At 51.1% G+C, this 144,179-nt stretch overlaps 1 protein-coding gene across 1 annotated transcript; it reads left to right on the top strand.

Annotated features, from left to right (window-relative positions):
- The first annotated feature begins 37,443 nt into the window (after positions 1-37,443).
- Positions 37,444-139,788, top strand: LOC149517989 (uncharacterized). Its single transcript, XM_089764323.1, has 6 exons — positions 37,444-37,506; positions 37,621-37,684; positions 38,583-38,661; positions 57,482-57,619; positions 137,245-137,321; positions 138,430-139,788. Exons 1-6 carry the CDS (start codon positions 37,444-37,446, stop codon positions 139,425-139,427), a joined length of 1,419 nt encoding a protein of 472 aa, XP_089620449.1. The 3' UTR covers positions 139,428-139,788.
- The last annotated feature ends 4,391 nt before the right edge of the window (positions 139,789-144,179 follow it).

Here is a 144,179-nt window from a genome sequence, read left to right as displayed (position 1 = left end):
CTCTCTGCGTGCTGCTGATCTCGCTGTCGGTCCTACTGCCACAACCTTCGATCCAGTTGGGGCTTAGACATGGAATGAACTTTGTATGCCTAAGCCAACCCACAAAACGAGCGTGCGGGCACTGAGTAGGCCGAAGAGGCATACGGAAGCTGGGGATCGGCCTGGCCCCCCTCTGCGTGCTTCCAGTCCCTCTGCCACAACCCTCGGTTTGGCTGGGGCTTAGACATGGAATGAACTCCCTATGCCTAAGCCAACCAACGAAATGGGCCTACGGGCGCTCAGCCGACTGGAGAGGCAGAATGTGCAAGTCGGGGATCGACCCGGTCCCCCTTACGTGCTATCGATCCTACTGCCGTAAGCCTCAGTCCGGTCTGATCTTAGACTGGGAATGAACTCCTTATGCTTAGACTGGGGATGAACTCCGTATGCCTAAGTCAACCCATGAAACGAGCGTACGAGCGCTCAGCCGACCAGAGAGGTAGGATGCGCAAGCCAAGGATCGAATGGGTGGTAGGTGGGTTCAAGCTATCATCATATTTCTACCATGCCAATGCCATTTTTATGGCTTGTAAATTCATACAATGGTCCCTTAAGCCTTCATGTGAAGTTTCGTGGCAAGACGTCCCGTTTTCTATTTTTCATGATTTTTGGAACTTTTTGCGATTCGAGATTTTTTAAAATTTTTTTAGAAAGTGTTTTGTCCCCAAATTTTGTAGAGGTGATCATTGTATTTTTTTTGGCATGCACAAAAAAATTCAGCTAAAAACTTGAAGTGGAGAAGATTTTGTGATCGTTTGAAAAAAATGTCCCCAATTCAGACACTTTAATGGCTACTGGCAGCAAACCTATAAAATCTCAAATACTCTTTAAAGGGGTGTGAGTTCTCAAGGTTTGATGAGGGATAGGGGGCCAATATAAGGGCCAATTGCCAGCACCTATCACACATCATGTGTGCACACCCCCCGACCCCCCAACCGCCGGAAACCCCAATGCTGCCGGTTAGGCTCTCCAACGATGCTCCAGATCTCGGATCTAGGCAAGGGGACATAAGGGAGTATGTCCAGAAATTCTTTGAACTGATGCTACAGATCTCGGATCTAGGCAAGAAGGATGCCTTATTTGCTTTCATGGATGGGCTGAAGCCATAGGTGAAGCATGAGCTACAAAGGAGAGGAGTTCATGACTTGGCTAAAGCCATGACTACTACCGAGGCCTTGTAGAGTTCAAGCCTCTGAACAAGTTCGAGTCTACCAAGTCCAAGGGTAAGGACAGGGATGATAGGGACCGAAAAAAGCAATCCAAGGGGAAGGACCATGATCGGGAGTCCAAGGATGGAGACCGAGACCGTTCAACCAAAGATGGCGAGAGGAAGCCACCAATACGCAAGTGGAAAGCAAAGGGGGACTGAGAGCCACTAGCATGCTACCTATGTGGAGGGAGCCACATAACGTGCAATTGCCCACAGAAGGGCAAGCTGGCTGCTATAGACAAGGAGTTTGATGAGGAGCCAGAGTCAAAGGCAGCAAAGCTTGGGTCATTGGTGCTCAATACTGTCCAGAGTAAGGGGAGTCACAAGCCAAAGGGCTTGATGTTTGCAGATCTGATGGTTACGAGTCAGAAGGTGAGTGCACTGGTGGACACAGGTGCCTCACATGTTTTTATTTCAGGTGATGGAGCTCGAAAGCTCAGACTAAAGGTGTAGAAAGAGACTAGTACCATCAAAACGGTGAACTCCAAGGAAGTTCCAGCCATTGGAGTAGCGCGGGGAGTGGAGTTACAGCTTGGAGACTGGAAAGGTAAGGAGACCATTGAGGTAATACCCCTTGATGACTATGAGTTTGTGATTGGGTTAGATTTCTTTGTTTGGATTAACGCCCTCCTTGTGCCTTTTGCCGATTATGTTTGCATCTTGGATGCACGGTGCCAATGCCTAGTGCCATTGAGGAGAGGGTCTGGAGTTGGGTCGCGGGTGGTGTCAACCATCCAATTTGCCAAGGTGGTAAGCAGACAAGAAGACACCTTCTTGGTAGCCTTGAAATATGATGAGCCAAGGGAGAAGGAGATCGAGTCACCCTTGGAGGTGCTAAAGGTGCTGAAGACCTTTAGTGATGTGATGCCCACAAAGCTACCTAGCAAGCTACCACCTAAGAGGGAGGTGGACCACAAGATCGAGCTGGTGTCTAAGGCCAAGCCACCAGCTAGAGCCCCTTACCGAATGTCTCCACAAGAGTTGGAAGAGTTGAGGAAGCAACTCAAAGAGTTAGTTGATGCTGGCTTCATCAGGCCATCGAAGGTACCCAATGGTGCACAGGTTCTATTTCAATGCAAGCATGATGGGTCATTGCGGTTGTGCATAGACTACCGGGCTTTGAACAAGCTGACCATCAAGAACAAGTACCCCATCCCACTCATTATGGACTTGTTCGATCAACTTGGGAGTGCAAGGTGGTTCACCAAGCTGGATTTGAGGTCAGGCTACTATCAAGTCAGGATCACGGAGGGAGATGAGCCGAAGATAGCATGTGTCACTCGGTATAGTTCGTATGAGTTCTTGGTGATGCCTTTCGGACTCACGAATGCCCCAGGAACATTCTGCACCCTTATGAACAAGGTACTTTAGTCATTCCTTGATCGGTTTTTTATGGTTTATTTGGATGACATTGTGATCTACAACCAGACTTTGGGAGAGCATGTAGACCACTTGCGATAGGTGTTCGAGGTGTTGCGGGTGCACAAGCTGTTTGTGAAGAGGGAGAAGTGCTTATTCGCCCAGCAGGAGATCCCATTCCTTGGCCACATAGTGGGAGGTGGCAGGATACGCATGGATGAAGGCAAGATACATGCCATCCTAAAGTGGCAACCACCAGCCAAGGTCATTGAGTTGAGATCATTCCTTGGGCTGGTCAACTACTACAAGTGCTTCATCAAGGGTCACTCAGCAATAGCCATGCCATTAACTGACTTGCTCAAGAAAGGGAAAGCATGGGAGTGGAGCGCAGGGTGCCAGGAAGCCTTTGATAGGTTGAAGCAGGCTGTGACTGAGAAGCCAGTCTTGGCCTTGCCAGACCATGCCAAGCCGTATGAGGTGCATACGGATGCATCAGACTTTGCCATAGGGGGCGTGTTGATGCAGGAGGGACGTCCAGTCGCGTTTAAGAGCAGGAAGCTGAATGAGACTGAGTGCAAGTACATAGTCCAAGAGAAAGAGATAACTGTAGTGGTGCACTACTTGCGCACTTGGCTCCATTACTTGTTGGGGTCGAGGTTCATTGTTAAGACGGACAATGTGGCGACCAGCTACTTCCAAACGCAGAAGAAGCTATTCCCTAAGCAAGCGAGATGGCAAGATTTTCTTACGAAATTTGATTTCCAAATGGAGTACAAGCAGGGGTGGGCGAACCTAGTGGCAGACGCCCTTAGCAGGAAGGCTAACCTTGCTGCCATTAGCCAACCAGAGGGGTCACCGGTGTCGTTCATCAAGGAGGGACTTATGCATGATCCTACAGCCAAGGCTTTGATGGAGTACACCCAGCAAGGTAAGACTAGGTGGTTTTGGTTGCAGGATGGCTTGCTGTACACCAGGGGCAGTAGACTATTTGTGCCACAGCACGAAAAGCTCCACAAGGAAGTTTTGCAAGAATGCCATGATTCAAGGTGGGCTGGACACCCCGAAGTGAGCCGTACCTTGGCGCTGATCGAGGACTGGTACTACTGGCCATACATGAGGGATGATGTGGAGGCCTATGTGAAGACTTATCTTGTGTGCCAATAGGACAAGGTGGAGCTCAAGAAACCAAGCGGTCTCTTGGAGCCATTGCCAGTGCCAGAGCGACCATGGGAGAGTGTTTCTCTGGACTTTATAGTCAGTCTACCCAAAGTATAAGGGTTTGGAAGCATCATGGTAGTGGTGGACAGGTTTTCCAAGTATGAAATCTTCATTCTAGCAACCAAGGAGTGCCTAGTCGAGGAGGCAGCTTGATTGTTCCTGAAGAACATTATTAAGTACTGGGGAGTGCCGAGGACCATTGTTAGTGATCAGGACGGGCGTTTCACAGGCAGGTTCTGGACTGAGTTATTCAAGCTGTTGGGGTCAGACTTAAACTTTTCCACCAGCATGCATCCGCAGATCAATGGGCAGACAGAATGAGTGAATGGACTATTGGAGGTCTACCTCAGGCACTATGTGAGTGCCACACAAAGGGACTGGCCAAAGCTACTAGATATTGCACAATTTTCCTACAACTTGCAAAGGAGCGAGGCAACGAACTAGAGCCCATTTGAGGTTGTGACAGGGCAACAACCACTAACACCTGGTTCGATTGCTACAGGTTATACAGGGTCAAATCCAGCAGCATGCAAGTTTGCTAAGGCATGGCAGGAGCAAACTGACTTGGCCAGAGTTTGTCTACATAAGGCGGCCAAGACGTCGAAGAAGTGGGCAGACCAGAATAGGCGGGACATGCAGTTCCAGCTTAGAGACTTGGTGTTGGTGAAGCTACATCCCATTGTATGCCATAGAGGCTGCACAAAGGCCTAGTCCAGAGGTATGAGGGACCTTTTCGAGTAGTCAAGAGGGTAGGCAAGGTTGCCTACAAGCTGGATATGCCACCCAAGTCGAGGGTACACCCGGTGTTCCATCTGAGCATGCTCAAGCCGTTCCATAAGGATGAGGGAGATCCAGGATGGGCAGAGTCAAAGCATGCACCATTGAGAGCAAGGGCCTCATATGAGAAGGAGGTCTATAGCATCATAGCTGATCGAGAGGTGAGACAGAAGAACTATAAGCCAAGATAAGAGTACTTGGTGCGCTAGAAGGGACTTTCAGACAGTGAGGTGAGCTGGGAACCAACAGATGACTTATGGCAGTTCGGGGACCAGATCAGGCAGTACCATGCAGAAGACGTAAAGAAGGTGTTATGCAATCAGGTGGGGGAGAATGTCATGCCTTAGGCAGGAGCGCCAGGCACATCAGGCGAGCCAGCAAGCGAGCAAGAGGTTGAGGCCCATAGACCAGGCGTGCTGGTGGGTATCTGCACGAAAAGCTTAGCAAACGAGTTCAGAACGCTCGCCCAACTTGCAGGCCAGCCCGTGAGACCAAGACCTGGCATACAAGCTGCTCGTACCACATCCAGAAGGGCCCAAGGTGCTGGACATGTAAGGGAAGCTTCTGGAAGCAGGCAGGATCAGCAACAACATCCTAGCAGATTTGGTTGACCTGAAAATCAGGAGTTAGCATCCTGATTGATTGTAATCTATATAATCCCATGATTTTAGCCTTTATTCTAGGGATATTGCCATTAAGTGTAAGCTGGAGCCTCAACTATAAATAGAGGGCTGCTCCTCCTTCATTTGTACACCATCAAACACTTCTGTTTCAGTGAATACAAGAGCATTTCTAGAATTCTACCTTCTTATCCTATTTCTCTTTAACTTGCGTAATCAGCCCTTCCCATTGTTCTTGTGCTCGTACGCTTATGTTTTAGGCTGACTTAGGCATAAAGGAGGAGATTCCAAGCCTAAGGTTGCACGGTTTCTATGTCTAAGGTCGGAGCCCGTGGCACAAGTACCAGCACCCATCGCACATCATGTGCGCACACCCCCCTGGCCCCTCCAATCGTCGGAACCCCCAATGCCGTCGGTTAGGCTCTCCGACGATGCTCCAGTGATGCTTCGATTATGGTGCCCTGGGCAACAAAAATGCGGCACCAGCACATGCAGGAGCCCAGCATGTGCACCATGGCTCAAAATCTTAGACTGGGAATGAACTCCGTATGCTTAGACATGGAATGAACTCCGTATGCCTAAGCTAACCCATGAAACGAGCGTGCGGGTGCTCAGTCGGTCAGAGAGGTAGAATGTGCAAGTCGGGGATCAGCCCGATCCCTCCTACGTGTTGTCAATCCTGTTGCTGTAACCCTCGGTCCGGTCCGATCTTAGACTGGGAATGAACTCCGTATGCCTAAGTCAACCCACGAAACGAGCGTACAGGTGTTAGGCTAGACGGAGAGGCATAATGCACAAGCAGGGGATCGACCCGATCCCCCTCTGCATGCTGCCAGTCCTGTAGCCACAACCCTCAATCTGGCTGGGGCTTTGACATGCAATGAACTCCCTATGCCTAAGCCAACCGATGAAATAGGCATACGGGCACTCAACCGATTGGAGAGGCAGAATGCGCAAGTCGGAGATCGGCCTGATCCCTTCTGCGTGCTGTCAATCTTGCTGCTGCAACCCTCAGTGTGGTTCGATCTTAGACTGGGAATGAACTCCGTAAGCTTTGAATGGGCATGAACTCCGTATGCCTAAGTCAACCCACGAAACGAGCGTGTGAGCACTCAGTCGGCAAAAGAGGCCAGACAGAGAGGCATAATGCGAAAGCCGGGGATCAGCCTGATCCCTCTTTGCGTGCTGCCGATTCCGCTGTCGGTCCTGCTACCATAACCTTGGGTCTGGCTAGGGCTTAGACATGGAATGAACTTTGTATGCCTAAGCCAACCCACGAAACGAGCGTGCGGGTGCTCAGTTGGCTGGAGAGGCAGAATGTGCAAGCCGCGGATCGGTTTGGTCTCTCCTGCATGCTACCGATCATACTGCTGCAACCCTCGATCCGATCCAATCTTAGACTGGGAATGAACTCCATATGCCTAAGTCAACCCATGAAACGAGTGTGTGGGTGCTGAGGCAGTCGGAGAGGCATAACGCGCAAGCCGAGGATCGACCCGATCCCCCTCTGCGTGCTGTCGGTCTCGCTGCCACAACCCTCGGTCTGGCCAGGGCTTAGACATGGAATGAACTCCCTATGCCTAAGCCAACCCACGAAACGGGCATGAGTGTGTTCGGCCGATCGAAGAGGCAAAATGCGCAAGCTGGGGATCGGCCCGATCCCCCATACATGTTACCGATCCTGCTGCTGCAACCCTCGGTCTGGTCTGATCTTAGACTGAGAATGAACTTCGTATGCTTAGATTGGGGATGAATTCCGTATGCCTAAGTCAACCCACAAAATGAGCGTGCAGGCACTCAGCCGGTCAGAGAGGCAAAATGTGCAAGCCAGGGATCAGCCCAGTCCCCTTCTGCGTGCTACCGATCCTGTTACCGATCCTGCTACCACAACCCTCGGTCTAGCTGGGGCTTAGACATGGAATGAACTTCGTATGCCTAAGCCAACCCACGAAACAAGCGTACGGGCGTTCAGCAGGTCAGAGAGTCAGAATGCCCAAGCTGAGGATCGATCCTGTCCCCCATACATGCTGTCGATCCTGCTACTGGTCCTGCTACCGCAACCCTCGATCTGGTCTGATCTTAGACTGGGAATGAACTCTATACGCTTAGACATGGAATGAACTCTGTATGCCTAAGCCAACCCATGAAACGAGCGTACCGATGCTGAGCCAGCCAGAGAGGCATAATGCATAAGCCGGGGATCAGCCCGATCCCCCTCTGTGTGTTGTCGGTCCCGCTGCCACAACCCTCATCTGGTTGGGGCTTAGACATGGAATGAACACCCTATGCCTAAGCCAACCCGTGAAATGATTATGCGGGCGCTCAACCGGCCGGAGAGGTAGAATGCGTAAGTCGGGGATCGACCCGATCCCCCCTGCGTGCTATCGATCCTGCTGCCGCAACCCTCTGTCTGGTTTGATCTTAGACTGGGAATGAACTCCGTATGCTTAGATTGGGGATGAACTCTGTACGCCTAAGTCAACCCAGGAAACGAACGTGCGGGCACTCAGTCGACCAGATAGGCAGGATACGCAAGCCAGGGATCGAACGGGTGGTAGGTGGGTTCAAGCACATCTTCATTTTTCTGCCATGCCAATGCCATTTTATGGCTTGTAAATTAATACAATGGTCCCCTAAGCCTTCATGCGAAGTTTCGTGGCAAGACGACCCGTTTTCTGTTTTTCATGATTTTTGAAACTTTTTGCGGTTTGAGATTTTTTTAAATTTTTTCAGAAAGAGTTTTGTCCCCAAATTTGGTAGAAGTGATCCTTGTATTTATGTTGGCATGCACAAAAACTTTCAGCTAAAAAATCGAAGTGGAGAAGATTTTGTGACTGTTTCAAAAAAGTGTCCCCATTTCAGACACTTTAATGGCTATTGGCAGCAAACCTATAAAATCTCAAATGCTCTTTAAGGGGGCGTGAGTTCTTTAGGTTTGATGAGGGATAGGGGGCCACTATAAGGGCCAAGTACCAGCACCCATCGCACATCATGTGCACACACCCCACAGCCACCCAATCGTCGAACCCCCAATGCCGCCGATTAGGCTCTCCGGTGATGCTCCGACGATGGTGCCCCAGACCAAAAAAATGTGGCACCAGCACATGCCCGAACCCAGCATGTCCACCAAGGCTCAAAATCTTAGACTGCGAATGAACTCCGTATGCTTAGACATGGAATGAACTCCGTATGCCTAAACCAACCCAATAAACGAGCGTACAGGCGCTCAGCCGACCAGAGAGGCAGAATGCGTAAATCGGGGATCGGCCCGGTCCCCCTTGTGTGCTATCGATCCTGCTACCACAACCCTCAGTCTGGTCTGATCTTAGACTGGGAATGAACTCCGTATGCTTAGACTGGGGATGAACTTCGTATGCCTAAGTCAACCCACAAAATGAGTGTGCGAACGCTCAACCGGTCGGAGAGGCAAAATGCGTAAGCCGGGGATCAGCTTGGTCCCCCTCTATGTGCTGCCAGTCTCACTGCCACAACCCTCGATCTGGTGGAGGATGGAATGAACTCCTTATGCCTAAGCCAACCCATGAAATGGGCGTGCAGGCGCTCAGCCGGTCGGAGAGGCATAATGCGCAAGTTGAGGATCGGCCTGGTCCCCCCTGCGTGCCACCGATCCTACTGTCGCAACCCTCTGTCTAGTCTAATCTTAGACTGAGAATGAACTTCGTATGCTTAGACTGGAGATGAACTCCGTATACCTAAGTCAACCCACGAAACAAGCATGCGGGCGCTCAGCATACCGGAGAGGCAAAATGCACAGGCCGGGGATCGACCTGGTCCCCCTTTGCGTGCTCCGGTCCCGCTGCCACAACCCTCGGTCCGACTGGGGTTCAGACATGGAATGAACTCCCTATGCCTAAGCCAACCCATGAAACAGGCGTACGGGTGCTCAACCGGCCGAAGAGGCAGAATGCGTAAGCTGAGGATCGGCCTGATCCCTCCTGCATGCTACCGATCCTGCTACCGTAACCCTCGGTCCGGTCCAATCTTAAACTGGGAATGAACTTCGTATGCTTAAACATGGAATGAACTCCGTATGCCTAAGCCAACCCACGAAACAAGCATGCGGGTGCTCAGCCGGCCAGAGAGGCAGAATGTGCAAGCCAGGGATCGGCCCGATCCCCCCTGCGTGCTGTCGATCCTGCTACCGCAACCTTCGATCTGGTCTGATCTTAGACTGGGAATGAACTCCGTATGCCTAACTCAACCCATGAAACGAGCGTGTGGGCGCTGAGCCGGTCGGAGAGGCATAATACGTAAGCCGGGGATCGACCCGATCCCCCTCTGCGTGCTGTCGGTCCCGCTGCCACAACCCTCGGTTTGACTGGGGCTTAGACATGGAATGAACTCCGTATGCCTAAGCCAACCCATGAAACAAGCGTGCGGGTGCTCAGCTGGTCGGAGAGGCAGAATGCGCAAGCTGAGGATCGACCCAGTCCCCATCTACGTGTTGTCGGTACCGCTGTCACAACCATCGGTCTGGCTAGGACTTAGACATGGAATGAACTCCCTATGCCTAAGCTAACCCATGAAACAGGCGTGCAGGTGCTCAGCCAGTCGAAGAGGTAGAATACGCAAGCCGGGGATCGACTCGGTCCCCCCTGCGTGCTACCGATCCTGCTGCCCAACTCTCAATGCGGTCTGATCTTACACGGGGAATGAACTCCATATGCTTAGACTGGGGATGAACTCTGTATGCCTAAGTCAACCCATGAAACGAGCGTGCGGATGCTCAGCCCACCAGAGAGGCCGGATCATAAGTCGAGGATCGAACGGGTGGTAGATGGGTTCAAGCACATCTTCATATTTCTGCCATGCCAATGCCATTTTTATGGCTTGTAAATTCATACAATGGTCCCCTAAGCCTTCATGTGGAGTTTCATGGCAAGATTACCCGTTTTCTATTTTTCACGATTTTTAAAACTTTTTATGGTTCGGGACTTTTTAAAATTTTTTTAGAAAGAGTTTTGTCCCCAAATTTGGTAGAGGTGATCCTTGTATTTTTGTTGGTGTGCACAAACAAATTCAGCTAAAAACTAGAAGTGAAAAAGATTTTGTAATCGTTTGAAAAAAAGTGTCCCTATTCCAAACACTTTAATGGCTACTGGCAACAAACCTATAAAATCTCAAATGCTCTTTAAGGGGGTGTGAGTTATTGAGGTTTGATGAGGGATAGGGGGCCAATCTAAGGGCCAAGTACCAACACACATCACAGATCATGTGCGCACACCCCTCGGCCCCCCAATCGTCGAAACCCCTAATGCCGCCAGTTAGGCTCTCCGACGATGCTCTGACGATGCTCTAGCGATGGTGCCCCATGCGAAAAAAATGTGGCACCAGCACATGCCTGAGCCCAGCATGTGCACCGTGGCTCAAACTCTTAGACCAGGAATGAACTCCGTATGCTTAGACATGGAATGAACTTCATATGCCTAAGCCAACCCATGAAACGAGCGTGTGGGCGCTCAACCGGTCGGAGAGGCAGAATGCGCAAGTTGGGGATCGACTTGGTCCCCCTCTGTGTGTTGCCGGTCCTGCTGCCACAACCCTCGATCCGACTAAGGCTTAGACATGGAATGAACTCCCTATGTCTAGGCCAACCCACGAAACAGGCGTGCGGGCTCTCAGCTGACCGAAAAGGCAAAATTTGCAAGTCGGGGATCGACCCAGTCAACCCTGTGTGCTACCGATCCTGCTGCAGCAACCCTCGATCCAATCCGATCTTAGACTGGCAATGAACTCCGTATGCTTAGACTAGGGATGAACTCCATATGCCTAAGTCAACCCACGAAAAGAGCGTGCAGGTGCTCAGTCGGCTGAAGAGGTCAACCGGAGAGACAGAATGCGCAAGTCGGGGGTCAGCCTAGTCCCCCCTACGTGCTGTCGATCCTGCTGCTGGTCCTGCTACCGCAACCCTCAATTCGGTATGATCTTAGATTGGGAATGAACTCCGTATGCTTAGACATGGAATGAACTCTGTATGCCTAAGCCAACCCGTGAAATGAGCGTGCGAGCACTCAACCGATCGGATAGGTAGAATGCACAAGCCGGGGATCAGCCCGATCCCCCCTGCGTGCTGTTGATCCTGCTGTACAACCCTCGGTTCGGTCCAATCTTAGACTGGAATGAACTCCGTATGCCTAAGTCAACCCACGAAAAGAGCGCTCGAGAGCTAAGCCGATCGGAGAGGCATAATGCGCAAGCTGAGGATTGACCCGATCCCCCTCTACGTGCTGTCGGTCCCGCTGCCACAACCCTCAATCCGGTTGGGGCTTAGACATTGAATGAACTCCCTATGCCTAAGCCAACCCACGAAACGGGTGTGCGGGAGCTCAACCGATCAGAGAGGCAGAATGCGCACGTCAGGGATCGACCCGATCCCCCCTGTGTGTTGCCGATCCTGGGCCTAAGTCAACCCACAAAACGAGCGTGCGGGCGCTCAATCGACCAGAGAAGCAAGATGCGTAAGTCGGGGATCGAATGGGTGGTAGATGGGTTCAAGCACATCTTCATATTTCTACCATGCCAATGCCATTTTTATGGCTTGTAAATTCATACAATGGTCCCCTAAGCCTTCATGTGAAATTTCATGGCAAGATGACTTGTTTTCTATTTTTCACGATTTTCAAAACTTTTTCTGGTTCGGGATTTTTTAAAATTTTTTTAGAAAGATTTTTGTCCCCAAATTTGGTAGAGGTGATCCTTGTATTTTTGTTGGCATGCATAAAAAAATTTAGCCAAAAACTCGAAGTGGAGAAGATTTTATGACTGTTTGAAAAAAGTGTCCCCATTTCACACACTTTAATGGCTACTGGCCGCAAACCTATAAAATCTCAAATGCTCTTTAAGGGGGTGTGAGTTCTCGAGGTTTGATAAGGGATAGGGGCCCAATATAAGGGCCAAGTACCAGCACCCATCGCACATCATGTGCGCACACCCCCCGGCCCCCCAATCACCGAAACCCCCAATGCCACCGATTAGGCTCTCCGGCGATGCTCTGGCGATGGTGCCCCAAGTGAAAAAAATGCAACACCAGCACATGTCTGAGCCCAACATGTGCACCGTGGCTCAAAATCTTAGATTGGGAATGAACTCCGAATGCTTAGACATGGAATGAACTCCGTATGCCTAAGCCAAACCACGAAACAATCCTACGGGCGCTCAGTTGACCGGAGAGGTAGAATGCGCAAGTCGGGGATCGGCCCGATCCCCCTTGTGTGCTGCCGATCCTGCTGTCACAACCCTCGATCCGGTTCGATCTTAGATTGGGAATGAACTCTGTTTGCTTAGAATGGGGATGAACTTCGTATGCCTAAGTCAACCCACGAAACGAGCGTGCGGGCGCTCAGTTGGTCGGAAAGGCTGGCCGGAGAGGCATAATTGCAAGCCAGGGATCAGCCCGCTCCCCTCTGCGTGCTGTCGATACCACTGTCGGTCCTGTTGCTACAACCCTCGGTCTGACTGGGGCTTAAACATGGAATGAACTTCGTATGCCTAAGCCAACCCACGAAACGAGCGTGCGGGCACTCAATTGGTCGAAGAGGCAGAATGCACAAGCAGGGGATCGGCCTGGTCCCCCTGCATGCTACCAATCTTGCTACTAGTCTTGCTACTGCAACCTTCAGTCTGGTTTGATCTTAGACTGGGAATGAACTTTGTATGCTTATACATCTAATGAACTCCGTATGCCTAAGCCAACCCACGAAACGAGCGTGCGGGCGCTGAGCCGGTCGGAGAGGCAGAATGCGTAAGCTGGGGATCAACCCGATCTCCCCCTGCGTGCTATCGATCTTGCTGCTACAACCATCGGTCTGGTCTGATCTTAGACTGGGAATGAACTCCGTATGCCTAGTCAACTCACGAAACGAGCGTGCGGGCGCTGAGCCAGTCGAAGAGGCATAATGCACAAGCTAGGGATCGGCCTGGTCCCCCTCTACGTGCTATCGATCCCGTTGCCACAACCCTCGGTTTGGCTACGACTTAGACATGGAATAAACTCCCTATTCCTAAGCTAACCCTCGAAATGAGCGTGCGGGTGCTCAGCCGGCCAGAGAGGCAGAATACACAAGTCGGGGATCGGCCCAGTCCCCCCTGCGTGCTGTCGATCCTACTGCCGCAACCCTCGGTCCGGTTTGATCTTAGACTGGGAATGAACTCCACATGCTTAGACTGGGGATGAACACCATATGCCTAAGTCAACCCACGAAACGAGCGTGCGGGCGCTCAGTCGACCAGTGAGGCAGGATGCGTAAGCCAGGGATCGATTGGGTGGTAGGTGGGTTCAAGCACATCTTCATATTTCTACCATTCCAATGCCATTTTTATTCTCTTGTGAATTCATACAATGGTCCCCTAAGCCTTCATGTGAAGTTTCGTGGCAGGACGACCCGTTTTCTATTTTTCACGATTTTTGAAACTTTTTACGATTTGGGATTTTTTGAAATTTTTTTAGAAACATTTTTGTCCCCAAATTTGGTAGAGATGATCCTTTTTATTTTTGTTGGCATGCAAAAAAAAATTCAGTCAAAAACTCGAAGTAGAGAAGATTTTGTGACCGTTTGAAAAAAGTGTCCCCATTTCAGACACTTTAATGGCTACTGGCAGCAAACCTATAAAATCTCAAATGCTCTTTAAGGGGGTGTGAGTTCTCGAGGTTTGATGAGGGATAGGGGGCCAATATAAGGGCCAAGTACCAGCACCCATCACACATCATGTGCGCACACCCCCCGGCCCCCCCAATTGTCGGAACCCTCAATGCCGTTGGTTAGGCTCTCCGGTGATGCTCCGACAGTGGTGCCCCGGGCAAAAAAAAATGTAGCACCAGCACATGCCTGAGTCCAGCATGTGCACCGTGGCTCAAAATCTTAGACTGGGAATGAACTCCGTATGCTTAGACATGGAATGAACTCCGTATGCCTAAGCCATCCCACGAAATGAGCGTGCGGGCGCTCAGCCGACCGGAGAGGTAGAATGCGCAAGCTGGGGATCGGCTTAGTCCCCCCCTGCGTGCTGTCGATCCTGCTACCGTAACCCTCGATCTGGTCTGATCTTAGACTGGGAATGAACTCAGGATGCATAAGTCAGCCCACGAAACGAGCGTGTGGGCGCTGAGCCGGTCAAAAAGGCATAATGCGCAAGCCAGGGATCGACTTGGTCCCCCTCTGCGTGCTGCCAGTCCCACTGCCACAACCCTTGGTCCGACTGGCGCTTAGACATGGAATGAACTCCCTATGCCTAAGCCAACCCATGAAACGGGGTTGCAGGTGCTCAACTTGCCGAAGAGGTAGAATCCGCAAGCTAGGGATTGACCCGGTCCCCCCGGCGTGTGGCCGATCCTGCTGCTGGTCCTGCTGTCGCAACCCTCGTTCTGGCCCTATCTTAGATTAGGAATGAACTTTGTATGCTTAGACATGGAATGAACTCCGTATGCCTAAGCCAACCCACTAAATGAGCGTTCGGGTGCTCAGCCGGTCGGAGAGGCAAATGCGTAAACTGGGAATGGCTCGGTCCCCCTTACCTATTGTTGTAACCCTCAGTCTGATCTGATCTTAGACTGGGAATGAACTCCGTATGCATAAGTCAACCCACGAAACGAACGTACGGGCACTGAGCTAGCCGAAGAGGCATAATGCATAAGCTGAGGATTAGATCGGTCCCCCTCTGTGTGCAACCGATCCTGCTAGCACAACCCTCGATCCAGCTGGGACTTAGACATGGAATGAACTCTCTATGCCTAAGCCAACCCATGAAATGCGCGTGCAGGCATTGAGCAGGTCGGAGAGGCATAATGCACAAGCCGGGGATAGGCCCGGTCCCCCTCTACCTGCTGTCAGTCTTGCTGCCACAACCCTCAGTCTGACTGGGGCTTAGACATGGAATGAACTCCCTATGCCTAAGCCAACCCACGAAACGGGCTTACGGACGCTCAGTCGGCTAGAGAGGCAGAATGCACAAGCTGGGGATCGGCCTGGTCCCCCTTGTATGTTACCGATCCTGCTACCGCAACCCTCGGTCCGATCCAGTCTTAGACTGGGAATGAACTCTGTAAGTTTAGACTGGGGATGAACTCCGTATGCTTAGACTAGGGATGAACTCCGTATGCCTAAGTCAACCCATAGAACAAGCATACGGGCGCTCAGCCAACCAGAGAGGTAGGATGTGCAAGCCAGGGATCGAACGTGTGGTAGGTGGGTTCAACCACATTTTCATATTTTTTATATGCCAATACCATTTTTATGGCTTGTAAATTCATACAATGGTCCCCTAAGCCTTCATGTGAAGTTTCATTGCAGGACGACCCGTTTTCTTTTTTCATTTTTTTAGAAAGAGTTTTATCCCCAAATTTGGTAGAGGTGATCCTTGTATTTTTTTTGGCATGCACAAAAAAATTCAGCTAAAAACTCGAAGTGGAGAAGATTTTGTGACTGTTTGAAAAAAGTGTCCACATTTCAGACACTTTAATGGTTACTGGCAGCAAACTTATAAAATCTCAAATGCTATTTAAAGGGGTGTGAGTTCTCGAGGTTTGATGAGGGATAGGGGCCCAATGTATGGGCCAAGTACCAGCACCCATCGTACATCATGTGCACACACCCCTCTGGCCCCCCCAATCGCCGGACTCCCCAATGTCGCCAGTTAGGCTCTCCGACGATGCTTCGGCGATGGTGCCCCGGGCAAAAAAATGCGGCACCAGCACATGCCTGAGCGCAGCATGTGCACTGTGGCTCAAAATCTTACACTTTGAATGGACTCCATATGCTTAGACATGGAATGAACTCCGTATGCTTAAGCCAACCCACGAAACGAGCGTGCGGGCACTCAGCCGACCGGAGAGGCAGAATGCGCAAGCCAGGGATCGACTCAGTCCCCGTTTGCATGCTGTCGATCCTGCTGTTGCAACCCTTGATCTGGTCCGATCTTAGATTGGGAATGAACTTCGGATGCATAAGTCAGCCCACGAAATGAGCGTGTGGGTGCTGAGCCGGCCGAAGAGACATAATGCGTAAGCCGGGGATCGGCCCGGTCCCCCTCTACGTGCTGTCGGTCCCACTGCCACAACCTTCGGTCCGGCTAGGGCTTAGACATGGAATGAACTCCCTATGCCTAAGCCAACCCACGAAACAGGCGTGTGGGTGCTCAGTCGGTCGGAGAGGTAGAATGCACAAGCCGGAGATTGGCTCGGTCCCCCCTACATGCTGTCGATCATGCTACTGCAACCCTCGATTCGATCCGATCTTAGACTGGGAGTGAACTCTGTATGCTTAGACTGGGGATGAACTCCGTATGCCTAAGTCAACCCACGAAATGAGCGTGCGGACGCTCAGTCGGCCAGAGAGGCATAATGCGTAAGCCGGGGATCAACCTGGTCCCCCTCTGCGTGCTGCCGCTCCCGTTATCGATCCTGCTGCCACAAACCTCGGCTCGGCTGGCGTGTAGACATGGAATGAACTCTGTATGCCTAAGCCAACCCACGAAATGAGTGTGTGGGCACTCAGCCGACTGGAGAGGCAGAATGCGCAAGCCGTGGATTGACCCGGTCCCACCCTACGTGCTGTCGATCCTACTGTTGGTCCTACTGCCACAACCCTTGGTCCGGTCCGATCTTAGACTGGGAATGAACTCCGTATGCTTAGACATGGAATGAACTCTGTATGCCTAAGCCAACTCACGAAACGAGCGTGCGGGCACTCAGCCGGTCGGAGAGGCAGAATGCGCAAGCCGGGGATCGACTCGGTCCCCCTTGTGTGCTACCAATCCTACTGCTGGTCCTACTACCGTAACCCTCAGTCTGGTTTGATGTTAGACTGGGAATGAACTCCGTATGCCTAAGTCAACCCATGAAACGAACGTGCGGGCGTTCAGCCGATCGGAGAGGCATAATACGCAAGTCGGGGTTCAGCCCGATCCCCCTTTGAGTGCTGCCGATCCCACTGCCTATCCTGCTGCCACAACCCTTTGTCCGGCTGGGGCTTAGACATGGAATGAACTCCGTATGCCTAAGCCAACCCACGAAACGAGTGTGCGGGTGCTCAGCCGGCTAGAGAGGTAGAATGCACAAGCTAGGGATCGACCAGGTCCCCGTTACGTGCTGTCGATCCTACTGCCACAACCCTCGATCTGGTCCGATCTTAGACTAGGAATGAACTCCGTATGCCTAAGTCAACCCACAAAATGAGGATGCGGGCACTGAGCCGGTCAGAGAGGCATAAAGCGCAAGCCGGGGATCAACTCGGTCCCCCTCTTCGTGCTGTCGATCCCATTGCCCCAAATCTCAGTCCATGCATTTCTGTTAAAATGAGCTTCATTTATTTTCGTATTTTTTAAGAATAATACAACATTTTTAATAATAATATTCTCAAAATGGTTAGTTTATTGCAAAGAAGGTGTTCTTTAGAAGATTGGATAGAAAAACTTTTCTCAGATATTAATATTTCCAGAAGTGCCTTTATGACAACATTTTTTTAGTTGAAAGCTATTGTGATTGAGCTAGAAGCTGTTGTGTTTGAATTGAAAGCTATTGTGTTTGAACTAAAAGCTGTTGTGTTTGAATTGGAAAGCTGTTGTGTTTGGACTGGAAGTTATTGTGCAGGCACTCAGTCGATCGGAGAGGCAAAATGCGCAAGCTGGGGATCAGGCCGATCCCCCGTGCGTGCTGTCGATCCTATTGCCACAACCCTCGATCCGGTCTGATCTTAGACTGGGAATGAACTCCATATGCTTAGACTAGGAATGAACTCCCTATGCCTAAGTCAACCCACGAAACAAGCGTGCGGGCGTTCAGTCAACCAGAGAGGCAGGATGCGCAAGCCGGGGATCAAACGGGTGGTAGGTGGGTTCAAGCACATCTTCATATTTCTTCCGTGCCAGTGCCATTTTTATGGCTTGTAAATTCATACAATGGTCCCCTAAGCGTTCATGTGAAGTTTCGTGGCAAGACAACCCGTTGTTCTATTTTTCATGATTTTTGAAATTTTTTGCAGTTTGGGATTTTTTAAAAATTTTTTAGAAAGAGTTTTGTCCCCAAATTTGGTAGAGGTGATCCTTGTATTGCTGTTGGCATCTATAAAACAATTCAGCTAAAAACTCATAGTGGATAAGATTTTGTGATCGTTTGAAAAGAGTGTCCCCATTTCAGACACTATAATGGCTACTGGCAGCAAACCTATAAAATCTCAAATGCTCTTTAAGGAGATGTGAGTTCTTGAGGTTTGATGAGGGATAGGGGGCCAATATAAGGGCCAAGTACCAGCACCCATCCGACATCATGAGCGCACACCCCCTGGCCCCCTAATTATCGGAACCCCCAATGCCACCGGTTAGGCTTTCCGACGATGCTCCGACGATGGTACCCTGGGCGAAAAAAATGCGACACCAGCACATCCCCGAGCCCAGCATGTGCACCGTGGCTCAAAATCTTAGACTGGGAATGAACTCCGTATGCTTAGCCATGGAATGAACTCCGTGTGCCTAACCTAACCCACGAAACGAGCGTACGGGCACTCAACCGACCGGAGAGACAGAAAGCAAGCTGGGGATTGGCCTGATCCCCCCTGCGTGTTGTCAATCCTGCTACCGCAACCCTCGATCTGGTCCGATCTTAGATGGGGAATGAACTCCATATGCATAAGTCAACCCACGAAACGAGCGTACGGGCACTGAGCCGATCGGAGAGGCATAATGCACAAGCTGGGGATTAGCCCGATCCCCCTCTACATGCTGTCGATCCCGCTGCCATAACCCTCGGTCCGACTAGGGCTTAGACATGGAATGAACTCCCTATACCTAAGCTAACCCAGAAAATGGGCGTGCGGGCGCTCAGCTGGCCAGAGAGGCAGAATGCGCAAGCCGGGGATCGGCCCGATCCCCTCTGCGTGCTGCAGATCCTGCTACCGCAACCCTTGCTCCGGTCCGATCTTAGACTGGGAATGAACTCCGTATGCTTAGACTAGGGATGAACTCCGTATGCCTAAGTCAACCCATGAAATGAGCGTACAGGCACTCAGTCGGTCGGAGAGGCCGACCGGATTGGCATAATGCACAAGCTGGGGATCAGCCTGATCCCCCTCTACGTGCTGTCAATCCTGCTGTCTGTCCTCCTGCCACAACCCTCGATCCGGATGGGGCTTAGACATGGAATGAACTCCATATGCCTAAGCCAACCCATGAAACGAGCGTACGGGCGCTCATCCGGCCGGAGAGGCAGAATACGCAACTCGAGGATCGGCTCGATCCCCCCTGCGTGTTGCCAATCCTGCTGCTGGTCCTACTATAGCAACCCTCGGTCCAGTCTGATCTTAGACTGGGAATGAACTCCGTATGCCTAAGTTAACCCACAAAACGAGCATGCGGGCGCTGAGCCGGTTGGAGAGGCATAATGCACAAGTCAGGGATCGACCCAGTCCCCCTTTGTGTGCTGTAGGTCCCGCTACCTCAACCCTCGGTCCGACTGGGGCTTAGACATGGAATGAACTCCCTACGCCTAAGCCAACCCACAAAATGGACATTCAGGTGCTCAACCGACTGGAGAGGTAAAATGCGTAAGCCGAGGATCGGCCCGGTCCCCCCTGTGTGCTACCGATCCTGCTATCGCAACCTTCGGTTCGGTCCGGTCTGATCTTAGACTGGGAATGAACTCCGTATGCTTAGACTAGGGATGAACTCTGTATGCCTAAGTCAACCCACAAAACGAGCGTGCGGGCACTCAACCGGTTGAAGAGGCCGGCCAGAGAGGCATAATGTGTAAGTCGGGGATCAACCCAGTCCCCTTCTACGTGCTACCGATCTTGCTGGGGCTTAGACATGGAATGAACTTCGTATGCCTAAGCCAACCCACTTAACGAGCATGCGGGTGCTCAACCGACCAGAGAGGCAAAATGTGCAAGTCGGGGATTGGCTCGGTCCCCCCTACGTGCTGCCAATCCTATTGCTGGTCCTACTTCCGCAACATTCGATCCAGTCTAGTCCGATCTTAGGCTGGGAATGAACTTTGTATGCCTAAGTACACCCACAAAATGAGTGTACGGGCATCACGCTGATCGGAGAGGCATAATGCACAAGCCGAGGATCGACTCGATCCCTCTCTGCGTGCTGTCGATCCCATTGCCTCAACCCTCAGTCCGACTGGGGCTTAGACATGGAATGAACTCCCTATGCCTAAGCCAACCCACGAAATGGGCGTACGGGCTATAAAATCTCAAATGCTCTTTAAGGGGGTGTGAGTTCTCAAGGTTTGATGAGGGATAGGGGTCCAATATAAGGGCCAAGTACCAGCACCCATCGCACATCATGTGTGCACCCCCCCTGGCCCCCCAATTGTCGGAACCCCCAATGCCACCGGTTAGGCTCTCCGGTGATGCTCCGGTGGTACCCCAGGTGAAAAAAATGCGACACCAGCATATGCCCGAGCCCAGCATGTGTACTATGGCTCAAAATCTTAGACGAGAATGAACTCCGTATGCTTAGACACGGAATGAACTCCGTATGACTAAGCCAACCCACAAAATGAGCATGCAGGTGCTCAGTTGATTGGAGAGGCAAAATACACAAGTCGGGGATCAGCCTGGTCCCCCCTGCGTGCTGTCGATCCTGCTTTTGCAACCCTCGATCTAGCTCGATCTTAGACTAGGAATCAACTCCGTATGCATAAGTCAACCCACGAAATGAGTGTCGGGCGTTGAGCCGACCGAAGAGGCATAATGCACAAGCGGGGGAACGGCCCGGTCCCTCTTTGCGTACTGCTAGTCTCGCTGCCACAACCCTCGGTCCAACCAGGGCTTAGACATGGAATGAACTCCCTATGCCTAAGCCAACCCATGAAATGGGCGTGCGGGCGCTCAGTCGGTCAGAGAGGCAGAATGAACAAGCTAGGGATCGGTCCGGTCCCCCCTACTTGCTGCCGATCTTACTGCCGCAACCCTCGGTCCAGTTCGATCTTAGACTGGGAATGAACTTCGTATGCCTAAGTCAACCCACGAAACGAGCGTACGGGTGCTCAACCTACCGAAGAGGCCAGTTGGAGAGGCATAATGCACAAGCCGATGATCAACCTGATCTGCCTCTGCGTGCTGCCGATCCCATTGCCAGTCCTGCTACCATAATCCTAAGTTCGGCTGCCATAACCCTCGGTTCGGCTACAACAACCCTCGGTTCGACTGGGGCTTAGACACAGAATGAACTCCGTATGCCTAAGCAAACCCACGAAACGAGCGTGCGGGCGCTCAGTCGATCGGAGAGGCAGAATGCGCAAGCCGGGGATCGACCCGATCCCCCCTGCGTGCTGTCGATCCTGCTGCTGGTCCTACTACCACAACCCTCGATCTGGTCCAATCTTAGACTGGGAATGAACTCCGTATGCTTAGACATGGAATGAACTTCGTATGCCTAAGCCAACCCACGAAATGAGTGTGCGGGGGCTCAGTCAGCCTAAAAGGCAGAATGCACAAGCCGCGGATTGGCCCGATCCTCCCCTGCGTGCTATTGATCCTGCTACTGCAACCCTCGGTCTGGTCTGATCTTAGATTGGGAATGATCTCCGTATGCCTAAGTGAACCCACAAAATGAGCGTACGGGCACTGAACCGGTCGGAGAGTCATAATGCGCAAGCTGGAGATCATTTCGGCCCCCCTCTACGTGCTACCGGCTGTGCTACCACAACACTTGGTCCGACTGGGGCTTAGACATGGAATGAACTCCCTATGCCTAAGCTAACCCATGAAACGGGCATGCGGCCGCTCAGCCGATCGGAGAGGCAGAAAGCGTAAGACGGGGATCAGCCCGATCCTCTTTGCGTGCTGCCGATCCTACTACCGCAACCCTCGGTTTGATCCGATCTTAGACTGGGAATGAACTCTGTATGCTTAGACTGGGGATGAACTTCGTATGCCTAAGTCAACCCACGAAATGAGCGTACGGGCGCTCAGTCGACAAGAGAGGCAGGATGCGCAAGCCGAAGATCGAACAGGTGGTAGGTGGGTTCAAGCACATCTTCATATTTTTGCCGTGCCAATGCCATTTTTATGGCTTGTAAATTCATACAATGGTCCCCTAAGCCTTCATGTGAAGTTTCGTGGCAAGACGACCTGTTTTCTATTTTTCATGATTTTTGAAACTTTTTGCAGTTTGAGATTTTTTAAAAATTTTTTAGAAAGAGTTTTGTCCCCAAATTTGGTAGACATGATCCTTTTATTTTTGTTGGCATGCATAAAAACATTCAGCTAAAAACTCAAAGTGGAGAAGATTTTCTGATCATTTTAAAAAAGTGTCCCCATTTTAGACACTTTATTAGCTACTGGCAGCAAACCTATAAAATTTCAAATGCTTTTTAAGGGGGTCTGAGTTCGCAAGATTTGATGAGGGATAGGGGGCCAATACAAGGGCCAAGTACCAGCACCCATCGCACATCATGTGCGCACACCCCTCTGGCACCTCCAATCGTCGGAACCCCTAATGCCGCCGGTTACGCTCTCCGACGATGCTCCGATGATGCTCCGACGATGCTCCGACGATGATTCCCTAGGCGAAAAAAATGTGGCACCAGCACATGCTCAAGCCCAGCATTTGCATCGTGGTTCAAAATCGCAGACTGGGAATGAACTCCGTATGCTTAGACATGGAATGAACTCCGTATGCCTAAGCTAACCCATGAAACGAGCATGCGGGCACTCAGTCTGTCGGAGAGGCAGAATGCGCAAGCCGAGGATCAACCCAGTCCCCTCTTGCGTGCTGTCGATCCTACTACCATAACCCACAGTTCGGTTCGATCTTAGACTGGGAATGAACTCTGTATGCATAAGTCAACCCACGAAACAAGAGTGCAGGCGTTGAACCGGCCAAAGAGGCATTATACGCAAGCCAGGGATTGGCCCAGTCCCCCTCTATGTGCTGCCAGTCCCGCTGCCACAACCCTTGGTCCGACTGGGGCTTAGACATGGAATGAATTCCCTATCCCTAAGCCAACCCATGAAATGGGCGTGCGGGCGCTCAGCCAGTCAGAGAGGCAGAATGCGTAAGCCAGGGATCGGTCCGGTCCCCCCTGCGTGCTGCCGATCCTGCTACTGCAACCCTCAATCTGATCTGATTTTAGACTGGGAATGAACTCTATATGCTTAGACTAGGGATGAACTCTGTATGCTTAAGTCAACCCACGAAATGAGCATGCGGGCACTCAACCGGCCGGAGAGGCATAATGCACAAGCCGGGGATAGGGCTCGATCCCCCTTGCGTGCTTCTGATCCTGCTACCGTAACCCTCGGTCCGATCTGATCTTAGACTGGGAATGAACTTTGTATGCTTAGACTGGGGATGAATGCCGTATGCCTAAGTCAACCCACGAAATGAGTGTGCGAGCGCTCAGTCGGCCGGAGAGGCATAATGCATAAGCCAAGGATAAACCTGATCCTCCTTTACGTGCTGTCCATCCCGCTGTCGGTCCTGCTGCCACAACCTTCGGTCTGACTGGGGCTTAGACATGGAATGAACTCCGTATGCCTAAGCTAACACACGAAACGAGCGTACGGGGGCTCAGTCGACCGAAGAGGCAGAATGTGCAAGATGGGGATCCGCTCGGTCCCCCCTACGTGCTGTCCATCCTGCTGCCGCAACCCTTGATCCAGTTTGATCTTAGACTAGGAATGAACTCTGTATACTAAGACATGGAATGAACTCTGTATGCCTAAGCCAACCCACGAAACGAGCATGCGGGCGCTCAGCAGGTCAGAGAGGCAGAATGTACAAGCTGAGGATCGGCCCGATCCCCCCTGCGTGCTATCGATCCTGCTGCCGCACCCTTGGTCCGATCCGATGAAACAAGCGTGTGAGCGCTAAGCTGGTCGGAGAGGCATAATACGCAAGTCAAGGATCGACTCGGTCCCCCTCTACATGCTGTCGGTCCCGCTACCACAACCTTCAGTTCGGCTGGGGCTTAGACGTGGAATGAACTCCCTATGCCTAAGCCAACTTACAAAACAGGCGTGCGGGTGCTCAACCGGCCGGAGAGGCAGAATGCGCAAGCCAAGGATCGACCCGATCCTCTCTACGTGCTACTGATCTTGCTGTCGCAACCCTCGATCTGATTCAATCTTAGATTGGGAATGAACTCTGTATGCTTACACTGGGGATGAACTTCGTATGCCTAAGTCAACCCATGAAACGAGCGTGCGAGTGCTTAATCGATCGGAGAGGCTGACTAGAGAGGCATAATACGCAAGCCGAGGATAAATTCGATCCCCCTCAGTGTGCTATCGATCTCGCTGTCGGTCCTGCTAACACAGCCCTCGGTTTGGTTGGGGCTTAGACATGGAATGAACTCCGTATGCCTACGCCAACCCATGAAACGAGCGTACAGGCGCTCAGCCAGCTGGAAAGGCAGAATGCACAAGCTGGGGATCAGCCCGATGCCTCCTACGTGCTACCGATCTTGTTACTGGTCCTGCTGTCGCAACCCTCGGTCTGGTCCGATCTTAGACTGGGAATGAATTCCGTATGCATAGACATGGAATGAACTTCGTATGCCTAAGCCAACCCATGAAACGAGCGTGCGGGCACTCAGTCGATCGGAGAGGCAGAATGCATAAGTCGAGGATCGACCTGGTCCCCCCTACGTGCTATCAATCCTGCTGTCGTAACCCTCGATCCGGTCTGATCTTAGACTGGGAATGAACTCCCTATGCCTAAGTCAACCCACGAAACGAGCGTACGGGCACTGAGCCGGCTGGAGAGGCATAATACGCAAGTTAGGGATCGGCTCGATCCTCTCTTGCATGTTGTCGGTCCCGCTACCAGAACCCTCGATCTGGCTGAGGCTTAGACATGGAATGAACTCCCTATGCCTAAGCCAACCCACGAAACGGGCGTACGGGCGCTCAACCGGCCAGAGAGGCAGAATGCGCAAGCTGGGGATCAGCTCGATCCCCCCTGCGTGCTACCTATCCTACAGTCGCAACCCTCCGTTCGGTCTAATCTTAGACTAGGAATGAACTCCGTATGCTTAGACTGGGGATGAACTCCGTATACCTAAGTCAACCCATAAAACAAGCGTGCGGTGCTCAGCCAGCCGGAGAGGTCGGCCAGAGAGGCATAATGCACAAGCCAAGGATCAGCCCCATCCCCCTCTGCGTGCTGTCAATCTTACTTTCGGTCCTGCTACCACAGCCCTTGGCCCGACTGGGGCTTACACATGGAATGAACTCCGTATGCCTAAGCAAACCCATGAAACAAGCGTATGGGTGCCCAGTCGGTCGAGACGTAGAATGCACAAGCCAAGGATTGGCCCGAACCCCCTACGTGCTGTCGATCTTGCTGCTAATCCTGCTGCCACAACCCTTGGTCTGGTTCGATCTTAGACTGGAAATGAACTTCGCATGCTTAGACATGGAATGAACTCCCTATGCCTAAGCCAACCCATGAAACGGGCGTGTGGGTGCTCAGCCGATCGGAGAGGCGAAATGCACAAGTCAGGGACCGGCCTGGTCCTTCCTACGTGCTACCCATCCTGCTATCGTAACCCTCGTTCCGGTCTGATCTTAGGCTGGAAATGAACTCCGTATGCTTAGACTGGGGATGAACTCCGTATGCCTAAGTCAACCCATGAAACGAGCGTGCGGGTGCATAGTCGACCAGAGAGGCAAGATGCGTAAGCCGGGGATTGAACGGGTGGTAGATGGGTTCAAGCACATCTTCATATTTATGCCATGCCAATGCCATTTTTATGGCTTGTAAATTCATACAATGGTTCCCTAAGCCTTCATGTGAAGTTTCGTGGCAAGACGACCCATTTTCTATTTTTCACAATTTTTGAAACTTTTTACGGTTCAGTATTTTTCAAAATTTTTTTAGAAAGATTTTTGTCCCCAAATTTGGTAGAGGTGATTCTTGTATTTTTTTTTGCATGTAAAAAAAAATTCAGCTAAAAACTCGAAGTGGAGAAGATTTTGTGACCGTTTGAAAAATGTGTCCCCATTTTAGACACTTTAATGGCTACTGGCAGCAAACCTATAAAATAAAAAAATGCTCTTTAAGGGGGTGTGAGTTCTTGAGGTTTGATGAGGGATAGGGGGCCAATATAAGGGCCAAGTACCACCACCCATTGCACATCATGTGCGCACACCCCCCGGCCCCCCTAATCGCTGGAACCCCCAATGCCACCGGTTTGGCTCTCCGACGATGCTCCAGCGATGGTGCCCCGAGCAAAAAAAATTTGGCACCAGCACATGCCCGAGCCCAGCATGTGCACTGTGGCTCAAAATCTTAGACTGGGAATGAACTCCGTATGCCTAAGCCAACCTACGAGACGAGCGTGCGGACGCTCAGCTGGCCAGAGAGGTAGAATGCGCAAGCCAGGGATCGATTCGATCCCCCTATGTGTTGTCGATCTTGTTGCCGCAACCCTCAATATTATCCAATCTTAAACTAGGAATGAACTCCGTATGTATAGGTCAACCCACGAAACGAGCGTACGGGCGCTGAATCGGTCGAAGAGGCATAATGTGCAAGTCGAGGATCAGCCCGGTCCCTCTCTGCGTGCTATCGGTCCTGCTGCCACAACCCTCGATCTGACTGGGGCTTAGACGTGGAATGAACTCCCTATGTCGAAGCCAACCTACGAAACGGGGGTGCGGGTGCTCAGCCAACCGGAGAGGTAGAATGCATAAGTCGAGGATCGGCCCAGTCCCCCCTGCATGCTGCCGATCCTGCTACCGCAACCCTCGGTCTGGTCTGATCTTAGACTGGGAATGAACTCCGTATGCTTAGACTGGGGATGAACTCCGTATGCTTAAGTCAACCCACGAAATGAGCGTTCAGGAGCTCAGCCAGTCGGAGAGGCCGACCGGAGAGGCATAATGCGCAAGCCAGGGATTAGCTCGATCCCCCTCTGCGTGCCACCAATCCCACCATCGATCCTGCTGCCACAACCCTCGGTCCGGCTGGGGCTTCGACATGGAATGAACTCCATATGCGTAAGCCAACCCACGAAACGAGCGTGCGGGCGCTCAGCCGGCCGAGAGGCAGAATGCGTAAGCCAGGGATCAAGTCGGTCCCCTCCTACGTGCTGCTGATCCTACTGCTGGTCCTACTGCCGCAACCCTCGGTCTGATCCAATCTTAGACTGGTAATGAACTCCGTTTGCTTAGACTTGGAATGAACTCCGTATACCTAAGCCAACCCATGAAACGAGCGTGCTGGCACTCAATCGACTGGAGAGGTAAAATGAGCAAGCCGGGGATCGACCCGGTCCCCCCTGTGTGCTGTCCATACTGCGACCGCAACCCTCGGTCTGGTCTGGTCTGATCTTAGACTAGATATGAACTCTGTATGCCTAAGTCAACCTATGAAACGAGCGTACGGGTGCTGTGTCAATCGGAAAGGCATAATATACAAGTCAGGGATCAGCCTAGTCACCTTCTGTGTGCTGCAGGTCCCGCTGCCACAACCCTTGATCTGGCTTGGGCTTAGACAAGGAATGAACTCCCTATGCCTAAGCCAACCAACGAAACAGGTGTGCGGGCGCTAATCTGGCAGAAGAGGCCAAGGATCAGCTCGATCCCCCTGCATGCTACCGATCCTGTCGTCACAACCTTCAGTTCGGTCCAATCTTAGACTAGGAATGAACTCCGTATGCATAAGTCGACCCATGAAACAAGAGTGCGAGTGTTGAGCCGACCGAAGAGGCATAATGCGCAAGCCAGGGATCAACCCGATCCCCCTCTGTGTGCTGTCGGTTCTGCTACCACAACCCTCGGTTCGGCTAGGGCTTAGACATGGAATGAACTCCTTATGCCTAAACCAACCCACGAAATGGGCGTGCAGCTGCTCAACCGGTCGGAGAGGCAGAATGAGCAAGCCAGGGAGCGACTCGGTTCCCCCTATGTGCTGTCGATCCTGCTGTCGCAACCCTCTGTCTAATCCGATCTTAGACTGGGAATGAACTCCGTATGCTTAGACTACGGATGAACTCCGTATGCCTAAGTCAACCCATGAAATGAGCATGCGGGCACTCAGCCGACCGGAGAGGTCGGTCAGAGAGGCATAATGCGTAAGCCGAGGATTAACCCAGTCCCCTTCTACGTGCTGTCGATCCCACTACTGGTCTTTCTACCACAACCCTTGGTCCGGTCTGATCTTAGATTTGGAATGAACTCCGTATGCTTAGACATGGAATGAACTCCGTTTGCCTAAGCCAACCTACGAAACGAGCGTGCGGGTGCTCAGTCGATCGGAGAGGCAGAATGCGCAAGTTGAGGACCGACTCGATCCCCCATGCGTGTTGTCGATCCTGCTGCCGCAACCCACGGTCCGGTCTTATCTTAGACTGGGAATGAACTCTGAATGCATAAGTCAACCCATGAAACGAGCGTATGGGCATTGAGCCAGTCAAAGAGGCATAATGTGCAAGCCGGGGATCAACTTGGTCCCCCTCTACATGCTGTCGGTCCCGCTGCCACAGCCCTTGGTGTGACTGGGGCTTAGACATGGAATGAACTCCCTATGCCTAAGCCAACCCACGAAACGGGTATACGGGCGCTCAGCCGACTGGAGAGGCAGAATGCGTAACCTAGGGATCAGCTCGGTCCCCCTTGCGTGCTGTCGATCCTGCTGTCGCAACCCTCGGTCCGGTCCGATCTTAGACTGGGAATGAACTCCATATGCTTAGACTGGGGATGAACTCTGTATGCCTAAGTCAACCCACGAAACGAGCATATGGGCACTCAACCGACCAGAGAGGTAGGATACGCAAGATAGGGATCGAACAGGTGGTAGGTGGGTTCAAGCACATCTTCTTATTTCTGCCATGCCAATGCAATTTTTATGGCTTGTAAATTCATACAATGGTCCCCTAAGCCTTCATGTGAAGTTTCGTGGCAAGATGACCCGTTTTCTATTTTTCATGATTTTTGAAACTTTTTGCAGTTCGAGATTTTTTAAAAATTTTTTAGTGAGAGTTTTGTCCCCAAATTTGGTAGAGGTGATCCTTGTATTTTTGTTGGCATGGACAAAAAAATTTAGCTAAAAACTCAAAGTGGAGAAGATTTTTTTACCGTTTGAAAAAAGTGTCCCCATTTCAGACACTTTAATGGCTACTGGCAGCAAACCTATAAAATCTCAAATGCTTCTTTAAGCGGGTGTGAGTTCTCGAGGTTTGATGAGGGATAGGGGGCCAATATAATGGCCAAGTACCAGCGCCATCGCACATCATGTGCGCACACCCCCGGCCCCTCCAATCGTCGGAACCCCCAATGCCATCGGTTAGGCTATCCGGCGATGCTCCGACGATGGTGCCCCGGGTGAAAAAAAATGCGGCACCGGCACATGCTTGAGCCCAGCATGTGTGTCATGTTTCAAAATCTTAGACTGGGAAAGAACTCCATATGCTTAGACATAGTATGAACTCCGTATGCCTAAGCTAACCCACAAAACGAGCGTGCGGGCGCTCAGTCGGTCGGAGAGGCAGAATGCAAAAGCTGGGGATCGGCCTGGTCCCCCCCTGTGTGCTGTCTATCCTGCTGCCACAACCCTTGGTCTGGTCCAATCTTAGACATAGAATGAACTCCGTATGTATAAGTCAACCCATAAAATGAGCATACGGGCGCTGAGCCGGTCGAAGAGGCATAATGCGCAAGCCGAGGATCGACCTGGTCCCCCTCTGCGTGCTGTCAATCCCACTGCCACAACCCTCAATCCGACTGGGGCTTAGACATGGAATAAAGTCCCTATGCCTAAGCCAACCCACGAAATGGGCATGCGAGCACTCAGCCAGTCGAAGAGGTAGAATGCACAAGCCGGGGATTAGCTCGGTCCCCTAAGCCTTCATGTGAAGTTTCGTGGCAAGATGACTCGTTTTCTATTTTTCACGATTTTTGAAACTTTTTGTGGTTCAAGATTTTTTAAAATTTTTTTGGTAAGAGTTTTGTCCCCAAATTTGGTAGAGGTGATCCTTGTATTTTTGTTGGCATGCACAAAAAATATTCAGCTAAAAACTCAAAGTGGAGAAGATTTTGTGACCGTTTGAAAAATGTGCCCCCATTTTAGACACTTTAATGGCTACTGGCAGCAAACCTATAAAATCTCAAATGCTCTTTAAGGGGGTGTGAGTTCTTGAAGTTTGATGAGGGATAGGAGGTAAAAATAAGGGCCAAGTACCAGCACCCATCGCACATCATGTGCGCACACCCCCCGGCCCCCCCATTCGTCGGAACCCCCAATACCGTCGGTTAGGCTCCCTAACGACGATGCCCCGGGCAAAAAAAATGCGGCACCAGCACATGCCTGAGCCCAGCATGTGCACCGTGGCTCAAAATCTTAGGCTAGGAATGAACTCCGTATGCTTAGACATGGAATGAACTCTGTATGCCTAAGCCAACCCACGAAACAAGCGTGTGGGCGCTTAGCCGATCGGAGAGGCAGAATGCGCAAACCGGGGATCGACTCGATCCCCCTCTGCGTGCTGCCAGTCTCGCTGCCACAACCATCAATCCGGCTAGGGCTTAGACAAGGAATGAACTCCCATGCATAAGCCAACCCACGAAACGAGCGTGCGGGTTGGAGAGGCAGAATGCGTAAGTCGGGGATCGGTCTGGTCCCCCCTATGTGCTGTCGATCCTGCTGCCACAACCCTCAGTCTAGAAAGATTTTTGTCCCCAAATTTGGTAGAGGTGATCCCTGTATTTTTGTTGGCATGTACAAAAAAATTCAGCTAAAAACTCGAAGTGGAGAAGATTTTGTGACTGTTTGAAAAAAGTGTCCCCATTTCAGACACTTTAATGGCTACTGGCAGCAAACTTATAAAATCTCAAATGTTCTTTGAGGGGGTGTGAGTTCTCAAGGTTTGACGAGGGATAGGGGCCCAATATAAGGGCCAAGTACCAGCACCCATTGCACATCATGTGCGCACACCCCCCGGCCCCCTCAATCGCCAGAACCCCCAATGCCGCCGGTTAGGCTCTGCGACGATGCTCCGACGATGGTGCCCCGGGCGAAAAAAATGTGACACCAGCACATGCCCGAGCCCAGCATGTGCACTGTGGCTCAAAATCTTAGACTGGGAATGAACTCCGTATGCTTAGACATGGAATGAACTCCGTATGCCTAAGCCAACCTACCAAACGAGCGTGCGGACGCTCAGCCAGCCGGAGAGGCATAATGCACAAGATAGGGACCGACCCGGTCCCCCTCTGCATGCTGCTAGTCTGGCTGCCACAAGCCTCGGTCTGGCTGGGGCTTAGACATGGAGTGAACTCCCTATGCCTAAGCCAACCCACGAAACAGGCGTGCGGGCGCTCAGCTGGCCAGAGAGGCAGAATGTGCAAGTCGGGGATCGGCCCGATCCCTCCTGTGTGCTGCCGATCCTATTATCGCAACCCTTGGTTTAGTTCGATCTTAGACTGGGAATAAACTCCGTATGCTTAGATTGGGGATGAACTTTATATACCTAAGTCAACCCATGAAATGAGCGTACGGGCGTTCAACCGACCGGAGAGGCCAGCTTGAGAGGCATAATGCGCAAGCCAGGGATCAACCTGATCCCCCTCTGCGTGCTGTCGATCCTGCAGTCGGTCCTACTGTCACAACCCCTAGTTCGGCTGGTGCTTAGACATGGAATGAACTCCGTATGCCTAAGCCAACCCATGAAACAAGCGTGAGGGCGCTCGACCGATCGGAAAGGCAGAATGCGCAAGCCAGGGATCTACCCAGTCCCCTCTACATGCTGCCAATCTGTTGCTGGTCCTGCTGCCGCAACCCTTGGTCCGATCCAAACTTAGATTGGGAATGAACTCCGTATGCTTAGACATGGAATGAACTCCGTATGCCTAAGGCAACGCACGAAACAAGCGTGTGGGTGCTTAACAGGCCGGAGCGGCAAAATGTGCAAGCCAGGATCAGCCTGATCCCCCCTGCGTGCTGTCGATCCTGTTGTCGCAACCCTCAGTCCGGTTCGATATTAGACTGGGAATGAACTCCGTATGCCAAAGTCAACCCACGAAACGAGCATACGGCCACTGAGCCGGTCGGAGAGGCATAATGCGCAAGCCGGGGATCGGCCCGGTCACCCTTTACGTGTTGCCGGTCCCGCTGCCACAAGCCTCAGTCTGGCTGGGGCTTAGACATGGAATGAACTCCCTATGCCTAAGCCAACTCACGAAACGAGCATGCGGGCGCTCAGTCGGCTGGAGAGGTAGAATGTGCAAGCCGGGGATCTGCCCGGTCCCCCCTGCGTGCTGTAGATCCTGCTACTGCAACCCTCGGTCCGATTAGATCTTAGATTGGGAATGAACTCCGTATGCTTATACTGGGAATGAACTCCGTATGCCTAAGTCAACCAATGAAATGAGCGTGCGAGCGCTCAACCGACCAGAGAGGCAGGATGCGCAAGCCGGGGATCGAACGAGTGGTAGGTGGGTTCAAGCACATCTTCATATTTCTACCATGCCAATGCCATTTTTATGGCTTGTAAATTCATACAATGGTCCCCTAAGCCTTCATGTGAAGTTTCGTGGCAAGACGACCCATTTTCTATTTTTCATGATTTTCGAAACATTTTGCGGTTCGAGATTTTTTAAAATTTTTTTAGAAAGATTTTTTTCCCCAAATTTGGTAGAGGTGATCCTTGTATTTTTTTTGGAATGCACAAAAAAATTTAGCTAAGAACTCGAAGTGGAGAAGTTTTGTGACCGTTTGAAAAAAATGTCCCCCATTTCAGACACTTTAATGGCTACTGACAGCAAACCTATAAAATCTCAAATGCTCTTTAAGGGGGTGTGAGTTCTCGAGGTTTGATGAGGGATACGGGGCCAATATAAGGGCCAAGTGTCACACCCTGGGCGGGCATGCCAGGCACATCAGGCGCACCAGCAGGCGAGCCAGAGGTTGAGGCCCGCAGGCTAGGCGTGCTGGCGGGTATCTGCTCGTAAAGCCTAGTAAACAAGTTCAGAACGCCCGCCCAACTGGCAGGCCAGCCCGTGAGACCAAGGCCTGGCATACAAGCTGCCCGCACCACATCCAGAAGGGCCAAAGGTGCTGGACACGCAAGGGAAGCTTCTGAAGGCAGGCAGGATCAGCAGCAGCATCGTGGTAGATTTGGTTGACCCTGAAAATCAGGGTTAGCATCCTGATTGATTGTAATCTGTATAATCCCATGATTTTAGCCTTTATTCTAGGGATATTGCCATTAAGTGTAAGCTAGAGCCTCAACTATAAATAGAGGGCTGCTCCTCCCTCATTTGTACACCATCAAACACTTCTATTTCAGTGAATACAAGGGCATTTCTAGAATTCTGCCTTCTTATCCTGTTTCTCTTTAACTTGCGTAATCAGCCCTTCCTGTTGTTCTAGTGCCCGTACGCTTGTGTTGTAGGCTGACTTAGGCATAAAGGAGGAGTTTCTAGGCCTAAGGCCGCACGATTTTTGAGTCTAAGGTCAGAGCCCGTGACAGTTGGTATCAGGCCAAGTTCGATTCTGCGTGTTTGTGTTGTGCAGGTTAGAGGAGATGACATCCCAAAGTGACGCTGCTAACCAACAACCAGAGGCCCAGGAGCATGGGCGGGGAAGAGGGAGGAAAGCTAGTTCTAGAGATATCTGGTCTACCATGGACGGTAAGCTGGCCAAGGTGGAGGTGACCATAGGCGACATGGGGGAGAAGCTTGAGGGGGTAGAGACTCACATTGCATCGCTAGACTCCATGGGGGAGGAGATCCAAAGTGAGCTCCAAGCTACTCTCAACAAAGGCTTGGAAGTGTTCACCCAAAAGAATCAGACCGTGGAGGCTGAAGTGCTGACCTTGCACGATGGCATGAAGGCCATGCACCAGCGAATGGAGGAGCTTACCAGTGAGCTCGTTGCTTGCAAGACTACCATTGGGAATGGCATGTTTTCTAGAGTGTCCAAGTCCAGATTGGATGTCCCCAAGCCTTAGGAGTTCAAGGGGACTAGGGCGGCCAAGGAAGTAGATAACTACCTTTGGGGTATGGAGCAGTACTTCCACGCCATGGGCATGCAAGATGAGGCGATAAAGGTAAGCACCGCTGCTATGTATCTCACTGATGTAGCCTTATTATGGTAGAGGCGTAGGTGTGATGATGTCAGGCATGGGAGTGCCAAGATTGGAACCTGGGCAGAGTTCCAAAAGGAGTTAAGAGAACAATTTTACCTGGAGTATACCGATGGTAAGGCGCATGCAAAGTTGCACAGGCTAAGCCAACAAGGGGACATAAGGGAGTATGTCCAGAAATTCTCTGAATTGATGCTACATATCTCGGATCTAGGCGAGAAGGATGCCTTATTTGCTTTCATGGATGGGCTGAAGCCATGGGTGAAGCATGAGCTACAAAGGAGAGGAGTTCATGACTTGGCTAAAGCCATGACTACTGTCGAGGCCTTCATTTTCTTCCCACTCTTTGGCAAGATATTGGCCGGCACCACACATGGGTGTTCCCCTAAAACAACAAGCAGCTAGCAACGGGGATAGGGATCACCTGAGCCAACGTCATGAAGTCCAATCTGAGAACGACATCAAAGTCATCCATAAGCGAGACTGTGAAGTCTACCTTTCCTTCTCATGGCCCCAATTTAGTTGTCACACCCTTGGAGCTTCCACTGATCGCAAAGGCTGACGAATTGACCGCCTTCATTCATCCACAGTCTTTGTTAACCTAGAGGCCACACCTTTTCACTTCTTCTGGTGTGATGAAGGTATCGGTTGCACCTGTATCCACCATGGCCTTGGTGGCCTTCTCATTGATCATTAGATTCACATACATCAAGCCCCTACTTTGCTATTTTCTTATAGTGTTCAATTGGGTATGAAGGGCATTGAGGAACCTTATTGAGCCCATCCTGGCTGGTTCATCTTTGATCTCTTCAACGCTCTCTGGCACTTTTGCAGACTCCTGAGATGAGGTCCTTAAAGCGTTAAGGGCTCTTCTATGCGGGCATTTGGCCACCCGATGCGACCCCTTACAAAGAAAGCAAGCTAGCGGTTGCCTAGGCCTGAAAGTCACTGCATTATTTGTTTTGGGCTGGGTGCTATCTCGACCGAAAGACCTCCTATCTGATCCCCCACTGAAGAGATGATCCAATCTGGTCATCTTTCCCCCACTCCCAAGTTAAAGCTACTGCCAGTTGATGAAGGATTTTTCCATTTTAAGGAGCCATCATTATAGTCTTGGAAACATTCAGCTGCAGCCGTGGTCGTAGCCACGTCTTGCACTTTTCGTCTTTGTAGTTCTGCTTTGGCCCATGGCTTGAGGCCCTCAAGAAAATAGAACATCTTGTCCTTCTCGGACATGTCTCGAATATCCAACATCAGGGTAGAGAAGTTCCTCACAAACTCTCGCACTTCCCTATTTGCACCAACTCTCGGAGTCTCCTTCGAGCCATATACTCCACATTCTCAGGGAAAAATTGGTTTTTCAATTCCTGCTTCAGGTCCGTCCAAGTTTTAATCGGGCACTCGTCATTGAAAACCTTGGAACGCCACCAAAGCTTGGCATCCCCTACGAGGTACATCGATGCCATTGTTACCTTGTCTTCCTCTGAATCCGTGTGCACTGCCTGAAAGTACTGCTCCATGTCAAACAAGAAATTTTCAAGTTCCTTGGCATCCCTTGCCCCTCATAACATCGAGGCTCTGGCACCTTAGGCCTTCTCCCCCTATCCATCGAGCTCGAACTCGACCTGGCCATAGCCAGTTGTAAGATGCTCACCTGTTCTTTGAGCTCTTCAAACTCCTTTTGGAGAATATTCAAGGCATCTCTAGCCTCCTCGCTCACATTGTGGAGAGTATCGGATGCTCCCACTGGGTTGTCTCGATCTCCCTCACTCGATCTTTAATCGCCATGTGAGTTTTCATTACGACCATCGCGGCCTCAAGTTCTTCAATTCTCTGTTGATGATCAGGTCCACCACTTGTGGCCATCTCATCCATTTTCTAGCACTTCTCAACTGTGCTCTGATACCACGTGTCACGGACTAAGCTTTTTTTCAACAAGCACTAGCCCGTGCGGCACTTGAATGGACGCTTCCACCCAAGTTAGCCTTCAATAGATCGATATCTGAACAAATAACCATAAACCATGGTTAGTTTCAAGCATTCACAATAAGGCACAATATATCGAGGTCAATCTCAAGCATACACACACAACAAGGCACATTCACATCGGGAAAGAAAGAAACACATCGAGGCAACAATCGGGCATTCAATCGGGGTGAATTTTATTATAAATGGGAATCATACATCGGGACCTCCCACCATCACCAGGGCCAGGGGGCAGCCCTTGGTGGGTGGCCTAAGCTCGCATAGCACCCGGTGAGACAGCCTAACATAACGTTGTCGATTCACCCCCCTAAAGAGCCTTAGAGCTTTTAGAGCTATGCTACCAGTAACCGTTACAATGTTTGAAATGGGGACACTTTTTCTAGCACAAGGGATCTACCCGGCCATGGCCCTATACATGGGTGGCTCATGGTAACCTAAGTCCTAGTCATGGCCCTATACAAGGGTGGCTCATGACACCAGGTGTGCTGGCGGGTATCTGCACGTAAAGCCTAGTAAACGAGTTCAGAATGCCCGCCCATCTTGCAGGCCAACCCGTGAGACCAAGGCCTGGCATACAAGCTGCCCACACCACATCCAGAAGGGCCAAAGGTGCTGGACATGCAAGGGAAGCTTCTGGAAGCAGGCAGGATCAGCAGCAGCATCGTGGCAGATTTGGTTGACCCTAAAAATCAGGAGTTAGCATCCTGATTAATTGTAATCTATATAATCCCATGATTTTAGCCTTTATTCTAAGGATGTTGCCATTAAGTGTAAGGTGGAGCCTCAACTATAAATAGAGGGCTGCTCCTCCCTCATTTGTACACCATCAAACACTTCTATTTCAGTGAATACAAGGGCATTTCTAGAATTCTACCTTCTTATCCTGTTTCCCTTTAACTTGCATAATCAGCCCTTTCTGTTGTTCTAGTGCCTGTACGCTTATGTTTTAGGCTGACTTAGGCATAAAGGAAGAGATTCCAAGCCTAAGGCCAAACGGTTTCTGAGTCTAAGGTCAGAGCCTGTGATAGTTGGTATCAGACCAAGTTTGATTCTGCGTGTTTGTGTTGTGCAGGTTAGAGGAGATGGCATCCCAAAGTGATGCTGCTAACCAACAACCAGAGGCCCAAGAGCATGGGTGTGGAAGAGGGAGGAAAGCCAGTTCTAGAGATATCTGATCTACCATGGATGGTAGGTTGGCCAAGGTGGCGGTGACCATAAGCGACATGAGGGAGAAGCTTGAAGGGGTAGAGACTCACATTGCATCGCTAGACTCCATGGGGGAGGAGATCCAAAGTGAGTTGCAAGCTGCTCTCAACAAAGGCTTGGAGGTGTTCACCCAAAAGAATCATACCTTGGAGGCTAAAGTGCTGACCTTGCCCGATGGGATGGAGGCCATGCAACAGCGGATGGAGGAGCTTACCAGTGAGCTCATTGCTTGCAAGACTGCCATTGGGAATGGCATGTTTGCTGGAGTGTCCAAGTCCAGATTGGATGTCCCTAAGCCTAAGGAGTTCAAGGGGACTAGGGTGACCAAGGAAGTAGATAACTACCTTTGGGGTATGGAGCAGTACTTCCACGCCATGGGCATGCAAGATGAGGCGATAAAGGTAAGCACCGCTGCTTTGTATCTCACTGATGTAGCCTTATTATGGTAGAGGCGCAGGTGTGATGATGTCAGGCATGGGAGTACCAAGATTGGAACCTAGGCAGAGTTCCAAAAGGAGTTAATAGAACAATTGTACTCGGAGTATACCGATGATGAGGTGTAGGCAAAGTTGCACAAGCTGAACCAACAAGGGGACATAAAGGAGTACATCTAGAAATTCTCTGAACTGATGCTACAGATCTCGGATCTAGGTGAGAAGGATGCCTTATTTGCTTTCATGGATGGGCTAAAGTCGTGGGTGAAGCATAAGCTACAAAGGAGAGGAGTTCATGACTTGGCTAAAGCCATGACTACTACCGAAGCCTTGATAGAGTTCAGGCCTCTGAACAAATTTGAGTCTACCAAGCCCAAGGGTAAGGGTAGGGACGATAGGGATCGAAAGAAGCAGTCCAAGGGGAAAGATCATGATCGAGAGTGCAAGGATGGAGATCGAGACTGTTCAACCAAGGATGGCGAGAGGAAGCCACCAGCAGGCAAGTGGAAAGCAAAGAGGGACCGAGAGCCACTAGCATGCTACCTATGTGGAGGGAGCCACATACACGCAATTGCCCGCAAAAGGGCAGGCTGGCTGCTGTAGACAAGGAGTCTGACGAGGAGCCAGAGTCAAAGGCAGCAAAGCTTGGGTCGTTGGTGCTTAATACTGTCCAGAGTAAGGGGAGTCACAAGCCAAAAGGCTCGATGTTTGCGGATCTGATGGTTATGGGTCAGAAGGTAAGCGCACTAATGGACACAGGTGCCTCACATCTTTTTATTTCAGGTGATAGAGCCTGAAAGCTCAGACTAAAGGTGCAAAAAGGGACTCGTACCATCAAAACGGTGAACTCCAGTAAAGTTCCAGCCATTGGAGTAGTGCGAGGAATGGAGTTGCAGCTTGGAGATTGGAAAGGCAAGGAGACCATTGAGGTAATACCCCTTGATGACTATGAGTTTATGATTGGGTTGGATTTCCTTGTTTGGATTAACGCCCTCCTTGTGCCTTTTGCCGATTGTGTTTGCATCTTGGATACACGGTGCCAATGCCTAGTGCCATTGAGGAGAGGGTTTGGAGTTAGGTCACGGGTGGTGTCAGCCATCCAATTTGCCAAGGTGGTAAGCAGACAAGAAGACACCTTCTTGGTAGCCTTGAAATATGATGAGCCAAGAGAAAAGGAGACCGAGTCACCCTTGGAGGTGCTAAAGGTTCTAAAGACCTTTAGTGATGTGATGCCCACAAAGATACCTAGCAAGCTACCACCTAAGAGGGAGGTGGACCATAATATCGAGCTAGTGTCTGAGGCCAAGCCACCGGCTAGAGCCCCTTACCGAATGTCTCTACCAAAGTTGGAGGAGTTGAGGAAGCAACTCAAAGAGTTAGTTGATGTTGGCTTCATCAAGCCATCGATGGCACCTTATAGTGCACTGGTTCTATTTCAGCGCAATCATGATGGGTCGTTACGGCTGTGCATAGACTATCGGGCTTTGAACAAGCTACCCATCAAGAACAAGTACCCCATCCCACTCATTGCGAACTTGTTCGATCAACTTAGGAGTGCAAGGTGGTTCACCAAGTTGGATTTAAGGTCAGGCTACTATCAAGTCAGGATCGCGGAGGGAGATGAGCCAAAAATAGCATGTGTCAGTCGGTATGGTTTGTATGAGTTCTTGGTGATGCCTTTCAAACTCATGAACGCCCCAGCAACATTCTGCACCCTTATGAACAAGGTACTTCAGTCATTCTCTGATCGATTTGTTATGGTTTATTTGGATGACATTGAGATCTACAGCCAGACTTTAGGCAAGCATGTAGACCACTTGAGATAGGTGTTCGAGGTGTTACGGGCGCACAAGCTATTTGTCAAGAGGGAGAAGTGCTCATTCGCCCAGCAGGAGATCCCGTTCCTTGGCCATATAGTGGGAGGTGGCAGGATATGCATGGATGAAGGTAAGATACCCACCATCCTGGAGTGGCAACCACCAGCCAAGGTCACTAAGTTGAGATCATTCCTTGGGCTAGTCAACTACTATAGGCACCTCATCAAAGGTCACTCAGCAATAGCCACACCATTGACTGACTTGCTCAAGAAAGGGAAAGCATGGGAGTGGAGCGCAGGGTGCCAGGAAGCTTTTGATAGGTTGAAGCGGGCTGTGATCGAGGAGCCAGTCTTGGCCTTGCCAGACGATGCCAAGCCATATGATGTGCATACAGTTGCATCAGACTTTGCCATAGGGGGCGTGTTGATGTAGAAAGGACATCCAGTCACGTTCAAGAGCAGGAAGCTGAATGAGACTGAGCATAAGTACACGGTCCAAGAGAAGGAAATGACTGCAGTGGTGCACTACTTACGCACTTGGTGCCATTACCTGTTAGGGTCGAGGTTCATGGTTAGGACGGACAATGTGGTGACCAGCTACTTCAAGACGCAGAAGAAGCTATCCCCCAAGCAGGCGAGATGGCAAGATTTTCTTATGAAATTTGATTTCCAGATGGAGTACAAGCTAGGGCGGGCGAACCTAGTGGCGGACGCCCTGAGCAAGAAGGCTAACCTTGCTGCCATTAGCCAACCAGAGGGGTCACTAGTGCCGTGCATCAAAGAGGGACTTGCGCATGATCCTACAGCCAAGGCTTTGATGGAGTACACCCAGCCAGGTAAGACTAGGCGATTTTGGTTGTAGGATGGCTTGCTGTACACCAGGGGCAGTAGATTGTTTGTACCATAGCACGGGAAGCTCCGTAAGGAAGTTTTACAAGAATGCCATGATTCAAGGTGGGCTGGACACCCCGGAGTGAGCCATACCTTGGCGCTAATCGAGGACCAGTACTACTAGCCGCACATGAGGGACGATGTGGAGGCCTATGTGAAGACTTGTCTTGTGTGCCAACCGGACAAGGTGGAGCTCAAGAAGCCAGGTGGTCTCTTGGAGCCATTGCCAGTGCCAGAACAACCATGGGAGAGTGTTTCTCTAGACTTTATAGTCGGTCTACCCAAAGCAGAAGGGTTTGGAAGCATCATGGTAGTGGTGGACAGGTTTTCCAAGTATGGAATCTTCATTCCAACAACCAAGGAGTGCCCAATCGAGGAGGCAGCTCGATTGTCCCTGAAGAACATGGTTAAGTACTGGGGAGTATCGAGGACCATTATTAGTGATCGGGATGGGCGTTTCACGGATAGGTTTTGGACTGAGTTGTTCAAGCTGTTAGGGTCAGACTTGAACTTTTCCACCAGCATGCATCCGTAGACCGATGGGTAGACAGAATGAGTGAATGGACTATTGGAGGTCTACCTCAGGCACTATGTGAGTGCCACACAAAGGGACTGGCCAAAGCTGCTAGATATTGCATAGTTTTCCTACAACTTGTAAAGGAGCGAGGCAACGAACCATAGCCCATTTAAGGTTGTGATAGGGCAATAACCACTAACACCCGGTTCGATTGTTGTAGGTTATACAGGGCTGAATCCAGCAGTATACCTATTTGCCGAGGCATGGCAGGAGCAAATTGACTTGGCCAGAGTTTGTCTACACAAGGCGGCCAAGAGGTCGAAGAAGTGGGTAAACCAAAATAGGGGGGACGTGCAGTTCCAGGTTGGAGACTTGGTGTTGGTGAAGCTGCATCCCATTATGCACCATAGGGGGCTACATAAAGGCCTAGTTCAGAGCTATGAAGGACCTTTCTGAGTAGTCAAGAGGGTAGGCAAGGTTGCCTACAAGCTGGATATGCCACCCAAGCTGAGGGTACACCTGGTGTTCCATGTAAGCATGCTCAAGCCGTTCCATGAGGATATGGGAGATCCAGGACGGGCAGAGTCAAAGCGTGTGCCATTGGGAGCAAGGGCCTCATATGAGAAGGAGGTCCATAGCATCATAACTGATCAAGAGGGGAGACAAAAGAACTATCAGCCAAGACAAGAGTACTTGGTGCACTGGAAGGGACTTCCAAACAGTGAGGTGAGCTGGGAACTAGTAGATGACTTAGGGCAATTTGGGGACCAGATCAGGCAGTACCATGCAGAAGATGCAACGAAGGCATTGTATAATCAAGTGGGGGAGAATGTCACACCCTGGGCAGGCGCGCCAGGCACACCAGGCGCACCAGCAGGCGAGCTAGAGGTTAAGGCCCGCAGACCAGGCGTGCTGGCAGGTATCTACGTGCAAAGCCTAGCAAATGAGTTCAAAACGCCCTCCCAACTTGCAGGCCAGCCTGTGAGACCAAGGCCTGGCATACAAGCTACCCGCACCACATCCAGAAGGGCCAAAGTGCTGGACACACAAGGGAAGCTTCTGGAAGTAGGTAGGATCAGCAGCAGCATCTTGGTAGATTTGGTTGACCCTAAAAATCAGGAGTTAGCATCCTGATTGATCGTAATCTGTATAATCCAATGATTTTAGCCTTTATTCTAGGGATATTGCCATTAAGTGTAAGCTGGAGCCTCAACTATAAATAGAGGGCTGCTCCTCCCTCATTTGTACACCATCAAACACTTTCGTTTCAGTGAATACAAGAGCATTTCCAGAATTCTGCCTTCTTATCATGTTTCTCTTTAACTTGTGTAATCAGCCCTTCCCGTTGTTCTAGTGCCCGTACGCGTGTGTTTTAGGCTAACTTAGGCAAAAAAGAGGAGATTCCAAGCTTAAAGCCACACGGTTTTTGAGTTTAAGGTCAGAGCCCGTGACACAAGTACCAGCACCCATCGCACATCATGTGAGCACACCCCCCGGCCCCCCCAATCGTCGGAACCCCCAATGCCATCGGTTAGGCTCACCGACGATGGTGCCCTGGGCGAAAAAAATGCGGCACCAACACATGCCCGAGCCAAGCATGTGTACCGTGGCTCAAAATCTTAGATTGGGAATGAACTCCGTATGCTTAGACATGGAATGAACTCCGTATGCCTACGCCAACCCATGAAACGAGTGTGCGGGCACTCAGCTGGCCGGAGAGGCAGAATGCGCAAGCCAGGGATCGACTCGGTCCCCCCTGTGTGCTATCGATCCTGCTGCTGCAACCCTCATCTGGTCTGATCTTAGACTGGGAATGAACTCCGTATGCATAAGTCAACCCACGAAATGAGCATGCGGGTGCTGAGCCGGCCGAAGAGGCATAATGCGCAAGCCGAAGATTGGCTCGATCCCCCTCTGTGTGCTACCGGTCCCGCTGCCACAACCTTCGGTCCGGTTAGGACTTAGACATGGAATGAACTCCCTATGCCTAAGCCAACCCATGAAATGGGCGTGCGGGCGCTAAGCCGGCCAAAGAGGCATAATGCGCAAGTCAGGGATTAGCCCAGTCCCCCTCTATGTGCTGTCGGTCCCACTGCCACAACCCTCAGTCCGGCTAGGGCTTAGACATGGAATGAACTCCCTATGCCTAAGCCAACCCACGAAATGAGCGTGCGGGTGCTCAGCCGGCCAGAGAGGCAAAATGCGTAAGCCGGGGATCGACCCGGTCCTTCCTGCATGCTATTGATCCTGCTGTCGCAACCCTCGATCCAGTCCGATCTTAGACTGAGAATGAACTCCGTATGCTTAGACTGGGGATGAACTCCGTATGCTTAAGTGAACCCATGAAATGAGCGTGCGGGTGCTCAACCGGCCTGAGAGGTCGGTCGAAGAGGCATAATGCGTAAGCCGAAGATCAGCCCGATCCCCCTCTGCGTGCTGTCGATCCCACTGCTGGTCTTGCAGCGACAACCCTCGGTCCGACTGGGGCTTAGACATGGAATGAACTCCGTATGCCTAAGCCAACCCATGAAATGAGCGTGCGGGCAAGAGGCCGATCGAAGAGGCAGAATGTGCAAGTGCGGGATCGGCTTGGTCCCCCCTTACGTGCTGTCGATCCTGTTACTGGTCTTGTTGCCGCAACCCTCGATCCGATCCAATTTTAGACTGGTAATGAACTCCGTATGCTTAGACATGTAATGAACTCCGTATGCCTAAGCTAACCCATGAAACAAGCGTGTGAGCGCTTAGCCGGTCGGAGAGGCAGAATGTGTAAGCCGAGGATCGACCCAGTCCCCCATGCGTGTTGTCGATCCTGCTGTCGCAACCTTTGGTCTAGTCCGATCTTAGACTGGGAATGAACTCCGTATGCCTAAGTCAACCCATGAAATGAGAGTTCAAGCGCTGAACCGATCGGAGAGGCATAATACGCAAGCCGGGGATTTGCTCGATCCCCTTTCGCGTGCTGTCGATCCCGCTGCCCATCCTGCTACCATAACCCTCAGTCCGGTTGGGGCTTAGACATGGAATGAACTCCGTATGCCTAGGTCAACCCATGAAACGAGCGTGCGGGCACTCAGTTGGCCGAAGGCAAAATGTGCAAGCCGGGGCTCGGCCCGGTCCCCCCTGCGTGTTGCCGATCCTGCTACTGGTCCTACTACCGTAACCTTCGGTCTGGTCTGATCTTAGATTAGGAATGAACTCCGTATGCTTAGACATGGAATGAACTCCGTATGCCTAAGCCAACCCATGAAACGAGCGTACGGGTGCTCAGCCAGCTGGAGAGGCAGAATGCGTAAGCCGAGGATCGACCTAGTCCCCCCTACGTGCTACCGATCCTGCTGTTGGTGCTGCTACCGCAACCCTCGATCCGATCCGATATTAGACTAGGAATGAACTCTGTATGCTTGGACATGGAATGAACTTCGTATGCCTAAGCCAACCCATGAAACGAGCGTGCGGGTGCTCAGCCGACCGGAGAGGCAGAATGTGTAAGTCGAGGATCGACCTGGTCCCCCCTGCGTGCTACCGATCTTGCTACCGTAACCCTTGGTCCGGTCCGATCTTAGACTGGGAATGAACTCCGTATGTTTAGACATGGAATGAACTCTGTATGCCTAAGCCAACCCATGAAACGAGCGTGCGGGTGCTCATCTGATCGGAGGGGCAGAATGCGCAAGCTGGGGATAAGCTCGGTCCCCCCTGCGTGCTATCGATCCTGCTGCCACAACCCTTGGTCCCATCCGATCTTAGATTGGGAATGAACTTTGTATGCCTAAGTCAATCCACGAAACGAGCGTGCAGGCGCTGAGCCGACCGAAGAGGCATAATGTGCAAGCCAGGGATCGCCCGGTCCCCCTCTGCATGCTGTCGTCCCGCTGCCCTAGCCCTCGATCCGACTGGGGCTTAGACATGGAATGAACTCCCTATGCCTAAGCCAACCCACGAAACGAGCGTGCGGGCGCTTAGTCGGTCGGAGAGGTAGAATGCGCAAGCCAGGGATTGGCCTGGTCCCCTCTGCATGCTGCCGATCCTACTACCGCAACCCTTGGTCCGATCCGATCTTAGATTGGGAATGAACTCTGTATGCTTAGACTAGGGATGAACTCCATATGCCTAAGTCAACCCACGAAACGAGCGTGCGGGTGCTCAGCCGACCAGAGAGGCAGGATGCGTAAGTCGGGGATCGAGCGGGTGGTAAGTGGGTTCAAGCACATCTTCATATTTCTGCCATGCCAATGCCATTTTTATGGCTTTTGAATTCATACAATGGTCTCCTAAGTGTTCATGTGAAGTTTCATGGCAAGACGACCCGTTTTCTATTTTTCACGATTTTCGAAACATTTTACGGTTCGGGATTTCTTAAAATTTTTTTGGAAAGAGTTTTGTCCCCAAATTTGGTAGAGGTGATCATTGTATTTTTTTTGGCATGCACAAAAAAATTCAGCTAAAAACTCGAATTGGAGAAGATTTTGTGACATTTTGAAAAAAGTGTCCCCATTTCAAACACTTTAATGGCTAGTGGCAGCAAACCTATAAAATCTCGAATGCTCTTTAAGGGGGTGTGAGTTCTCAAGGTTTCATGAGGGATAGGGGGCCAATATAAGGGCCAAGTGTCACACCTTGGGCGGGCGCGCCAGGCACATCAAGTGCACCAGCAGGCGAGCCAGTTGTTGAGGCCCGCAGACCAGGTGTGCTGGTGGGTACCTACGCGCAGAGCCTAGCAAACGAGTTCAGAACGCCCACCCAACTTGCAGGCCAGCCCGTGAGACTAAGGCCTAGCATACAAGCTGCTCGTACCACATCCAGAAGGGCCCAAGGTGCTGGACATGCAAGGGAAGCTTCTGGAAGCAGGTAGGATCAGCAGCAGTATCCTGGTAGATTTGGTTGACCCTGAAAATCAAGAGTTAGCATCCTGATTGATTGTAATCTGTATAATCCCATGATTTTAGCCTTTATTCTAGGGATATTGCCATTAAGTGTAAGCTGGAGCCTCAAATATAAATAGAGGGCTGCTCTTCCCTCATTTGTACACCATCAAACACTTCTATTTTAGTGAATACAAGAGCATTTCCATAATTCTACCTTCTTATCCTATTTCTCTTTAACTTGCGTAATCAGCCCTTCCCATTGTTCTAGTGCTCGTACACTTGTGTTTTAGGCTGACTCAGGCATAAAGGAGGAGATTCCAAGCCTAAGGCCACTCGATTTTTGAGTCTAAGGTCGAAGCTCGTGACAGTTGGTATCAGAGCAAGTTTGATTCTGCGTGTTTGTGTTGTACAGGTTAGAGGAGATGGCATCCCAAAGTGACGCTGTTAACCAACAACCAAAGGTTCAGAAGCATGGGCATGGAAGAGGGAGGAAAGCCAGTTCTAGAGAGATCTGGTCTACCATGGACTGTAGGCTGGCCAAGGTGGAGGTGACCATGGGCGACATGAGGGAGAAGCTTGAGGGGGTAGAGACTCACATTGCATCGCTAGACTCCATGGGGGAGGAGATCCAAAGTGAGCTACAAGCTGCTCTCAACAAAGGCTTGGACGTGTTCACCCAAAAGAATCAGACTTTGGAGGCTAAAGTGCTGACCTTACGCGATGGCATGGAGACCATGCGCTAGCGCATGGAGGAGCTTACCAGTGAGCTCATTGCTTGCAAGACTACCATTAGGAATGGCATGTTTGCTGGAGTGTCCAAGTCCAGATTGGATGTCCCCAAGCCTAAGGAGTTCAAGGGGACTAGGGGGCCAACAAAGTAGATAACTACTTTTGGGGTATGGAGCAGTACTTCCAGGCCATAGGCATGCAAGACGAGGTGATAAAGGTAAGCATCGCTATTATGTATCTCACTGATGTAGCCTATTGTGGTAAAGGCGCAAGTGTGATGATGTCAGGAGTGGGAGTGCTAAGATTAGAACCTGGGCAGAGTTCCAAAAGGAGTTCAGAGAACAATTTTACTCGGAGTATGCCGATGATGAGGCGCGGGCAAAGTTACGTAGGTTGAGCCAACAAGGGGACATAAGAGAGTATGTTCAAAAATTCTCTAAACTGATGCTACAGATCTCGGATCTAGGCAAGAAGGATGCCTTATTTGTTTTCATGGATGGGCTGAAGCCGTGGGTGAAGCATGAGCTACAAAGGAGAGGAGTTCATGACTTGGCTAAAGCCATGACTACTGCCGAGGCCTTGATAGAGTTCAAGCCTCTGAACAAGTTCGAGTCTACCAAGCCCAAGGGGAAGGGCAGTGATGATAGGGACTGGAAGAAGCAGTTCAAGGAGAAGGACTGTGATCGAGACTCCAAGGATAGAGACCGAGATTGTTCAACCAAGGATGGCGAGAGGAAGCCACCAGCAGGCAAGTGGAAAGCAAAGGGGGACCGAGAGCCACTAGCATGCTACCTATGTAGAGGGAGCCACATAGCACGTAATTGCCCGTAAAAGGGCAAGCTGGCTACTGTAGACAAGGAGTCTGATGAGGAACCAGAGTCAGGGGCAGTAAAGCTTGGGTCATTGGTGCTCAATGCTATCCAGAGTAAGGGGAGTCGCAAGCCAAAGGGCTTCATGTTTACAGATCTGATGGTTGCGGGTCAGAAGGTGAGCGCACTAGTGGACACAGGTGCCTCACATCTTTTTATTTTAGGTGATAGAGCTCGGAAGCTCAGACTAAAGGTGCAGAAAGGGACTTGTACCATCAAAACGGTGAACTCCAATGAAGTTCCAGCCATTGGAGTTGCGCGGGGAGTGGAGTTGCAGCTTGGAGACTAGAAAGGCAAGGAGACCATTGAGGTAATACCCCTTGATGACTATGAGTTTGTGATTGGGTTGGATTTCCTTGTTCGAATTAATGCCCTCTTTGTGCCTTTTGTCGATTGTGTTTGCATCTTGGATGCACGATGCCAATGCCTAGTACCATTAAGGAGAGGGTCTGGAGTTAGGTCGCGGGTGGTGTCAGCCATCCAATTTGCCAAGGCGATAAGCAGACAAGAAGACACCTTCTTGGCAGCCCTGAAATATGATGAGCCAAGGGAGAAGAGACTGAGTCACCCTTGAAGGTGCTAAAGGTGCTGAAGACCTATAGTGATGTGATGCCCACAAAGCTACCTAGCAAGCTACCACCTAAAAGGGAGGTGGACCATAAGATTGAGCTGGTGTTCGAGGCCAAGCCACCAGCTAGAGCCCCTTACCGAATGTCTCCACCAGAGTTGAAGGAGTTGAGGAAGCAGCTTAAAGAGTTAGTTGATGTTGGCTCCATCAGGCCATCGAAGGCACCCTATGGTGCATCGATTCTATTTCAGCGCACGCATGATAGGTCATTGCAGCTGTGCATAGACTACCGGGCTTTGAACAAGCTGACCATCAAGAACAAGTACCCCATCCCACTCATTGCGGACTTGTTTGATCAACTTGGGAGCGCAAGGTGGTTCACTAAGCTGGATTTGAGGTCAGGCTACCATCAAGTCAGGATCGCAGAGGGAGATGAACCAAAGATAGCATGTGTCACTTGGTATGGTTCGTATGAGTTCTTGGTGATGCCTTTCAGACTCACGAACGTCCCAGCAACATTCTGCACCCTTATGAATAAGGTACTTCAGTCATTCCTTGATCGGTTTGTTGTGGTTTATTTGGATGACATTGTGATCTACAGCCAGACTTTGGGAGAGCATGTAGACCACTTGAGACAGGTGTTCGAGGTGTTATGGGCGCATAAGCTGTTTGTCAAAAGGGAAAAGTGCTCATTCGCCCAGCAGGAGATCCCGTTCCTTGGCCACATAGTGGGAGGTGGCAGGATACGCATGGATGAAGGCAAGATACATGCCATCCTGGAGTGGTAACCGCCAGCCAAGGTCACTGAGTTGAGATCATTCCTAGGGCTGGTCAACTACTACAGGCACTTCATCAATGGTCACTCAGCAATAGCCACACCATTGACTAACTTACTCAAGAAAGGGAAAGCATGGGAGTAGAGCGCAGGGTGCCAGGAAGCCTTTGACAGGTTGAAGCGGGCTGTGATCGAAGAGCCAGTCTTGGCCTTGCTAGACCATGCCAAGCCGTATGACGTGCATACGGATGCATCAGACTTTGCCATAGGGGGCATGTTGATGCAGGAGGGACGTCCAATTGCATTCGAGAGTAGGAAGCTGAACGAGACTGAGAGTAAGTACACGGTCCAAGAGAAAGAGATGACTACAGTGGTGCACTACTTGCGCACTTGGCACCGTTACCTGTTGGGGTCGAGGTTCATGGTTAGGATGGACAATGTGGCAACCAGCTACTTCCAGACACAGAAGAAGCTGTCCCCTAAGCAGGCAAGATGGCAAGATTTTCTTACGGAATTTGATTTCCAAATGGAGTAGAAGCTGAAGTGGGTGAATCTAGTGGCAGACACCCTAAGCAAGAAGGCTAACCTTGCTGCCATTAGCCAACCAGAGGGGTCACTAGTGCCGCATATCAAGGAGGGACTTGCGCATGATCCTACAGCCAAGGCTTTGATGGAGTACACCCAGCAAGGTAAGACTAGGCGATTTTGGTTGTAGGATGGCTTACTGTACACCAGAGGCAGTAGACTATTTGTACCATAGCACGGGAAGCTCCGTAAGGAAGTTTTGCAAGAATGCCATGATTCAAGGTCGGTTGGACACCTCGGACTGAGTCGTACCTTGGTGCTAATCGAGGACCGGTACTACTAGCCGCACATGAGGGATGATGTGGAAGCCTGTGTGAAGACTTGTCTTGTGTGCCAACAGGACAAGGTGGAGCTCAAAAAACCAGGCGGTCTCTTAGAGCCATTGCCAGTGCCAGAGCGACCATGGGAGAGTGTTTCTTTGGACTTTATAATCGATCTACCCAAAGCAGAAGGGTTTGGAAGCATCATGGTAGTGGTGGATAGGTTTTCCAAGTATGGAATCTTCATTCCAGCAACCAAGGAGTGCCCAGTCGAGGAGGCAGCTCCATTGTTCTTGAAGAACATGGTTAAGTACTGGGGAGTGCCGAAGACCATTGTTAGTGATCGGGATGGGCGTTTCACGGGTAGGTTCTGGACTGAGTTGTTCAAGTTGTTGGGGTCAAACTTGAACTTTTCCACCAGCATGCATCTGCAGACCGATGGGCAGACAGAATGAGTGAATGGACTATTAGAGGTCTACCTCAGGCACTATGTGAGTGACACACAAAGGGACTGGCCAAAGCTGTTAGATATTGCACAGTTTTCCTATAACTTGTAAAGGAGCGAGGTAACGAACCAGAGCCCATTTGAGGTTGTGATAGGGCAACAACCACTAACACCCGGTTCGATTGCTGCAGGTTATACAGGGTTGAATCCAACAGCATACAAGTTTGCCAAGGCATGGCATGTGCAAACTGACTTGGCCAGAGTTTGTCTACACAAGGCAGCTAAGAGGTCGAAGAAATGGGCAGACCAGAATAGGCGGGACGTGCAGTTCCAAGTTGGAGACTTGGTGTTGGTGAAGCTGCATCCCATTATGCACCATAAGGGGCTACACAAAGGCCTAGTCTGAAGGTATGAGGGACCTTTTCGAGTAGTCAAGAGGGTAGGCAAGGTTGCCTACAAGCTGGATATGCCACCCAAGCCAAAGGTACACCCGGTGTTCCATGTGAGCAAGCTCAAGCTGTTCTATGAGGATAAGGGAGATCCAGGATAGGCAGAGTCAAAGCGTGCACCATTAGGAGCAAGGGCCTCATATGATAAGGAGGTCCACAGCATCATAGCTGATTAGAAGGTGAGACAGAAGAACTATCAGCCAAGATAAGAGTACTTGGTGCGCTGGAAGGGATTTCCAGACAGTGAGGCAAGTTGGGAACCAGCAGATGACTTATGGTAGTTTGGGGACCAGATCGGGTAGTACCATACAGAAGATGCAATGAGGGTGTTGTGCAATCAGGTGGGGGAGAATGTCACACCCTAGACGGGTGCATCGGGCACATCAGGTGCACCGGCAAGTGAGCCAGAGGTTGAAGCCTGCAGACCAGGCGTGCTGGTGGGTATCTACGCACAAAGCCTAGTGAACGAGTTCAAAACGCCCATCCAAATTGTAAGCTAGCCCGTGAGATGAAGGCCTGGCATACAAGCTGCTCGCCCCACATCCAGAAGGGCCCAAGGTGCTGGACACACAAGGGAAGCTTCTGGAAGCAGGCAGGATCAGCAGCAGCATCCTGGCAAATTTGGTTGACCTTGAAAATCAGGAGTTAGCATCCTGATTGATTGTAATCTGTATAATCCCATGATTGTAGCCTTTATTCTAGGGATATTGCCATTAAGTGTAAGTTAGAGCCTCAACTACAAATAGAGGGCTGCTCCTCCCTCATTTGTACATCATCAAACACTTCCGTTTCAATAAATACAAGAGCATTTCCAGAATTCTACCTTCTTATCTTGTTTCTCTTTAACTTACGTAATCAGCCCTTCCTGTTGTTTTAGTGCCCGTACGCTTGTGTTTTAGGCTGACTTAGGCATAAAAAAGGATATTCCAAGCCTAAGGCCATACGGTTTCTGAGTCTAAGGTCGGAGCCTATGACACAAGTACCAGCACCCATCGCACCTCATGTGCGCACACCCCCCTGGCCCCCCCAATCGCCGAAACCCCCAATGCCATCGGTTAGGCTCTCCGACGATGCTCTGACAATCATGCCCCGGGCAAAAAAAATGTGGCACCAGCACATGCTCGAGCCCAGTATGTGCACCGTGGCTCAAAATCTTAGACTGGGAATGAACTCCGTATGCTTAGACATGGAATGAACTCCGTATGCCTAAGCCAACCCACGAAACGAGCGTGCGGGCACTCAGCCAACTGAAGTGACAGAATGCGCAAGCCGGGGATCAGCCCAATCCCACCTGTGGGCTGTCAATCCTACTGTCACAACCCTTGGTCTGGTCCGATCTTAGACTGGGAATGAACTTCGTATGCATAAGTCAACCCACAAAACGAGCGTGCAGGTGTTGAGCTGGCCGAAGAGGCATAATGCGTAAGCTGGGGATTGGCTCGATCCCCCTTTGCATGCTACCAGTCCCGCTGCCACAACCCTCGGTCTGGCTGGGCCTTAGACATGGAATAAACTCCCTATACCTAAGCCAACCCATGAAATGAGCGTGCGGGTGCTCAGCAGGCCGGAGAGGCAGAATGCGCAAGCCAGGGATCGGCTCGGTCCCCATGCGTGCTATCGATCCTGCTACCACAACCCTCAATCCGATCCAATTTTAGACTGGGAATGAACTTCATATGCTTAGACTGGGGATGAGCTCCGTATGCCTAAGTCAACCCACGAAACGAATGTGCGGGCGCTTAGCCGGTCGGAGAGGCCAATCGGAGAGGCATAATATGCAATCCTGGGATCAGCCCAGTCCCCCTCTGCGTGTTACCGATCCCGCTGCCAGTCCTGCTGCCACAACTCTCGACTGGCTGGGGCTTAGACATGGAATGAACTCCGTATGCCTAAGCGAACCCACGAAACCAGCGTGCGAGCACCTAGCCAGCCGGAGAGGCAAAATGCGCAAGCCGAGGATCGATCCGGTCCCCTCCTGCATGCTGTTGATCCTGCTGCTGGTCTTGCTACCGTAACCTTCGGTCTGATCTGATCTTAGACTAGGAATGAACTCTGTATGCTTAGACATGGAATGAACTCTGTATGCCTAAGCCAACCCACAAAACAAACGTGCGGGCGCTCAACCGATTGGAGAGGCAGAATGCACAAGTTGGGGATCGATCCGATCCCCCCTGCGAGCTGTCGATCCTGCCACCACAACCCTCGGTCCGATCTGATCTTAGACTGGGAATGAACTCCGTATGCCTAAGTCAACCCACGAAACGAGCGTGTAAGCATTGAGCCGACCGAAAAGGCATAATGCGCAAGCTAGGGATCGTCCTGGTCCCCCTCTACGTGCTGTCGGTCCCGCTGCCACAACCCTCGATTCTGCTGGGGCTTAGACATGGAATGAACTCCCTATGCCTAAGCCAACCCATGAAACGGGCATGCGGGCACTCAACCGACCGGAGAGGCTGAATGCGCAAGCTGGGGATCGGCTGGGTCCCCCCTGCATGCTGTCGATCCTACTGCCGCAACCCTCGGTCTGATCCAATCTTAGACTGGGAATGAAGTTCATATGCTTAGACTGGGGATGAACTCCGTATGCCTAAGCCAACCCACGAAACGAGCGTGCGAGCGCTCAGCCGACCAGAGAGGCAGGATGCCCAAGTCGGGGATGAATAGGTGGTAGGTGGGTTCAAGCACATCTTCATATTTCTGCCATGCCAATGCCATTTTTATGGCTTGTAAATTCCTACAATGGTCCCCTAAGCCTTCGTGTGAAGTTTCATGGCAAGATGACCCGTTTTTTATTTTTCACGATTTTCAAAACTTTTTACGGTTCGGGATTTTTTAAAATTTTTTTAGAAAGAGTTTTGTCCCAAAATTTGGTAGAGGTGATCCTTGTATTTTTGTTGGCATGCACAAAAAAATTTAGCTAAAAACTCGAAGTGGAGAAGATTTTGTGACCGTTTGAAAAAAGTGTCCCTATTTTAGACACTTTAATGGCTACTGGAAGAAAACCTATAAAATCTCAAATGCTTTTTAAGGGGGTGTGAGTTCTCGAGGTTTGATGTGGGATAGGGGTCCAATGGCAGAAAACATATGAAGATGTGCGTGAACCCACTTACCACCCGTTTGATCCTCGACTTGCGCATCCTACCTTCCTGGTCGACTGAGCGTCCGCATGCTCATTTTGTGGGTTGACTTAGGCATACGGAGTTCATCCCCAATCTAAGCATACAGAGTTCATTCCCAGTCTAAGATCAGATCGGACTGAGGGTTGCGGCAGCAGGATCAGCAGCACGCAGGGGGGACCAGGCTGATCCTTAGCTTACACATTCTGCCTTTCCAACTGGTTGAGCGCCTGCACGCCCGTTTCGTGGGTTGGCTTAGGCATAGGGAGTTCATTACTTGTCTAAGCCCCAGCCAGACCGATGGTTGTGGCAGTGGGACCAGTAGCATGCAGAGGGGGACTTGGCCACTCCCGACTTGCTCATTACGCCTCTCCGGCCGACTCAGTGCTCGCATGCTCATTTCATGGGTTGACTTAGGCATACGGAGTTCATTCCCAGTCTAAGATAGAATCGAATTGAGGGATGCAGCAGCAGCATCGATAGCACATAGGGGGGACCAGGTCGATCCCCGGCTTGCCCATTCTACCTCTCCGGTTGGCAAAGTGCTTGCACGCTCGTTTCGTGGGTTGGCTTAGGCATACGGAGTTCATTCCATGTCTAAGCATACGGAGTTCATTCCCAGTCTAATATTTTGAGCCACGGTGTACATGCTGGGCTCGGGCATGTGCTGGTGTCACATTTTTTTTGCCTGGGGCACCGTCGTCGGAGCATCGTCGGAGAGCCTAACCGACGGCATTGGGGGTTCCGACGATTGGGGGGGCCAGGGGGTGTGCACATGATTTGCGATGGGTGCTGGTACTTGGCCCTTATATTGGCCCCCTATCCCTCATCAAACCTCGAGAACTCACACCCCCTTAAAGAGCATTTGAGATTTTAATAGGTTTGTTGCCAGTAGCCATTAAAGTGTCTGAAATGGGGACACTTTTTTGAAACGGTCACAAAATCTTCTCCACTTCGAGTTTTTAGCTAAATTTTTTTGTGCATGCCAACAAAAATACAAGGATCACCTCTACCAAATTTGCGGACAAAACTCTTTCTAAAAGACTTTTAAAAAATCCTGAACCGCAAAAAGTTTCAAAAATCGTGAAAAATAGAAAACGGGTCATCTTGCCATGAAACTTCACATGAAGGCTTAGGGGACCATTGTATCAATTTACAAGCCATAAAAATCACATTGGCATGGCAGAAATATGAAGATGTGCTTGAACCCACCTACCACCTGTTTGATCCCTGACTTGCGCATCCTGCCTCTCTGGTTGACTGAGCGTCACACGCTCGTTTCGTGGGTTGACTAAGGCATACAGAGTTCATCCCCAGTCTAAGCATATGGAGTTCATTCCCAATCTAAGATCAGATCGGACCGAAGGTTGTGGCAGCAGGATCGATAGCACGCAAGGGGGACCGATTCGATCCCCAGCTTGCGCATTCTGCCTCTTCGACTGACTGAGCGCTGCACAGTCGTTTCATGGGTTGGCTTAGGAATACGCTGATCCCTAGCTTGTGATTATGACTCTCCAGCCGACTGATTGCTCGTACGCTCATTTCATGGGTTGACTTAGGAATACAGAGTTCATACCTAGTCTAAGCATACGGAGTTCATTCCCAGCCTAAGAGTAGTAGGATTGAAAGCATGCAGGGGGGACCGAGCCAATCCCCGGCTTGCGCATTCTGCCTCTCTGGCCGGTTGAGTGCCAGCACGCCCGTTTTGTGGGTTGGCTTAGGCATTGGGAGTTCATTCCATGTCTAAGCCCCAGCTAGACCAAGGGTTGTGGTAGCGGGACTGGCAGCACGTAGAGGGGGATCGGGCCAATCCCCAGCTTGCGCATTCTGCCTCTCCGGTTGGCTGAGCGCCCGCATGCTCGTTTCATGGGTTGGCTTAGGCATACGGAGTTCATTCCATGTCTAAGCACACGAAGTTCATTCCCAGTCTAAGAGTTTGAGCCATGGTGCACATGCTGGGCTTGGGCATGTGCTGGTGCTGCATTTTTTTCACCCGAGCCACCATCATCGGAGAGCCTAACTGACGGTATTTTGGGTTTCGGCGATTGGGGGGCCGGGGGGTGTGCGCACATGATGTGCGATGGGTGCTGGTACTTGGCCCTTATATTGGCCCCCTATCCCTCATCAAACCCCGAGAACTCACACCCCCTTAAAGAGCATTGGAGATTTTATAGGTTTGCTGCCAGTAGCCATTAAAGTGTCTAAAATGGGGACACTTTTTTCAAATAGTCACAAAATCTTCTCCACTTCGAGTTTTTAGCTGAATTTTTTTGTGCATGCCAAAAAAAATACAAGGATCACCTCTACCAAATTTAGGGACAAAAATCTTTCTAAAAAAATTTGAAAAAATCTCGGACTGCTAAAAGTTTTGAAAATCGTGTAAAATAGAAAACGGGTCGTCTGCCATGAAACTTCACATGAAGGCTTAGGGGACCATTGTATGAATTTACAAGCCATAAAAATGGCATTGGCATGGTAGAAATATGAAGATGTGCTTGAACCCACCTACCACCCGTTCGATCCCTGGCTTACGCATCTTGCCTATCTGGTCGGCTGAGCGTTCGCACGCTCGTTTCGTGGGTTGACTTAGGCATACGGAATTCATCCCCAGTCTAAGCATACAGAGTTCATTCTCAATCTAAGATCAGATCGAATCGAGGGTTGCGATAGTAGGATCGGCAGCATGAAGGGGGGACCAGGCCGATCCCCAGCTTGGGCATTCTGCCTCTCTGGTCGGCTGAGTGCCCGCATGCCCATTTTGTGGGTTGGCTTAGGCATAGATAGTTCATTCCATGTGTAAGCCACAGTTGGACTGAGGGTTGTAGCAGTGGGATTGATAGCATGCAGAGGGGGATCGGGTCGATCCCCGGCTTGTGCATTCTGCCTCTCCAGCCAGCTGAGTACCTGCACGCCCGTTTTGTGGGTTAGCTTAGACATAGCGAGTTCATTCCATGTCTAAGCCCCACCCGAACTGAGGGTTGTGGTAGCGGGACTGGCAGCACGTAAAGGGGTACCGAGCCGATCCCCAGCTTGCGCATTATGCCTCTTCGATCGGCTGAGCGCTCATACGCTCGTTTTGTGGGTTGGCGTAGGCATACGGAGTTCATTCCATGTCTAAGCATACGGAGTTCATTCCCAGTCTAAGATTTTGAACCACGATGCACATGCTGGGCTGAGGCATGTGCTGGTGCCGCATTTTTTTCACCCGGGGCACTATCATCGGAGCATCGTCGGAGAGTGTAACAGGTGACATTGGGGGTCCGATAATTGGAGGGGTCAGGGGGTGTGCGCACATGATGTGCGATGGGTGCTGGTACTTGTGTCACGGGCTCCGACCTTAGACTCAGAAATCGTGTGCCCTTAGGCTTGGAATGTCCTCCTTTATGCCTAAGTCAACCTGAAACACAAGCGTACAGGCACTAGAACAACGAGAAGGGCTGATTACGCAAGTTAAAGAGAAACAGGATAAGAAGGTAGAATTCTGGAAATGCTCTTGTTTTCACTTAAACGGAAGTGTCTGATGGTGTAAAAATGAGGGAGGAGCAGCCCTCTATTTATAGTTGAGGCTCCAGCTTACACTTAATGGCAATATCCCTAGAATAAAGGCTAAAATCATGGGATTATACAGATTACAATCAATCAGGATGCTAACTCCTGATTTTCAGTCCTGATTTTCAGTCCTGATTTTCAGGGTCAACCAAATCTACCAGGATGTTGCTGCTAATCCTGTCTATTTTCAGAAGCTTCCCTTGTGTGTCCAGCACCTTGGGCCCTTCTGGAAGTGGTGCGAGCAGCTTGTTTGCCAGGCCTTAGTCTCACGGGCTGGCCTGCAAGTTGGGCGGACATTCTGAACTCGTTTGCTAGGCTTTGCACGCAGATACCCGTCAGCACGCCTGGTCTGCGGGCCTCAACCTCAGGCTCGCCTGCTGGTGCGCCTGATGTGCCTAGCGTGCCTGCCCAGGGCGTAACATTCTCCCCCACCTGATTGCACAACTCCCTCATTACGTCTTTTGCATGGTACTGCCTGATCTGGTCCCCGAATTGCCATAAGTCATCTATTAGTTCCCAACTCGCCTCACTATCTGGAAGTCCCTTCCAGTGCACCAAGTACTATTATCTTGGCTGATAGTTCTTTTGTTTCACCTCCTGATCAGCTATGATGCTGTGGACTTCCTTCTCATATGAAGCCCTTGCTCCCAATGGCACACACTTTGACTCTGCCCATCTTGGATCTCCCTCATCCTCATGAAACGGCTTGAGCATGCTCACATGGAACACCGGGTGTACCCTCGATTTGGGTGGCATATCCAGCTTGTAGGCAACCTTGCCTACCCTCTTGACTACTCGAAAAGGTCCCTCATACCTCTGGACTAGGCCTTTGTGTAGCCCCCTATGGCGCACAATGGGATGCAGCTTCACCAACACCAAGTCTCCAACCTGGACTTGCACGTCCCGCCTATTTTGGTCTACTCACTTTTTTGACCTTTTGGCCGTCTTGTGTAGACAAACTCTGGCCAAGTCAGTTTGGTCCTACCATGCCTTGGCAAACTTGTATGCTATTGGATTTGGCCCTGTATAACCTGCAGCAATCGAACCGCGTGTTAGTGGTTGTTGCCCTGTCACAACCTCAAATGGGCTCTGGTTCGTTGCCTCGCTCCTTTGCAAGTTGTAGGAAAACTGTGCAATATCTAGCAGCTTTGGCTAGTCCCTTTGTGTGGTACTCACATAGTGCCTGAGGTAGAGCTCCAATAGTCCATTCACTCATTTTTTTTTCCCATCGATCTATGGATGCATGCTGGTGGAAAAGTTCAAGTCTGACCCCAACAGCTTAAACAACTCAGTCCAGAACCTGCCCGTGAAACACCCGTCCCGATCACTAACAATGGTCCTCGACACCCCCCAGCACTTAACCATGTTCTTCAAGAACAATCGAGCTGCCTCTTTGGTTGGGCACTCTTTGGTTGCTGGAATGAAGATTCCATACTTGGAAAACCTGTCCACCACTACCATGATGCTTCCAAACCCTTCTGCTTTGGGTAGACCGACTATAAAGTCCAGAGAAACACTCTTCCATGGTCGTTCTGGCACTGGCAATGGCTCCAAGAGACCGCTTGGTTTCTTGAGCTCCACCTTGTCCTATTGGCACACAAGATAAGTCTTCACATAGGCCTCCACATCGTCCCTCATGTGCGGCCAATAGTACTGATCCTCGATCAACGCCAAGGTACTGTTCACTCCGGGGTGTCCAGCCCACCTTGAATCATGGCATTCTTGCAAAACTTCCTTGTGGAGCTTTCCGTGCTATGGCATAAACAGTCTACTACCCCTGGTGTACAGCAAGCCATCCTGTAACCAAAACTGCCTAGTCTTACCTTACTGGGCATACTCCATCAAAGCCTTGGTTGTAAGATCATGCGCAAGTCCCTCCTTGATGCGCGGCACCAGTGACCCCTCTAGTTGGCTAATGGCAGCAAGGTTAGCCTTCCTGCTCAGGACGTTTGCCACTAGGTTCGCCCACCCCGACTTGTACTCTATCTGGAAATCAAATTCCATAAGAAAATCTTGCCATCTCACCTGTTTGGGGGACAGCTTCTTCTGCATTTGGAAGTAGCTAGTTGCCACATTGTCCGTCCTAACCATGAACCTCGACCCCAACAGGTAATGGCACCAAGTGCACAAGCAGTGCACCACTGCAGTCATCTCCTTCTCTTGGACCGTGTACTTGCGCTCAGTCTCATTCAACTTCCTGCTCTCGAACGTGATTGGACATCCCTCCTGTATCAACACGCCCCCTATGGTAAAGTTTGATGCATCCGTATGCACCTCATACGGCTTGGGATGGTCTGGCAAGGCCAAGACTGGCTCCTCGATCATAGCCCGCTTTAACTTGTCAAAGGCTTCCTGGCACCCTGTGCTCCACTCCCATGCTTTCCCTTTCTTGAGCAAGTTAGTCAATGGTGTGGCTATTGCTGAGTGACCTTTGATGAAGCGCCTGTAGTAGTTGACCAGCCCAAGGAACGATCTCAACTCAGTGACCTTGGCCGGTGGTTGCCAGTGTAGGATGGCATGTATCTTGCCTTCATCCATGCGTATCCTGCCACCTCCCACTATGTGGCTAAGGAACGGGATCTCCTGCTGGGCGAATGAGCACTTCTCCCTCTTGACAAACAGCTTGTACACCCGCAACACCTCGAACACCTGTCTCAAGTGCTCCCCCAAAGTCTAGCTATAGATCACAATGTCATCCAAATAAACCATAACAAACCGATCAAGGAATGACTGAAGTACCTTGTTCATAAGGGTGCAGAATGTTACTGGGGCATTTGTGAGTCTGAAAGGCATCACCAAGAACTCATACAAACCATACCGAGTGACACATGCTGTCTTTAGCTCATCTCCCTCCGCGATCCTGACTTGATAGTAGCCTGACCTCAAATCCAGCTTGGTGAACCACCTTGCGCTCCCAAGTTGATCGAACAAGTCTGCAATGAGTGGGAAGGGTACTTGTTCTTGATGGTCAGCTTGTTCAAAGCCTGGTAGTCTATGCACAGCTGCAACGACCCATCATGCTTGCGCTGAAATAGAACCGGTGCACCATAGGTTACCTTCGATGGCCTGATGAAGCCGACATCAACTAACTCTTTGAGCTGCTTCCTCAACTCCTCTAACTCTGGTGGAGACATTCGGTAAGGGGCTCTAGCTGGTGGCTTGGCCTCGGACACCAGCTCGATCTTGTGGTCCACCTCCCTCTTAGGTGGTAGCTTGCTAGGGAGCTTTACAGGCATCACATCACTAAAGGTCTTCAGCACCTTTAGCACCTCCAAGGGTGACTCGGTCTCTTTCTCCCTTGGCTCATCATATTTCAGGGTTGCCAAGAAGGTGTCTTCTTGTCTGCTTACCGCCTTGGCAAATTTGATGGCTGACACCACCCACGACCCAACTCCAGACCCTCTCCTCAATGGCACTAGGCATTGGCACCATGCATCCAAGAAGCAAACACAATCAGCAAAAAGCACAAGGAGGTTGTTAATCCGAACAAGGAAATCCAACCCAATCACAAATTTATAGTCGTCGAGGGGTATTACCTCAATGGTCTCCTTGCCTTCCAGTCTCCAAGCTGCAACTCCACTCCCCGCGCTACTCCAATGGTTGGAACTTCATTGGAGTTCACTGTTTTGATGGTACCAGTCCCTTTCTACACCTTTAGTCCAAGCTTCCGGGCTCTATCACCTGAAATAAAAAGATGTGAGGCACTTGTGTCCACCAGTGTGCTCACCTTCTGACCTGCAACCATCAGATCCGCAAACATCAAACCCTTTGGCTTGTAGCTCCCTTTACTCTGGACAGCATTGAGCACCAACGACCCAAGCTTTACTACCCCTGACTCTGGCTCCTTGTCTACAGCAGCCAGCTTGCCCTTCTATGGGTAATTGCATGCTATGTGGCTCCCTCCACATAGGTAGCATGCTAGTGGCTCTACGTCCCCCTCTGCTTTCCACTTGCCTGCTGGTGGCTTCCTCTTACCATCCTCGGTTGAACGGTCTCGGTCTCTATCCTTGGACTCTTGGTCATGGTCCTTCCCCTTGGATTGCTTCTTTCGGTCCCTATCGTCCCTGTCTTTACCCTTGGGCTTGGTAGACTCGAACTTGTTCAGATGCTTGAACTCTATCAAGGCCTCGACAGTAGTCATGGCTTTAGCCAAGTCATGAACTCCTCTCCTTTGTAGCTCATGCTTCACCCACGGCTTCAGCCCATCCATCAAAGCAAATAAGGCATCCTTTTCACCTAGATCCAAGATCTATAGCATCAATTCAGAGAATTTTTAGACATACTCCCTTATGTCCCCTTGCTGGCTCAGCCTGTGTAACTTTGCCCGTGCCTCATCATCGGCATACTCCAGGTAAAATTATTCTCTGAACTCCTTTTGGAACTTTGCCCAGGTTCCAATCTTGGTGCTCCCATGCCTGACATCATCACACCTGTGCCTCTACCACAATAAGGCTACATCAATGAGATACATACTGTCGGAGCATCGTCGGAGAGCCTAACCGACGGCATTGGAGGTTCCGACGATTGGGGGGGTCGGGGGTGTATGCACATGATGTGCGATGGGTGCTGGTACTTGGCCCTTATATTGGCCCCCTATCCCTCATCAAACCTTGAGAACTCACACCCCCTTAAAGAGCATTTGAGATTTTATAGGTTTTCTGCCAATAGCCATTAAAGTGTCTAAAATGGGGACACTTTTTTCAAATGGTCACAAAATCTTCTCCACTATCAGCTTTTAGCTGAATGTTTTTGTGCATGCCAACAAAAATACAAGGATCACCTCTACCAAATTTAGGGACAAAACTCTTTCTAAAAAAATTTTAAAAAATCCCGAACCGTAAAAAGTAGAAAATGGTTCATCTTGCCACAAAACTTCACATGAAGGCTTAGGGGACCATTGTATGAATTTACAAGCCATAAAAATGGCATTGGCATGGCAGAAATATGAAGATGTGCTTGAACCCACCTACCACACATTCGATCCCCGGCTTACGCATCCTGCCTTTCTGGTCGGCTGAACGTCTGTACGCTCGTTTCATGGGTTGACTTAGGCATACGGAGTTCATCCCCAGTCTAAGCATACGGAGTTCATTCCTACTTTAAGATCGGATTGAACCGAAGGTTGCGGTAGCAGGATCGGTAGCACATAAGGGGGATCGAGCCAATCCCTGGCTTGCGCATTCTGCCTCTCCAGCTAGCTGAGCGCCCGTACGCTCGTTTCATGGGTTGGCTTAGGTGTAGAGAGTTAATTCCATGTCTAAGTCCTAGTCAGACCAAGGGTTGTGGCAACAGGATCGACAGCACATAGAGGGGGACCGGGCAGATCCCAGGCTTGCACATTATGCCTCTCCGGTCGGCTCAGCGCTCGCACGCTCATTTCATGGGTTGACTTAGGCATACGGAGTTCATTCCCAGTCTTAGATCAGACCAGACTGAGGGTTACAGCAGTAGGATCGACAGCACGCAAGCGGGAACCGGGTCAATCCCCGGCTTATGCATTCTACCTCTCTGGCCGGCTGAGCGCCCGCATGCTCGTTTCGTGGGTTGGCTTAGGCATATGGAGTTCATTCCAGGTCTAAGCATACGGAGTTCATTCCCAGTTTAAGATCGGATCGGACCAAGGGTTGCAGCAGCAAGACCAGCAGTAGGATCGACAGCATGTAGGAGGGGATCGGGCCGATCCCCGATTTACGCATTCTACCTCTCCGACTGGCTGAGCACCTAGACACTCGTTTCGTGGGTTGGCTTAGGCATACGGAGTTCATTCCATGTCTATGCACCAGTCGAACTGAGGGTTGTGGCAGCAGGACCGGTAGCGGGATCAGCAACGGGATCGGCAGCACGCAGAGAGGGATCGGGCTGATCCCCGACTTGCGCATTATGCCTCTCCGATCGGTTGAGCACCCGCACGCTTGTTTCGTGGGTTGACTTAGGCATACGGAGTTCATCCCCAATCTAAGCATACGGAGTTCATTCCCAGTCTAAGATCGGACCAGACCGATGGTTGTGGCAGCAGGATCGGCAGCATGCAGGGGGGACTAGGTCGATCCTCGATTTGTGCATTCTGCCTCTCAGGCCGACTGAGCGCCCGTATGCCCGTTTTATGGGTTGGCTTGGGCATACGGAGTTCATTCCATGTCTAAGACCCAATCGAAATGAGGGTTGTGGCAGCGGGACCGGCAGCACGCAGAGGGGGACTGGGCCGGTCCCTGGCTTGCGCATTATGCCTCTTCGGCCGGCTCAGCACCCGTACGCTCGTTTCATGGGTTGACTTATGGATACGAAGTTCATTCCCAGTCTAAGATCAGACCGGACCAAGGGTTGCAGCAGCAGGATCGACAGCACGTAGGAGGGGACTGGGCCGATCCCCGGCTTGCGCATTCTGGCTCTCCGATCGACTGAGCGCCCGTACGTTTGTTTCATGGGTTAGCTTAGGCATACAGAGTTCATTTCATGTCTAAGCATACGGAGTTCATTCCCAGTCTAAGTTTTGAGCCACGGTGCACATGTTGGGCTTGGGCATGTGCTGGTGCCGTATTTTTTTCGCCTGGGGCACCATTGCCGGAGAGCCTAACTGGCGGCATTGGAGGTTTCGACGATTGGGGGGGCCGGCGGGTGTTCACACTTGATGTGTGATGGGTGCTGGTATTTGGCCTTATATTGGCCCCCTATCCCTCATCAAACCTCGAGAACTCCCACCCCCTTAAAGAGCATTTGAGATTTTATAGGTTTGCTGCCAGTAGCCATTAAAGTGTCTGAAATGGGGACACTTTTTTCAAACGATCACAAAATCTTCTCCACTTCAAGTTTTTAGCTGAATTTGTTTGTGCATGCCAACAAAAATAAAAGGATCACCTCTACCAAATTTGGGGACAAAACTCTTTCTAAAAAAATTTTAAAACACTCCGAACCGCAAAAAGTTTCAAAAATAGTGAAAAATAGAAAATAGGCCATCTTGCCACGGAACTTCACATGAAGGCATAGGGGACCATTGTATGAATTTACAAGCCATAAAAATGGCATTGGCATGGTAGAAATATGAAGTAGTGCTTGAACCCACCTACCACCCGTTAGATCCCTGGCTTGCGCATCCTGCCTCTCCGGTCGGCTGAGTGCCCGCACGCTCGTTTCGTGGGTTCGCCTAGGCATACAGAGTTCATTCCATGTCTAAGCATACGGAGTTCATTCCCAGTCTAAGATCGAACCAGACCGAGGGTTGCAGCAGAAGGACCAACAACAGGATTAGCAGCACGTAGGAGAGGACCAAGCCGATCCCCGGCTTGCGCATTCCGCCTCTCCGACCGGCTGAGCGCCCGCACGCTCATTTCGTGGGTTGACTTAGGCATACAGAGTTCATCCCCAATCTAAGCATAAGGAGTTCATTCTCAGTCTAAGATCAAACTGGACCGAGGGTTGCGGCAGTAGGATCGCAGCACGCATGGGGGACCGGGCCGATCCCTGGCTTGCGCATTCTGCCTCTCTGGCCGACTGAGCGCCCGTACGCCCGTTTTATGGGTTGGCTCAGGCATAGGGAGTTCATTCCATGTCTAAGCCCCAGCCGGACCGAAGGTTGTGGTAGCTGGACCGGCAGCACGCAAAGAGGAATCGGGTCAATCCCCGACTTGCAAATTCTACCTCTCCGGCCGGCTGAGCGCCCGCACGCTCGTTTCGTGGGTTGGCTTAGGCATATGGAGTTCATTCCAAGTCTAAGCATATGGAGTTCATTCCCAGTCTAAGAGTTTGAGCCACGGTGCACATGCTGGGCTCGGGCATGTGATGGTGCTGCATTTTCTTCACCCGGGCACCATCGGCGGGGCATCGCCAAAGCTTCACCGGAGAGCCTAACTGGCGGCATTGGGGGTTCCAATGATTGGGTGGCCGGGGGGTGTGTGCACATGATGTGCAATGGGTGCTGGTACTAGGCCCTTATATTGGCCCCTTATCCCTCATCAAACCTCGAAAACTCACACCCCCTTAAAGAGCCTTTGAGATTTTATAGGTTCGCTGCTAGTAGCCATTAAAGTGTTTGAAATGGGGACACCTTTTTCAAACGGTCACAAAATCTTCTCCACTTCGAGTTTTTAGCTTAATTGTTTTGTGCATGCCATCAAAAGTACAAGGATCACCTCTACCACATTTGGGGACAAATCTCTTTCTAAAAAAATTTTAAAAAATCCTGAACCGTAAAATGTTTCAAAAATTGTGAAAAATAGAAAACGGATCATCTTGCCACGAAAATTCACATGAAGGCATAGGGGACCATTGTATGAATTTACAAGCCATAAAAATGGCTTTGGCACGACAGAAATATGAAGATGTGCGTGAACCCACCTACCACCCGTTCGATCCTTGGGTTACGCATCCTGCCTATCTGGTTGGCTGAACGTTCGCATGCTCGTTTCGTGGGTTGACTTAGGCATACGAAGTTCATCCCCAGTCTAAGCATATGGAGTTCATTCCCAGTTTAAGATCAGACTAGATCGGGGGTTGTGACAGCAGGATCGATAGCATGCAGGATTGACCGGGCCGATCCCCGGCTTGCGCATTCTGCCTCTCCGATCGGCTAAGCACCCACACGCACGTTTCATGGTTTGGCTTAGGCATAGGGAGTTCATTCCATGTTTAAGCCCCAATCGGACTGAGGGTTATGGCAGCGGGATTGACGGCACGTAGAGGCGGATTGGGTCGATCCTCGGCTTGCGCATTATCCCTTTTCAACCAGCTCATCGCCCGTACACTCGTTTCGTGGGTTGACTTTGGCATACAGAGTTCATTCCTAATCTAAGATCAGACCAGACTGAGGGTTGCGGCAGTAGGATCGACAACTCGCAGGGGGGGACCGGGCCAATCCCCGGCTTGCACATTCTGCCTCTCCGGTCGGCTGAGCGCCCGCACGCTCGTTTTGTGGGTTGGCTTAGGCATACGGAGTTCAATCCATGTCTAAGCCCTAATCGGACAGAGGGTTGTGGCAGCAAGACCAGCAGCGGGATCGACAGCACGCAAAGGGGGACCAGGTTGATCCCCGGCTTGCGCATTATGCCTCTCCGACCGGCTAAGTGCTCGCACGCTCATTTTGTGGGTTGACTTAGGCATACAGAGTTCATCCCCAGTCTAAGCATACAAAGTTCATTCCCAGTCTAAGATCGAACCGGACCGAGGGTTGCGGTAGCAGGATCGGGAGCACGTAGGGGGGACCGGGCTGATCCCCGGGTTGCACATTCTACCTCTCTGACCGGCTGAGCGCCCGTACGCCCGTGTCATGGGTTGGCTTAGGCATAGGGAGTTCATTCCATGTCTAAGCCCCAGTCGAACCGAGGGTTGTGGTAGCAGGACCGGCAGCACGCAGAGGGGGACTGGGTCGAACCACGGCTTGCACATTATGGCTCTCCAACCGGCTCAGTGCCCGAACGCTCGTTTCGTGGGTTGACTTAGGCATACGGAGTTAATTTCCAGTCTAAGATCGGATCGGACTGAGGGTTGTGGCAGTAGGATCGACAGCACATAAGGGGGATCAGGCCGGTCCCCGACTTGTCCATTCTACCTCTCCGGCCGTTTGAGCGCCCAGATGCTCGTTTCATGGGTTGGCTTAGGCATACGGAGTTCATTCCATGTCTATGCATACAGAGTTCATTCCCTGTCTAAGATTGAACCAGACCAAGGGTTACGGCAGCAGGATCGACAGCACGCAGGGGGGATCGGGTCGATCCCTGGCTTGCGCATTCTGCCTCTCCGATCGACTGAGCGCCCGCACGCTGGTTTCATGTGATGACTTAGGCATACGGAGTTCATCCCCAGTCTAAGCATACGAAGTTCATTCCCAGTCTAAGATCGAACCAGAACGAGGGTTACGATAGTAGGATCGGTAGCACGCAGGGGGGATCGAACCGATCCTCGACTTACACATTCTGCCTCTCCAATCGGCTGAGCACCCACACACCCATTTCGTGGGTTGGCTTAGGCATAGGGAGTTCATTCCATGTCTAGGCCCCAGCCGGACTGAGGGTTGTGGCGGTGGGATCAGCATCACGTAGAGAGGGACCAGGTTGATCCTCGGCTTGCACATTATGCCTCTCCGATCGGCACAGCATCCGAACGCTCGTTTCGTGGGTTGACTTAGGCATACGGAGTTCATTCCCAATCTAAGATCAGACCAGACCGAGGGTTGCAGCAACAGGATCGATAGCACGCAGGGGGGACTGGAGCATCGTCAGAGAGCCTAATCGATGGCATTGGGGTTTTCGATGATTGGGGGGGCCAGGGGGTGTGCGCACATGATGTGCGATGGGTGCTAGTACTTAACCCTTATATTGGCCCCCTATCCCTCATCAAACCTCGAGAAGTCGCACCCCCTTAAAAAGCATTTGAGATTTTATAGGTTTGCTGCCAGTAGCCATTAAAGTGTCTGAAATGGGGACACTTTTTTCAAACGGTCACAAAATCTTCTCCACTTCGAGTTTTTAGCTGAATTTTTTTTTGCATGCCAAAAAAAATACAAGGATCAACTCTACCAAATTTGGGGGCAAAAATCTTCCTAAAAAAATTTTAAAAAATCTGAAACCGTAAAAAGTCTTGAAAATCATGAAAAATAGAAAACGGGTCATCTCGCCACGAAACTTCACATGAATGCTTGAGGACCATTGTATGACTTTACAAGCCATAAAAATGGCATTGGCATGGTAGAAATATGAAGCTGTGCTTGAACCCACCTACCACCTGTTCGATCCCCGGCTTATGCATCCTACCTTTCTAGTCGGCTGAGCCCTCGCACGCTCGTTTCGTGGGTTGACTTAGGCATACGGAGTTCATCCCCAGTCTAAGCATATGGAGTTCATTCCCAGTATAAGATCAGACCGGACTGAGGGTTCCGATAGCAGGATCGGTAGCATGCAAGGGGATCGGGCTGATTCTCGGCTTGCGCATTCTGCCTCTCCGGCCGGTTGAGCGTCCGCACGCCCGTTTCGTGGGTTGGCTTAGGCATATGAAGTTTATTCCATGTCTAAGCCCCAGTCGAACCGAGGGTTGTGACAGTGGGATCGACAGCACATAGAGGGAGACCGGGCTGATTGTCGGCTTGCGCATTATGCCTCTCCGGATGGCTCAGCGCCCGCACGCTCATTTCGTGGGTTGACTTATGCATACGGAGTTCATTCCCAGTCTAAAATCGGACCAGGCTGAGGGTTGTGGTAGCAGGATTGACAGCACATAGGGGGGACCAGGCCGATCCCCGACTTGTGCATTTTGCCTCTCCGACCTGCTGAGCGCCCGCATGCTTGTTTCATGGGTTGGCTTAGGCATACGGAGTTCATTCCATGTCTAAGCATACGGAGTTCATTCCCATTCTAAGATTTTGAGCCACGGTGCACATGCTGGGCTCCGACATGTGCTGGTACCACTTTTTTTTCGCCCGGGGCACAATCGTCGAAGCATTGCAGGAGAGCCTAATCGATGGCATTGGGGGTTCGATGATTGGGGGGCCGGGGGGTGTGCGCACATGATGTGCAATGGGTGTTGGTACTTGGCCCTTATATTGGCCCCCTATCCCTCATCAAACCTCGAGAACTCACACCCCCTTAAAGAGCATTTGATATTTTATAGGTTTGCTGCCAGTAGCCATTAAAGTGTCTGAAAAGGGGACACTTTTTTCAAACGGTCACAAAATCTTCTCCACTTCGAGTTTTTAGCTGAATGTTTTTGTGCTCCAACAAAAATACAAGGATCACCTCTACCAAATTTGGGGGCAAAACTCTATCTAAAAAAATTTTAAAAAATCTGGAACCGTAAAAATTTTAAAAATCATGAAAAATATAAAACGGGTCGTCTTGCCACGAAACTTCACATGAAGGCTTAGGGGACCATTGTATGAATTTACAAGCCATAAAAATGGCATTGGCATGACAGAAATATGAAGATGTGCTTGAACACACCTACCACCCGTTCGATCCCCGGCTTGCGCGTCCTGCCTCTCTGGTTGACTGAGTGCCCGCACGCTGGGTTCATGGGTTGACTTAGGCATACAGAGTTCATCCCCAGTCTAAGCATACAAAGTTCATTCCCAGTCCAAGATCGGATCGAACCGAGGTTATGGCAGCAGAATCGGCAGCACACAGGGGGGATCGGGCCGATCCCCAGCTTGCGCATTCTGCCTCTCTGACCGACAGAGCGCCCGCACGCCCGCTTTGTGGGTTGGCTTAGGCATAGGGAGTTCATTCATGTCTAAGCCCCAATCGAATCGAGGGTTGTGGTAGTGGGACCGATAGCACGCAAAGGTGGACCGAGCCAATCCCTGGCTTGCGCATTATGCCTCTCCGGCCGACTCAGTGCCCGCACGCTCATTTCGTGGGTTGACTTAGGCATATGGAGTTCATTCCCAGTCTAAGATCAGATCAGATCGAGGGTTACGGCACACGGGGGGGACCGGTCCGATCCTCGGCTTGCGCATTCTACCTTTCTGGCATGCTGAGTGCTCGCACGCTCGTTTCATGGGTTGGCTTAGGCATATGGAGTTCATTCCATGTCTAAGCATACGGAGTTCATTCCCAGTCTAAGATTGGATCGGACTGAAGGTTGCGGCAGCAGGACCAGCAACAGGATCAGCAGCATGCAGGGGGGACCGGGTCGATCCCCGGCTTGCACATTTTGCCTCTCCGGCTGACTGAGCGCCCGCACTCTCGTTTCGTGGGTTGGCTAAGGCATACGGAGTTCATTCCATGTCTAAGACCCAATCAGACAGAGAGTTGTGGCAGCAGGACCGGTTGCGGGATCGACAGCATGCAGACGAGGACCGGGCTAATCCTCGACTTACGTATTATGCCTCTCCAGTCGACTGAGCGCCAACACGCTCGTTTCATAGGTTAACTTAGGCATACGGAGTTCATTCCCGGTCTAAGATCGGATAGGACCGAGGGTTGCGACAGTAGGATTGATAGCACGCAAAGGGGATCGGGCTGATCCCTGGCTTGTGCATTCTACCTCTTTGACCGGTTGAATGCCCGTACACCCATTTCGTGGGTTGGTTGAGGTATAGGGAGTTCATTCCATGTTTAAGCCCCAGTCGGACCGAAGATTGTGGCAACGGGACCGGTAGCACGCAGAGGGGGACCGGGTCAGTCCTCGGCTTGCATTATGCCTCTTCGACCGACTTGGTGCCTGTACACTCGTTTTGTGGGTTGACTTATGCATACGAAGTTCATTCCCAGTCTAAGATCGGATCCGACCGAGGGTTGCGGTAGCAGGATCAACAGCACACAGGGGGGATCGCGTCGATCCCCAGCTTGCGCATTCTGCCTCTTCGGTCGGCTGAGCGACCGCACGCTCGTTTCGTGGGGTGACTTAGGCATACGAAGTTCATTCCATGCCTAAGCATACAGAGTTCATTCCTAGTCTAAGATTTTGAGCCACGGTGCACATGCTGGGCACGGGCATGTGCTGGTGCCGTATTTTTTTCGCTCGAGGCACCATCACCGAAGCATCACCGGAGAGCCTAACCGGCGGCATTAGGGGTTCCGAGGATTGGGGGGGCCGGGGGGTGTGCGCACATGATGTGCGATAGGTGCTGGTGCTTGGCCCTTATGTTGGCCCCCTATCCTTCATCAAACCTTGAGAACTCACACCCCCTTAAAGAGCATTTGAGATTTTATAGGTTTGCTGCCAGTAGCCATTAAAGTGTCTGAAATGGGGACACTTTTTTCAAACGGTCACAAAATCTTCTACACTTTGAGTTTTTAGCTAAATTTTTTTGTGCATGCCAAAAAAAATACAAGGATCACCTCTACCAAATTTGGGGACAAAACTCTTTCTATAAAAATTTGAAAAAAAGCTCGAATCGCAAAAAAGTTTCAAAAATTCTGAAAAATAGAAAATGGGTCGTCTTGCCACGAAACTTCACATGAAGGCATAGGGGACCACTGTATAAATTTACAAGCCATAAAACTGGCATTCGCATGGTAGATATATGAAGATGTGCTTGAACCTACCTACCACCCGTTCGATCCCCGGCTTGCACATCCTGCCTCTCTGGTTGGCTGAGCGCCCGCACGTTCGTTTCGTGGGTTGACTTAGGCATACGGAGTTCATCCCCAGTCTAAGCATAAGGAGTTCATTCCCAGTCTAAGATCGGATCGAGCAGAGGGTTGCGACAGCAGGATCGGTAGCACGCAAGGGGGATCGGGTCGATCCCCGACTTGCGCATTCTACCTTTTCGGTTGGTTGAGCACCCGCACGCCCATTTCAAGGTTGGCTTAGGCATAGAGAGTTCATTCCATGTCTAAGCCCTAGCCGGATCGAGGGTTGTGGCAGCAGGATCGGCGACATGCAGAGGGGGACCAGGTCAATCCCCAGCTTGCGTATTATGCCTTATCGATTGATTCAGCATCCGCACGCTCGTTTCGTGGGTTGACTTATGCATACGGAGTTCATTCCCAGTCTAAGATCAGATCGGATTGAGGGTTACACAAGCAGGATCAAAAGCACGCAGGGGGACTGGGCCAGTCCCCTACTTACGCATTATGCCTTTTCGATTGGCTGAGCACCCGCACGCCCGTTTCAAGGTTGGCTTAGGCATAGAGAGTTCATTCCATGTCTAAGCCCCAGCCAGACCGAGGGTTGTGGCAGCAGGACCGACAGCACGCAGAAGGGGACCGGGTCAATCCCCAGCTTGCGTATTATGCATCTTCGATCGACTCAGCGCCCGCACACTCATTTCATGGGTTAACTTAGGCATACGGAGTTCATTCGCAGTCTAAGATCAGATTAGACCGAGGGTTGTGGCAGCAGGATCGACAGCACGCGGGGGTGATCGGGTCGATCCCCGGCTTGTGCATTATGCCTCTCAGGTCAGATTCTTCGATCGGTTGAGCGCCCACACGCTCATTTCGTGGGTTGACTTAGGTGTACAGAGTTGATCCCCAGTCTAAGCATACGAAGTTCATTCCCAATCTAAGATTGAACCGGACCGAGGGTTGCGGCAGCAGGATCGATAGCATGCAAGGGGGACCAGGCCGATCCCCGGCTTGTGCATTCTGCCTCTCCGATCGGCTGAGCGCCTACATGCCCGTTTCATGGGTTGACTTAGGCATAGGGAGTTCATTCCATGTCTAAGCCCCAGCCATACCGAGGGTTGTGGTAGCAGGACTGGTAGCACGCAGAGGGGGATCGGGTCGATCCCCGACTTGCGCATTATGCCTTATCGATTGGTTCAGCACCCGCACGCTCATTTCCTGGGTTGACTTATGCATACGGAGTTCATTCCCAGTCTAAGATCAGATCGAACTGAGGGTTACACAAGCAGGATCGAAAGCACGCAGGGGGGACCGGGCGGATCCTCGTCTTGCGCATTCTACCTCTCCGACCGGCTGAACGCCCGTACGTTCGTTTCGTGGGTTGGCTTAGGCATACGGAGTTCATTCCATGTCTAAGCATACGGAATTCATTCCCAGTCTAATATTTTGAGCCACGGTGCACATGATGGGCTCAGGCATGTGCTGGTGCCACATTTTTTTACCCGGTACACCATCGCCGGAGCATCGCTGAAGAGCCTAGCCGACAGCATTGGGGGTTCTGGCAATTGGGGGGCCGGGGGGTGTGCGTACATGATGTGCGATGGATGCTGGTACTTGAACCTTATATTGGGCCCCTATCCCTCATCAAACCTCGAGAACTCACACCCCCTTAAAGAGCATTTGAGATTTTATAGGTTTGTTGCCAGTAGCCATTAAAGTGTCTGAAATGGGGACACGTATTTCAAACAGTCACAAAATCTTCTCCACTTCAAGTTTTTAGCTGAATTTTTTCGTACATGCCAACAAAAATGCAAGGATCACCTCTACCAAATTTGGGGACAAAACTCTTTCTAAAAAAATTTTAAAAAGTCCCAAACCGTAAAAAGTTTCAAAAATCCTGAAAAATATAAAATGGGTTGTCTTGCCACAAAACTTCGCATGATGGCTTAGGGGACCATTGTATGAATTTACAAGCCATAAAAATGACACTGGCAGGGCAAAAATATGAAGATGTGCTTGAACCCACCTACCACCCGTTCGATCCCCGGCTTACGCATCATGCCTCTCTGGTCTGCTGAATGCCCGCACGCTCGTTTCATGTGTTGACTTAGGCAAATAGAGTTCATCCCTAGTCTAAACATATGGAGTTCATTCCCAGTCTAAGATCAGACTAGAACGAGGGTTTTAGCAGCAAGATCGACAGCACGTAAGGGGGATCGGGTCGATCCCCAGCTTGTGCATTCTACCTCTCCGGCCTACTAAGCGCCCGCACATTCGTTTCGTGGGTTGGCTTAGGCATAGGGAGTTCATTCCATGTCTAAGCCCCAGCCAGATCGAGGGTTGTGGTAGTGGCACCGACAGCACGGAGAGGGGGATCGGGGTGATCCCCGGCTTGCACATTATGCCTCTTCGATCGGCTCAGCGCCCGCACGCTGGTTTCGTGGGTTGACTTAGGCATACGGAGTTCATTCCCAATCTATGATCGGATCAGACCGAGGGTTACGGTAGCAGGATCGATAGCACGTAGGGGGGATCAGGTCGATCCCCGACTTGAGCATTCTGCCACTTTGATCAGCTGAGCACCCGCACGCTCATTTTGTGGGTTGGCTTAGGCATATAGAGTTCATTCCATGTCTAAGCATACAGAGTTCATTCCCAGTCTAAGATCGGATCGGACCGAGGGTTGCGATAGTAGGATCGACAGCATGCAGGGGGGACCGGATCGATCCTCGGCTTGTGTATTCTACCTTTCCGACCGACTGAGTGCCCGCACGCTCGTTTCATGGCTTGGCTTAGGCATACAGAGTTCATTCCATGTCTAAGCCCCAGCCAAATCGAAGGTCATGGCAGCAGGACCGACAGCGGGATCGACAGCACACAGAGGGGGATCGGGCTGATCCCTAGCTTGCATATTATGCCTCTCCGGTCAGCTGAACGCCCGCACGCTCGTTTAATCGGTTGACTTAGCCATACGGAGTTCATCCCCAGTCTAAGCATACGGAGTTCATTCCCAGTCTAAGATCAGACCAGATCGAGGGTTGCGGTAGCAAGATCGACAGCACGTAGTGGGGATCGGACCGATCCCCAGCTTGTGCATTCTGTCTCTCTGATCGGCTGAGCACCCGCACACTTGTTTCGTGGGTTGGCTTAGGCATAAGGAGTTCATTTCATGTCTAAGCCCTAGTCGGACCGAGGGTTATGGCAGCGGGATCGACAGCACGCAGAGGGGGACCGGACTGATCCCCGTCTTGCACATTATGCCTTTTCGGTCGGCTCAGCACCCGTACGCTCATTTCATGGGTTGACTTATGCATACGGAGTTCATTTCCAGTCTAAGATCAGACTGGACCGACGGTTGCGGTAGCAAGAATGATAGCACGCAAGGGGGACCGGGCCGATCCCCAGCTTGAGCATTCTACCTCTCTGGCAGGATGAGCGCCCGCACGCTCATTTCATGTGTTGACTTAGGCATACGGAGTTCATCCCCAGTCTAAGCATACGGAGTTCATTCCCAGTCTAAGATCAGACTGAACCAGGGGTTGTGATAGCGAGATCGACAGCACGCAGGGGGGACTGGGCCGATCCCTGGTTTGCGCATTCTGCCTGTCTGGTCAGCTAAGCAGTCTAAGCATACAAAGTTCATTCCCAGTCTAAGATCAGACCGAACCGAGTGTTGCTGACCGGACCGATGGTTGCGATAGTAGGATCGACAGCACGCAGGGGGGACCGAGCCGACCCCGGCTTACGCATTCTGCCTCTCCGATCGGTTGAGCAATCTAAGTATATGGAGTTCATTCCCAGTCTAAGATCAGACCAGACTGAGGGTTGCGACAGTACGATCGACAGCACGCAGGGGGGACTGGGCCGATCCCCGGCTTACGCATTCTACCTCTCCGACCGACTGAGCGACCGCTCGTTCATTTCGTGGGTTGGCTTAGGCATACTGAGTTCATTCCTTGCCTAAGCACCAGCCAGATCAAGGGTTGTGGCAGTAGGACCGGTAACGGTATCGACAGCACACAAAGAGGGATAGGGCTGATCCTCGGCTTACGCATTATGCCTCTCTGACCGCCTCTCCGATCGGTTGAGCGCCCGCACGCTCATTTCATGGGTTGACTAGGCATACAGAGTTCATCTCCAATCTAAGTATACGAAGTTCATTCCTAGTCTAAGATCGAACTGGACCAAGGGTTGCGAGAGCAGGATCGACAGCACGCAGGGGGGACCGGGTCGATCCCCGGCTTGTGTATTCTACCTCTCCGGCCGGCTGAGCGCCTACACGCCCGTTTTGTGGGTTGGCTTAGGCATAGAGAGTTCATTCCATGTCTAAGCCCTAGCCAGACTGAGGGTTATGGCAGCGGGACCGATAGCACACAGAGGGGGACCGGGCCGATCCCCGACTTGCAAATTATGCCTCTTTGGCCAGCTCAGCGCCCGCACGCTCGTTTCGTGGGTTGACTTACACATACGGAGTTCATTCGCAGTCTAAGATCGATCGAACCAAGGGTTGTGGCAGCAGGATCGACAACAAGTAGGGGGATCGGGCTGATCCCCGGCTTGCGCATTCTGCCTCTCCGACCGATTGAGCGCCCGCACCCTCATTTCGTGAGTTGGCTTAGGCATATGGAATTCATTCTCAGTCTAAGATCAGACCAAACTGAGGGTTACGATAGCAGGACCGACAGCACGTAGGGTGGGACCAGGTCGATCCCCGACTTGTGCATTCTACCTTTCTAACTGACTGAACGCCTGCACGCTCGTTTCATGGGTTGGCTTAGGCATACAGAGTTCATTCCATGTCTAAGCATACGGAGTTCATTCCCAGTCTAAGATCAGACTAGACCGATGGTTGCGACAGCAAGACCAGCAGCAGGATCGGTAGCATGAAGGGGGGATCGGGGCCCATCCGCCCTTGTACATTCTACCTCTTCGATTGGTTGAGCACCCGCACGCTTGTTTCCTGGTTGGCTTAGGCATATGGAGTTCATTCCATGTCTAAGCCCCAGCCAGATCGAGGGTTGTGGTAGTAGGATCAACAGCGGGATCGACAGCACACAGAGGGGGACCTGGTTGATCCCCGACTTGCACATTATGTCTCTCCGGTCGGCTAAGTACCCACACGCTCGTTTCATGGGTTGACTTAGGCATACAGAGTTCATCCCCAGTCTAAGCATCCAGAGTTCATTCCCAGTCTAAGATCGACTGAACCGAGGGTTGCGGCAGCAGGATCGACAGCATGCAGAGGGGACCGGCGATCCCCGACTTACGCATTCTACCTCTCCGATCGGTTGAGCACTCGTACATCCGTTTTGTGGGTTGGCTTAGGCATAGGGCATTCATTCCATGTCTAAGCCCCAGTCAGACTGAGGGTTATGGCAGTGGGACTGGCAGCGCACAGATGGGGATCGAGTCGATCCCCGGCTTGTGCATTATGCCTCTTCAATCGGCTTAGTGCCCGTCCGTTCGTTTCATGGGTTGACTTATGCATACGAAGTTCATTCCCAGTCTAAGATCGGATCGGACCAAGGGTTATGGCAGCAGGATCGACAGCACGCCGGGGTGATCGGGTCGATCCCTAAGCACGAAACTTCACATGAAGGCTTAGGGGACCATTGTATGAATTTACAAGCCATAAAAATGGCATTGGCATGGCAGAAATATGAAGATGTGCTTGAACCCACCTACCACCCATTTGATCCGCAATTTACGCATCCTGCCTCTCTGGTCAGCTGAGCGCCCGCATGCTCATTTCGTTGGTTGACTTACGGATACAGAGTTCATCCCCAGTCTAAGCATACAGAGTTCATTCCAAGTCTAGCATCGGACCGGACTGAGGGTTGTGGCAGTAGGATCGGCAGCATGCTGGGGGGATCGATCGATCCTTGGCTTGTGCATTCTGCCTCTCTGGCCGACTGAGCACCCGCACGCCCGTTTCGTGAGTTGGCTTAGGCATAGGGAGTTCATTCCATGTCTAAGCCCCTGCTGGACCAAGGGTTGTGGCAGCAGGACCGACAGCACGCAGAGAGGGATCGGACTGATCCCCGACTTACGCATTATGCCTCTCCGGCTGGCTCAGCGCCCGCACGCTCGTTTCGAGGGTTGACTTAGGCATACGGAGTTCATTCCCAGTTTAAGATCAAACCGGACCGAGGGTTGTGGTAGCAGGATCGATAGCACGTAAGGGGGGACTGAGTCGATCCCCGACTTGCACATTTTGCCTTTTCGGCCGGTTGAGCACCCGTACGCTCGTTTTGTGGGTTGGCTTAGGCATATAGAGTTCATTCCATGTCTAAGCCCCAGTCAGACCGAGGGTTGTGGCAGCAGGACCAGAAGCGAGATCGACAGCACGCAGAGAGGGATCGAGCTGATCCCAGACTTGCACATTATGCCTCTCCGGTTGGCTCAGTGCCCGTATGCTTATTTTGTGGGTTGACTTAGGCATACGGAGTTCATTCCCAATCTAAGATCAGATCGAACCGAGGGTTGTTGTAGCAGGACAAGCAGCAGGATCTGTAGCATGCAGGGTGGGACTGGGCCGATCCTCAACTTGCGCATTCTGCCTCTTCGGTCGGTTGAGCACCCGCACGCTCATTTCGTGGGTTAGCTTAGGCATACGGAGTTCATTTCATGTCTACGCCCCAGTCGGACTGAGCGTTGTGGCAGCAGGACTGGTAGAGTGATCGACAGCATGCAGAAGGGGACCGGGCTGATCCTCGGCTTATGCATTATGCCTCTTCAACCGACTGAGCGCCCGCACGCTTGTTTCATGGGTTGACTTAGGCATACGGAGTTCATCCCTAGTCTAAGCATACGGAGTTCATTCCCAATCTAAGATCAGACCGAACCGAAGGTTGCGACAGCAGGATCGGTAGCACGCGGGGGGGATCGGGTCGAGCCCCGGCTTGCAAATTCTGCCTCTTCGGCCGGTTGAGCACCCGCGCGCCCGTTTCGTGGGTTGGCTTAGGCATAGGGAGTTCATTCCATGTCTAAGCCCCAGTCGGATCAATGGTTGTGGCAACATGACCTGTAGCACGCAGAGGGGGATCGGGTCGATCCCTGTCTTGCACATTATGCCTCTTCGGTGGGCTCAGCGCCCGCACACTCGTTTCGTGGGTTGACTTATGCATACGGAGTTCATTCCCAGTCTGAGATCAGACCAGACCGAGGGTTGCAGCAATAGGATCGATAGCATGTAGGGGGGACTGGGTCGATCCTCGGCTTGCGCATTCTACCTTTCTGATCGGCTAAGCGCTAGTACGTTTGTTTCATGGGTTGGCTTAAGCATATGGAGTTCATTTCATGTCTAAGCATACGTTGTGCATTCCCAGTCTAAGATTTTGAGCTACGGTGCACATGCCGGGCTTGGGCATGTGCTGGTGTCACCTTTTTTTCACCTGGGGTACCATCGTCGGAGCATCACCGGAGAGCCTAACCTGCGACATTGGGGGTTCTGATGATTGGGGGGGCCAGGGGGTGTGCACACATGATGTACGATGGGTGTTGGTACTTGGCCCTTATATTGGCCCCCTATCCCTCATCAAACCTCAAGAACTCACACCCCCTTAAAGAGCATTTGAGATTTTATAGGTTTGCTGCCAGTAGCCATTAAAGTGTCTGAAATGGGGACACTTTTTTCAAACGGTCACAAAATCTTCTCCACTTCGAAATTTTTAGCTGAATTTTTTTTGCATGCCAACAAAAATACAAGGATCACCTCTACCAAATTTGGGGACAAGACTCTTTCTAAAAAAATTTAAAAATATCTCGAACCGTAAAAAGTTTCAAAAATCATGAAAAATAGAAAACGGGTCGTCTTGCCACAAAACTTCACATGAAGGCTTAGGGGACCATTGTATGAATTTACAAGCCATAAAAACGGCATTGGCACGGTAGAAATATGAAGATGTGCTTGAACCCACCTACTACCCGTTCGATCCCCAACTTGCGCATCCTATTTCAATGGTCGACTGAGCGCCCGCATGCTCGTTTCGTGGGTTGACTTAGGCATACGGAGTTCATCCCAAATCTAAGCATACAGAGTTCATTTCCAGTCTAAGATCGGACCGGACCGAGGATTGCGGTAGCAGGATCGACAGCACACAGGGGGGACCGGGTCGATCCCTGATTTATGCATTCTACCTCTTCGGTCGACTGAGCCCCCATACGTTTGTGGGTTGGCTTAGGCATACAGAGTTCATTCCATTTCTAAACCCTAGTCAGACCGAGGGTTGTGGCAGCAAGACCGGTAGCAGGATCGACAGTAAGCAGAGGGGGACCGGGCTGATCCCTGGCTTGTGCATTATGTCTTTCCGACCGACTGAGTGCCCGTACGCTCATTTTGTGGGTTGACTTAGGCATACGGAGTTCATCCCCAGTCTAAGCATACGGAGTTCATTCCCAATCTAAGATCGAACCGCATCGAGGGTTGCGATAGCAGGATCGACAGCACGCAGGAGGAACCAGGCCGATCCCCGGCTTGTGCATTCTGCCTCTTCGGTCAGCTGAGCGCCCGCACGCCCTTTCATGGGTTGGCTTAGGCATAGGGAGTTCATTTCATGTCTAAGCCCCAGTCGGATCGAGGGTTGTGGTAGCGGGACCGACAGCACGCAGAGGGGGACCAGGCCGATCCCCAGCTTACGCATTATGCCTCTCCGATCGACTCAGTGTCGGTACGCTCGTTTCGTGGGTTAGCTTAGGCATACGGAGTTCATTCCATGTCTAAGCCCCAGCCGGACAGAGGGTTGTGGCAGCAGGACCGACGAACAGGATCTACAGCACGTACAGGGGGACTGGGTTGATCCCCGGCTTGCGTATTATTCCTCTTCGGTCGGCCTCTCCAATCGGCTGAGCGCCCATACACTCGTTTCGTGGGTTGACTTAGGAATACGAAGTTCATCCCCAGTCTAAGCATACGGAGTTCATTCCCAATCTAAGATCGGATCGAACCGAAGGTTATGACAGTAGGATCGGTAGCATGCAAGGGGACCGGGTCGATCCTCGGCTTGCGAATTCTGCCTCTCCGACCAGCTGAGTGCCCGTACGCCCGTTTCATGGGTTGGCTTAGGCATAGGGAGTTCATTCCATGTCTAAGCCCCAGCCGGACCGAGGGTTGTGGTAGCGGGACCGACAGCACGCAGAGGGGGATCAGGCTGATCCCCAGCTTGTGCATTCTACCTCTCCGGCAGGTTGAGCACCCGAATGCTCATTTTGTGGGTTAGCTTAGGCATATGGAGTTCATTCCATGTCTAAGCCCCAGCTGGACCGAGGGTTGTGGCAGTAGGATCGACAGTGGGATCGGCAGCATGCAGAAGAGGACTGAGCTAATCCCCGGCTTGTGCATTATGCCTCTTTAGCCGGCCTCTCCGGCCGATTGAGCGCCTGTACGCTCGTTTCATGGGTTAACTTAGGCATACAAAGTTCATCCCCAGTCCAATCATACAGAGTTCATTCCCAGTCTAAGATCGAATCAGATCGAGGCTTGCGATAGTAGGATCGACAGCACGCAAGGGGGACCGGGTCAATCCTCGGCTTGCGCATTTTACCTCTCCAGCCGACTGAGTGCCCGTACGCCCGTTTCGTGGGTTGGCTTAGGCATAGGGAGTTCATTCCACGTCTAAGCCCCAGCTAGATCGAGGGTTGTGGCAGCGGGATCGACAGCATGCGGAAGGGGACCGAGTTGATCCCTGACTTGCGCATTATGCCTCTCCGGTTGGCTCAGGCATACGGAGTTCATTCCATGTCTAAGCCCCAGTCGGACCGAGGGTTGTGGCAGCAAGAGCGGCAGCGGGATGGACAACACGCCGGGGTTGATCCCCGACTTTCGCATTATGCCTCTTCGATCAGCCTCTCCAGTCGGCTGAGCACCCATACGCTCATTTCATGGGTTGACTTAGGCATACGAAGTTCATTCCCAGTCTAAGCATACAGAGTTCATTCCTAGTGTAAGATCAAACCGGATTGGGGGTTGCAGCAGCAGGATCGACAGCACATAGGAGGGATCGGGTCGATCCCCAGCTTACGCATTCTGCCTCTCCGACCGGTTGAGCGCCCGCATGCCCATTTTGTGGCTTGGCTTATGCCTAGGGAGTTCATTCCATGTCTAAGCCCCAGCCAGATCGAGGGTTGTGGCAGCGAGATCGGTAGCACGCAGAGGGGGATTAGGCTGATCCCCGACTTGTGCATGATGCCCCTTCGGCTGGCTCAGTGCCCGTACGCTCGTTTCGTGTGTTGACTTATGCATACGAAGTTCATTCCTAGGGTAAGATCGGTCCAGATCGAGGGTTGCGGCAGCAGGATCGACAGCACGCAGGGGGGACTGGGTCGATCCTCGGCTTGCGCATTCTGCCTTTATGGCCGGCTGGGTGCCCGCACGCTCGTTTCGTGGGTTGGCTTAGGGATACAGAGTTTATTCCATTTCTAAGCATCCAGAGTTCATTCCCAGTCTAAGATTTTGAGCCACGGTGCACATGCTAGGCTCAGGCATGTACTGGTGCCTCATTTTTTTTGCTCGGGCACCATCACTGGAGCATCGTCGGAGAGCCTAACCGGTAGCATTGGGGGTTCCGACGATTGGGGGGCCGGGGGGTGTGCTCATATGATGTGCGATGGGTGCTGGTACTTGGCCCTTATGTTGGCCCCCTATCCCTCATCAAACCTCGAGAACTCACCCCCCCTTAAAGAGCATTTAAGATTTTATAGGTTTGCTGCCAGTAGCCATTAAAGGCTGAGCACCCACACACTCGTTTCTTGGGTTGGCTTAGGCATAGGAGTTCATTCCATGTCTAAGCCCCAACCGGACCGAGAATTATAGCAGCAGGATCGGTAGCGAGATCGGTAGCATGCAGAGGGGGATCGGATTGATCCCCGGCTTGCGTATTATGCCTCTCCGGCCGCTTGAGTGCCCGCACGCTCGTTTCGTGGGTTGACTTAGGCACACGAAGTTGATCCCCAGTCTAAGCATATGGAGTTCATTCACAGTCTAAAATCAGACTGGACCGAGGTTGCGATAGCAGGATCGATAGCACGCAGGGGGGATCGGGCTGATCCCCGGCTTACGCATTCTACCTCTCCGACCGGCTGAGCGCGCACTCGCCCGTTTCATGGGTTGGCTTAGGCATAGGGAGTTCATTCCATGTCTAAGCCCCAGTCGGATTGAGGGTTGTGGCAACGGGACCAGTAGCACGTAGAGGGGGATCGAGCCGATCCCCGGTTTGTGCATTATGCCTCTTCGACTGGCTCAGCGCCCGCACGCTCATTTCGTGAGTTGACTTAAGCATACGGAGTTCATTCCCAGTGTAAGATCAGACCAGACTGGACCGAGGGTTGTGACAGCATGATCGATAGCACACGGGGAGGATCAGGTCGATCTCCGACTAGCGCATTCTGCCTCTCCGGTAGACTGAGCGCCCAAACGCTCGTTTCGTGGGTTAGCTTAGGCATACGGAGTTCATTCCATGTCTAAGCATACGGAGTTCATTCCCAGTCTAAGATTTTGAGCCACGGTGCACATGCTGGGCTCGGGCATGTGCTGGTGCCGCATTGTTTTCACCCAGGGCACCATCGTCGAAGCATCGCTGGAGCATCGCCGGAGAGCCAAACCAGTGGCATTTGGGGTTTTGATGATTGGGGGGCCGGGGGGTGTGTGCACATGATGTGCGATGGGTGCTGGTACTTGGCCCTTATATTGGTCCCCTATCCCTCATCAAAGCCGGAGAACTCACACCCCCTTAAAGAGCATTTGAGATTTTATAGGTTTGCTGCCAGTAGCCATTAAAGTGTTTGAAATGAGGACACTTTTTTCAAATGGTCACAAAATCTTCTCCACTTCGATTTTTTAGCTGAATGTTTTTGTGCATGCCAAAAAAAAAAATACAAGGATCACCTCTACCAAATTTGGGGACAAAACTCTTTCTAAAAAAATTTTAAAAAATCTCGAATCGTAAAAAGTTTTGAAAATCATGAAAAATAGAAAACTGGTTGTCTTGCCACGAAACTTCTCATGAAGGCTTAGGGGACCATTGTATGAATTTACAAGCCATAAAAATGGCATTGGCGTGACAGAAATATGAAGATGTGCTTGAACCCACCTACCACCCGTTCGATCCCCGACTTGCACATCCTGCTTCTCTGGTCGGCTGAGCGTCTACACGCTCGTTTTGTGGGTTGACTTAGGCATACGGAGTTCATCCCCAGTCTAAGCATACAGAGTTCATTCCCAGTCTAAGATCGAACCGGACCGAGGGTTGCGACAGCAAGATAGGCAGCACGTAGGAGGACCGGGCCGATCCTCGGCTTGCGCATTCTGCCTCTTCGGCCGACTGAGCATCCGCATGCCCATTTCGTGGGTTGGCTTAGGCATAGGGAGTTCATTCCATGTAAAAGTGTCACGCCCTGGGTGGGTGCACCAGGCACATCAGGCGCACCAGCGGGCAAGCCAGAGGTTAAGGCCCGCAGACCAGGTGTGCTGGTGGGTATCTGCGTGCAAAGCCTAGCAAACGAGTTCAGAATGCCCGCCCAACTTGTAGGCCAGCCCGTGAGACCAAGGCCTGGCATACATGCTACCCGTACCACATCCAAAAGGGCCCAAGGTACTGGACACGCAAGGGAAGCTTTTGGAAGCAGGCAGGATCAGCAGGAGCATCCTGGCAAATTTGGTTGACCCTGAAAATCAGGAGTTAGCATCCTGATTGATTGTAATCTGTGTAATCCCTTCATTTTAGCCTTTATTCTAGGGATATTGCCATTAAGTGTAGTTGGAGCCTCAACTATAAATAGAGGGCTGCTCCACCCTCATTTGTACAGCATCAAACACTTCTGTTTCAATGAATACAAGAGTATTTCTAGAATTCTATCTTGTTCATCCTGTTTCTCTTTAACTTGCGTAATCAGCCCTTCCCATTGTTCTAGTACCTGCAGGCTTGTGTTTTAGGCTGACTTAGGCATAAAAGAGGAGATTCCAAGCCTAAGGCCGCATGGTTTCTGAGTCTAAGGTCGAAGCCCGTGACAGCTGGTATCAGAGCAAGTTTGATTCTGCGTGTTTGTGTTGTGCAGGTTAGATCATGATTGAGGAAATGGCATCCCAAAGTGACGTTGCTAGCCAACAACCAGAGGCCCAAGAGCATGGGTGTGGAAGAGGCAAGAAAGTTGGTTCTAGAGATATCTGGTCTACCATGGACGGTAGGCTGGCCAAGGTGGAGGTGACCATGGGCGACATGGGAGAGAAGCTTGAGGAGGTAGAGACTCACATTGCATCGCTAGACTCCATGGGGGAGGAGATCCAAAGTGAGCTGGAAGCTACTCTCAACAAAGGCATGGATGTGATCACCCAGAAGAATAAGGCCTTGGAGGTTAAAGTGCTAACCTTGCACGATGGCATGGAGGCCATGCGCCAGCAGATGAAAGAGCTTACCAGTGAGCTCGTTGCTTGCAAGACTGCCATTAGGAATGGCATGTTTGTCGAAGTGTCCAAATCCATATTAGATGTCCCTAAGCTGAAGGAATTCAAGGGGACTAGGGCGGCTAAGGAAGTAGACAACTAGCTTTGGGGTATGGAGCAGTATTTCCAGGCCATGGGCATGCAAGATGAGGCGATAAAGGTAAGCACCGCTATTATGTATCTCACTCATGTAGCCTTATTGTGGTGGAGGCGCAGGTGTGATGATGTCAGGCATGGGAGCACCAATTTTGGAACCTGGGCAAAGTTCTAAAAAGAGTTCAGAGAACAATTTTACCTGGAGTATGCCAATGAAGAGGCACGGGCAAAGTTACGCTGGCTTAGCCAGCAAGGGGACATAAGGGAGTATGTCCAAAAATTCTCTGAACTAATGCTACAGATCTCGGATCTAGGTGAGAAGGATGCCTTATTTGCTTTCATGGATGGGTTGAAGCCGTGGGTGAAGCATGAGCTACAACGGAGAAGAGTTCATGACTTGGCTAAAGCATTGACTATTGTCGAGGCCATGATAGAGTTCAAGCCTCTGAACAAGTTCAAATCTACCAAGCCCAAGGGTAAGGGTAGGGACGATAGGGATCGAAAGAAGCAGTCCAAGGGGAAGGATCGTGACCGAGAGTCCAAAGATGGGGATTGAGACCGTTCAACCAAGGATGGCGAGAGGAAGCCACCAGCATGCAAGTGGAAAGCAAAAGGGGACCGAGAGCCACTAGCATGCTACCTATGTGGAGGAAGCCACATAGTGCGCAATTACCCATAGAAGGGTAAGCTGGCTGCTGTAGACAAGGAGTCTGACGAGGAGCTAGAGTTAGGGGTAGTAAAGCTTGGGTTGTTGGTGCTCAATGCTATCCAGAGTAAGGGGAGCCACAAGCCAAAGGGCTTGATGTTTGTAGATCTAATGGTTGCGGGTCAGAAGGTGAGCACACTGGTGGACACAGGTGCCTCACATCTTTTTATTTCAGGTGATGGAGCCCGAAAGCTCAGACTAAAGGTGCAGAAAGAGATTGGTACCATTAAAATGGTGAACTCCAAGGAAGTTCCAGCCATTGGAGTAACGCGGGGAGTGGAGTTGCAGCTTGGAGACTGGAAAGGCAAGGAGACCATAGTGGTAATACCCCTTGATGACTATGAGTTTGTGATTGGGTTGGATTTCCTTGTTCAAATTAATGCCCTCCTTGTACCGTTTGCTGATTGTGTTTGCATCTTGGATGCACGGTGCCAATGCCTAGTGCCATTGAGGAGAAGGTCTGGAGTTGGGTCATGGGTGCTGTCAGCCATCCAATTTGCCAAGGTGGTAAGCAGACAAGAAGACACCTTCTTGGCAACCTTGAAATATGATGAGCCAAGGGAAAATGAGACCGAGTCACCCTTAAAGGTGCTAAAGGTGCTAAAGACCTTTAGTGATGCAATACCCGTAAAGCTGCCTAGCAAGCTACCACCTAAGAGGGAGGTGGACCACAAGATCGAGCTGGTGTCCGAGGCCAAGCCACCAGCTAGAGCCCCTTACCGAATGTCTCCATTAGAGTTGGAGGAGTTGAGAAAGCAGCTTAAAGAGTTAGTTGATACTGGCTTCATTAGGCCATCGAAGGCACCTTATGGTGCATCAGTTCTATTCCAGCGCAAGCATGATGGGTAATTACGGCTGTGCATAGACTACCAGGCTTTGAACAAGCTGACCATCAAGAACAAGTACCCCATCCCACTCATTGCGGATTTGTTCGATCAACTTGGGAGTGCAAAGTGGTTCACCAAGCTAGATTTGAGGTCAGGCTACTATCAAGTCAGGATCACGGAGGGAGATGAGCCAAAGGCAGCATGTGTCACTCGGTATGGTTCGTATGAGTTCTTGGTGATGCCTTTCAGACTTATGAATGCCCTAGCAGCATTCTACACCCTTATGAATAAGGTACTTCAGTCATTCCTTAATCGGTTTTGTTGTGGTTTATTTGGATGACATTGTGATCTACAGCCAGACTTTAGGAGAGCATGTAGACCACTTGAGATAGGTGTTCGAGGTGTTACGGGCACACAAGCTGTTTTTCAAGAGGGAGAAGTGCTCATTCGCCCAGTAGGAGATCCCGTTCCTTGGCCACATAGTGGGAGGTGGCAGGATACGCATAGATGAAGGCAAGATACATGCCATCCCAGAGTGGCAATCGCCCAGCCAAGGTCACTGAGTTGAGATCGTTCCTTGGGCTGGTCAACTACTACAGGCGCTTCATCAAAGGTCACTCCGTAATAGCCACACCATTGACTGACTTGCTTAAGAAAGGGAGAGCATGGGAGTGAAGCGCAGGGTGCCAGGAAACCTTTGATAGGTTGAAGCGGGCTGTGATCGAGGAGCCAGTCTTGGCCTTGCCAGACCATGCCAAGTCGTATGAGGTGCATACAGATGCATCAGACTTTGCCATAGGGGGTGTGTTGATGCAGGAAGGACGTCCAGTCGCATTTGAGAGTAGAAAGCTAAATGAGACTGAGCGCAAGTACATGGTCCAAGAGAAAGAGATAACTGTAGTGGTGCACTGCTTGCGCACTTGGTGCCATTACCTGTTGGGGTCGAGGTTCATGGTGAGGACGGACAATGTGATGACCAGCTACTTCCAGATGCAGAAGAAGCTATCCCCTAAGCAGGCGAGATGGTAAGATTTTCTTACAGAATTTGACTTTCGGATAGAGTACAAGCTGGGGTAGGTGAACCTAGTGGTAGACGCCCTGAGCAGGAAGGCTAACCTTGCTGCCATTAGCCAACCAGAGGGGTCACTAGTGCCGTGCATCAAGGAGGGACTTACGCATGATCCTACAGCCAAGGCTTTGATGGAATACGACCAGCAAGGTAAGACTAGGTGGTTTTGGTTATAGGATAGGTTGCTGTACACCAGGGGTAGTAGACTGTTTGTGTCGAAGCACAGAAAGCTTCGCAAGGAAGTTTTGCAAGAATGTCATGATTCAAGGTGGGCTGAACACCCCGGAGTGAGCCGCACCTTGGCGTTGATCGAGGACCGGTACTACACATGAGGGACAATGTGGAGGCCTATGTGAAGACTTGTCTTATGTGCCAACAAGACAAAGTGGAGCTCAAGAAACTAGATGGTCTCTTGGAGCCATTGCCAGTGCCAGAGTGACCATGGGAGAGTGTTTCTCTGGACTTTATAGTCAGTCCACCCAAAGTAGAAGGGTTTAAAAGCATCATGGTAGTGGTGGACAGGTTTTCCAAGTATGGAATCTTCATTCCAGCAACCAAGGAGTGCCCAGTCGAGGAGGCAGCTTGATTGTTCCTGAAAAGTATGGTTAAGTACTGGGGAGTGCCGAGGACCATTGTTAGTGATGGGACGGGTGTTTCACGGGTAGGTTTTGGACTGAGTTGTTCAAGCTATTGGGGTCAGACTTGAACTTTTCCACCAGCATGCATCCGCAGACCGATGGGTAGACAAAGCGAGTAAATGGGCTATTGGAGGTCTACCTCAAGCACTATGTGAGTGCCACACAAAAGGACTGGCCAAAGCTGCTAGATATTGCACAGTTTTCCTACAACTTGCAAAGGAGCGAGGCAACGAACTAGAGCCCATTTGAGGTTGTAATAGGGTGACAACCACTAACACCCGGTTCGATTGCTATAGGTTATACAGGGCCGAATCCAGAAGCATACAAGTTTGCCAAGGCATGGCAGGAGCAAACTGACTTGGCCAGAGTTTGTCTACACAAGGTAGCCAAGAGGTCAAAGAAGTGGGCAGACCAGAATAGGCGGGACGTGCAGTTCCAGGTTGGAGACTTGGTGTTTGTGAAGCTGCATCCCATTGTGCGCCACATGAGGCTGCACAAAGGCCTAGTCCGGAGGTATGAGGGACCTTTTTGAGTAGTCAAGAGGGTAGGCAAGGTTGCCTATAAGCTGGATATGCCACCCAAGCTGAGGGTACACCCGATGTTCCATGTGAGCATGTTCAAGCCGTTCCATGAGGATGAGGGAGATCCAGGACGGGCAGAGTCAAAGCGTGTGCCATTGGGAGCAAGGGCCTCATATGAGAAGGAGGTCCATAGCATCATAGCTGATCGGGAAGTGAGACGGACGAACTATCAATGAAGATAAGAGTACTTGGTGCGCTGGAAGGGACTTCCAGATAGTGAGGCAAGCTGGGAACCAGCAGATGACTTATGGTAGTTCAGGGACCAGATCAGGCAGTACCATGTAGAAGACACAACGAGGGCATTGCAAAATCAGGTAGGGGAGAATGTCACGCCCTGGGCGGGTGCGCCAGGCACATCAGACGCACCAGTAGGTAAGCCAGAGGTTAAGGCCCGTAGGCCAAGCTAAGCGCCCGTAGGCCAAGCTAAGCGCCCGCACGCCCGTTTCATGGGTTGGCTTAAGCATAGGGAGTTCATTCCATGTCTAAGCCCCAGTTGGACCAAGGGTTGTGGCAGCGGGATCGGTAGCACGCAGAGGGGGACTAGGCCGATCCCCAGCTTGCGCATTATGCCTCTCTGGTCGGCTTAGTGCCCACACGCTCATTTTGTGGGTTGACTTAGGCATATGGAGTTCATTCCTAGTCTAAGATCAAACCAGACCGAGGGATGCGGTAACAGATTTGACAGCATGCAAGGGGGGACTGGGTCGATCCCCGGTTTGTGCGTTCTGCCTCTCCGATCGATTTAGCGCTCGTACGCTCGTTTCATGGGTTGGCTTAGGCATGCAGAATTCATTCCATGTCTAAGCATACGAAGTTCATTCCCAGTCTAAGATCAGATCAGACTGAAGGTTGTGGCAACAAGACCAGTAGCAGGATTGGCAGCATACAGGGGGGGTCGGGCCGATCCCCGGCTTGCGCATTCTGTCTCTCCGGTCGGCTGAGCCCCTGTACGCTCGTTTCGTGGGTTGACTTATGCATACAGAGTTCATTCCCAGTCTAAGATCAGATTAGACAGGGGGTTATGGTAGCAAGATCGACAGCACGCAAGGGGGGACCGGACCGATCCCCGGCTTGCGCATTCTGCCTCTCCGACTGGCTGAGCGCTTGCACACTCGTTTCATGGGTTGGCTTAGGCATACGGAGTTCATTCCATGTCTAAGCCCCAGTTGGACCGAGGGTTGTGGCAGCAACACCGGCAGCGGGATCGTCAGCACGCAGAGGGGGACTAGGTAGATCCCTGGCTTGCACATTATGCCTCTCCGACTAGCCTCTCCGGTCGACTGAGGGCTCGCACGCTCGTTTTGTGGGTGGACTTAGGCATACGGAGTTCATCCCCAATGCTAGTACTTCGCCCTTATATTGGCCCCCTATCCCTCATCAAACCTCGAGAACTCACACCTCTTTAAAGGGCATTTGAGATTTTATAGGTTTGCTGCCAGTAGCCATTAAAGTGTCTGAAATGGGGACACTTTTTTCAAATGGTCACAAAATCTTCTCCACTTCGAGTTTTTAGCTGAATTTTTTTGTGCATGCCAAAAAAAATACAACGATGACCTCTACAAAATTTGTGGACAAAAATCTTTCTAAAAAAATTTTAAAAAATCCCGAACCGCAAAAAGTTTCAAAAATTATGAAAAATAGAAAACGGGTCGTCTTGCCACTAAACTTCACATGAAGGCTTAGGGGACCATTGTATGAATTTACAAGCCATAAAAATGGCATTGGCATGGCAGAAATATGAAGATGTGCTTGAACCCACCTATCACCCGTTCGATCCCCGACTTACGCATCGTGCCTCTCTGGTCGGCTGAGTGCCCACACACTCGTTTCATGGGTTGAGTTAGGCATACGGAGTTGATCCCCAACCTAAGCATACAGAGTTCATTCCCAGTCTAAGATCAGATCGGACCGAGGGTTGCGGTAGTAGGATCGATAGCACGCAGGAGGGACCGGGTCGATCCCTGGCTTACACATTCTGTCTCTTCGGTCGGCTAAGCACCCACACGCCCAATTGATGGGTTGACTTAGGCATAGGGAGTTCATTCCATGTCTAAGCCCCAGTTGGACCGATGGTTGTGGCAGCGGGACCGGTAGCACACAGAGGGGGAGCAGGCCAATCCTCGGCTTACGCATTATGCCTCTCCAGTCGGCTCAACGCCCAGACACTCGTTTCATGGGTTGGCTTAGGCATACAGAGTTATTCCATGTCTAAGCATACGGAGTTCATTCGCAGTCTAAGATCAGACCGAACTGAAAGTTGTAGCAGCAGGACCAGTAGCAGGATCAGCAGCTCGCAATGGGTGATCGGGCTGATCCCCGGCTTACGCATTCTACCTCTCCGGCCAGCTGAGCCCTCGTACGATCATTTCATGGGTTAACTTAGGCATACGGAGTTCATTCCTTGTCTAAACCCCAATCGGATCGAGGGTTGTGGCAGCAGGACTGGCAGAATGCAAAGGGGGATCGGGCTGATCCCCAACTTATGCATTATGCCTTTTCGGTCGGCCTCTTCGGCCGGCTGAATGCCCGCACGCTCGTTTCGTGGGTTGACTTAGGCATACGGAGTTCATCCCCAGTCTACGCATACGAAATTCATTCCCAGTTTAAGATCGGACCGGACCGAGGGTTACGGTAGCAGGATCGACAACACGCAGGGGGGACCAGGCCGATCCTCGGCTTGCGCATTCTACCTCTTCGACCGGTTGAGCGTCCTCATGCCCATTTCATGGGTTGGCTTAGGCATAGGGAGTTCATTCCAAGTCTAAGCCCTAGCCAGACCGAGGGTTGTGCTAGTGGGACCGACAGCACGCAGAAAGGGACCGGGTCGATCCCCGACTTACGCATTATGCCTCTTCGGCCGGCTCAACGCCCGCATGCTTGTTTCATGGGTTAACTTATGCATACGAAGTTGATTTCTTGTCTAAGATCAGACCAGACCGAGGGTTACGGCAACAGGACCGATAGCACATAGAGGGGGATCAGGTCGATCCCCGGCTTGCGCATTCTGCCTCTCTGACCGACTGAGCACCCGTACGCTCGTTTCATGGGTTGGCTTCGGCATACGGAGTTCATTCCTTGTCTAAGCGTATGGAGTTCATTCCCAGTCTAAGATTTTGAGCCATGGTGCACATGCTGGGTTCAGACATGTGTTGGAGCCGGATTTTTTTTGCCCGGGGCACCATCACCGGAGCATCACCGGAGAGCCTAACCGACGGCATTGGGGGTTTTGACGATTTGGGGGGCCGGGGGGTGTGCGCACATGATGTGCAATGGGTGCTGGTACTTGGCCCTTATATTGCCCCCTATCCCTCATCAAACCTCGAGAACTCACACCCCCTTAAAGAGCGTTTGAGATTTTATAGGTTTGCTGCCAGTAGCCATTAAAGTGTCTAAAATGGGGACACTTTTTTCAATCGGTCACCAAATCTTCTCCACTTCGAGTTTGTAGCTGAATTTTTTTTGTGCACGCCAACAAAAATACAAGGATCACCTCTACCAAATATGGGGACAAAATTCTTTCTAAAAAAATTTAAAAAATCTCGAACCGTAAAAAGTTTCAAAAATCATGAAAAATAGAAAACGGGTCGTCTTGCCACGAAACTTCACATGAAGGCTTAGGGGACCATTGTATGAATTTACAAAACATAAAAATGGCATTGGCATGGAAAAAATATGAAGATGTGCTTGAACCCACCTACCACCCGTTTGATCCTCGGCTTGCGCATCCTGTCTCTCCGGCCGACTGAGCGCCTGCACGCTCGTTTCATGGGTTGACTTAGGCATACGGAGTTCATCCCTAGTCTAAGCATACGGAGTTCATTCCCAGTCTAAGATCGGACTGGACTGAGGGTAATGAAAGTAGGATTGGCAGTACGCAGGGGGGACCGGGCCGATCCCTGGCTTGCACATTCTGCCTCTCCGGCCGGCTCAGCGCCCGTACGCTCGTTTTGTGGGTTGACTTATGCATACGGAGTTCATTCCCAGTCTAAGATCGAACCAGACCAAGGGTTGCGACAGCAAGATCGACAGCATGCAGGGGGGACCGGGTCAATCCCCAGCTTGCGCATTCTACCTCTCTGGCCGGCTGAGCGCACGCACGCTCATTTCGTGGGTTGGCTTACGCATACGGAGTTCATTCCATATCTAAGCTTACGGAGTTCATTCCCAGTATATGATTTTGAGCCACGGTGCACATGCTGGGCTCGGGCATGTGCTGGTGTCGCATTTTTTTCGCCAGGGGCATCATTGTCGAAGCATCGTCGGAGCATCGCCGAAGAGCCTAACCGGTGGCATTGGGGGTTTCGACGAATGGGGGGCCCGACGGGTGTGCACACATGATGTGCGATGGGTGCTGGTACTTGGCCCTTATATTGGCCCCCTATCCCTCATCAAACCTCGAGAACTCACACTCCCTTAAAGAGCATTTGAGATTTTATAGGTTTGCTGCCAGTAGCCATTAAAGTGTCTGAAATGGGGACACTTTTTTCAAACGGTCACAAAATCTTCTCCACTTCGAGTTTTTAGCTGAATTTTTTTGGACATGCCAATAAAAATACAAGGATCATGTCTACAAAATTTGGTGACAAAACTCTTTCTAAAAAATTTTAAAAAATCCTGAATTGCAAAATATTTTGAAAATCATGAAAAATAGAAAACGGGTCGTCTTGCCACGAAACTTCACATGAAAGCTTAGGGGACCATTGTATGAATTTACAAGCCATAAAAATGGCATTGGCATGGTAGAAATATGAAGATGTGCTTGAACCCACCTACCACCCATTCGATCCCCGGCTTGCGCATCCTGCCTCTCTGGTCGGCTGAGCGCTTGCACGCTCGTTTCATGGGTTGACTTAGGCATATGGAGTTCATCCCTAGTCTAAGCATACGAAGTTCATTCCTAGTCTAAGATCAGACCAGACCGAGGGTTATGGTAGCAGGATCGACAGCATGTAGGGGGGACCGAGCTGATCCTCGGCTTGCACATTCTGCCTCTCCGGTCGACTGAGCGCCCGCATGCTCCTTTCACGGGTTGGCTTAGGCATACGGAGTTCATTCCATGTCTAAGCCCCAGTCAGACCGAGCGTTGTGGCAGCAGGACTGGCAACGAGATCGACAGCATGTAGAGGGGGATCGGGCTGATCCCCGGCTTACACATTATGCCTCTCCTACCGACCTCTCCAACCGACTGAGCGCCCGCACGCTCATTTCGTGGGTTAACTTAGGCATACGGAGTTCATCCTCAGTCTAAGCATACGAAGTTCATTCCCAATCTAAGATCGGACTGGACCGAGGGTTGCAGTAGCAGGATAGGCAGCACACAGGGGGGACTGGGTCGATCCCTGGCTTGCGTATTCTACCTCTCCGATCGGCTGAGCACCCGCACACTCATTTCATGGGTTGGCTTAGGCATACGGAGTACATTTCATGTCTAAGCCCTAGCCGGACTGAGAGTTGTGGTAGTAGGACCGACAAATGGGATCGGTAGCATGCAGAGGGGGACCAGGCTGATCCCCGACTTACGCATTATCCCTTTTCGACCGGCTGAGTACCCACATTCTTGTTTCATGGGTTGACTTAGGCATACGGAGCTCATCCCCAGTCTAATCATACGGAGTTTATTCCCAGTCTAAGATCAGATCGGACCGAGGGTTGCGGCAGCAAGATCGACAACACATAGGGGGGACCGGGCCGATCCCCAGCTTGTGCATTCTGCCTTTCCAACCTACTGAGCGCCCGTACGTTCGTTTCGTGGGTTGGCTTAGGCAAACGGAGTACATTCCATGTCTAAGCCCTAGCCGGACCGAGGGTTACGGTAGCAAGATCGACAGTGGGATCGACAGCATGCAGAGGGGGACTGGGCTGATCCCCAGCTTGCGTATTATGCCTCTCCGATCGGCCTCTCCGATTGACTGAGTTCCCGCACGCTCGTTTCGTGGGTTGACTTAGGCATATGGAGTTCATCCCCAGTCTAAGCATACAGAGTTCATCCCCAGTCTAAGCATACAGAGTTCATTCTTAGTCTAAGATCGGATCATATCGAGGGTTGCGGTAGTAGGATCAACAGCACGCAGGGGGAACTGGGTCGATCCTCGGCTTACGTATTCTGCCTCTCCGGTCGGCTGAGCGCCCGCACGCTCGTTTCGTGGGTTGGCTTAGGCATAGAGAGTTCATTCCATGTCTAAGCCCCAGTCGGACCGAGGGTTATGGTAGCGGGATCGAAAGCACACAGAGGGGGACCGGGCGATCCCCGGCTTGTGCATTATGCCTCTTCAATCGGCTCAATGCCTGCACGCTCATTTCGTGGGTTGACTTATGCATACAGAGTTCATTCCTAGTCTAAGATCGGACCAGATCGGACCAAACTGAAGGTTGCGAAAGTAGGATCGGTAGCACGTAGGAGGGACTGGGCCGATCCCTGGCTTGCGAATTTTGCCTTTCCGATCGGCCGAGCGCCCGTACGGTCGTTTCGTAGGTTGTCTTAGGCATACGGAGTTCATTCCATGTCTAAGCATACGAAGTTCATTCCTAGTCTAAGATTTTGAGCAACGGTACACATGCTGGGCTCGAGCATGTGCTGGGGCCGTATTTTTTTCGCTCGGGGCACCATCACCAGAGCATCGTCGGAGAGCCTAATCGGCGGCATTAGGCGTTCCGATGATTTGGGGGGCCGGGGGGTGTGCACACATGATGTGCGATGGGTGCTGGTACTTGGCCCTTATATTGGCCCCCTATCCTTCATCAAACCTCGAGAACTCACACCCTCTTAAAGAGCATTTGAGATTTTATAGGTTTGCTGCTAGTAGCCATTAAAGTGTCTGAAATGGGGACACTTTTTTCAAACGGTCACAAAATCTTCTCCAATTCAAGTTTTTAGCTGAATTTTTTTATGTATGCGAAAAAAAATACAAGGATTACCTCTACCAAATTTGGGGACAAAACACTTTCTAAAAAAAGTTTAAAAAACCCAAAAAGTTTTGAAAATCGTGAAAAATAGAAAACGGGTCATCTTGCCACGAGACTTCACATGAAGGCTTAGGGGACCATTGTATGAATTTACAAGCCATAAAAATGGCAATGGCATGGCAGAAATATGAAGATATGCTTGAACCCACCTACCACTCGTTCGATCCCCGACTTGCGCATCTTGCCTCTCTGGTCAACTGAGCGTCCGCACGTTCGTTTCGTGGGTTGACTTGAGCATACGGAGTTCATTCCTAGTCTAAGCATATGGAGTTCATTCCTAGTCTAAGATCTGACCGGGTCGAGGGTTGTGGCAGCAGGATCGGCACCACGCAGGGGGGATCGAGCCAATCCCCGGCTTGCGCATTCTACCTCTCCGGTCGATTCAGCGCCCGCACACTCGTTTCATGGGTTGGCTTAGGCATACGGAGTTCATTCCATGCCTAAGCCCCAATTGGACCGAGGGTTGTGATAGCAAGACCGGTAACAGGATTGGCAGCATGCAGAGGGGGATCGGGCTGATCCTTGGCTTATGCATTATGCCTCTCCGGTCGGCTGAGTGCCCGCACCCTAGTTTCATGGGTTGACTTAGGCATATGGAGTTCATCCCCAGTCTAAGCATACAGAGTTCATTCCCAGTCTAAGATTAGATCAGACCGAGGGTTGCGACAATAGGATCGGTAGCACGCAGGGGGGACCGAGTCGATCCCCTGCATACACATTCTGCCTCTCCGACCGGTTGAGCACCCGCATGCCCGTTTCATGGGTTGGCTTAGGCATGGAGAGTTCATTCCATGTCTAAGCCCCAGCCAGACCGAGGGTTCTGGCAGCGGGATTGGCAGCACGCAGAGGGGGACCGGGCCGAACCCCGACTTACGCGTTATGCTTCTTCGACTGGCTCAGTGCCCGCATGCTCGTTTCGTGGGTTGACTTATGCATACGAAGTTCATTCCCTGTCTAAGATCGAATCGAACCGAGGGTTGCAGTAGTCGGATCGATAGCACGCAGGGGGACCGGATAGATCCACGGCTTACGCATTCTGCCTCTTCGGTCGGCTGAGCGCCCACACGCTCGTTTTGTGGGTTGGCTTAGGCATACGGAGTTCATTCCCAGTCTAAGATTTTGAGCCACAGTGCACATGCTGGGCTCGGGCATGTGCTGGCACCACATTTTTTTCGCCTGGGGCACAATCGCCGGAGCATCGTCGGAGAGCCTAACCGGTGGCATTGGGGGTTTCGACGATTAGGGGGCCGGGGGGTGTGCACACATCATGTACGATGGGTGCTGGTACTTGGCCCTTATATTGGCCCCCTATCCCTCATCAAACCTCGAGAACTCACACCCCCATAAAGAGCATTCTGCCAGTAGCTATTAAAGTGTCTAAAATGGGGATACTTTTTTCAAACGGTAACAAAATCTTCTCCACTTCGATTTTTTAGCTTAATTTTTTTATGCATGCCAAAAAAAGTACAAGGATCACCCCTACCAAATTTCGATACAAAACTCTTTCTGAAAAAATTTTAAAAAATCTCGAACCCTAAAAAGTTTCAAAAAATATGAAAAATAGAAAACGGGTCGTCTTGCCACAAAACTTCACATGATGGCTTAGGGGACCATTGTTTGAATTTACAAGCCATAAAAATGGTATTGGCATGGTAGAAATATGAAGATGTGCTTGAACCCACCTACCACCCGTTCGATCCCCGACTTGCGCATCCTGCCTCTCTGGTCGGTTGAGCGCCAGCACGCTCGTTTCGTGAGTTGACTTAGGCATATAAAGTTCATTCTAATCTAAGATCAAACTAGATCAAGGGTTGTGGCAGCAGGAACAACAGCATGCAGGGGGACTGGGCCGATCCCCAGCTTGTATATTCTGCCTCTCCGGTCGGCTGAGCACCCGTACGCTCATTTTGTGGGTTGGCTTAGGTATACGAAGTTCATTCCATGTCTAAGCCCCAGCCAGACTGAGGGTTGTAGTAGTAGGACCGGTAGCGGAATCGACAGCACGTAGAAGGGGATTGAGCTGATCCCTGGCTTGCACATTATGCCTCTCCGATCGGCTGAGAGCCCGCACGCTCGTTTCGTGGGTTGACTTAGGCATACGGAGTTCATCCCCAGTCTTAGCATACAGAGTTCATTCCCAGTCTAAGATTGGATCAGACCGAGGGTTGCAGTAGTAGGATCGACAGCACATAGGGGGATCGGGCTGATCCCCGACTTACGTATTCTGCCTCTCCGGTCGGCTGAGCGCCCGTACGCCCGTTTTATGGGTTGGCTTTGGCATAGGGAGTTCATTCCATGTCTAAGCCCCAGCTGAACCGAGGGTGTGGTAGCAGGATCGGTAGCACGCAGAGGGGGACCGGGCTGAACCCTGGCTTGTGCATTATGCCTCTTCGATCGGTTCAGTGCCCGCACGCTCGTTTCATGGGTTGACTTATGCATACGAAGTTCATTCCAATCTAAGATCAGACCAAACTGAGGGTTGCAGTAGCAGGATCGACAGCACACTGGGGGGACCCGATCGATCCTCGGCTTACGCATTCTGCCTCTCCGATCGGCTGAGCACCCGCACATTCGTTTCGTGGATTGGCTTAGGCATACAGAGTTCATTCCATGTCTAAGCATGCGGAGTTCATTCCCAGTCTTAGATTTTGAGCCATGGTGCACATGCTGGGCTCAGGATGTGCTGGTGTCATATTTTTTTCGCCCGGGGCACCATCGCCGGAGCATCGTCGGAGAGCCTAACCAACGATATTCGGGGTTCCAACGATTGGGGGGGCCGGGGGGTGTGCGCACATGATGTGCAATGGGTGCTAGTACTTGGCCCTTATATTGGCCCCCTATCCTTCATCAAACCTTGAGAACTCACGCCCCCTTAAAGAGCATTTGAGATTTTATAGGTTTGCTGCCAGTAGCCATTAAAGTGTCTGAAATGGGGACACTTTTTTCAAACGATAACAAAATCTTCTCCACTTCGAGTTTTTAGTTGAATTTTTTTATGCCTACCAAAAAAAATACAAGGATCACCTCTACAAATTTTGGTGACAAAAATCTTTCTAAAAAAATTTGAAAAAATCTTGAACCACAAAAAGTTTTGAAAATCATTAAAAATAGAAAACAGGTAGTCTTGCCATGAAACTTCACTTGAAGGCTTAGAGACCATTGTATGAATTTACAAGCCATAAAAATGGCTTTCACACGGCAGAAATATGAAGATGTGCTTGAACCCACCTACCACCCGTTCAATCCTCGGCTTATGCATCTTGCCTCTTTGGTCAACTGAGCGCCCGCACGCTCGTTTCATGGGTCGACTTAGGCATACGGAGTTCATCCCCAATCTAAGCATACAGAGTTCACCCCCAGTCTAAGCATACGGAGTTCATTCCCATTCTAAGATCGGACCGGACCGAGGGTTGCGGCAGTAGGATCGACAGCATGCAGAAAGGACTGGGTCGATCCTCGACTTTTACATTCTACCTCTTCGGCTGACTGACAGCCCGTACGCTCATTTTATGGGTTGGCTTAGGCATACAGAGTTCATTCCATGTCTAAGCCCTAGTCGGACCGAGGGTTATGGCAGCAGGACTGGCGGTGGGATCGGTAGCACGGAGAGGGGGACCGGGTTGATCCATGGCTTACGTGTTATGCCTCTCCGGCTGGCCTCTACGTCCGGTTGAGCGTCTGCACGCTCGTTTCCTGAGTTCACTTAGGCATACGAAGTTCATCCCCAGTCTAAGCATACGGAGTTCATTCCCAGTCTAAGATTAGACCAGACCGAACGTTACGACAGTAGGATCGATAGCACGTAGGGGGGACCGAGTCGATCCCCGATTTATGTATTTTACCTCTCTGACCGGTTGAGTGCCCGCTCGCCCGTTTCGTGGGTTGGCTTAGGCATAGGGAGTTCATTCCATGTCTAAGCCCCAGTCGAACCGAGGGTTATGGTAGCGAGACCGGTAGCATACAGAGGGTGACCGGGCCAATCCCCGGCTTACGCATTCTGCCTCTTCGGCTCGCTCAGTGCCCGTACGCTCGTTTCATGGGTTGACTTACGCATACGGAGTTCATTCTCAGTCTAAGATTGAATCAGACCGAGGGTTACTGCAACAGGATCGACAGCACGCAGGGGGGATCAAGTCGATCCGCAACTTGCGCATTCTGCCTCTCCGGCCGGCTGAGCGCCCGCACGCTCATTTTGTGGGTTGGCTTAGGCATACGGAGTTCATTCCATGTCTAAGCATACGGAGTTCATTCCCGGTCTAAGATTTTGAGCCACGGTGCACATGCTGGGCTTGGGCATGTGCCGGTGTCGCATTTCTTTTACCTGGGGCACAATCACCTGAGCATCATCGGACAGCCTAACCGGCAGCATTAGGGGTTCTGACGATTGGGTGGCCGGGGGGTGTGCGCACATGATGTGCGATGGGTGCTGGTACTTGGCCCTTATATTGGGCCCCTATCCCTCATCAAACCTCGAGAACTCACACCCCCTTAAAGAGCATTTAAGATTTTATAGGTTTGCTGCCAATAGCCATTAAAGTGTCTAGAATGGGGACATTTTTTTCAAACGGTCACAAAATCTTCTCCACTTTGAGTTTTTTGCTGAATTGTTTTGTGCATCGCAACAAAAATACAAGGATCACCTCTACCAAATTTAGGGACAAAACTCTTTCTAAAAAAAGTTTAAAAAATCCCGAATAGCAAAAAGTTTTGAAAATCGTGAAAAATAGAAAACGGGTCGTCTTGCCACGAAACTTCACATGAAGGCTTAAGGGACCATTGTATGAATTTACAAGCCATAAAAATGGCAATGGCATGGTATAAATAAGATGGGCTTAGACATGGAATGAACTCCCTATGCCTAAGCCAACCCACAAAACGGGCGTGCGGGCACTCAGCCGACCGAAGAGAGAAAATACACAAGCCGGGGATCGGCTTGGTCCCCCCTGCGTGCTGCCGATCCTGCTGCTGCAACCCTCGGTCCAGTCTGATCTTAGACTGGGAATGAACTTCGTATACCTAGACTGGGGATGAACTCTGTATGCCTCAGTCAACCTACAAAACGAGCGTGCGGGCGCTCATTCGACCAAGGAGGCAAGATGCGTAAGCCGGGGATAGAAAGGGTGGTAGGTGGGTTCAAGCACATCTTCATATCTCTACCATGCCAATTAAATTTTTATGGCATGTAAATTCATACAATGGTCCTCTGAGCCTTCAAGTGAAGTTTCGTGGCAAGACGACCCGTTTTTTATTTTTCACGATTTTTGAAACTTTTTACGGTTCGGGATTTTTTTAAATTTTTTTAGAAAGATTTTTGTCCCCAAATTTGGTAAAGGTGATCCTTGTATTTTTGTTGGCACGCGTAAAAAAAGTCAGCTAAAAACTCAAAGTGGAGAAGATTTTGTGACCGTTTGAAAAAAGTGTCCCCATTTTCAGACACTTTAATGGCTACTGGCAGCAAACCTATAAAATCTCAAATGCTCTTTAAGGGGGTGTGAGTTCTTGAGGTTTGATGAGGGATAGGGGGCCAATATAAGGGCCAAGTACCAGCACCCATCATACATCATGTGCGCACAGCCCCCGACCCCTCCAATTGCCGGAACCTCGAATGCCATTGGTTAGGCTCTCTGGTGATGCTCCAATGATGGTGCCCCGGGTGAAAAAAATGCGGCACCAGTACATGCCCGAGCCCAACATGTGCACTGCGGCTCAAAATCTTATACTGGAAATGAACTCCGTATGCTTAGACATGGAATGAACTCCGTATGCCTAAGCCAACCCACGAAACGGGCGTGCGGGCGCTCAACCGACCGGAGAGGCGGAATGTGCAAGCCGGGGATAGACCTGGTCCCCCCCTGCATTCTGTCAATCTTGCTGCTGCAACCCTTGGTCTGGTCCAATCTTTAACTGGGAATGAACTCCGTATGCATAAATCAACCCACGAAATAAGCGTGCGGGAGCAGAGCCGGTCGACGAGGCATAATGCGCAAGCCGGGGATCGGCCTGGTCCCCTTCTATGTGCTGTCGATCCCGCTGCCACAATCCTCTGTCCAGCTAGGGCCTAGACATGGAATGAACTCCCTATGCCTAAGCCAACCCACGAAACGGACGTGCAGGCGATCAGCCGATCGGAGAGGCAGAATGCACAAGCCAGGGATCGGCCCGGTGCCCCCAGCGTGCTACCGATCCTGCTGCTGTAATCGTCGATCTGATTCGATCTTAGATTGGGAATGAACTCCATATGCTTAGACTGGGGATGAACTCTGTATGCCTAAGTCAACTTATGAAACGAGCGTGTAGGTGCTCAGCCGATCGGAGAGGCCGGTCGGAGAGGCATAATGCGTAAGTCAGGGATTAGCCTGGTCCCCCTTTACGTGCTGCTGGTCCTGCTGCCACAACCCTCGGTCCGACTGGGGCTTAGACATGAAATGAATTCTGTATGCCTAAGCGAACCCATGAAATGAACGTGCAGGCGCTCAGTCGGCCGGAGAGGCAGAATGAGCAAGTCGGGGATCGGCTCGATCCCCCCTACATGCTGTCGATCCTGCTGCTGCAAACCTCGGTCTGATCTGATCTTAGACTGGGAATGAACTCCATATGCTTAGACTGGGGATGAACTCCGTATGCCTAAGTCAACCCATGAAACGAGCGTGCGGGCACTCCGTCGACCAGAAAGGTGGGATGCGCAAGCCGGGGATCGAACGGGTGGAAGGTGGGTTCAAGCACATCTTCATATTTCTGTCGTGCCAATGCCATTTTTATGGCTTGTAAATCTCAAATGCTCTTTAAGGGGGTGTGAGTTCTTAAGGTTTGATGAGGGATAGGGGGCCAATATAAGGGCCAAGTACCAGCACCCATCGTACATCATGTGTGCACACCCCCCGGCCCCTTCAATCACCGAAACCCCAATGTCGTCGATTAAGCTCTCCGATTATGCTCTGACTATGCTCTGGCGATGGTGCCCCGGGTGAAAAAAATGTGGCACCAGCATATGCCCGAGCCAAGCATGTGCACCGTGTCTAGAAATCTTAGACTGGGAATGAACTCCGTATGCTTAGACATGGAATGAACTCCATATGCATAAGTCAACCCATGAAACAAGCCTGTGGGTGCTGAGCCGATCGAAGAGGCATAATGCGCAAGCTGAGGATCAGCCCGGTCCCCCTCTACGTGCTGCCGGTCTCACTACCACAACCCTCGGTTTACTTGGGCTTAGACATGGAATGAACTCCCTATGCCTAAGCCAACCCACGAAACGGGCGTGCGGGAGCTCAGCCGACCGAAGAGGCAGAATGCTTAAGTCGGGGATCGGCCCGGTCCCCCCTGCATGCTGTCGATCCTACTACTGGTCCTACTATCGCAATCCTCAATTCGGTCTGAGCTTAGACTAGGAATGAACTCCGTATGCTTAGACATGGAATGAACTCCGTATGCCTAAGCCAACCCATGAAACGAGGGTGTGGGTGCTCAGCCGACCGGAGAGGTAGAATACGCAAGCCGGGGATCAACCTAGTCCCCCCTGCGTGCTATCAATCCTGCTGTCGCAACCCTCGATCCGGTCCAATCTTAGATTGGGAATGAACTCCGTATGCCTAAGTCAACCCATGAAACGAGCGTGTTGGCACTGAGCCAGCCGGAGAGGCAGAACGCATAAGTCGAGGATCGGTCCGGTCCCCCTCTACATGCTGTCGATCCCGTTGCCATAACCCTAGGTCCGTCTAGGGCTTAGACATGGAATGAACACCCTATGTCTAAGCCAACCCACAAAACGGGTGTGCGGGTGCTCAGCCGACTGGAGAGGCAAAATGCATATGCCAGGGATCGGCCAGGTCCCCCCTGCGTGCTGTCGATCTTACTGTCACAACACTCGGTCTGGTTCGATCTTAGGCTGGGAATGAACTTCGTATGCATAGACTAGTCCCGCTATCGGTCTTGCTGCCACAACCCTCGGTCTAGCTGGGGCTTAGACATGGAATGAACTCCGTATGCCTAAGCCAACCCACGAAACGAGCGTGCTAGTGCTCAACCGGTCGGAGAGGCATAATGAGCAAGCCAGGGATCAGCCTGGTCCCTCTCTACTTGCTGTCGATCTCGTTACGGGTCCTACTGCCATAACCCTCGATTCGACTGGGGCTTAGACATGGAATGAACTCCGTATGCCTAAGCCATCCCATGAAATGAGCGTGCGGGTGCTCAGTCGGTTGGAGAGGCAAATGTGTAAGTCAGGGATCGGCTCGATCCCCCCTGTGTGCTATCGATCCTGCTGCCCAACCCTCGGTCCGGTCTGATCTTAGACTGGGAGTGAACTCCGTATGCTTAGACTGGGGATGAACTCCGTATGCCTAAGTCAACCCACGATACAAACGTGCGGGCGCTCAGCCGACCAGAGAGGTAGGATGCACAAGCCGGGGATCAAACGGGTGGTAGGTGGGTTCAAGCACATCTTCATATTTCTGCCGTGCCAATGCAATTTTTATGGCTTGTAAATTCATACAATGGTCTCCTAAGCCTTCATGTGAAGTTTCGTGGCAAGATGACCCGTTTTATCCCCTCTACGTGCTGTCGATCCCCTTCTGCGTGCTATCGATCCCACTGTCAGTCCTGCTGCCACAACCCTCAGTTCGGCTGGGGCTTAGACATGGAATGAACTCCGTATGCCTAAGCCAACCCATGAAACGAGCGTGTGGGTGCTCAGCCGGTTGGAGAGGAAGAATGCGCAAGCTGAGGATCGACCCGATCCCCCCTGCATGCTATCGATTCTGCTACTGTGACCCTTGGTTCGGTCTAATCTTACACTAGGAATGAACTTCGTATGCATAAGTCAACCCATGAAATGAGTGTATGGGCGCTGAGTCGGCCGAAGAGGCATAATGCACAATCCGGGGATCATCCCGGTCCCCTTCTGCGTGCTGTCGGTCCCGCTACCACAACCTTCGGTCTGACTGAGGCTTCGACATGGAATGAACTCCCTATGCCTAAGCCAACTCATGAAACAGGCGTGCGGGCACTCAGTCGGCCGGAGAGGCAGAATGCGTAAGCTGAGGATCGACCCAATCCCCCCTGCGTACTACCAATCCTACTGTGGCAACCCTCGGTTCGGTTTGATCTTAGACTGGGAATGAACTCCGTATGCTTAGACTGGGGATGAACTTCGTATGCCTAAGTCAACCCATGAAACGAGTGTATGGGCACTCAGTCGATCGAAGAGGCATAATACACAGTCGGGGATCAACTCGGTCCCCCTCTGTGTGCTTTCGATCCCGCTGCCAGTCCTGCTGCCACAACCCTCGGTCCGACAGGGGCTTAGACATGGAATAAACTCCGTATGCCTAAGCCAACCCATGAAACGAGCGTACAGGCATTGAGCCGGCCGAGGAGGCATAATGCGCAAGCCGGGCATCGGCCCGGTCCCCCTCTACGTGCTGTTGATCCCGCTACCACAACCCTCAGTCCGGCTAGGGCTTACACATGGAATGAACTCCCTATGCCTAAGCCAACCCACGAAACGGGTGTGCGGGCACTCAGCCGGTTGGAGAGGTAGAATGCGCAAGCCGGGGATCGGCCTGATCCCCCCTGCGTGCTGCCGATCCTGCTGCCACAACCCTCGATCCGGTCCAATCTTAGACCGAGAATGAACTCCGTATGCTTAGACTGGGGATGAACTCCATATGCCTAAGTCAACAAACAAAACGAGCGTGCGAGCACTCAGTCGACCAGAGAGGCAGGATGCGTAAGCCGGGGATCAAACGGGTGGTAGGTGGCTTGTAAATTCATACAATGGTCGCCTAAGACTTCATGTGAAGTTTCGTGGCAAGACGACCCGTTTTCTATTTTTCATAATTTTTGAAACTTTTTGCTGTTTAGGATTTTTTAAAATTCTTTTAGAAAGTGTTTTGTCCCTAAATTTGGTAGAGGTGATCCTTGTATTTTTTTTGGCATGCACAAAAAAATTTGGCTAAAAACTCGAAGTGGAGATGATTTTATGACCGTTTGAAAAAAGTATCCCCAATTCAGACACTTTAATGGCTACTGGCAGCAAACCTATAAAATCTCAAATGCTCTTTAAGGGGGTGTGAGTTCTCGAGGTTTGATGAGGGATAGGGTGCCAATATAAAGGCCAAGTACCAGCACCCATTGTACATCATGTGTGCACATCCCCCGGCCCCCCTAATCGCCGAAACCCTAGTGCCACCGGTTAGGCTCTCTGACGATGCTCCGATGATGGTGCCCCGGGTGAAAACAATGCGGTACCAACACATGCCCGAGCCCAGCATGTGCACCGTGGCTCAAACTCTTAGACTGGGAATGAACCCTGTATGCTTAGACATGGAATGAACTCCGTATGCTTAGACATGGAATGAACTCCGTATGCCTAAGCCAACCCATGAAACGAGCGTGTGGGCACTCAGTAGGCCGGAGGGACAGAATGCGCAAGCCGGGGATCGGGCCGGTCCCCCCTGAGTGCTGTCGATCTTGCTGCCACAACCTTTGGTCTGATTCAATCTTAGATTGGGAATGAACTCCGTATGCATAAGTCAACCCACGAAATGAGCCTGCGAGCACTGAGCAGGCCGAAGAGGCATAATGCGTAAGCCGAGGATTGGCTCGGTCCCCCTCTGTGTGCTGCCAATCCCGCTGCCACAACCCTCGATCCAGCTGGAGTTTAGACATGGAATGAACTCCCTATGCCTAAGCCAACCCACGAAACAGGCGTGCGGGCGCTCAATCGACCGGGGAGGCAAAATGCGCAAGCCGAGGATCGGCCTGGTCCCCCCTGCGTACTGCTGATCATGCTGCCGCAACCTTCAGTCTAGTTCGATCTTAGACTGGGAATGAACTCTACATGCTTAGACTGGGGATGATCTCTGTATGCTTAAGTCAACCCACGAAACGAGCGTGCGGGCACTCAGTCGGTCAGAGAGGCATAATGCGCAAGCCAGGGATCAGCCCGGTCCTCCTCTGCATGCTGCCAATCCCACTGTCGATCCTGCTACCACAACCCTCGATCCGACTGGGGCTTAGACATGGAATGAACTTCGGATGCCTAAGCCAACCCACGAAATGAGCGTGCGGGCGCTCAGCCGATCGGAGAGGCAGAATGCGAAAGCTGAGGATCAACCCAGTCGCCCCCTGTGTGCTGTTGATCCTACTGCTAGCCTTGCTGCTGCAACCCTCGGTCTAGTCCAATCTTAGATTGGGAATGAATCCATAAGCTTAGACATGGAATGAACTCTGTATGCCTAAGCCAACCCATAAAATGAGCGTGTGGGTGCTCAGTCGGTCGGGGAGGCAGAATGCATGAGCTGGGGATCGGCTTAGTCCCCCCTGCGTGTTGTCGATCCTACTGCCGTAACCCTCGATCCGGTCCGATCCGATCTTAGACTGGGAATGAACTCCGTATGCTTAAGTCAACCCATGAAATGAGCGTGCGGGCATTGAGCAGGTCGGAGAGGCATAATGCGCAAGCTGGGGATCGACCCGGTCCCCCTCTACGTGCTGTCGATCCCCCCTACATGCTGTCGATCCTGTTGTCACAACCATCAGTCTGGTCTGATCTTAGACTAGGAATGAACTACGTATGCATAAGTTAACCCACAAAATGAGTGTACGGGCACTGAGCCGGCCGAAGAGGCATAATGCGCAAGCCAGGGATCAACTCGGTCCCTCTCTACGTGTTGCCGGTCCCACTCCCACAACCCTCGGTCTGGTTGGGGCTTAGGCGTGGAATGAACTCCTTATGCCTAAGCCAACCCACGAAATGGGTGTATGGGCACTCAACCGGTCGGAGAGGCAGAATACACAAGCCAGGGATCAGCCCAGTCCCCCCTGTGTGCTATCGATCCTGCTGTCATAACCCTTGGTCCAGTTCGATCTTAGACTGGGAATGAACTCCGTATGCTTAGACTGGGGATGAACTCCGTATGCCTAAGTCAACCCATGAAACAAGCGTACGGGCGCTCAATTGGCCGAAGAGGCCTATCGAAAAGGCATAATGCGTAGGCCGGGGATTAGCTTGGTCCACCTCTGCGTGCTGCTTATCCCACTGCTAGTCCTGTTGCCACAACCCTCAGTCCGGCTGGGGCTTAGACATGGAATGAACTTCGTATGCCTAAGCCAACTCACGAAACGAGCGTATGGGCACTCAGCCAGCCAGAGAGGCAGAATGCGCATGCCGGGGATCGGCTCAATCCCCCCTGTCGATCCTGTTACTACAACCCTTGGTCTGGTCTGATCTTAGACTGGGAATGAACTCCGTATGCATAAGTCAACCCACGAAACGAGCATGCCAGCGCTGAGCCAACCGAAGAGGAATAATGCGCAAGCTGAGGATCAGCCCGGTCTCCCTCACGTGCTGCCGGTCCCCTTGCCACAACCCTCGGTCCGACTAGGGCTGAGAGATGGAATGAACTCCCTATGCCTAAGCTAACCCACGAATCGTGCGTGCGGGCGCTCAGCCGGTCAGAGAGGCAAAATGCACAAGTCGGGGAATGGCCTGGTCCCCCCTGCATGGTGCCGATCCTGCTGTCACAACCCTTGGTCCGATCCGATCTTAGACTTGGAATGAACTCTGTATGCTTAGACTAGGGATGAACTTCGTATGCCTAAGTCAACCCACGAAATGAGCGTGCGGGTGCTCAGTCGGTCGGAAAGGCAGAATGCATAAGCTGGGGATCAACCTAGTCCCCCCTACATGCTATCGATCCTACAGCCACAACCCTCAGTTCGGTCCGATCATAGACTGGGAATGAACTCCATATGCCTCACTCAACCCACGAAATGAGCGAGCAGGCGTTGACCTGGCCGGAGAGACATAATGCGCAAGCCGAGGATCAACCCAGTCCCCCTCTGCGTGCTACCGATCGCACTGCCACAACCCTCGGTCCAGCTGGGGCTTAGACATGGAATGAACTCCCTATGCCTACGCCAACCCACGAAATGTGTGTGCGGGTGCTCAACCGGCCGAAGAGGTAGAATACGTAAGCTGAAGATCGGCCCGATCCCCCTTACGTGCTACCGATCCTGCTACCGTAACCCTCGATCCGATCCAATCTTAGACTGGGAATGAACTCCGTATGCTTAGATTAGGGATGAACTCTGTATGCCTAAGTCAACCCACGAAACGAGGGTGCGGGCGCTCAGCCGACCAGAGAGGCAGGATGCGCAAGCCGGGGATCGAACGGGTGGTAGGTGGGTTTAAGCACATCTTCATATTTCTGCTAAGCCAATGCTATTTTTATGGCTTGTAAATTCATAAAATGGTCCCCTAAGCCTTCATGTGAAGTTTCGTGGCAAGACGACCCGTTTTCTATTTTTCATGATTTTTGAAACTTTTTGCGGTTTGGGATTTTTTAAAATTTTTTTTGAAAGACTTTTGTCCCCAAATTTGGTAGAGGTGATCCTTGTATTTTTGTTGGCATGCACAAAACATTAAGCTAAAAACTCGAAGTGGAGAAGATTTTGTGACCGTTTGAAAAAAGTGTCCCCATTTCAGACACTTTAATGGCTACTGGCAACAAGCCTATAAAATCTCAAATGCTCTTTAAGGGGTGTGAGTTCTCGAGGTTTGATGAGGGATAGGGGGCCAATATATGGGCCAAGTACCAGCACCTATCGCACATCATGTCCGCACACCCCCTGCCCCCCCAATCACCGGAACCCCCAATGCCGACGGTTAGGCTCTCTGGCGATGCTCCGACGATGGTGCCCCGAGCGAAAAAAATGTGGCACCTGCACATGCCCGAGCGTAGCCTGTGCACCATGGCTCAAAATCTTAGACTGGGAATGAACTCCGTATGCTTAGACATGGAATGAACTCCGTATGCCTAAGCTAAGACACGAAAGGAGCGTGCGGGCGCTCAGTCAGCCAGAGAGGCAGAATGCGCAAGTCGGGGATCGACCCAGTCCCCACCTGCATGTTGTCGATCCTGCTGCCACAACCCTTGGTCCGGTCCGATCTTAGACTAGGAATGAACTCCGTATGCATAAGTCAACCCATTAAATGAGCATACGGGCGTTTAGCAGGCCGAAGAGGCATAATACGCAAGTCAGGGATCGGCCCGGTCCCCCTTTACATGCTGTCGGTCCCGCTGCCACAACCCTCAGTCTGATTGGGGCTTAGACATGGAATGAACTCCCTATGCCTAGGCCAACCCATGAAACGGGCGTGCGGGCACTCAGTCGGCCGGAGAGGAAGAATGCGCAAGCCGGGGATCGGCCTGGTCCCCCCTGCAGGCTATCGATCCTGCTGTTGCAACCCTCGGTCTGATTCGATCTTAGACTGGGAATGAACTCCGTATGCTTAGACTGGGGATGAACTTCGCATGCCTAAGTCAACCCACGGAATGAGCGTGTGGGTGCTCAGCTGGCAGGAGAGGCAGAATACGTAAGCCCGAGATCAGCCTGGTCCCTCCTACGTGCTGTCAATCTTGCTACCGCAACCCTCCATCCGGTCTGATGATAGACTGGGAATGAACTCCGTATGCTTAGACATGGAATGAACTCCGCATGCCTAAGCCAACCCATGAAACGAACGTGCGGGCGCTCAGCCGACTGGAGAGGCAAAATGCGCAAGTCGGGGATCAGCTCGGTCCCCCTTGCGTGCTGTCGATCCTGCTGCCGCAACCCTCGGTCCATTCCAATCTTAGACTGGGAATGAACTTCGTATGCCTAAGTCAACCCACGAAATGAGCATGCGGGTGCTGAGCCAACCGGAGAGGCATAATGTGCAAGTCAGGGATCGGTCTGGTCCCCCTCTACATGTTGCCGGTCCTGCTGCCACAACCCTCTGTCCGACTGGGGCTTAGACATGGAATGAACTCCCTATGTCTAAGCCAACCCATGAAACGGGCATGCGGGCGCTTAGCCGGTCAGAGAGGCAGAATGCGCAAGCTGGGGATCGGCCCGATCCCCCTTGCGTCCTATCGATCCTACTGTCGTAACCCTCGGTACGATTCGATCTTAGACTGGGAATGAACTCCATATGCTTACACTAGGGATGAACTCTGTATGCCTAAGTCAACCCACGAAATGAGCGTGTGGGTGCTCCGCGGACCAGAGAGGCAGGATGCGCAAGCCAAGGATCGAACGAGTGGTAGATGGGTTCAAGCACATCTTCATATTTTTGTCATGTGAATGCCATTTTTATGGCTTTTAAATTCATACAATGGTCCCCTAAGCCTTCATGTGAAGTTTCGTGGCAAGATGACCCGTTTTCTATTTTTCACGATTTTTGAAACTTTTTACGGTTCGGGATTTTTTAAAATTTTTTTAGAAAGAGTTTTGTCCCCAAATTTGGTAGAGGTGATCCTTGTATTTTTGTTGGCATGCACAAAACAATTCAGCTAAAAACTCGAAGTGGAGAAGATTTTGAGTTTGTTTGAAAAAAGTGTCCCCATTTCAGACACTTTAATGGCTACCGGCAGCAAACCTAAAAAATCTCAAATGCTCTTTAAGGGGGTGTGAGTTCTCGAGGTTTGATGAGGGATAGGGGGCCAATATAAGGGCCAAGTACCAGTAACCATCATACATCATGTGTGCATACACCCCGGCCCCCCCAATCACCAAAACCCCCAATGCCGTCGGTTAGGCTCTCCGGTGATGGTGCCCTGGGCGAAAAAAATGTGGCACCTGCACATGCCTGAGCCCAGCATGTGCACCATCACTCAAAATCTTAGACTGGGAATGAACTCTGTATGCTTAGACATGGATTGAACTCCGTATGCCTAAGCCAACCCATGAAACGAGCGTGCGGGCACTCAGCCGACCAGAGAGGCAGAATGCGCAAGCCGAGGATCGGCCCAGCCTCCCCTATGTGCTGTCGATCCTGCTACTGTAACCCTCATTCCGATCTGATCTTTGATTGAGAATGAACTCCGTATGCATAAGTCAACCCAAGAAATGAGCGTACGGGCGCTAAACCGGCCAAAGAGGCATAATGCACAGGCCAGGGATCGACCCGGTCCCCCTCTACATGCTGCCGGTCCCGCTACCACAACCCTCGATCGAGCTGGGGCTTAGACATGGAATAAACTCCCCATGCCTAAGCCAACCCACGAAACAGGCGTGCGGGCACTCAGCCGGCCGGAGAGGCAGAATGCGCAAGCCGGGGATCGACCCGATCCCCCCTGCATGCTGTTGATCTTACTATCGTAACCCTCGATCTGGTTCGATCTTAGACTGGGAATGAACTTCATATGCTTAGACTAGGGATGAACTCCGTATGCCTAAGTCAACCCACGAAATGAGCGTGCGAGCGCTCAACCGGCTGGACAAGCCAGTCGGAGAGGCATAATGCGCAAGCCAAGTATCAGTTCGGTCCCCTTCTGCGTGTTTTCGATCCTGCTGTCGGTCCTGCTGCCACAACCCTCGGTCCGATTGGGGCTTAGACATGGAATGAACTTTGTATGCCTAAGCCAACCCACGAAACAAGCGTATGGGCCCTCAGCTAGCCGGAGAGGCAGAATGCGCAAGCCAGGGATCGATCCGATCCCCCCTGGGTGCTACCGATCTTGCTGTCGCAACCCTCGATCCGATTCGATCTTAGATCGGGAATGAACTCTGTATGCTTAGACATGGAATGAACCGCGTATGCCTAAGCCAACCCATGAAACGAGAGTGCGAGCGCTCAACCGGCCGAAGAGGCAGAATGCGTAAGCCGGGGATTGATCCGGTCCCCCCTGCGTGCTGTCGATCCTGCTGTCGTAACCCTCAGTCCGGTCTGATCTTAGACTGGGAATGAACTCCGTATGCCTAAGTCAACCCACGAAACGAGCGTGCGGGCGCTGAGCCGACCAGAGAGGCATAATGCGCAAGTCGGGGATTGGCCCAGTCCCCCTCTACGTGCTGCCGGTCTCGCTACCACAACCTTCGTTCCGATTGGGGCTTAGACATGGAATGAACTCCCTATGCCTAAGCCAACCCACGAAACGGGCGTGCAGGTGCTCAGTCGGTCGGAGTGGCAGAATGTGCAAGCCGGGGATCGACCTGATCCCCCTTGCGTGCTACCGATCCTGCTGCTGCAACCCTTGATCCAGTCTGATGTTAGACTGGGAATGAACTCCGTATGCCTAAGTCAACCCACGAAACGAGCGTGCGGGTGCTGAGCCGACTGGAGAGGCATAATGCATGAGCTGGGGATCAACCCGGTCCCCCTCTACGTACTATCGGTCCCGCTGCCATAGCCCTCAGTCTGGTTGGGGCTTAGACATGGATGAACTCCCTATGCCTAAACCAAACCATGAAACAGGCGTGCAGGCACTCAGTCGGTCGGAAAGGCAGAATGCGCAAGCCGGAGATCGGCCTGGTCCCCCTCTACGTGCTGTCGGTCCCGTTGCCACAACCCTCGGTCCGGTTGGGGCTTAGACATGGAATGAACTCCCTATGCCTAAGCCAACCCATGAAACGGGCGTGCGGGCACTCAGCCGATCGGAGAGGCAGAATGTGCAAGCCGAGGATCGGCTTAGTCCCCCTGTGTGCTGCTGATCGTACTGCCATAAGCCTCGATCCGATCCGATCTTAGACTGGGAATGAACTCCGTATGCTTAGACTGGAGATGAACTTCATATGCCTAAGTCAACCCATGAAACGAGCGTACGGGTGCTTAACTGGTCGAAGAGGTCGGTCGAAGAGGCATAATGTGCAAGCCAGGGATCAGTCGACCCCACTGTCGGTCCTGCTGCCACAACCCTCGATCCAGCTAGGGCTTTGATGTGGAATGAACTCTGTATGCCTAAGCCGACCCATGAAACGAGCGTGCTAGTGCTCAGTCGATCGAAAAGGTAGAATGTGCAAGCCGAGGATTGGCTCGATCCCCCCTGCGTGCTGCCGATCCTGCTATCGCAAGCCTCGATCCGATCCAATCTTAGACTGGGAATGAACTCCGTACGCTTAGACTGGCGATGAACTCCGTATGCCTAAGTCAACCCATGAAACGAGCGTACGGGTGCTCAACCGATCGGAGAGGCCAGTCGAAGAGGCATAATACGCAAGTCGGGGATTAGCCGATCCCACTGTCGATCCTGCTGCCACAACCCTCGGTCCAACTGGGGCTTAGACATGCAATGAACTCTGTATGCCTAAGGCAACCCATGAAACGAGTGTGCTAGTGCTTAGTCGGCTGGAGAGGCATAATGCGTAAGCCAGGGATCAGCTCGGTCCCCCTCTGCCTGCTGTCGATCCCGCTATCGGTCCTACTGCCACAACCCTCGGTTCGGCTGGGGTTTAGACATGGAATGAACTCCATATGCCTAAGCCATCCTACGAAATGAGTGTTCGAGCACTCAGTCAGTTGGAGAGGTAGATGCGTAAACCGGGGATCGGTCTGATCCCCCCTGTGTGTTACCGATCCTACTGCCCAACCCTCGATCCGGTCTGATCTTAGACTGGGAATGAACTCTGTATGCTTAGACTGGGGATGAACTCCGTATGCCTAAGTCAACCCACAAAACGAACGTGTGGGCGCTCAGCCGACCGGAGAGGCAGAATGCGCAAGCCGGGGATCGAATGGCTGGTAGGTTGGTTCAAGCACATCTTCATATTTCTACCATGCCAATGCCATTTTTATGGCTTGTAAATTCATACAATGGTCCCCTAAGCCTTCATGTGAAGTTTCATGGCAAGACGACCCATTTTATATTTTTCACGATTTCAAAACTTTTATGGTTCAAGATTTTTTAAACTTTTTTTAGAAAGATTTTTGTCCCCAAATTTGGTAGAGGTGATCCTTGTATTTTTGTTGGCATGCACAAAAAAATTCAGCTAAAAACTCGAAGTGGAGAAGATTTTGTTACCGTTTGAAAAAGTGTCCCCATTTTAGACACTTTAATGGCTACTGGCAGCAAACCAATAAAATCTCAAATGCTCTTTAAGGGGGTGTGAGTTCTCGAGGTTTGATGAAGGATAGGGGGCCAATATAAGGGCTAAGTACCAGCACCCATTGCACATCATGTGCGCACACCCCTGGCCCCCCAATCACCGGACCCCCCAATGCCGCCGGTTAGGCTTTCCGACGATGCTCCGGCGATGGTGCCCCAGGCGAAAAAATGCAGCACCAGCACATGCCCGAGCCCAGCATGTGCACCGTGGCTCAAAATCTTAGACTTTGAATGGACTCCATATGCTTAGACATGGAATGAACTCCGTATGCCTAAGCCAACCCACGAAACGAGCGTGCGGGCGCTCAACCGGCTGGACAGGCAGAATGCGCAAGCTGAGGATCAACCCGGTCCCCCTGCATGCTATCGATCCTGCTACTGCAACCCTCAGTCCGGCTGATCTTACACTTGGAATGAACTTCATATGCATAAGTCAACCCATGAAACGAGCGTACGGGCGTTGAGCCAGCCGAAGTGGCATAATACGTAAGCCGAAGATCAGCCCGGTCCCCCTCTGTGTGCTATCGGTCCTGCTGCCACAACCCTCGGTCCGGCGGGGACTTAGAGATGGAATGAACTCCCTATGCCTAAGCCAAACCATGAAACAGGCGTGCGGGCGCTCAACCGGCCGGAGAGGCAGAATGCGTAAGCCGAGGATCGGCCCAATCCCCCCTGCATACTACCAATCTTGCTATCGCAACCCTCGATCCGGTCTGATCTTAGACAGGGAATGAACTCCGTATGCTTAGATTGGGGATGAACTCCATATGCCTAAGTTAACCCATGAAATGAGTGTACGGGTGCTCAGTCGACCGGAGAGGCCATCCGAAGAGGCATAATGCGCAATCGAGGATCAACCCGGTCCCTCTCTGCGTGCTGCAGATCCCGCTGCCGGTCCTACTGCCATAACCCTCGGTCTAACTTGGGCTTAAACATAGAATGAACTCCGTATGCCTAAGCCAACCCATGAAACGAGCGTGCGGGTGCTGAACCGGCCGGAGAGGCATAATGCATAAGCCAGGCATCAGCTTGGTCCCCCTTTGCGTGCCGTCGATCCCGCTACCACAATCCTCAGTCCAGCTAGGGCTTGGACATGGAATGAACTCCCTATGCCTAAGCCAACCCATGAAATGGGTGTACGGGTGCTCAGCCGACCGGAGAGGTAGAATGCGCAAGCAGGGGATCGACCCGGTCCCCCTTACGTGCTGTCGATCCTGCTGCCGTAACCCTCGGTCCGATCCGATCTTAGACTGGGAATAAACTCTGTATGCTTATACTGGGGATGAACTCCGTATGCCTAAGTCAACAAATGAAACGAGTGTACGGGCACTCAGCCGACCAGAGAGGCAGGATGCGCAAGCCGGGGATCGAACAGGTGGTAGGTGGGTTCAAGCACATCTTCATATTTCCACTATGCCAATGCCTTTTTTATGGCTTGTAAATTCATACAATGGTCACCTAAGCCTTCATGTGAAGTTTCGTGGTAAGACGACCCGTTTTTTATTTTTCACGATTTTTTAAACTTTTTGCTGTTCGAGATTTTTTAAAATTTTTTTAGAAAGTGTTTTGTCCCCAAATTTGGTAGAGGTGATGCTTGTATTTTTTTTGGCATGCACAAAAAAATTCAGCTAAAAACTCGAAGTGGAGAAGATTTTGTGACCGTTTGAAAAAAGTGTCCCCATTTCATACACTTTAATGGCTACTGGCAGCAAACCTATAAAATCTCAAATGCTCTTTAAGGGGGTGTGAGTTCTGGAGGTTTGATGAGGGATAGGGCACCAATATAAAGGCCAAGTACCAGCACCCATCGTACATCATGTGCGCACACCCCCCGACCCCCCCAATCGCCGAAACCCTCAGTCCCACCGGTTAGGCTCTCCAGCATGTGCACCGTGGCTGAGCCCCATGCGAAAAAAATGCGGTACCAGCACATGCTTGAGCCCAGCATGTGCATCATGGCTCAAACTCTTAGACTGGGAATGAACTCCATATGCTTAGACATGGAATGAACTCCGTATGCCTAAGCCAACCCACGAAATGAGCGTGCGAGCGCTCAGTCGGCCGGAGGGATAGAATGCACAAGTCGGGGATCGGCCTGATCCCCCCCTGAGTGCTGTCGATCTTGCTGCCACAACCTTCAGTCTGATCCGATCTTAGATTGGGAATGAACTCCGTATGCATAAGTCAACCCACGAAACGAGCGTGCAGGCGCTAAGCAGGCCGAAGAGGCATAATGCACAACCCGAGGATTGGCCCGGTCCCCCTCTGCGTGCTACGGGTCTCACTGCCATAATCCTCCATCCGGCTAGGGCTTAGACATGGAATGAACTCCCTCTGCCTACGCCAACCCATGATACAGGCGTGCTGGCGCTCAGTCGGCCGAGGAGGCAAAATGCGCAAGCTGGGGATCGGCCTGGTCCCTCCTGCGTACTGCCGATCATGATGCTGCAACCCTCAGTCTGGTTCAATCTTAGACTGGGAATGAACTCTGTATGCTTAGACTGGGGATGAACTCCGTATGCTTAAGTCAACCCATGAAATGAGCGTGCGGGCACTCAACCGGTCGGAGAGGCATAATGCACATGTTGGGGAGCAGCCCGGTCCTCTTCTGCATGTTGTCGATCCCTCTGTCTGTCCTGCTACCACAACCCTCGATCCGACTGGGGCTTAGACATGGAATGAACTCCGTATGCCTAAGCCAACCCACAAAACGAGTGTGCGAGAGCTCAGCCAATCAGAGAGGCAGAATGCGAAAACTGAGGATCAATCGGGTCGCCCCCTGTGTGCTGTCGATCCTGCTACTAGTCTTGCTGTCGTAACCCTCGATCCAGTCCGATCTTAGACTGGGAATGAATCCATAAGCTTAGACATGGAATGAACTCTGTATGCCTAAGCCAACCCACAAAATGAGCGTGCGGGCGCTCAGCCGATCGGGGAGGCATAATGCGCAAGCTGGGGATCGGCTCAGTCCCACCTACATCTTCGATGCTGCTGCCATAACCCTCGGTCCAATCTGATCTTAGACTGGGAATGAACTCCGTATGCCTAATTCAACCCATGAAATAAGCGTGCGGGCATTGAGCAGGTCGAAGAGGCATAATGCGCAAGCCAGGGATCGGCCCGGTTCCCCTCTGTGTGCTATCGGTCCCCCCTACGTGCTGTCGATCTTGCTATCGCAACCATTAGTTTGGTCCGATCTTAGACTGGGAATGAACTACGTATGCATAAGTCAACCCATGAAACGAGCATGCGGGCACTGAGTCAATCAAAGAGGCATAATGCGCAAGCCGAAGATCAGCCTGGTCCCCTTCTATGTGCTGCCAGTCTCGCTCCCACAACCCTCGGTCTGACTGGGGCTTAGACGTGGAATGAACTCCCTATGCCTAAGCCAACCCATGAAATGGGTGTACGGGCGCTTAGCCGGTCGAAAAGGCAGAATACACAGGCCAGGGATCGGCCCAATCCCCTCTGCGTGCTACCGATCCTGCTACCTTAACCCTCGGTCCAGTTCGATCTTAGACTGGGAATGAACTCCGTATGTTTAGACTGGGGATGAACTCCTTATGCTTAGACTGGGGATGAACTCCGTATGCCTAAGTCAACCCACGAAATGAGTGTACGGGCGCTCAACTGGTCGGAGAGGCTGATCGAAAAGGCATAATACGCAGGCCAAGGATCAGCCCGATCGACCTCTATGTGCTGCTTATCCCATTGTCGATCCTGCTGCCACAACTCACAGTTTGGCTGGGGCTTAGACATGGAATGAACTCTGTATGCCTAAGCCAACTCACGAAATGAGCGTACGGGCGCTCAGTCGGTTGGAGAGGCAGAATGCGCATATCGAGGATCGGCTCAGTCCCCCCTGTCGATCCTGCTGCCGTAACCCTCAGTCTGGTCTGATCTTAGACTGGGAATGAACTTCGTATGCATAAGTCAACCCATGAAATGAGCGTGTCGGCACTGAGCTGGTCGAAGAGGAATAATGTGCAAGCTGAGGTTTAGCCCGATCTCCCTCTACGTGCTGCCGATCCCGTTGCCACAACCCTCGGTCTGACTGGGGCTGAGACATGAAATGAACTCCCTATGCCTAAGCCAACCCAAGAATCGTGCGTGCTGACGCTCAGCCGACCGGAGAGGCAAAATACGTAAGTCGGGGAACGGCCCGGTCCCCCCTACGTGCTGCCGATCTTGCTGCCGTAACCTTCGGTTCGATCTGATCTTAGACTAGGAATGAACTCTGTATGCTTAGACTGGGATGAACTCCGTATGCCTAAGTCAACCCACGGAACGAGCGTGCGGGCGTTCAGTCGACCGAAAAGGCAGAATGCATAAGCCGGGGATCGACCTGGTCCCCTTCTGCGTGCAGTTGATCCTGCAGCCACAACCCTCAGTTCGGTCTGATCATTGACTGGGAATGAACTCCATATGCCTAAGTCAACCCACGAAAAGAGCGAGCAGGTGCTGACCCTACTGGAGAGGCATAATACGCAAGCCGGGGATCGACCCGGTCCCCTTCTGCGTGCTGCCGATCCCATAACCACAACCCTCGATCCAGCTGGGGCTTAGACATGGAATGAACTCCCTATGCCTAAGCCAACCCATGAAATGGGCGTACGGGCGCTCAACAGGCCGGAGAGGTAGAATACGTAAGCCAGGGATCGACCCGGTACCCCCTACATGCTATCGATCCTACTATCGTAACCCTCGATTTGGTCTGATCTTAGACTGGGAATGAACTCCATATGCGTAGACTGGTAATGAACTCCATATGCTTAGACTGACTGGGAATGAACTCCATATGCTTAGACTGGGAATGAACTCCGTATGCCTAAGTCAACCCATGAAATGAAGGTGCGGATGCTAAACCGACCAAAGAGGCAGGATGCGTAAGCCAGGGATCGAACGAGTGGTGGGTGGGTTCAAGCACATCTTCATATTTCTGCCAAGCCAATGCTATTTTTATGGCTTCTAAATTCATGCAATGGTCCCCTAAGCCTTCATGTGAAGTTTCGTGGCAAGACGACCCATTTTCTATTTTTCACGATTTTTAAAACTTTTTGCAGTTTGGGATTTTTTTTAAATTTTTTTAGAAAGAGTTTTGTCCCCAAATTTGGTACAGGTGATCCTTGTATTTTTGTTGGCATGCACAAAAACATTAAGTGAAAAACTCAAAGTGGAGAAGATTTTGTGACCGTTCGAAAAAAGTGTCCCCATTTCAGACACTTTAATGGCTACTGGTAGCAAGCCTATAAAATCTCAAATGCTCTTTAAGGGGTGTGAGTTCTCGAGGTTTGATGAGGGATAGGGGGCCAATATATGGGCCAAATACCAGCACCTATCGCACATCATGTGCGCACACCCCCTGGCCCTCCCAATCGTCGAAACCCCCAATGCCGCCGGTTAGGCTCTCCGGTGATGCTCCGACGATGGTGCCCCGAGTGAAAAAAATGTGTCACTTGCACATGCCCGAGCCTAGCATGTGCACCGTGCCTCAAAATCTTAGACTGAGAATGAACTCCATATGCTTAGACATGGAATGAACTCCGTATGCCTAAACCAACACACGAAAGGAGTGTGCGGGCACTCAGCCAGCCAAAAAGGCAGAATGCGCAAGCCGGGGATCGATCTGGTCCCCACCTGCATGCTGTCGATCTTGCTACCGTAACCCTCGATCCGATCCGATCTTAGACTGGGAATGAACTTCGTATGCATAAGTCAACCCACGAAATAAGCGTACGGGCACTGAACAGGCCGAAGAGGCATAATGCATAAGCCGGGGATCGCCCCGATCCCCCTATGCATGCTATCGGTCCCGCTGCCACAACCCTCGGTCCAGCTGGGGCTTAGACATGGAATGAACTCCCTATGCCTAAGCCAACCCATGAAGCGGGCGTAGGAAGAATGCGCAAGCTAGGGATCGGCCCGATCCCCCCTGCGTGCTACCGATCCTGCTGCCGCAACCCTCGATCTGATCTGATCTTAGACTAGGAATGGACTCCGTATGCTTAGACTGGGGATGAACTCTGCATGCCTAAGTCAACCCATGAAACGAGCGTATGGGTGCTCAGCCGGTCGAAGAGGCAGAATGTGCAAGCTCGGGATCGGCCCGGTCCCTCCCTACATGCTGTTGATCCTGCTACCACAACCCTCGATCTGGTCTGCTCTTAGACTGGGAATGAACTCCATATGCTTAGACATGGAATGAACTCCGCATGCCTAAGCCAACCCATGAAATGTACGTGCGGGCACTCAGCTGACCGGAGAGGTAGAATGCACAAGCCGGGGATCAGCCCGATCCCCCTTACATTCTATCGATCCTGCTGTCACAACCCTCGATCCGTTCTGATCTTAGACTGGGAATGTACTCCATATGCCTAAGTCAACCTATGAAATGAGCGTGCAGGCGCTGAGCCAACCGGAGAGGCATAATGCACAAGTCAGGGATCAGCCTGGTCCCCTTCTGCATGCTGTCGGTCTCGCTGCCACAACCCTTGGTTCGATTGGGGCTTAGACATGGAATGAACTCCCTATGTCTAAGCCAACCCACGAAACAGGCGTACGGGTGCTCAGCCGATCAGAGAGGCAGAATGCGTAAGCTGGGGATCGACCCGATGCCCCTTGCGTCCTGTCGATCCTACTGTCGTAACCCTCGGTACGGTCCGATCTTAGACTGGGAATGAACTCCATATGCTGAGACTGTGGATGAACTCCGTATGCCTAAGTCAACCCATGAAACGAGCGTGTGGGCGCTCAGTCGACCAGAGAGGCAGGATGCACAAGCCGAGGATCGAACGAGTGGTAGGTGGGTTCAAGCACATCTTCATTTTTCTGCCATGCGAATGCCATTTTTATGGCTTTTAAATTCATACAATGGTCCCTTAAGCCTTCATGTGAAGTTTCGTGGCAAGACGACCCATTTTCTATTTTTCACAATTTTTGAAACTTTTTACGGTTCAGGATTTTTTAAAATTTTTTTAGAAAGAGTTTTGTCCCTAAATTTGGTAGAGATGATCCTTGTTTTTTTTTTGGCATGCATAAAAAAATTCAGCTAAAAGCTCGAAGTGGAGATGATTTTGTGACCGTTTGAAAAAAGTGTCCCCATTTCAGACACTTTAATGGCTACTGGCAGCAAACCTATAAAATCTCAAATGCTCTTTAAGGGGGTGTGAGTTCTCGAGGTTTGATGAGGGATAGGGGGCCAATATAAGGGCCAAGTACCAGCACCCATCGCACATCATGTGCGCATACACCCCAGGCCCCCAATTATCGAAACCTCTAATGCTTCTGGTTAGGCTCTTCGGTGATGCTCCGGCGATGGTGCCTCAGGCAAAAAAAATGCAGCACCAGCACATGCCCGAGCCTAGCATGTGCACCATGGCTCAAAATCTTAGACTGGGAATGAACTCCGTATGCTTAGACTTGGAATGAACTCCATATGCTTAGACATGGAATGAACTCCGTATGCTTAAGCCAACCCACAAAACGAGCGTGCGGGCGCTCAGCCGACCGAAGAGGTAGAATGCGCAAGCCAGGGATCGGTCGACCCCCCTACGTGCTGTCAATCCTGCTGCCGCAACCTTCAGTCTGGTTCGATCTTAGACCAGGAATGAACTCCCTATGCATAAGTCAACACATGAAATGAGTGTACGGGCGCTGAGCCGACCAAAGAGGCATAATGCACAAGCCAGGCATCGACTCGGTCCCCCTCTGCGTGCTATCGATCCTGCTGTCACAACCCTCGATCTGGTTGGGGCTTAGACATGGAATGAACTCCGTATGCCTAAGCCAACCCACGAAATGAGCGTATGGGCCCTCAGTCGGTCGGAGAGGCAGAATGCGCAAGCCAGGGATCTACCCGATCCCCCTTGGGTGCTGCGGATCTTACTGTCACAACCCTCGATCCAGTTCGATCTTAGATTGGGAATGAACTCCGTATGCTTAGACGTGGAATGAACTGCGTATGCCTAAGCCAACCTATGAAATGAACTTGCGGGTGCTCAACCGGTCGGAGAGGCAGAATCCGCAAGCCGAGGATTGACCCGGTCCCCCCTACGTGCTACCGATCCTATTACTATAACCCTCGATCTGGTCTAATCTTAGACTGGGAATGAACTTCGTATGCATAAGTCAACCCACGAAACGAGCGTGCGGGCGCTGCGTTGATCGAAGAGGCATAATGCGCAAGCCAGGGATCGGCCCGGTCCCCCTCTGCATGCTGTCGATCTCACTGCCACAACCCTCGGTACGGCTGGGGCTTAGATATGGATTGAACTCCCTATGCCTAAGCCAACCCATGAAACAGGCGTGCGAACGCTCAGCTAGCCGAAGAGTCAGAATGCGCAAGCCAAGGATCGACCCGGTCCCCCCTACGTGTTGCTGATCCTGCTGTCGTAATCCTCGATCCAGTCCAATCTTCGACTGGGAATGAACTTCGTATGCTTAGACTAGGGAGGAACTCCGTATGCCTAAGTCAACCCATGAAACGAGCGTGCGGGCGCTTAGCTAATCGGAGAGGTCGGTCGGAGAGGCATAATTCGCAAGCCGAGGATTAGCTCGATCCCTCTCTGCATCCCGTCGATCCCGTTGCTAGTCCTACTGCCATAACCCTCGGTTCGGCTGGGGCTTAGACATGGAATGAACTCCATATGCCTAAGCCAACCCACGAAACAAGTGTGCGGCCGCTCAGTCAGTCGGAGAGGCAGAATGTGTAAGCCGGGGATCGGCCTGGTCCCACCATGCGTGTTGTCGATCCTGCTACTGGTCCTGCTACTGCAACCCTCGGTTCGGTCCGATCTTAGACTGGGAATGAACTTCGTATGCTTAGACATGGAATGAACTCCGTATGCCTAAGCCAACCCACAAAATGAGTGTGCGGGCACTCAGTCGGCCGGAGAAGCAGAATGCGCAAGCCGTGGATCGGCCCTATCCCCCCTGCGTGCTATCAATCCTGCTACCGCAACCCTCGGTTTGATCCGATCTTAGACTAGGAATGAACTCCATATGCCTAAGTCATCCCATGAAATGAGTGTACGGGCACTGAGCTACCGGAGAGGCATAATGCGCAAGTCGAAGATCGACCCGGTCCCTGTCTACATGCTGTCGGTCCCGTTGCCACAACCCTCGATCTGGTTGGGGCTTAGACATGAAATGAAGTTCCTATACCTAAGCCAACCCACGAAACGGGCGTACGGGCACTCAGCCTGTCGGAGAGGCAGAATGCGTAAACCGAAGATCGACTTGGTCCCCCCTGCGTGCTGTCGATCCCACTACCGACCCTGCTGCCACAACCCTCGGTCCGGTTGGGGCTTAGACATGGAATGAACTCCATATGCCTAAACCAACCCATGAAACGAGCATGCGAGCACCCAACTGGTCAGAGAGGTAGAATGCGTAAGTCAGGGATTGACTCGGTCCCTTTGCAAGCTACCGATCCTGCTGCTGGCCCTGCTGCCGTAACATTCGATTCGATCCGATCTTAGACTGGAAATGAACTCTGTATGCTTAGACATGGAATGAACTCCGTATGCCTAAGCCAACCCATGAAACGAGCATGCGGGCGCTCAGCCAGTCGGAGAGGCAGAATGCACAAGCCGGGGATCAGTCTGATCCCCCCTACGTGCTGTCGATCCTACTGTCGTAACCCTCAGTCTGGTCTGATATTAGACTGAGAATGAACTCTGTATGCCTAAGTCATGCCATGAAATGAGCGTGCGGGCGCTGAGCTAGCTGGAGAGGCATAATGCATAAGCCGAGGATTGACCCGGTCCCTCTCTACGTGCTGTCAGTCCTGCTGCCACAATCTTCGATCCGGCTGGGCTTAGACATAGAATGAACTCCCTATCCCTAAGCCAACCCATGAAACGGGCGTGCGGCCGCTCAGCCGGTCGGAGAGGCAGAATGCGCAAGCCGGGGATCGATTCGATCCCTCCTACGTGCTACCGATCCTGCTGCCACAACCCTTAGTCCAATTTGATCTTAGACTGGGAATGAACTCCATATGCTTCGACTGGGGATGAACTCCGTCTGCCTAAGTCAAACCACAAAATGAGCGTGCGGGACCAAAGAGTCAGGATGCGTGAGCCGGGGATCGAACGGGTGGTAGGTGGGTTCAAGCACATCTTCATATTTCTGCCAGGCCAATGCCATTTTTATGGCTAGTAAATTCATACAATGGTCCCCTAAGCCTTAATGTGAGGTTTCGTGGCAAGATAACCCGTTTTCTATTTTTCACGATTTTCAAAACTTTTTATGGTTCGAGATTTTTTAAACTTTTTTTAGAAAGATTTTTGTCCCCAAATTTGGTAGAGGTGATCCTTGTATTTTTGTTGGCATGCACAAAAAAATTCAGCTAAAAACTCAAAATGGAGAAGATTTTGTGACAATTTGAAAAAAGTGTCCCCATTCCAAACACTTTAATGGCTACTGGCAGCAAACATATAAAATCTCAAATGCTCTTTAAGGGGGTGTGAGTTCTCGAGGTTTGATGAGGGATAGGGGGCCAATATAAGGGCCAAGTGCCAACACCCATCGCACATCATGTGCGCACACCCCCCGGCCCCCCAATCATCGAAACCCCTAATACCGCCAGTTAGGCTCTTCGATGATGCTCCGATGATGGTGCCCCGGGTGAAAAAAATACGGCCCCTACACATGCCCAAAAAGGCATAATGTTCAAACCAAGGATCATCCCAGTCCCCCTCTCCGTGCTGTTGATCTCGCTATAGGTCCTGCTGCCATAACCCTCGATCCAGCTGGGGCTTGGACATGGAATGAGCTCTGTATCCCTAAGCCAACCCATGAAATGAGCTTGCGGGTGCTCAGTCGGTCGAAGAGGTAGAATTCATAAGCAGGGGATCAGCCTGATCCCCCCTTGCATGCTGTCGATCCTGTTGCTGGTCCTACTACCGTAACCTTTGGTCCAATCTGATCTTAGACTGGGAATGAACTCCGTATGCTTAGACATGGAATGAACTCCGTATGCTTAAGCCAACCCATGAAACGAGCGTGCGGGCACTCAGTCAGATGGAGAGGCAGAATGCACAAGCCAGGGATTGGCTCGGACCCCCTGCGTGCTATCAATCTTACTGCCGCAACCCTTGGTCCGATCTGATCTTAGACTAGGAATGAACTCCATATGCCTAAGTCAACCCATGAAATGAGCGTGCAGGCGTTGAGCCGGTCGGAGAGGCATAATGCACAAGCCGGGGATCGGCTTGATCCCCCTCTGTGTGCTGTCGGTCCTGCTGCCACAACCCTCGGTCCGACTGGGGCTTAGACATGGAATGGACTCCCTATGCCTAAGCCAACACACGAAACGGGCGTGCGGACGCTCAGTCGGTGGAAGAGGCAGAATGCGTAAACCGGGGATAGGCCCAGTCCCCTCTACGTGCTGCCGATCTTATTGTCGCAACCCTCGATCTGGTCTGATCTTAGACTATGAATGAACTCCATATGCTTAGATTGGGGATGAACTCTGTATGCCTAAGTCAACCCACAAAATGAGCGTGCAGGCACTCAGTCGACCAGAGAGGCAGGATGCGCAAGCCGAGGATCGAACGGGTGGTAGGTGGGTTCAAGCACATCTTCATATTTCTACCATGCCAATGCCATTTTTATGGCTTGTAAATTCATACAATGGTCTCCTAAGCCTTCATGTGAAGTTTTGTGGCAAGATGACCCGTTTTCTATTTTTCATGATTTTCAAAACTTTTTACGGTTCTGGATTTTTTAAAATTTTTTTAGAAAGAGTTTCGTCCCTAAATTTGGTAGAGAAGATCCTTGTATTTTTTTTGGCAAGCACAAAAACATTCAGCTAAAAACTAGAAGTGGAAAAGATTTTGTGACTGTTTGAAAAAAGTGTCCCCATTTCAAACACTTTAATGGCTACTGGCAGCAAACCTATAAAATCTCAAATGCTCTTTAAGGGGGTGTGAGTTCTTGAGGCTTGATGAGGGATAGGGGGCCAATATAAGGGCCAAGTACCAGCACCCATCACACATCATGTGCGCACACACCCCGGCCCCCCGAATCGTTGAAACCCCCAATGCCGTCGGTTAGGCTCTTTGGCGATGCTCTGGCGATGGTGCCCCGGGCGAAAAAAAATGCGGCACCAGCACATGCCCGAGCCCAGCATGTGTACCGTGGCTCAAAATCTTAGACTGGGAATGAACTCCATATGCTTGACATGGAATGAACTCCGTATGCCTAAGCGAACCCATGAAATGAGCGTACAGGTGCTCAACCGACCGGAGAAGCAGAATGCGCAAGCTGGGGAATGGCCCGGTCCCCCCCTACGTGCTGTCGATCCTGCTATCGCAACCCTTAGTCTGGTCCAATCTTAGATTGGGAATGAACTTCGTATGCATGAGTTAACCCGCGAAGCTAGTGTGCAGGCACTGAGCCGGTCGAAGAGGCATAATGCGCAACCTGAGGATCGGCTCGGTCCCCCTCTGCATGCTGTCGATCCCGCTGCCACAACCCTCGATCTGGCTAGGGCTTAGACATGGAATGAACTCCTTATGCCTACCGCAACCCACAAAACGGGCGTACGGGCACTCAACCGGCTGGAGAGGCAGAATGAGTAAGCCGAGGATCAATCCGATCCCCCTTGCGTGCTGCTGATCCTGCTACCGCAACTCTCGGTCTGGTCTGATCTTAGACTGGGAATGAATTATGTATGCTTAGACTGGGGATGAACTCCGTATGCCTAAGTCAACCCACGAAACAAGCGTGCGGACGCTCAGTCGGTCGAAAAGACCGATTGGAGAGGCATAATACGCAAGTGGGGGATCAGCTCGATACCCCTCTGCGTGCTGTCAATCCTGTTGTAGGTCCTGCTGCCACAACCCTTGGTCCGGCTGGGGCTTAGACATGGAATGAACTCTGTATGCCTAAGCCAACCCACAAAATGAGTGTGCGGGCGCTCAACCGATTGGAGTGGCAAAATGCATAAGCTGAGGATCGGCCCGGTCCCCCCTGCGTGTTGTCGATCCTGCTGCTGCACCCCTCGATTTGATCTGATCTTAGACTGGGAATGAACTCTGTATCATTAGACTGGGGATGAACTCCGTATGCCTTAGTCAACCCATGGAACGAGCGTGCGGGTGCTTAGTCAACCAGAGAGGTCAGTCAGAGAGGCATAATACGCCAGCAGGGGATCAGCCCAGTCCCTCTCTACGTGCTGCCAATCTCGTTGCCAGTCTTGCTACCACAACCCTCGATCCGGCTGGGGCTTAGACATGGAATGAACTCCGTATGCCTAAGCCAACCCATGAAATGAACGTACGGGTGCTCAATCAATTAGAAAGGTAAAATGTGTAAGCCAGGGATTGACTCGGCTCCCCCTGTTTGCTGCTGATCCTGTTATTGGTCCTGCTGCCGCAACCCTCAGTCGGGTCCGATCTTAGACTAGGAATGAACTCCGTATGCTTATGCCAACCAACGAAATGAGCGTGCGGGCATTCAGCTAGTTGGAGAGGTAGAATACGTAAGTTAGGGACCGGCCCGATACCCCCTGCGTGTGGTAGAACCTGCTACCACAACCCTCGGTCCGATCCGATCTTAGACTAGGAATGAACTCCATATGCCTAAGTCAACCCATGAAACAAGCGTGTGGGCGTTGAGCCAGTTGGAGAGGCATAATGCGGAAGCCAGGGATCAGCCCGATCGCCCTCTGCGTGCTGCCGGTCCTGCTGCCACAACCTTCAATCCAGCTGGGGCTTAGACATGGAATGAACTCCTTATGCCTAAGCCAACCCACGAAATGGGCGTATGGGCGCTCAGTCAGCTTAAGAGGCAGAATGGTAGATCAACACGATCCCCTTTACGTGCTGCCAATCCTACTGCCGTAACCCTCGGTCTGGTCTGATCTGAAACTGGGAATGAACTCCATATGCTTAGATAAGGAATGAACTCCGTATGCCTAAGCCAACCCACGAAACGAGCGTACGGGCATTCAGCCGGCAGGAGAGGCAGAATGCGCAAGCCGGGGACCGGTCGGGTCCCTCCCTGCGTGCTGTCGAACCTACTGCCATAACTTTGGAGAAGATTTTCTGACCGTTTGAAAAAAGTGTCCTCATTTCAGACACTTTAATGGCTAGTGGTAGCAAACCTATAAAATCTCAAATGCTCTTGAAGGGGGTGTGAGTTCTCAAGGTTTGATGAGGGATAGGGGGCCAATAAAAGGGCCAAGTACCAGCACCCATCGCACATCATGTGCGTACACCCCCCGGCCCCCCCAATCGTCGGAACCCCTAATGCCGCCGGTTAGGCTCTCCGACGATGCTTCGACGAAGGTGCCCTGAGCAAAAAAAATGCGGCACTAGCACATGCCCGAGCTCAGCATGTGCATCGTGGCTCAAAATCTTAGACTGGGTATGAACTTCGTATGCTTAGATATGGAATGAACTTCGTATGCCTAAGCTAACCCACGAAATGAGCAAGCAGGTGTTCAACCGTTCAGAGAGGCAGAATGCGCAACCCGGGGATCGGCCCAGTTCCCCCCTGTATGCTGTCGATCCTGCTACTACAACCCTCAATCCGGTCTGATCTTAGACTGGGAATGAACTCCGTATGCATAAGTCAACCCACAAAATGAGCATGCGGGCATTGAGCAGGCCGAAGATTGACCTAGTCCCACTCTGCATGCTGCCGGTCCTGCTGCCACAACCCTCGATCCGACTAGGGCTTAGACATGGAATGAACTCCCTATGCCTAAGCAAACCCACAAAATGGGCGTGCGGGTGCTCAGCCGATCGGAAAGGCAGAATGCGCAAGCCAAGGATCGGTCCGATCCCTCCTGTGTGTTGTCGATCCTGCTGCCGCAACCCTCGATCCGGTCTGATCTTAGACTGGGAATGAACTCTGTATGCTTAGGCTGGGGATGAACTCCGTATGCCTAAGTCCACCCACGAAACGAGCGTACAGGTGCTCAGCCGATCGGAGAGGCATAATGCGTAAGCCAGGGATCAGTCTGGTCCCCCTTTACATGCTGCCAATCCCGCTGTCGGTCCTGTTGCCATAACACTCGGTCCGGTTGGGGCTTAGACATGAAATGAACTCCATATGCCTAAGCCAACCCATGAAATGAGCGAAAGGGCGCTCAGTCAGCCGGAGAGGCAGAATGCGCAAGATGAGGATCGGCCCGATGCCCCCTTGCGTGCTTCTGATCCTGCTGCAGGTCCTGCTGCCGTAACCCTCGGTCCGATCCGATCTTAGATTGGGAATGAACTCCGTATGCTTGGACATGGAATGAACTCCATATGCCTAAGCCAACCCACAAAACGAGCGTGCAGGTACTCAATCGACCGGAGAGGCAGAATGCGCAAGTCGGGGATCGACCCAATCCCCCCTGCTTGCTGTCGATCCTTCTGCTGCAACCCTCGGTCTGGTCCGATCTTAGACTGTGAATGAACTTCGTATGCATAAGTCATCCCACAAAACGAGTGTGCGGGCGTTGAACCGACCGAAGAGGCATAATCCGCAAGTCGGGGATCAGCCCGATCCCCCTCTTTATGCTGTCGGTCCCACTACCACAACCCTCGATCGAGCTGGGCCTTAGACATTGAATGAACTCCCTGTGCTTAAGCCAACCCACGAAACAAGCGTGCGGGTGCTCAACCGACTAGAGAGGCAGAATGCGCAAGTCAGGGATCGACTCGATCCTTCCTACGTGCTGCCGATCTTGCTACCGCAACCCTTGGTTCGGTCCGATCTTAGACTGGGAATGAACTTTGTATGCTTAGACTGAGGATGAACTCCGTATGCCTAAGTCAACCCATGAAACGAGCATGCGGGCATTCAGCCGACCAGAGAGGCAGGATGTGCAAGCCGAGGATTGAACGGGTGGTAAGTGGGTTCAAGCACATCTTCATATTTCTATCATGCCAATGGAATTTTTATGGCTTGTAAATTCATACAATGGTCCCCTAAGCCTTCGTGTGAAGTTTCGTGGCAAGACGACCCGTTTTCTATTCTTCACGATTTTCAAAACTTTCTGTGGATTGGGATTTTTTAAAATTTTTTTAGAAATATTTTTGTCCCCAAATTTGGTAGAGGTGATCCTTGTATTTTTGTTGGCAAGCACAAAAAAATTCAGCTAAAAACTCGAAGTGGAGAAGATTTTGTAACCGTTTGAAAAAAGTGTCCCCATTTCAGACACTTTGATGGCTACTGGCAGTAAACCTATAAAATCTCAAATGCTCTTTAAGGGGGTGTGAGTTCTTGAGGTTTGAAGAGGGATAGGGGGCCACTATAAAGGCCAAGTACCAGCACCCATCGTACATCATGTTCGTGCACCCCCCGACGTCCCCAATCATCAAAACCCCAATGTTGTCGGTTAGGCTATCCGGTGATGCCCCAGCGATGCTCTGGCGATGGTGCCCCGAGCGAAAAAAATGTGGCACCAGTACATGCCCAAGCCCAGCATGTGCATCGTGGCTCAAAATCTTAGACTAGGATTGAACTCCGTATGCTTAGACATGGAATGAACCCCGTATGCCTAAGCCAACCCACGAAATGAGCGTGCGGGCGCTCAGCCGGCCTGAGAGGCAGAATGCAAAGCCGGGGACCAACCCGATCACCCTTTGCATGCTGTCGATCCCGCTATGTGCTGTCAATCCCACTACCACAACCCTCGGTCTGGCTAGGACTTAGACATGGAAAGAACTCCCTATGCCTAAGCCAACCCACGAAACGGGCACGAAACAAGCGTGCGGACGCTCAGCCGGCCGGAGAGGCAGAATGCGCAAGCCGAGGATCAGCTCGATCCCACCTACGTGCTATTGATCCTGCTGCCGTAACCCTCGATCTGGTCTGATCTTAGACTGGGAATGAACTCCGTATGCTTAGACGGGGGATGAACTCCATATGCCTGAGTCAACCCACGAAACGAGCGTGCGGGCGCTCAGCCGACCAGAGAGGCAGGATGCGCAAGCCGGGGATCGAACGGGTGGTAGGTGGGTTTAAGCACATCTTCATATTTCTGCCATGCCAATGCCATTTTTATGGCTTGTAAATTCATACAACGGCCCCCTAAGCCTTCATGTGAACTTTCGTGGTAAGACGACCCGTTTTCTATTTTTCATGATTTTTAAAACTTTTTACGATTCGGGATTTTTAAAAATTTTTTTAGAAAGAGTTTTGTCCCCAAATTTGGTAGAGGTAATCCTTGTATTTTTGTTGGCATGCAGAAAAATATTCAGCTAAAAACTCGAAGTGGAGAAGATTTTGTGACCGTTTGAAAAAGTGTCCCCATTCTAGACACTTTAATGGCTACTGGCAGCAAACCTATAAAATCTCAAATGCTCTTTAAGGGGGTGTGAGTTCTTGAGGTTTAATGAGAGATAGGAGGCCAATGTAAGGGCCAAGTGCAAGCACCCATTGAACATCATGTGCGCAGATCCCCCGGCCCCCCAATCGTCAGAACCCCCAATGCCGTCGATTAGGCTCTCCGGCGATGCTCCGGCGATGCTCTGGCAATGGTACCCCAGGCGAAAAAAATGCGGCACCAGCATATGCCCAAGCCCAACATGTGCAGCGTGGCTCAAAATCTTAGACTGGGAATGAACTCCGTATGCTTAGACATGGAATGAACTCCGTATGACTAAGCCAACCCACGAAACGAGCGTGCGGGCGCTCAGCCGACCGAAGAGGTAGAATGCACAAGCCGAGGATCGACCCAGTCCCCCCTACGTGCTGTTGATCCTGCTGCTGTACCCCTCGATCTGGTCTGATCTTAGACTAGGAATGAACTCCGTATGCATAAGTCAACCCATTAAACGAGCGTGCGGGCACTGAGCTGGCCGAATAGGCATAATGCTCAAGCCGGGGATCAACTCGGTCCCCCTTTGCATGCTGCCAGGCCCACTGCCACAACCCTCGATCTGATTGAAACTTAGACATGGAATGAACTCCCTATGCCTAAGCCAACCCATGAAACGGGCATGCGGGTGCTCAACCGACTGAAGAGGTAGAATGCGCAAGCTAGGGATTGGCTCGGTCCCCCCTACGTGCTGCCGATCCTGCTGCCGCAACCCTCGGTCTGATCCGATCTTAGATTGAGAATGAACTCCGTATGCTTAAACTGGGGATGAACTCTATATGCCTAAGTCAACCCACGAAACGAGCGTGCGGGTGCTCAGCCGACCAGAGAGGCAGGATGCGCAAGCTGGGGATCGAACGGGTGGTAGGTGGGTTTAAGCACATCTTCAAATTTTTGCCATACCAATGCCATTTCTATGACTTGTAAATTCAGACAATGGTCCCCTAAGCCTTCATGTGAAGTTTCGTGGCAAGACGACCCGTTTTCTATTTTTCACGATTTTCAAAAATTTTTACGGTTCAGGATTTTTTAAAATTTTTTTAGAAAGAGTTTTGTCCCCAAATTTGGTGGAGGTGATCCTTGTATTTTTTTTGGCATGCGTAAAAAAATTCAGCTAAAAATTCGAAGTTGAGAAGATTTTGTGACCGTTTGAAAAAAATATCCCCATTTCAGACACTTTAATGGCTACTGGCAGCAAACCTATAAAATCTCAAATGCTCTTTAAGGGGGTGTGAGTTCTCGAGGTTTGATGAGGGATAGGGGGCCAATATAAGGGCCAAGTACCAGCACCCATCGCACATCATGTGTGCACACCCCCTGGCCCCCCAATCATCGGAACCCCCAATGCCGTCGATTAGGCTCTCCGGTGATGCTCTGGCAATGCTTCGGTGATGGTGCCCCGGGAGAAAAAAATGTGGCACCAGCACATGCCTAAGCCCAGCATGTGCACCGTGGCTCAAAATCTTAGACTGGGATGAACTCCGTATGCTTAGACATGGAATGAACTCTGTATGCCTAAGCCAACCCATGAAATGAGCGTGCGGGCGCTCAGTCGACCAGAGAGGCAGAATGCACAAGTCGGGGATCGACTCGGCCCCCCTGCGTGTTGTCGATCCTACTGCCGCAACCCTCAGTCTAGTCTTATCTTCGACTGGGAATGAACTCCATATGCTTAGACTGGGGATGAACTCTGTATGCCTAAGTCAACCCACGAAACGGGCGTGCTGGCGCTCAGCTGACCAGATAGGCAGGATGCGTAAGCCGGAGATCGAATGGCTGGTAGGTGGGTTCAAGTGTCATGCCCTGGGCAAGCACGCCAAGCACATCAAGCACACCAGCAGGTGAGCCAGAAGTTAAGGCCCGCAAACCAGGCACGCTGGCGGGTATCTATGCGTAAGGCCTAGCAAACGAGTTCAGAACACCCGCCCGACTTGTAGCCTAGCCCGTGAAATGAAGGCCTGGCATACAAGCTGCCCGCACCATATCCAGAAGGGCCCAAGGTGCTGGACATGCAAGGGAAGCTTCTGGAAGCAGGCAGGATCAGCAGGAGCATCCTGGCAAATTTGGTTGACCCTAAAAATCAAGAGTTAGCATCCTGATTGATTGTAATCCCATGATTTTAACCTTTATTCTAGGGATATTACCATTAAGTTGTAGCTGGAGCCTCAACTATTAATAAAGGGCTGCTCCACCCTCATTTGTACACCATCAAACACTTCTGTTTCAGTGAATACAAGAGCATTTCCAGAATTCTATCTTGTTCATCCTATTTCTCTTTAACTTGCATAATCAGCCCTTCCCGTTGTTCTAGTGCCCGCACGCTTGTGTTTTAGGCTGACTTAGGCACAAAAGAGGAGATTCCAAGCCTAAGGCCGCACGGATTCTGAGTCTAAGGTTAGAGCCCGTGACAGTTGGTATCAGAGCAAGTTTGATTCTATGTGTTTGTGTTGTGCAGGTTAGATCGTGATTAAGGAGATGGCATCCCAAAGCGACATTGCTAGCCAACAACTAGAGGCCCAAGAGTATGGGAGTGGAAGAGGCAAGAAAGCCGGTTCTAAAGATATCTGGTCTACCATGGATGGTAGGCTGGCCAAGGTGGAGGTGACCATGGGTGACATGGGGGAGAAGCTTGAGGAGGTAGAGACTCATATTGCATCGCTATACTCCATGAGGGAGGAGATCCAAAGTGAGCTGGAAGCTGCTCTCAACAAAGGCATGGACGTGATCACCCAGAAGAATAAGGCCTTGGAGGCTGAAGTGCTAACCTTACGCGATGGCATGGAGGCCATGTGCCAGCGGATGGAAGAGCTTACCGGTGAGCTCGTTGCTTGCAAGACTGCCATTGGGAATGGCATGTTTGCTGGAGTGTCCAAGTTCAGATTGGATGTCCCCAAGCCTAAGGAGTTCAAGGGGACTAGGGCGGCTAAGAAAGTAGACAACTACCTTTAGGGTATGGAGCAGTACTTCTAGGCCATGGACATGCAAGACAAGACGATAAAGGTAAGCACTGCTGCTATGTATCTCACTGATGTAGCCTTATTGTGGTGGAGGCGCAGGTGTGATGATGTCAGGCGTGGGAGCACCAAGATTGGAACCTGGGCAGAGTTCCAAAAGAAGTTCGGAGAACAATTTTACCCGGAGTATGTCGATGATGAGGCATGGGCAAAGTTACGCAGGCTGAGCCAGCAAGGGGACATAAGGGAGTATGTCCAGAAATTCTCTAAACTGATGCTATAGATCTCGGATCTAGGTAAGAAGGATGCCTTATTTGCTTTCATGGATGGGTTGAAGCCGTGGGTGAATCATGAGCTACAAAGGAGGAGAGTTCATGACTTGGCTAAAGCCATGACTACTGTTGAGGCCTTAATAGAGTTCAAGCCTCTAAACAAGTTCGAGTCTTCCAAACCCAAGGGTAAGGGTAGGTACGATAGGGACCGAAAGAAGCAGTCCAAGAGGAAGGATCATGATCGGGAGTCCAAAGATGGGGACCGAGACCGTTCAACCAAAGATGGTGAGAGAAAGCCACCAGCAGGCAAGTGGAAAGCAAAGGGGGACCGAAAGCCACTAGCATGCTACCTATGTGGAAAGAGCCACATAGCATGCAATTGCTCACAGAAGGGCAAGCTGGCTGCTGTAGGCAAGGAGTCTGACGAGGAGCCATAGTCAGGGGCAGCAAAGCTTGGGTCATGGTACTCAATGCTATCTAAAGTAAGGGGAGTTGCAAGCCAAAGGGCTTGATGTTTGCGGATCTGATGGTTACGGGTCAGAAGGTGAGCGTACTAGTGGACACAGGTGCCTCACATCTTTTTATTTTAGGTGATGGAGCCTAAAAGCTTAGACTAAAGGTGCAGAAAGGGACTGGTACCATTAAAACGGTGAACTCCAAAGAGGTTCCAGCCATTGGAGTAGCACGGGGAGTGGAGTTGCAGCTTGGAAACTGGAAAGGCAAGGAGACCATTAAGGTAATACCCCTTGACGACTATGAGTTTGTGATTGGGTTGGATTTCCTTGTTCGGATTAATGCCCTCCTTGTGCCTTTTGTCGATTGTGTTTACATCTTGGACGCATGGTGCCAATGCCTAGTGCCATTGAGGAGAGGGTCTGGAGTTGGGTCACGGGTGGTGTCAGCCATCCAATTTGCCAAGGCGATAAGCAGACAAGAAGACACCTTTTTGGCAACCTTGAAATATGATAAGCCAAGGGAGAAAGAGATCGAGTCACCCTTAGAGGTGCTAAAGGTGCTGAAGACCTTTAGTGATGTGATACCCGCAAAGCTACTTAGCAAGCTACCACCTAAGAGAGAGGTGGACTAGAAGATCGAGCTGGTGTCCGAGGCCAAGCCACCAGCCAGAGCCCCTTACCAAATGTCTCCACCAGAGTTGGAGGAGTTAAGGAAGTAGCTCAAGGAGTTAGTTGATGCTGGCTTCATTGGGCCATCGAAGGCACCCTATGGTGCACCGGTTCTATTCCAGCAAAAGCATGATGGGTCATTGAGACTGTGCATAGACTACTGGGCTTTGAACAAGCTGACCATCAAGAAAAGTACCCCATCCCACTCATTGTGGACTTGTTCGATCAACTTAGGAGCACAAGGTGGTTCACCAAGCTGGATTTGAGGTCAGGCTACTATCAAGTCAAGATCGTGGAGGGAGATGAGCCAAAGACAGCATGTGTCACTCGGTATGGTTCGTATGAGTTCTTGGTGATGCCTTTCAGACTCATGAATGCCCTAGCAACATTCTACACCCTTATGAACAAGGTACTTTAGTCATTCCTTGATCGGTTGTTGTGGTTTATTTAGATGACATTGTGATCTATAGCCAGACTTTAAGAGAGCATGTAGACCACTTGAGATAGGTGTTCGAGGTGTTACGGGTGCATAAGCTATTTGTCAAGAGGGAGAAGTGCTCATTCGCCCAGTAGGAGATCCCGTTCCTTGGCCACATAGTGGGAGGTGGCAGGATACGCATGGATGAAGGCAAGATACATGCCATCCTGGAGTGGCAACCGCCAGCCAAGGTCACTGAGTTGAGATCGTTCCTTAGGCTGGTTAACTACTTTAGGCGCTTCATCAAAGGTCACTCAGAGATAGCCACGCCATTGATCGACTTGCTCAAGAAAGGGAGAGCATGGGAGTGGAGCGTAGGGTGCCAGGAAGCCTTTGACAGGTTGAAGTGGGCTATGACCGAGGAGCCAGTCTTGGCCTTGCCAGACCATGCCAAGCCGTATGAGGTACATACGGATGCATCAGACTTTGCCATAGGGGGCGTGTTGATGCAGGAGGGACGTCCAGTCACGTTCGAGAGCAGGAAGTTGAACAAGACTGAATGCAGGTACACAGTCCAAGGGAAGGAGATGACTGCAGTGGTGCACTACTTGTGCACTTGGCACCATTACCTGTTAGGGTCGAGGTTCGTGGTGAAGACAACCAATGTGGCGACCAGCTACTTCCAGATGCAGAAGAAGCTGTCACCCAAACAGGTGAGATGGCAAGATTTTCTTGTAGAATTTGATTTCCAGATGGAGTACAAGCCAGGACAGGCGAACCTAGTGGCAGACACCTTGAGCAAAAAGGCTAACCTTGCTGCCATTAGCCAACCAGAGGGGTCACTGGTGCCATACATCAAGGAGGGACTTGCGCATGATCCTACAGCCAAGGCTTTGATGGAGTGCACCCAGTAAGGTAAGACTAGGCAATTTTGGTTGCAGGATGGCTTATTGTACACTAGAGGCAATAGACTATTTGTGCCGTAGCACGGGAAGCTCCGCAAGGAAGTTTTACAAGAATGCCATGATGCAAGGTGGGCTGGACACCCCGGAGTGAGTCGCACCTTAGTGCTAATCGAGGATCGATACTACTAGCCGCACATAAGGGACGATGTAGAGGCCTATGGGAAGACTTGTCTTGTGTGCCAACAGGACAAAATGGAGCTCAAGAAACCAGACGGTCTCTTGGAGCCATTGCCAGTGCCAGAGCGACCATGGGAGAGTGTTTCTCTGGACTTTATAGTCGGTCTACCCAAAGCAGAAGGGTTTGGAAGCATCATGGTAGTGGTGGACAAGTTTTCCAAGTATGGAATTTTCATTCCAGCAACCAAGGAGTGCCCAGCCGAGGAGGTAGCTCGATTGTTCCTGAAGAACATGGTTAAGTACTAGGGAGTGCCGAGGACCATTGTTAGTGATCGAGACGGGTGTTTCATGGGCAGGTTCTGGACTGAGTTGTTCAAGTTGTTGGGGTCAGACTTAAACTTTTCCACCAGCATGCATCTGCAGACCGATGGGCAGACAGAATGAGTGAATGGACTATTGGAGGTCTACCTCAGGCACTATGTGAGTGCCACACAAAGGGACTGGCCAAAGCTGCTAGATATTGCACAGTTTTCCTACAACTTGCAAAGGAGTGAGGCAACGAACCAGAGCCCATTTGAAGTTGTGACAGGGCAACAACCACTAACACCCGGTTCGATTGCTGCAGGTTATACAGGGCCAAATCCAGCAGCATACAAGTTTGCCAAGGCATGGCAGGAGCAAACTGACTTGGTCAGAGTTTGTCTACACAAGGCGGCTAAGAGGTCGAAGAAGTGAGCAGACCAAAAGAGGCAGGATTTCAGTGGCATCCCAGTGGGTCTACACAACCCAGCTTTTGTTAGTCCTCTCAGTGGCATCATTCGAAATTTCACAAGTTTGAAGAGGCTGGTTTTGACTGGAAATGGAATTTATGGGAGTATCCCAGATGGGATTGGTGATTTGGTTAACGTTGAAGAGATTACACTATCAAGAAACAAGCTTAGTGGACAGGTTTCCGTTAATTTTTCTAAGTTGAAAAAACTAAAAGTTTTGGACTTAAGTGGAAACGATGTTGATGGAAATGTCCCTTGTTCAGTTGGTAATCTCACTCAGCTTTTGAAGCTAGACTTGAGTTCAAATTCTGGTAAAATCCCAGAAAGCTTGAGTAACTTACAGGGTTTGGAGTTCTTGGATTTGAGTTTTAGCCGTTTCGATAACTTTGGGATTCCTTTGTTTTTTGCTGAAATGCCCAGATTGAAGGAGGTGTATTTGAGTGGAAATTTACTAGGAGGGGAGATACCAGAAATATGGGAAAAGCTAGGGGGTATTCTAGGGATAGGATTTTTTGGTATGGGATTGGTTGGGGAAATTCCAGCTTCCATGGGGGTGCATTTGACAAACTTGTGTTATTTAGTACTCGATAATAACAATCTTAAAGGGAAAGTGCCTGAGGAGTTTGGGTTCTTGGAATTTGTAAGTGAAATCAATTTGGAAAACAATAATCTGAGTGGAAGAGTTCCTTTCTCTGCTAAATTTACTGCTAAGGTTGGTGAAAAGTTAAGGTTAAAAGGTAATCCAGAACTGTGCGTTGATGAGAAATTGAGCCATGGTAAAAGCATTCACGGCAGCTTTGGAGAATTAAAGAAATGCAGCAAGCCAGACATTCCCAATCCTGCCCTCTTCATTGGTGGTTCTTATTCTGGTCTGTTATCATCTTCTTTTCATGTTTTGTTTCTGTTTTGGGGGTTTTTGTGGTTTTGTTTTGATTGTTTATCATCAAAGAGCAAGGAAAAATACTGATAGATCTTACAGAAACAAGTTAATACTGACTCGTTAATAGGAATTTTTGGGCGTTTGTTGGCACTGTACTGCAGTGGTTAAAATGATGTAATTACTTTTGTTTTTCTGTTTGGTTTTGGTCAATGAATCAATGACAAGTAGTTATATTATTGTTTTGTTGCTAATTATCCACTTCACCAGCATTTTTTTTAAACAAAAAACAATTCGTATATGGAGATGCTCCTATTGTGGTAACTGATAGTCTGATAGAAATGAGTCAGGATATATATACTACAGTGAGTCAGGATATATATACTACTGATGAGTAGAAGTATCTATTTTGTGCAAAGTGAAAATGACCACCTTTTACCCTTTTGGTTTCAAATATTCATCAATTTTCCATTTTATTTTAGACAGGAAATTGTTTAACTATGGATCAGCTTGCCTATTTATTTGATTTTTATGGAAAAAAATAAATTTTTTGGCATTTTGCCAACTAGTTTTTAGTGTTAGATTTGCTTCAATCCTTCAGCTAACCCTTCTCTTCAATTTAGTTTTAGTTTTGAGGGAAAGTAGATATTATCAGGAGCAACCTAGTTTCATTTTTCTTGTGATGCAACGCAAGCAGGAATAAAGTAGTAAGCTAACCAAATTCTGGCTCAGCCATTAAGACATACTTAGAGAAAGCATCGATATTTGTGTCATGACTTGATGCAACTCTCGAGAAAAAGCTGTTGTTTAAGAGCATTAATCATGATTCATGAAGGCTCAGCACAATATAAAAATTACGGAGTAATTGATGCATGCACCATAAAAAAAATTAATATTTCGCAATGAAACTTTTCCTTCATTGAAAACTAAATCACAGAATCAGTTCCAAGTTTCAACAATTAATTCCAATGGATCTTTTATCATACAAGGTTTCCCTGAGGTGGGAAAAGAAACAAAAAAAAAGTATGCAACTCTTCTTGGTTTCCACTAAAGCAAAAGAGTCTAGCTAGTAGTGCCAATGTTTACCAACCAAAAACAATAATTTTCTCAGGTACCTTCCCTTTCTTCAAAACCTGAAGCATTACTACATCGTTCCTCTAGGGCGCCAGATACAGACCCTGACTCGGATCCAGTATCGAAGTCCTGGGTTCTGTGCCGCCTGGAGGATCCGTCAACAGAGGAGTCTTTGGACTTTTTCCGCCGACCACTTTTCTTTGGGAGGCTAGGGAGGTCTTGTGAGGTTGAGTCAGTTGCTTGGTTTGGATCCTTGGGTTTTCTATCCTTGGAAGAAGTAGTTCCAGGTTGGAGATTTGGTGTTGGTGAAGCTGCATCCCATTGTGTGCCATAGGGGCCTGCACAAACACCTAGTCCAGAGGTATGAAAGACCTTTTCGAGTAGTCAAGAGGGTAGGCAAGGTTGCCTACAAGCTGGATATGCCACCCAAGCTGAGGGTACACCCGATGTTCCATGTGAGCATGCTCAAACCGTTCCATGAGGATGAGGGAGATCCAGGACGGGCAGAGTCAAAGCATGCACCATTGAGAGCAAGGGCCTCATATGAGAAGGAGGTCCACAGCATTATAGCTAACCTGAAGGTGAGACAGAAGAATTATCAACCAAGACAAAAGTACTTGGTGCACTGGAAGGGACTTCCAGACAATGAAGCGAGCTGGGAACCAGCAGATGACTTATGGTAGTTCGAGGACCAGATCAGGCAGTACCATGTGGAAAACGCAACAAGGGCATTGTACAATCAAGTGAGGGAGAATGTCATGCCCTGGGTGGGCACGCCAGGCACATCAGGCGCACCAGCAGGCGAGCCAGAAGTTAAGGCCTGCAGACCAGGCATGCTGGTGGGTATCTGTGCACAAAGCCTAGCAAACGAGTTCAGAATGCCCACCTGACTTGTAGGCCAGCCCGTGAGACTAAGGCTTGGCATACAAGCTGCCCGCACCACATCCAGAAGGGCCTAAGGTGTTGGACATGCAAGGGAAGCTTTTGGAAGCAGGCAGACCAGCAGGAGCATTCTGGCAGATTTGGTTAACCCTAAAAATCAGGAGTTAGCATCCTGATTGATTGTAATCCCATGATTTTAGCCTTTATTCTAGGGATATTGCCATTAAGTTGTAGCTGGAGCCTTAACTATAAATAGAGGGCTGCTCCACCCTCATTTGTACACCATCAAACACTTCTGTTTCAGGGAATACAAGAGCATTTCCAGAATTCTGTCTTGTTCATCCTGTTTCTCTTTAACTTGTGTAATCAGCCCTTCCCATTGTTCTAGTGCCCGCACGCTTGTGTTTTAGGTTGACTTAGGTACAAAGGACGAGATTCCAAGCCTAAGGTCGCACGGATTCTGAGTCTAAGGTTGGAGCCCATGACACAAGCACATGTTCATATTTCTGCCCTGCCAATGCCATTTTTATGGCTTGTAAATTCATACAATGGTCCCCTAAGGCTTCAAGTGAAGTTTCATGGCAAGACGACCCGTTTTCTATTTTTCATGATTTTCGAAACTTTTTGCGGTTTGGGATTTTTTAAAATTTTTTTAGAAAGAGTTTTGTTCCCAAATTTGGTAGAGGTGATCCTTGTATTTTCGTTGGCATGCACAAAAAAATTCAGCTAAAAACTCAAAGTGGAGAAGACTTTGTGACCATTTGAAAAAAGTGTCCCCACTTCAGACACTTTAATGGCTACTGGCAGCAAACCTATAAAATCTCAAATGCTCTTTAAGGGGGTGTGAGTTCTCGAGGTTTGATGAGGGATAGGGGACCAATATAAAGGCCAAGTACCAGCACCCATCGCACATCATGTGCGCACACCCCCGGCCTCCCAATCGTCAGAACCCCTAATGTCGTCAGTTAGGCTCTCCGACGACGCTCCGACGATGGTGCCCCGGGCGAAAAAAATATGGCACCAGCACATGCCCGAGCCCAGCATGTGCACCATGGCTCAAAATCTTAGACTAGGAATGAACTCTGTATGCTTAGACATAGAATGAACTCCGTATGCCTAAGCCAACCCATGAAACGAGCGTGCGGGCGCTCGACCGATTGAAGAGGTAAAATGCGCAAGCTGGGGATCGACCCGGTCCCCCCAGCGTACCGTCGATCCTGCTACCACAACCCTTGATTTGATCCGATCTTAGACTAGGAATGAACTCCGTATGCAAAAGTCAACCCATGAAACAAGCGTGCGGGCGTTGAGCCGACCGAAGAGGCATAATGTGCAAGCCGGGGATCGGCCTGATCCCCCTCTGTGTGCTGCCGGTCTTGTTGCCACAACCCTCGATCCGATTGGGGCTTAGACATGGAATGAACTCCCATTGTCGAAGCCAACCCATAAAACGGCCGTGCGGACGCTTAGCCTGTCGGAGAGGCAGAATGCGCAAGTCGGGGATTGGCCTGGGCCCCTTACATGCTGTCGATCCTGCTGCCACAACCCTCGGTCCAGCTGGGGCTTAGACATGGAATGAACTCCAGAAGCCTAAGCCAACCCACAAAACGAGCGTACGGGCGCTCAGCCAGTCGGAAGGCGTAATACGCAAGCCAGGGATCGACCCGATCCCCCCTGCGTGCTGCAGATCCTACTGTCGCAACCCTCGGTCCGGTCTGATCTTAGTCTGGGAATGAACTCTGTATGCTTCGACTGGGGATAAGCCCTATATGCCTAAGTCAACCCACGAAACAAGCGTGCAGGCACTCAGCGGGCCGAAGAGGTAGAATGCGTAAGCCGGGGATCGACCCAGTCCCCCGTGCATGCTATCGATCCTACTACCGCAACCCTCGGTCTAATCCGATCTTAGACTGGGAATGAACTCCGTATGCATAAGTCAACCCAAGAAATGAGTGTGCGGGTGTTGAGCCAATCGAAAAGGCATAATGCGCAAGCCGAGGATCGACTCGGTCCCCCTCTACATGCTGCTGGTCCCGCTGCCAGAACCCTCGGTCCGGCTGGGGCTTAGACATGGAATGAACTCTCTATGCCTAAGCCAACCCATGAAATGGACGTGTGGGCACTTAGCCAGCTGGAGAGGCAGAATGCGTAAGCCGGGGATTGGCCCGATCCCCCCTTCGTGCTGTCGATCTTACTGTCGATCCTACTACCGCAACCCTCGGTCCGGTCTGATCTTACACTGGGAATGAACTCTGTATGCTTAGACTTGGGATGAACTTCGTATGCCTAGGTCAACCAGCGAAAGGAGTGTGTGGGCGCTCAGCCGACCAGAGAGGCAGGATGCGTAAGCCGCGGATCGAACGGGTGGTAGGTGGGTTCAAGCACATCTTCATATTTCTGCCCTGCCAATGCCATTTTTATGGCTTGTAAATTCATACAATGGTCCCCTAAGCCTTCAAGTGAAGTTTCATGGCAAGATGACCCGTTTTCTATTTTTCACAATTTTTGAAACTTTTTGCGGTTTGGGATTTTTTTAAATTTTTTTAGAAAGATTTTTGTTCCCAAATTTGGTAGAGGTGAGTCTTGTATTTTTGTTGGCATGCACAAAAAATTTCAGCTAAAAAATCGAAGTGGAGAAGATTTTGTGACCGTTTGAAAAAAGTGTCCCCATTTCAGACACTTTAATGGCTACTGGCAGCAAACCTATAAAATCTCAAATGCTCTTTAAGGGGGTGTGAGTTCTTGAGGTTTGATGAGGGATAGGGAGCCAATATAAGGGCCAAGTACCAGCACCCATCGCACATCATGTGCGCACACCCCCAGGTCCCCCCAATCGTCGAAACCCCTACTGCCGTCGGTGAGGCTCTCCGGTGATGCTCCGGCGAT

This window comes from Durio zibethinus, chromosome 7 (assembly GCF_047325235.1).
Source record: "Durio zibethinus cultivar Kanyao isolate XHJ-2024 chromosome 7, ASM4732523v1, whole genome shotgun sequence".
Classification (NCBI taxonomy): domain Eukaryota; kingdom Viridiplantae; phylum Streptophyta; class Magnoliopsida; order Malvales; family Malvaceae; genus Durio; species Durio zibethinus.
This window is presented reverse-complemented; position numbering and strand designations above follow the sequence as displayed.

Bases quoted from the DNA above. Each gene is read 5' to 3' on its own strand.
- LOC149517989 (XM_089764323.1), top strand. From the start codon at position 37,444: ATGGATGGTAGGTTGGCCAAGGTGGCGGTGACCATAAGCGACATGAGG. The intron at 37,685-38,582 runs GTGAGCTCATTG...GTCCAGAGTAAG, and splicing joins GCGGATGGAGGAGCTTACCA to GGGAGTCACAAGCCAAAAGG. The intron at 137,322-138,429 runs GTGAGATGGCAA...AGAAGTGAGCAG, and splicing joins AGAAGCTGTCACCCAAACAG to ACCAAAAGAGGCAGGATTTC.